Here is a 144179-nt window from a genome sequence, read left to right as displayed (position 1 = left end):
AAGTGTGCTTAGTGCCACCGAGATGACACAGCAATAGTACACAAGATTGCGTATTCAGGACGCTGAAGTGTGCTTAGTGCCGCCAGGATGACACCAGCGTTTGTGCACAAGATTGCGTACTCGGGACGCTTAGGTGCACTTTGTGCCGCCGGGATGACACCAGCGATAGTACACAAGATTGCATACTCGGGATGCTGAGGTGCGCCCGTGCCGCCTGGATGGCACAAACAGCAGGAGACAGGAATGCAGACCGAGCCACACAGGTGACACAAATGGCTGGTAATACTTATGGCAGACCGTGCCGCTTAGATGACACAAGCGGCTGGTACAATGGGGCTGACTAGACACAGGTAACTCGACTGAAAACAGGAGACCACACTGTCACCAGAAACACGTGGAATGCTATCACCGGCATGGAGTGAAGGGCTGGCTGGAATTTAACAGAAACAGGGCCCAACCAGAGCAAGTCTCCCTAATGACAGACCAGTGAGCACCTGGGCTGTGCACAGACAGGAGAATCAATCAGTGTGCCCACAGACAGGCAGTAATTAGTGCAGAGTCTCAGCAGCAACCAGGACTGGAACTGCAAACAATATGCTGCTAACCACAGATCCAAACAGGAGGAAGGAGGAGACTTCAGCGAATGCTTGCCTGTCGTTCACCCCGCACAGCATTGGCAGTGCGGCGGCTTGTGACACTCCCCCCTTTGCTGGAGAGGCTGTCAAGAGCATGGTACTTTCTTATATAATCTACTATTTTATAGCAGACCCGGACAAAACGTGCATCCCCCTGCTAGATAGCAATCAAATTAACCTGTGGCAACTGAAAACCCTCTGACTTCTATGGCCTCAGAACTCCAGTTCCCAGTAGAGCAGCGCCCGGGTTATGTCGTGACATCATGCGCGATGTGAGGAGCTTACACCACACTGCAGATCCAGACTGAATCAGTCTGATCCAGTTAGCAGCAACGTTCAGCTCAGGAGGAAGCCAAGCGGTCAGAGAGCGGTATTGAAGACTTGTCTGGTAAGTTAAGTGTTCTGTGGGGGTAAGGGGATTGAGGCTGGCAGTGTTATGTCACTGAGAGACAGATGACGATGCTGGCAGTGTGATATCACTTGGGTTGAGAGGGTGATGCTGGCAGTGTGATGTCACTGAGGAGTGATGCTGGTAGTGTGATGTCACTGAGGAGTGATGCTGGTAGTGTGATGTCACTGGGAATAGTGGGTTATGCTGGCAGTGTGATGCCACTGAGGCAGAGAGGGTAATGCTGGCAATGTGATGTCACTGGCTGTAACATCTGTGGAAGTAAGCTCCTGGGTATGTCTTTATAAAGCTTTTGTTAAGACCTTTATAATTTATAATAAGCATTAGTAGATGTTGAATTTAATATTGACCTCCCTTAATGTTGTTTTAGAGGGATTTCTACTGGGTGGTCAATGTGCACCTGTTCCCTCTCTGCCCTAGCTAGGTGGTTAGCATATAATTCCCTGTCTGCCCTGGCTGGGTGGCTGGCACCGATTCCCTGCATACCTCTCAACCGGCCTGATTTTTTACTGGACAGTCCCCATGCCCCTTGCTGCAAGAGCAATGCTGCCTTTTTGGGAGCGCAATGCACCATTTTTTGGGAGTGCACCCATGGCGTGAGCAAATGGACTTACTTGGTAGATCTCCGAAGATTTTTGGCCTTTAGAGTAGTACCCGAGACCACAAGTCTAGCCCTCCCTGTTTTATAGGGGTCTATTTACTAAGCCTTGGATGGAGGTAAAGGGAATGGAGATAAGGTAGCAGCCAGTCAGCTCCTAACTGCCATGTCACAGGCTGTGTTTGACAAATGAAAGGAGCAGATTGGCTGGCACCTTATCTCCGTTCCCTTTATCTCCATCCAAGGCTTAGTAAATAAACCCCATAGTATCTTTACTATTAACATACCTTCCCAAGTTCATCTACCAGTCTTATAGCTAGTTTTTGGAAATCTCTGGACCTGCCCAAATGACTTCCCTTCTAAAGAGAATCTGGTACATATATGAAACAGAATGAATGTCTAGTATTCTGAGAAATTGATCTGTCTCCTAAAACATAATATCTTGCTTTAACAACGCCCCTTAGATGCAATGTTAAGAAAAGTTTCCCTTCCTGACATACAGTAGGTCCCACAAACATACTGTGCCATATTACTGTAGTGTTTCCAAACGTTTCCTTCTATTCCCACCACTACTACCTTCCATCCTTTATTCCCCTTTCACTCTCTCTCAATTTCCTTTTTCTTTTCCTTATCATTTATTGTTTTTATATTAAAACCTGGACTGCAGGGCCGAAACTAGGGCCTCTCACCTATGGCCCCTGCATTATGCCTAGCAGGGTGCCTGAAACAGCACCCTGCAGCCAGAATCGCTGCTGCAAGGGGATGCTGCAGACATGCACACTAAAGCTCTTACAGGCCCCTGGAGCATCCTTAGGATGCTCTGAGCGGTGCTGTAATTCATGACATTATACGCTCAGGGGCGTGGCCAGCAAAGGATACAGAAAAGCACTGTAACGGCGCTGATTTGAAGTCATCAGTATATGTTATGTTCACAACCGTCGACTGTGTAGGACATTGAGATTGGAGATTGCTTACTGTTTATTGCTGATAACTTTAATAAACTTTCTACTAAAATAAATAATTGCTAATATGACACCTTTTTTCACAGCTTCATACACACATCATGAACTTTGGCCATATATATATATATATATATTGTGACACAGTTAGGTTAGGGGGTCCCTCTCCTGGGTAGAGGACTCCTTCCTTACACACACACACAGCAGCAGGGAAGCAGCACACCAGTCTGGATGCAAGTACAAGCTGGTCGGCGCCAGTCTTTATTGTACAATGTCAGAAATATAAAGAAAACATAAATATAAATCCTAGCCCTGTCGGGGCACTAACTTCACAGGTAGTTCCCTCACTACCAGAACCTGGCAGGGCCTAATGCCCTCGCCAGCAACAAAAGCACAGCACAACACTCACAGTTAGGTTTCCAAGTGTCTCTGAGCAAACTCCCTGCCTGCTCTCCCAGGTGAGACACTCAGCCTTATCCAAACTAGGCTTATATTGGCCACTCTCAGGTGGAAAACCCTAACAAGCCTGTTACCAGGCTGCGAGAACCAAAACCTGGAGTGGCCGTGGGTGGAGCCCTCCCTCTCCTCTCGCCCACAACCCCCAGGTCCCAAACCGGCTTTTCAAAAAGCTGAAACTCAAGCCTTCTATACTGCAGACTTTCTCCTGGGGGTTTAAAACACATAAGACAGGAATCTGGGACAAAGGTACCTGCCACAGACCACTTTACCAATGATCCTATCACATATCCCCCCCTTTGTTTCGACCTGTGGGGAGGAACAACTGAAGCCCCCAAACAATGAACGCGTGACACCGCGTCAGCATTGGCCAGCTGGCTTCCTGGCCTGTGTTCCACTGAAAATTTAAAAGTTTGTAACGCCAAGAACCATCTCGTAATTCTCGCATTACTGTCCTTATTTTCGGACATCCACTTCAAAGGGGCATGGTCAGTGATCAATTTGAACTTTCTTCCGACCAAGTAGTACCTGAGAGCCTCTAACGCCCACTTTATGGCCAACGCCTCCTTCTCCACTGTGGCATAGTTTCTCTCATGTACATTCAACTTTCTACTTAGATAGAAAATAGGGTGTCCCTCACCGTCCTTGTTCTGGGACAGGACCGCTCCTATACCTACTTCTGATGCATCGGTTTGTACTATGAATTCCCTTTCAAAATTAGGAGTCATCAGGACTGGTTGGGAACACAACGCTACTTTCAACTCCTGAAAAGCTTTCTCTGCCTCAGGACTCCATTCTACCATGACTTTATGTTTGCCTTTGGTCAGGTCAGTCAGTGGGACTGCCATGGTGGCAAAGTTGGGTATAAACCTCCTGTAGTACCCCGTAATTCCCAAGAAGGCTCTCACCTGCTTCTTATTCAGAGGCCGTGGCCAGTTTTGTATGGCATCAACTTTATTGAGCTGAGGCTTTATCAGGCCTCTGCCAATGGTGTATCCCAGATATTTTACTTCCTCCATGCCTAGACAACACTTTTTTGGGTTGGCTGTCAAACCTGCCTTATAGATGGAGTCCAACACTGCTTGTACCCTGGGTAAGTGAGACTGCCAATCAGGACTATGAATGACCATGTCATCCAGATAAGCAGCCGCATACCGTCTATTGGGCCTTAGAATCCTGTCCATCATTCTTTGGAAGGTAGCAGGTGCCCCATGTAGCCCGAAGGGCAACATCTTGTACTGAAACAAGCTCTCTGGCGCTGAAAAAGCTGTCTTTTGTTTGGCGCTCTCGGTTAACGGTACTTGCCAATACCCTTTGGTTAGGTCAAGAGTGGTTAAATACCTTGCCGTCCCTAGTCTCTCAATCAGTTCATCCACTCTTGGCATCGGGTAGGCATCGAATTTTGAAACACTGTTCAACTTTCGGAAGTCATTGCAGAAACGCACACTCCCGTCGGGCTTTGGAATCAACACAATGGGACTTGACCATTCACTATGTGATTCTTCAATAACCCCTAACTCTAGCATATTTTTAATTTCTTTCGACACCGATTCTCTTTATGCTTCTGGTAACCTATAGGGCTTTAGATTAACTTTAACCCCTGGGTCAGTGATTATGTCATGTTTAATGACCGAGGTTTTCCCAGGTACGTCAGAGAACAGCACCCTATTTCTGATCAGAAACTCCTTGACCTCTTGTTGTTGCCCCTGAAAGGGTTTTTGCCACTGTCACTTCGGGAACTAAGGCCCTGGATTTACTGGAGGGGCTCGGACAGCCGACAGTACCGTTCTATCTTTCCAGGGCTTTAATAGATTTATATGGTATATCTGTTCCGGCTTTCTTTTCAACGGCTGGTAAACTTTGTAATTGACCTGTCCCACTCTTTCTAGGATTTCAAAGGGCCCTTGCCATTTAGCCAAAAGTTTATTTTCCACAATGGGAACCAACACTAACACTCTGTCCCCAGGAGCAAAGCTGCGTAACCGGGCATTCCGGTTGTATACCCTCTGCTGAGCCTGTTGAGCCTGTTCCAGGTGCTCTCTCACTATCGGCACTACCGCAGCAATTCTCTCCTGCATTTGAGAAACATACTCAATCACCGTTTTGTAAGGACTAGACTGCCCCTCCCATGTCTCTTTGGCAATGTCTAGTGACCCCCTTGGGTGTCTCCCATACAACAAGTCAAAGGGTGAAAACCCGGTGGAGGACTGGGGAACCTCTCTTATGGCCAACAATAAATACGGCAATAAGTAATCCCAATCCCTACCATCCTTGTCGACCACTTTCCTAAGCATGTGTTTTAACATCTTGTTAAACCTCTTGACCAGCCCATCGGTTTGGGGGTGATAAACCGAAGTTCTTAACTTCAATTTTGAACAGGTGGCATAACTCTTTCATGACTTTTGACATAAACGGTGTACCCTGGTCAGTTAGTATCTCCTTGGGTATACCCAGCCTGCTAAAGACATGAACTAGCTCTCTGGCAATGGTCTTGGTTGACGTATTGCGCAACGGGATCGCTTCCGGGTACCTGGTAGCGTAATCCATTATGACCAGAATATACTGGTGTCCCCTGGCAGACTTCATTAAGGGTCCCACCAAATCCATCGCTATTCTTTCAAACGGCACCTCTATGATAGGCAATGGAACTAGTGGACCCTTACAATGTGGCCTGCGAGCATGATACTGACACTCAGGGCAGGATGCGCAAAAGTCAGACACCTCTTTATGATGCCCGGGCCAGAAAAACCTCTGCATTATTCGCTCAGTGGTTTTCTCTACCCCTAGATGGCCTGCCGTTATATGACCATGGGCCAGATCCAACACTGTTCTTCTGTAGGCTTTGGGAACTATTAGTTGTTCCACAATATCTTCCCCCTTCTTAGTCACCTGATATAACAAATCCTGACACATTGCCATGTGGGGATAGGACAAAGGACTATCAGGGTCTACGGGTTTACCATCAACTACTTTTACATTCTCCCTGGCTTTTACCAAAGTAGGGTCATTCAACTGCTCCACGGCAAAGACCTCTCTTCTGACCTCTAAATCAGGCAGACGATCACCTGGCCCAACAACACTTCCCACCTCAATGGGAGGCACATCAGTTGGCGGGCCACCGTCATGTTCCGCATTCTCTGGTTCGCCAATCATAGTAGAAAAAGGGAATAACTCTGACTCAGAAGAAACTCCCTCCTCCACTACATCGACAACCTTCTCAAATGGATCGCGGTTGTTCACCTCTGGAACAAAACAGCTTTCCCACAACTTCCAGAAGTGAGCAAAGTCTCTCCCCAATATTGCATCGTACACCAGACCATGCACCAAACCCACAGAACCTATAGCAGAGCCACATGGTGTCTCGATGTTCACCTCGGCCGTAACTTAATATCGAGTATCCCCATGTATGCAGGTCACACCAACAGTTTTCCCTGTATGCCTCAAGGGGTTCGCCAGCTCAGCTTTTATAAGTGTCACCAAGCTACCAGAGTCTAACAGTGCCTCTACTCGGTTGCCATCTACAGTGAGTACACACATGTGCTTATCAGTCTCAGCCTGCCGGTCAGCCGTACAGGCTGTCTGTGCAAAGAAAGACCCCCTGCGGTAGACATGAGCAGTATCACATTGCATAGGTTCAGTTGTAAGTGAACAATTAGCGGCAATATGGCCGAAGCCACCACATCGGAAACACTGAGTCATATTAATGTCTAGTCGTTTACGGGGCAAGAACCTTCCTGGCCTGGCAGGCCTGTCTCCAGGTTCTACACCCTCAGTGTTAGGTACACTGGAACAGTCTTACCAGTGTCTGTGGGAGTTCGCCGGTGCGCCATCGGGGCTCGGTGGGGCATACTCATCAGCTCCTCAGCCGCCACGTACCTCTCCACCAGCTCGATCAACTGGTCCGCGGACTTAGGGTCTGCATGGCTCACCCACTTGCGCAGAGTCACAGGTAATGATCGCAGGTACCGGTCCATCACGACCCTTTCCACGATCTGTGGTCCCGTCAGCGTCTCGGGCTGTAGCCATTTTGAGGACGGATGAGGTCATGCATCTGTGAACGTGGAGGCTTGTCCCTATGGAACTCCCAGCGGTGGACCCGTTGGGCACGAACAAAGGTGGTGACTCCCAAGCGAGTTAGGATCTCCTGTTTTAGTTTTTTATAGTCCTTGGCATCAGCCAGGCATAAGTTAAAATAGGCCTTTTGTGGCTCCCCAGACAAAAAAGGTGCCACCAGACTTGCCCACTGCTCCTTGGGCCAACTCTCCCTTTCGGCCGTTCTTTCAAACGCGGTGAGATAGGCCTCCACATCATCGCCCGAAGTCATCTTTTGGAGGAAGTGACTGGCTCGTACGGAGTGAGTGGGGGTGGGAGGACCAGTAGCAACATCTCTGGGCCGGGCGAGTAGGTGCTGTACCACCTCTTTTATGGCCTGGCAGGTTTCCTCGATGGCGACCTGTTGTTGCCTCTGGGCTGTCTCCAAGGCCAACAGTTGCACTCTAGTGGATTCCTGCTGAGCTCTGGTAGATTCCTGCTGAAGTTTGTTTGTCTCCTGCTGAGCTGCTGTAGCTTGGAGCAAGGCCTTAATAATGTCCTCCATTTTGTCCTGGGGTGTAGGTTGGAAGCTGAACCTTGCCTCTCTGAGCATTGGCTGACGCCTCCTCTATGAGACTCCAAGGACACAGCGTTATTTCCACACTTACAAATTGGGTGTCTGTCCCTTTAATTTTTAAATGGAAAGTTTTCCTCTTGCTGCAACTTCAGTGTGTGTGGTTGCCCGCATTCTCCACCATATTGTGACACAGTTAGGTTAGGGGGTCCCTCTCCTGGGTAGGGGACTCCTTCCTTACACACACACACAGCAGCAGGGAAGCAGCACACCAGTCTTGATGCAAGTACAAGCTGGTCGGCGCCAGTCTTTGTTGTACAATGTCAGAAATATGAAGAAAACATAAATATAAATCCTAGCCCTGTCGGGGCACTAACTTCACAGGTAGTTCCCTCACTACCAGAACCTGGCAGGGCCTAATGCCCTCGCCAGCAACAAAAGCACAGCACAACACTCACAGTTAGGTTTCCAAGTGTCTCTGAGCAAACTCCCTGCCTGCTCTCCCAGGTGAGACACTCAGCCTTATCCAAACTAGGCTTATATTGGCCACTCTCAGGTGGAAAACCCTAAGAAGCCTGTTACCAGGCTGCGAGAACCAAACCCTGGAGTGGCCGTGGGTGGAGCCCTCCCTCTCTCACCCACAACCCCCAGGTCCCAAACCGGCTTTTCAAAAAGCCGAAACTCAAGCCTGCTATACTGACTTTCTCCTGGGGGTTTAAAACACATAAGACAGGAATCTGGGACAAATGTACCTGCCACAGACCACTTTACCAATGATCCTATCACAATATATATATATATATATACATACAGTCAGGTGCATAAATATTGGGACATTGACAGAATTTTCATATTTTGGCCTCTATTCACCACCACAATGGCTTTGAAATGAAACAAACAAGATGTGCTTTAAATGCAGACTTTAAGATTTAATTTGAGGGTAATTACATCCAAATCAGGTGAACGGTGTAGGAATTACAACGGTTTCTATATGTGCCTCCCACTTTATAAGGGGCCAAAAGTAATGGGACAAACTAAACAATCCTAAATCAAACTTTCACTTTTTAATACTTTGTTGCAAATCCTTTGCAGGCAATTACAGCCTGAAGTCTGGAACGCATAGACATCACCAGACGCTGGGTTTCATCCCTGGTGATGCTCTGCCAGGCCTCTACTGCAAATGTCTTCAGTTCCTGCTGCTTTTGTCAGCAGTCACATCATCAATAAATACAAGGGAACCAGTTCCATTGGCAGGCATACATGCCCACGCCATGACACTACCACCACCATGCTTCACTGATGAGGTGGTATGTTTTGGATCATGAGCAGTTACTTTCCTTCTCCATACTCTTCTCTTCCCATTACTCTGGTACAAGTTGATCTTTGTCTCATCTGTCCATAGGATGTTGTTCCAGAACTGTAATGGCTTTTTTAGATGTTGTTTGGCAAACTCTAATCTGGTCTTCCTGTTTTTGTGGCTCACCAATGGTTTACATCTTGTGGTGAACCCTCTATATTCACTCTTGTGAAGTCTTCTTTTGATTGTTGACTTTGACACATATACACCTACCTCCTGGAGAGTGTTCTTGATTTGGCCAACTGTTGTGAAGGGGTTTTTCTTCACCAGGGAAATAATTCTTCTGTCATCCACCACAGTTGTTTTCCGTGGTCTTCCGGGTCTTTTGGTGTTGCTGAGATCTCCGGTCCATTCTTTCTTTTTAAGAATGTTCCAAACAGTTGATTTGGCCACACCTATTTGTGCACCTGACTGTATATACACATCCAATTGTATTCCCCAATTTAGGAAATAACAGAGGGCACTCACCAGTGTAAAAGTTGACGCTATTTTAATCAACACTGCCAAGTATTTTGTCGACGTTTCAGTCCCGAAGGACTTTCCTCAAGACTCCAGCAACATCATAAGCATCATCCTTATGCAAGTGTTCACTTCACATAAGGATGATGCTTATGATGTTGCTGGAGTCTTGAGGAAAGTCCTTTGGGACTGAGACGTCGACAAAATACTTGGCAGTGTTGATTAAAATAGCGTCAACTTTTACTCTGGTGAGTGCCCTCTGTTATTTCCTAAATTGGGGAATACAATTGGATGTATAATTGACCATTTTTTTGGCTTGAGGATTGCACCCCAACATTTGCACGTGAAGTTTTGATGTGAGTGCGGGCTTCGGATTTAGTTTATATATATACACATGTATATGTATACAGTCAGGTGAATAAATATTGGGACATTGACAGAATTTTCATATTTTGGCCTATATTCACCACCACAATGGCTTTCAAATGAAACAAACAAGATGTGCTTTAACTGCAGACTTTCAGATTTAATTTGATGGTAATTACATCCAAATCTGGTGAACGGTGTAGGAATTACAACGGTTTCTATATGTGCCTCCCAATTTTTAAGGGGCCAAAAGTAATGGGACTATCAACTCAAAAGCTATTTCATGGACAGGTGTGGGCTATTCCCTCGTAATTTCAGTATCAATTAAGCAGGTAAAAGGTCTGGAATTGATTCTAGGTGTGACATTTGCATTTGGAATCAATTGCTGTCGACTCTTAATATGAAATCCAAAGAGCTGTCACTATCAGTGAAGTAAGCCATCATTAGGCTGAAAAATCAAAGCAAACCCATCAGAGAGATAGCAAAAACATTACGTGTGGCCAAATCAACTGTTTGGAACATTCTTAAAAAGAAAGAACGCACCGGAGAGCTCAGCAGCACCAAAAGTCCCGGAAGACCACGGAAAACAACTGTGGTGGATGACAGAAGAATTATTTCCCTGGTGAAGAAATACCCCTTCACAACAGTTGGCCAAATCAAGAACACTCTCCAGGAGGTAGGTGTATATGTGTCAAAGTCAACAAGAGTGAAGAGTGAATATAGAGGGTTCACCACAAGATGTAAACCATTGGTGAGCCTCAAAAACAGGAAGGCCAGATTAGAGTTTGCCAAACAATATCTAAAAAAGCCATTACAGTTATGGAACAACATCCTATGGACAGATGAGACAAAGATCAACTTGTACAAGAGTGATGGGAAGAGAAGAGTATGGAGAAGGAAAGGAACTGCTCATGATCCAAAACATACAACCTCATCAGGGAAGCATGGTGGTGGTAGTGTCATGGCGTGGGCATGTATGGCTGCCAATAGAACTGGTTCCCTTGTATTTATTGATGATGTGACTGCTGACAAAAGCAGCAGAATGAATTCTGAAGTGTTTTGGGCAATATTATATGCTTATATTCAGTCAAATGCTTCAGAACTCATTGGACGGCACTTCACAGTGCAGATGGACAATGACCCGAAGCATACTGCAAAAGCAACCAAAGAGTTTTTTAAGGCTAAAAAGTGGAATGTTATGCAATGGCCAAGTCAATCCCCTGACCTGAATCCGATTGAGCATGCATTTCACTTGATGAAGACAAAACTGAAGGGAAAATGCCCCAAGAACAAGCAGGAACTGAAGACATTTGCAGTAGACGCCTGGCAGAGCATCACCAGGGATGAAACCCAGCGTCTGGTGATGTCTATGCGTTCCAGACTTCAGGCTGTAATTGCCTGCAAAGGATTTGCAACAAAGTATTAAAAAGTGAAAGTTTGATTTAGGATTGTTTAGTTTGTCCCATTACTTTTGGCCCCTTATAAAGTGGGAGGCACATATAGAAACCGCTGTAATTCCTACACCGTTCACCTGATTTGGATGTAATTACCCTCAAATTAAATCTGAAAGTCTGCATTTAAAGCACATCTTGTTTGTTTCATTTCAAAAACATAGTGGTGGTGAATAGAGGCCAAAACATGAAAATTCTGTCAATGTCCCAATATTTATGCACCTGACTGTATATACAGCCATGGCCAAAAGCTTTGAGAATGACACAAGTGTGGGTTTTCACAAAGTTTGCTGCTTCAGTGTTTTTAGACCTTTTTTTATCAAATGTTACTATGGTATACTGAAGTAAAATTACAAGCATTTCATAAGTGTCAAAGACTTGTATTGACAAATACATTAAGTTTATGCAAAGAGTCAATATTTGCAGTGTTGACCCTTCTTTTTCAAGACCTCTGCAATTCGCCCTGGCATGCTGTTAATCAACTTCTGGGCCACATACAGACTGGTGGCCACCCATTCTTGCCTAATCAATGCTTGGAGTTTGTCAGAATTTGTGGGTTTTTGTTTTTCCAGTCGCCTCTTGAGGATTGACCACAAGTTCTCAATGGGATTAAGGTCTGAGGAGTTTCCTGCCCATGGACCCAAAATTTGGAAGTTTTGTTCCCAAGCCACTTAATTGTCACTTTTGCCCCTTTGGCAAGGTGCTTTATCATGCTGGAAAAGGCATTGTTCATCACCAAACTTTCTTGGATGGTTGGGAGAAGTTGTTTTGGTACCATTCTTTATTCATGGCTGCGTTCTTAGGCAAAATTGTGTGTGAGCCCCCTCCTTTGGCTGAGAAGCAATCCGACACATAAATGGTCTCAGGATGCTTTACTGTTGGCATGACACAGGACTGATGTTTCTTCTCCGCACAAGCGTTTTCTATATGCCCCAAACAATCTGAAAGGGGATTTATCAGAGAAAATAATTTTACCCCAGTCCTCAGCAGTCCAATCCCTGTACCTTTTGCAGAATATCAGTCTGTCCCTGATGTCTTTCCTGGAGAGAAGTGGCTTCTTTGCTGTCCTTCTTGATACAAGGCCATCCTCCAAAAGTCTTCATCCTGTGTCATGCCAACAGTAAAGCATCCTGAGACCATTCATGTGGTGGTTGCTTCTCAGCCAAGGGAGTGGGCTCACTCACAATTTTACCTAAGAACACAGCCATGAATAAAGAATGGTACCAAAACTTCATCCAAGAGCAACTTCTTCGACCATCCAAGAACAGTTTGGTTACAAACAATACCTTTTCCAGCATGATGGAGCACCTTGCCTTAAGTAAAAGTGATAACTAAGTGGCTCGGGAAACAAAACATCAAAATTTTGGGTCCATGGCCAGGAAACTCCCCAGACCTCAATCCCATCGAGAACTTGTGGTCAATCCTCAAGAGGCGGATGGACAAACAAAACCCCACAAATTCTGACAAACTCCAAGCATTGATTAGGCAAGAATGGGCGGCCATCAGTCAGTATGTGGTCCAGAAGTTGATTGACAGCATGCCAGGGTGAATTGCAGAGGTCTTGAAAAAGAAGGGTTAACACTGCAAATATGGACTCTTTACGTAAACTTAATGCAATTGTCAATAAAAGCCTTTGACACTTATGAAATGCTTGTAATTTTATTTCAGTATACCATAGCAACATATGACAAAAAGGTCTAAAAACACTTAAGCAGCAAACTTTGTGAAAACCAATACTGGTGTCATTCTCAAAACCTTTAGCCATGGCTGTTTATATATATATATATATATATTAGGGGTGAGCGGGTTCGGATTTCTGAAATCCGAACCCCCCGAGCCCCCCCAATCCGAGGCAGATCCGAGTCAGTCTCGACTTTTCCCGCCTGACTTGGATCTGAAATCGAGGCAAAACGTCATCATCCCGCCTTCCGAGTCTCGCGGGTTTTGTAACCTATATAAGGTACCCGCGTCGGCGCCATTTTCTCACTCGGCTGTGACAGTGAAGAGGGAGGGTGGGAGTTAGGGCTGGCTGGGCTGTGTAGTGTAGTGCAGAGTAGTGTTGTGCTGCGCTGTGCTGCTGTTGTCCACTACTTCAAAGTCCATAGGGGCTGGCTGTGTTGTGCTGTGCTGCTGTTGTTAATAGGGGCTGTGTCCACTACTTCAAAGTCCATAGGGGCTGGCTGGACTGTGTTGTGCAGTCAGTTCTCCATAGGGGCTGTGTCCACTCCAAAGTCCTGTGCAGTGTCCCAGTCCTAAAGGGGTGCTGTAGTGTTGTCCAGAGGGTGCTCTGTCCATCAGGGGTGCTCCCCCCAAGTGCTAAAAAAATTATATTTTTTGTGTGTTTGTGAATTGTGTGCGCAGTACCCGCACGTGCATCAACAAAGTAGTGCCAAGCGTGCGCCTGTGTCATAAGTAAAGGGCCGGCTGGCTTGACCGTTAAAGGGTGCTGTAACCCCCAAAGTACACTCCAGTCCAAACCAAAAAAAAAATTATTTTCTGTGTTTGTGAATTGTGTGCGCATTAGCCGCACGTGCATCAACAAAGTAGTGCCAAGCGTGTGCCTGTGTCATAAGTAAAGGGCCGGCTGGCTTGACCGTTAAAGGGTGCTGTAACCCCCAAAGTACACTCCAGTCCAAACCAAAAAAAAAATTATATTCTGTGTTTGTGAATTGTGTGCACAGTAGCCGCACATGCATCAACAAAGTAGTGCCAAGCGTGTGCCTGTGTCATAAGTAAAGGGCTGGCTGGCTTGACCATTAAAGGGTGCTGTAACCCCCAAAGTACACTCCAAACCAAAAAAATATATATTTTCTGTGTTTGTGAATTGTGTGCGCAGTAGCCGCACGTGCATCAACAAAGTAGTGCCAAGCGTGCGCCTGTGTCATAAGTAAAGGGCCGGCTGGCTTGACCGTTAAAGGGTGCTGTAACCCCCAAAGTACACTCCAAACCAAAAAAATATATATTTTCTGTTTGTGAATTGTGTGCGCAGTAGCCGCACGTGCATCAACAAAGTAGTGCCAAGCGTGCGCCTGTGTCATAAGTAAAGGGCCGGCTGGCTTGACCGTTAAAGGGTGCTGTAACCCCCAAAGTACACTCCAGTCCAAACCAAAAAAAAATTATTTTCTGTGTTTGTGAATTGTGTGCGCATTAGCCGCACGTGCATCAACAAAGTAGTGCCAAGCGTGTGCCTGTGTCATAAGTAAAGGCCCGGCTGGCTTGACCGTTAAAGGGTGCTGTAACCCCCAAAGTACACTCCAGTCCAAACCAAAAAAAAAATTATATTATGTGTTTGTGAGTTGTGTGCACAGTAGCCGCACATGCATCAACAAAGTAGTGCCAAGCGTGCGCCTGTGTCATAAGTAAAGGGCTGGCTGGCTTGACCGTTAAAGGGTGCTGTAACCCCCAAAGTACACTCCAAACCAAAAAAATATATATTTTCTGTGTTTGTGAATTGTGTGCGCAGTAGCCGCACGTGCATCAACAAAGTAGTGCCAAGCGTGCGCCTGTGTCATAAGTAAAGGGCCGGCTGGCTTGACCGTTAAAGGGTGCTGTAACCCCCAAAGTACACTCCAAACCAAAAAAATATATATTTTCTGTGTTTGTGAATTGTGTGCGCAGTAGCCGCACGTGCATCAACAAAGTAGTGCCAAGCGTGCGCCTGTGTCATAAGTAAAGGGCCGGCTGGCTTGACCGTTAAAGGGTGCTGTAACCCCCAAAGTACACTCCAGTCCAAACCCAAAAAAAATTATTTTCTGTGTTTGTGAATTGTGTGCGCAGTAGCCGCACGTGCATCAACAAAGTAGTGCCAAGCGTGCGCCTGTGTCATAAGTAAAGGGCCGGCTGGCTTGACCGTTAAAGGGTGCTGTAACCCCCAAAGTACACTCCAGTCCAAACCAAAAAAAAAATTATTTTCTGTGTTTGTGAATTGTGTGCGCAGTAGCCGCACATGCATAAACAAAGTAGTGCCAAGCGTGCACCTGTGTCATAAGTAAAGGGCCGGCTGGCTTGACCGTTAAAGGGTGCTGTAACCCCCAAAGTACACTCCAGTCCAAACCAAAAAAAAAATTATTTTCTGTGTTTGTGAATTGTGTGCACAGTAGCCGCACGTGCATCAACAAAGTAGTGCCAAGCGTGCGCCTGTGTCATAAGTAAAGGGCCGGCTGGCTTGACCGTTAAAGGGTGCTGTAACCCCCAAAGTACACTCCAGTCCAAACCAAAAAAAAAATAATTTTCTGTGTTTGTGAATTGTGTGCGCAGTAGCCGCACGTGCATCAACAAAGTAGTGCCAAGCGTGCGCCTGTGTCATAAGTAAAGGGCCGGCTGGCTTGACTGTTAAAGGGTGCTGTAACCCCCAAAGTACACTCCAGTCCAAACCAAAAAAAAAATTATTTTCTGTGTTTGTGAATTGTGTGCACTGTGGCTGCACGTGCATCAACAAAGGAGCAGCGCCAAGCGTGCGCCTGTGTCCCATAAGTAAAGAGCCGGCTGGCTCATTTCTTAAAGGGTGGTGTAACCCACAAAGTGCACTACTCTCCAGCAAAAATAAAAAAATATTTTCTGTGTTTGTGTGCGCTTTAGCCGCACGTATATATCAATATAACATAAATGGAGGACCAAACTTTCTCCGATAAAAATAAAATAGGGAAAGATCAAGAACCACTTCCTCCTAGTGCTGTTGCTGCTGCTGGGAGTTGTTCATCATCCCAGAGAGGAAGTAAGAACATCACTACTTTTACTAAACAATTGACCCTCAAACAGTCCCTAGCGATGAGGATGAAGTACGACAGCAGTCATCCTGAAGCAAAACGTATAACTGAGGCCTTGACTGCTATGTTGGTGTTAGACGTGCGTCCGGTATCCGCCATTAGTGCAGTGGGATTTAGACAATTGATGGAGGTAGTGTGTCCCCGGTTCCAAATCCCGTCTAGATTCCACCTGCATCCTCAAAGCAGCAGCGACAAGCGTGCGTCTGTCTGTTAAAGGGTGGTGACACCCTCAAAGTGTGCTACACAAACAATAAAAATATTGTTCTTTTTTTTTCTGTCTTTGTGAAATGTGTGGGCTGTAGCTGCACCTGCATCCTTAAAGCAGCAGCGACAAGCGTGCGTCTGTCTGATAAAGGGTGGTGACACCCTCATAGTGTGCTACACAAACAATAACATATTCTTCTTTTTTCTGTCTTGTGAATTGTGTGGGCTGTAGCCACACTTGCATCCTCAAAGCAGCAGCGACAAGCGTGCGTCTGTCTGTTAAAGGGTGGTGACACCCTCAAAGTGTGCTACACAAACAATAAAAATTCTTCTTTTTTCTGTCTTTGTGAATTGTGTGGGCTGTAGCCGCACTTGCATCCTCAAAGCAGCAGCGACAAGCGTGCGTCTGTCTGTTAAAGGGTGGTGTAACCCTCAAATTGCTCTAAAAAATTAAAAACTATTTTTTTAATGTGTTTGTGACTTGTGTGCGATGTAGCCGCACGTGCATCAACATAGTAGCAGCGCCAAGCGTGCGCCTGTGTCATAAGTCAAGGGCTGGTTTGGACATCTGGTCCGGACTGAAGGACGTGCCAACAATTTCTGACAAGTCTACTGTCACTGCATATGATACTGTCCTCAAAGCAGCAGCGATAAGCGTGCGTCTGTCTGTTAAAGGGTGGTGACACCCTCAAAGTGTGCTACACAAACAATAAAAATATTGTTATTTTTTTTTCTGTCTTTGTGAATTGTGTGGGCTGTAGCCGCACTTGCATCCTCAAAGCAGCAGCGACAAGCGTGCGTCTGTCTGTTAAAGGGTGGTGTAACCCTCAAATTGCTCCAAAAAATAAAAAACTATTTTTTTAATGTGTTTGTGACTTGTGTGCGATGTAGCCGCACGTGCATCAACATAGTAGCAGCGCCAAGCGTGCGCCTGTGTCATAAGTCAAGGGCTGGTTTGGACATCTGGTCCGGACTGAAGGACGTGCCAACAATTTCTGACAAGTCTACTGTCACTGCATATGATACTGTCCTCAAAGCAGCAGCGACAAGCGTGCGTCTGTCTGTTAAAGGGTGGTGACACCCTCAAAGTGTGCTACACAAACAATAAAAATATTGTTCTTTTTTTTCTGTCTTTGTGAATTGTGTGGGCTGTAGCCGCACTTGCATCCTCAAAGCAGCAGCGACAAGCGTGCGTCTGTCTGTTAAAGGGTGGTGTAACCCTCAAATTGCTCCAAAAAATAAAAAACTATTTTTTTAATGTGTTTGTGACTTGTGTGCGATGTAGCCGCACGTGCATCAACATAGTAGCAGCGCCAAGCGTGCGCCTGTGTCATAAGTCAAGGGCTGGTTTGGACATCTGGTCCGGACTGAAGGACGTGCCAACAATTTCTGACAAGTCTACTGTCACTGCATATGATACTGTCCTCAAAGCAGCAGCGACAAGCGTGCGTCTGTCTGTTAAAGGGTGGTGACACCCTCAAAGTGTGCTACACAAACAATAAAAATATTCTTCTTTTTTTTTCTGTGTTTGTGAATTGTGTGGGCTGTAGCCGCACTTGCATCCTCAAAGCAGCAGCGACAAGCGTGTGTCTGTCTGTTAAAGGGTGGTGTAACTCTCAAAGTGCTCCAAAAAATAAAAAACTATTTTTTAATGTGTTTGTGACTTGTGTGTGATGTAGCCGCACTTGCATCCTCAAAGCAGCAGCGACAAGCGTGTGTCTGTCTGTTAAAGGGTGGTGACACCCTCAAAGTGTGCTACACAAACAATAAAAATATTGTTCTTTTATTTTCTGTCTTTGTGAATTGTGTGGGCTGTAGCCGCACTTGCATCCTCAAAGCAGCAGCGACAAGCGTGCGTCTGTCTGTTAAAGGGTGGTGACACCCTCAAAGTGTGCTACACAAACAATAAAAATATTGTTCTTTTTTTTCTGTCTTTGTGAATTGTGTGGGCTGTAGCTGCACTTGCATCCTCAAAGCAGCAGCGACAAGCGTGCGTCTGTCTGTTAAAGGGTGGTGACACCCTCAAAGTGTGCTACACAAACAATAAAAATATTCTTCTTTTTTTTTCTGTCTTTGTGAATTGTGTGGGCTGTAGCTGCACTTGCATCCTCAAAGCAGCAGCGACAAGCGTGCGTCTGTCTGTTAAAGGACTACATCGGTGACAGCATCCAAGTAGGCATGTCAGACAGTCCGTTACCTGTACTGGCAGGAAAAAGAAGCAATTTGGAGGTCCCTGTACAAACTGGCTCTATTTTACCTGAGTTGCCCCCCCTCCAGTGTGTACTCCGAAAGAGTGTTTAGTGCAGCCGGGAACCTTGTCAGCGAAAGGCGTAGGAGGTTGCTTCCACAAAATGTGGAGAAGATGATGTTCATAAAATGAATTATCAACTCTTCCAGGGAGACCAGCCTCCAGAACGTACAGAGGGACCTGTGGTTGTGGATTCCAGCGGGGATGAATTAATACTCTGTGAGGATGAGGATGTACACACTGAAGAGGGTGAGGATGAGGATGACATCTTGCCTCCGTAGAGCCAGTTTGTGCAGGGACAGATTAATTGCCAGCTTGTTTTGTGGGGGCCCAAACGAACCAATCATTTCAGCCACAGTTGTGTGGCAGACCCTGGCGCTGAAATGATTGGTTTGTTAAAGTGTGCATGTCCTGTTTATACAACATAAGGGTGGGTGGGAGGGCCCAAGGACAATTACATCTTGCACCTCTTTTTTTTCTTTGCATTATGTACAGTTTGGGGCCTAGTTTTTCAAACTGCCATCCTGTCTGCCACTGCAGTTTCACGCCTAGATGGGTCACGTGTTTGTGCCGCCCACTCGTGTCGCTTAGCATAGTCATCCAGCTACCTCGGTGCAACCTTTTGGACATAAAAACACTATTGTGAGGTGTTCAGAATAGACTGGAAATGAGTGGAAATTAAGGTTATTGAGGTTAATAATAGCATAGGAGCAGAAAAACCTACAAATTCTGTGATTTTAGCTGTTTTTATGCTTTTTTTCAAAAAAATACAGATCCAAAACCCAAAACACGGAAGGGTGGTTTTGGCAAAACCAATCCAGATCCAAAACACGAAGAAAGATACAGATCCAAAACCAAAACACGAAAAGTGGCCGGTGCACACCCTTAATATATATATATATATATATATATATATATATATATATATATACTTATAATAAAGTTGTAATGGCTGTGTCTTTACATATAATTTTTTTGGAGAAAAATATACTTCTTGGGAATGTGTATGAAGTATGAAGACAACATTTTTTTTTTGTTTGTTTGCTTGTCTCTCTCTGTTTATGAACTATGGAGACATTTTTTTTTATCTGAACATACACAGGTTCCTCAAGTCCAAAATGAAATAAATATATATATGTACATATATTGCACACCCCAAACGCAAACAGTTATATATGTATGCATATATCAATACATATATATATATATATATATATATAAAAATATATATATATATCAAAATCTATTTTGCAGGAAAACACAACTAAATATTTTAGGCAGCTTATCTTGACTCATGAAGTTGCAGTATACATGTAAATCCAGTAGATGGCACACCAAGACAAATACTATATATCATAGAGTCGCTGCTCATGTTACTTGCAACCTTTCAATGTTACTGTAGGTTAAGTAGCAATGTGTTTGGGATTTACAAGATAGCGCAGCTGGACTTCCAGCACACAGCATTTCACTGAAAGTTTGTATTCCGATCATGCTTCTGTGGAACTTGACTCCGCCCAAGTTATGCAACAGATCCCGACTTACAGTCACTGATCTATAGAGGAACCTAATTGAGGCACATATTCTAACGGGATCTGGTGCAGGTGAAACTGTGTTTATACCACGTATACACCTTATCCCCAACAATTTTCCTTTTCAATTCAAGTGCCAACAGTTTCCTGTAAGCGTCTGCTTTGCTATGACACTCAAGTCACAGGTACAAATGCTCAGGGCTTCAGGTGTAGATCTCAGGACCAGCTGCTTCTCCCATGTTCAGCTTTACATAGCCTGCTCATCAGTTAGTAGCCCCAAGCATCTTTTTGTGTTACTCCCTGAAGAAATAACTGCAAATATTGTTTACAAAGACATTTTGTGATTAATGTCTACAATATAAAATATACATCCTGGGGGTGTGGATGTGAGGAGAGGGAGGGCTCCTTCCACAGGCCACTCCGGGTGTTGGGCCTTTCAGCCTGGTAGCAGGTCATTAGGGCTTGCACCTAGAAATGGCTGTGATAAGCTAGGTTTACTTGTGGCAGAGTGTTTCATACCTGGAAGAGCAGGCCCGCAGGTTAGCTTGCTCTGAGACACTGTTTGCTACAAACCAGAAGGTACTGTGGACGTGAACTTATTTTAGTGTTCGGTTAGTGAGGGAACTTACTGTCTAGTTAGAGTCCAGACGGGCTAGGATTTATTTTATGTTTGTTTATTTGATTATTGATGTTGCACAATAAAAACTGGTGCCGACCAGCTTGCATGAAAATCCATGACTGGAGTGCTATTTCCTGGCTGCTGTGTGTAAGGAGGTGTCCATCTACCCCAGGAGAGGGACCCCCTACCCCGATCATATCACAATACATATATATATGTAATGGCAGAATTAAATTACAATAGGTGGCATTGGTGAGCCACTGAATCTGTGCTGTGATGGTGAGATATAAAAAGGGTGTGACCGTCCCTATCTGCTGCCCAGAGTATACAGCCCAGGTGGGGCTGTGACAGCCAAGTCAGGCCAAGAGGCCAGTGGGCTGGGAGGCCAGAAGACCTGTGGGCCATTTCTGAACAAAGCAGGAAGGACTGTGACTTTGCATGAAGTTGTGCACAGACTAGCTGCACTTGATAGTAAGGGCTGAAGAAGTGATTTAGTGCCCTAAATGGGGTCTATGTTGTTTCTTCTTTTCTGCTTCTGTAAGATGACTACATTAAAGCTTTGTATCAGTCCTAATCTGGACATTTGGACCTTTGTCAGAATTTGACAGAGGTCCAATTAAGACCAAAATGTTAATGCTGTACTGTGCTTGATGGGTAAATGAATGTATTGCTCTGCTTAAGTCTGGTTGCTGCACCCATTCCTATAACTTTGCATTTGGACCCTGCTCTGCCCCAGTACCATATGTTTAGAATACAAGTGAGTGTGTACTTTGATATAGATAGATATATATATATAGCACAGTTCATGATGTGTAGTTATGTGGGTATGTGTGCGCTGTAGATATACTGTAATGTGGCTAAAAAGTTCCCTAACATCATATTATCTAGTTGTATTGCATTTGCAGATGCTGTATCTCCAGCTTCCCCTTAGAAGTACCATTATTTTTCATGAGAACCAAATCTCTGAGCTGAGATATTATTTGTCACCATTAGAGGCTCTAAGAGGCAGCTAAAAATAGATTTTAATGTTAAAAGCTTTAAAAGCTTAAAATAAAAATGTTCTATCAGCAAGCTAATTTAGTCCATTCTTAGTTTAACCTATTGCTGTCTGTTTTAAGTTAAAATATTGATTGTTCCAATGTGTTTTATGTAACTGATTCCTATATCCGATACAGTATGCTATAGCTACACCTATAATTTTATATCATACTAGCTGAAGTACCCAGCATTGCCCGGGTTTAAATCTTTAAGTTATTAAGTTTTATTATGTGATGTCGTCCAAAGCCATCCAGAACAGGCTCTCTGGATCAAAGTTCTGCACGTTGCACTCTGCCGTGAGGTCTGACCAGGACCCCAACCACTCCATTAGACCAATTGTCGCCCGTCTGTGACGTTTTCATCCAAATCCATCCAGTGGAAGGCCCAGAACAGGCTCCCTGGGTCAAAGGCCTGCCTGAAGCAATCCACTGTGAGGTCCGACCGGAACCCCAACCACTCCATTAGGCATCCCAGACCAATTGCCACCCCTCTGTGAAGTTTTCATCCACATCCACCCAGGTTAAAGTTCTGCCCAGCGTACTCCAACGGGAGGTCCAACCGGGACCTCAACTCCCTGTCTTCTAGGATCCAATGTTACCACTCTGTGAAGTTTTCATCCAAATTATATGATGTCGCCCAAATACATCCAGTGGAAGGCCCTGAACAGGTTCCCTGGGTCAAAGTTCTGCCCAGCGTACTCCGCCGGATCCGACCTGGACTCCAACCACTCCTTTAGGCATCCCAGATCAATTGCCATTCCTCTGTGAAGTTTTCATCCAAATCCATCCAGTGGAAAGACCAGAACAGGCTCCCCAGGTCAAAGTTCTCCCCAGCGTAAAACCAACGGGAGGTCTAATCGGGATCTCAACCCCTTAGTATGTCTTCTGGGATCCTATGTTACCACTCTATGAAGTTTTCATCCAAATCCACCCAGTGGAAGGCTCAGAACAGGCTCCATGGGAGCCCAACGGGAGGTCTGACCGGTACCCCAACCCCCTAAAACCTGGCCAGGATCCAAATGGACAACCTTGCATTGGTTTCATCCCAATCGTTGCAGGGGTGACCTAATGCATAACCAGACAAACAAACAAACAGACCAATGAATTTTATATATAAGATGCAATACTTTTTCTTCAGACCATTTCAGCGCAGTACAACTTAAGAAACAACAAATATTTTAAATTAAACTCTGTGTAAGAGTCATTGCTGCATGTGGCGAGAGAAGGGTGCAAGGCGATTGAAAATAAAGCTTATGTCCACTTGGCATCTACTATTTCCATTAACTAGATGTAAATGTCTATGTGTATGTATGTGTACTCCAAAAATATACTGGCAGGTTAATTGGCTCCCACCAAAAACTTAGCCCTAGTGTTTATGTGTGTGCATGTACATGTGGTAGGGAATATAGATTGTAAGCTCCACTGGGGAAGGGACTGATGTGAATGGCCAGATCTTCTCTGTAAAGCGCTGCGGAATATGTGTGCGCTATATAAATAACTGGTAATAGTAATAATAATGTTTTGTACTGATATGTTGGCACTGTTCTTAAATGTTGCCATGTGTGTTTATCAGGCACTGTTGTACACTGTACTGAATCTCCTAAAAGATCCATCATCACCTGGCCACAACAGTTTCCCATAGCTGACCAGTGCCATAGACAATAGGAGCTGACCACTAGCACTTTCTTCTGCAGGTTACATAGTAGCAGTTGGCCACATTTTACCAAAATGCCAGGCACTGTGGCGCATGCTTTTGCCCAAAAAGACAATTTAAGTCATTATATTTATAAATTAGTAGGTAACTCAAGATGCCCTGATAACAGGGTGACCATGACAATTTGTATGGACAAGTAGGATCTGTTTATTACCATGTCCAACTTTGACTATCCGGAAATGATCTCTGCAGGGTCCCATGAGGGATATGGAAAGGTCAGTGCCATCCCCACTGATACGTGGGTGCCTGTCCTGAAAGGACTCGCCCTCTAAGATGCAAGTCATATCGCTGTGGAATCTTACTGAATATAAAAGCAGGCCTATTCCTGATAATTAGAGACGTTTCCTGGCTTGGACAGTGCCGAGTGGGAGTCACAGCTCCGTTGGAACTGGTCAGGAACTGATTAAAAATATTTGGAAGTGGTTCAAGACTTCACTGACTGTGTCCCTCATGTGCCTTCTATAAGGTGACATTGGACTTGGTTGCTGCCTGTCTAGTAGATGAGTGAAACATGCACATTGAATAGCTTCGAGAAATTTTTGGATTTGCTTAGACATTGGGAGAGCACTATGGTACTATGGGGTATGATATGTTTGGTAATCAGTTATTATGTCGATGTACATCAGTTCGACATGAGAATGTTGACATGGTCAAACTGTTGACCTGCAGCATGTTGACATGCTTAGCATGTCAAAAGTGACCATGTCGATATTCATCATACATGTATCATATGTCGACACAATGAACTGTCAATAAATGGGATGTAGTTATCATACTGGCTGTCGGGATGCCAGCGCTCAGAATGCCAGTGCTGGAATCCCAACACCAATCAGAATTCCTGTGCCAGCATCCAGACGGTAAGTAGTTGTGCGGTTAGGGTTAGGCACTAGGGGGAGGGTTAGGCACTAGAGGAGGAGGGTTAGGCATTAGGGGGGGTTAGAGTTAGGGACAGGGTTTGGATACTTACCGGCAAGTGTCGGTATCCTAACCCTGTCGGGATGCCGACGTTACGATTCTGACCGCTGGGATCCCAAGCGCCGGCATCCCGTACCCAAACCCGAAATCTGTCCCTGGTGCTCTAGTGGTATCTTACCTTCTTGCAACGGGGGCGCCAGAGTCTTCTTCGGGATTCCAGCTGCCACATGAAGAGCAGTTTTTGGAGGCATCTCAGCAGCGGCTTTCTGGAGAGTATTCTACCCCACATCCTTAATCCTATTCCCTACCCCTCTCACTAGTACCTAACCCTCCTGCCGCATCTTAAACCTAACCCCCCACCCCAGCAGCCTAACCCTAAACCCCCCACCCCACAGCCTAACCCTACTGGTGGTGCTCACCCTAACCATCAACATCCTCATTTCACATGCTGATGTTGATGTGATTACTGTCGACCATCTACCCAGGATACTTGTACTATGGGGCATGGCCATATGTGTTGGTGTGGCCACATCTAGGGATGACCAATCGGAGGTCCCAAGTCATATTCTGAATCAATAAAAGGAAAATACCATGGAAATAATATTGATATTATTTAATATTGATATGTAATAGTGCACATGCACATCTTCAATCTACACCCGGTTTTGTACTTGTACTAAAACTCAGATTTTCTGGGAGGCTGAGAGAGCTTTCTGGTGTCTTCTGGTGGGCTCTTTCAGCCTCTCAGAGAAAAGCAACATGCTGCTTCCAACAAGCTTAGGAGAGCGCAGAGATGGGAAAACTAGCTGCCTCCTGTGGTGGTTGGGTTTCTGGGAGAATGATATATGTTTTATACAGGATTGATTTAAAAAATAAATTGAGTGAGTTGTATCAACTGAAATATTGTTTTAGATCAAGCTGAAATATAAATATGTTCAAAATATGAAATATCGATTCCACATCCCCAGCCACATGCTTTCGGGACCCTTTGCTGAAACTGTACACTTGGTGCCAAGTACATTGACCTAGTGCAAAGTAATTTGTACACACTCACCCTTCTCAGCAACCCTGGTCATCATTAAACTTAATCTACAAAATTATAAATTACATAATATACTAATCTGTAATATTAATCTATGGTGGAGTCACTCTAGACAGAGAAACAGACAGGTGGAGCCAGTCATATACAGAGGAGAGGGCAAAAAGAGATGATGACAGAAGTGAGATCACTGTACTTACACTGTTGTCTTCCCATGTTGTGTGGTGCACAGTAACAGGTCCCCGTTAATCCAGAGGGTCCAGGCCTCCTTGCCAGCTGAGCCCTTTGCATGTGTACCTTCTGTATCCCCCTGATGACATCCCTGCTCCCAGGTGCCCCTTCAGGTTGTGGTCGTAGGTGAATGCCTACAATGACTGTGGTAGTTATGCGACTGATGCAGGGATTAAACAACCTATATCGTCATGTGAAACACAAGTATAAAGCTGGATGTGACAGGTTTGGCCCAAATTTATCAATGAGTGATATTCTTGTTATCAATTATTAAAATCTTAACTGGTGCGCCAACCAATCAGCTCCTAACTGTCATTTTTCAAACACATGACAGGAGCTGATTGGTTGGAGGTCCATTTAAGATTAGTAACGAGTGATAACAAGAATATCACTCGTTGATAAATCTGTGCCTCAGTGTCATGGTGTGTGGAGAATCAGTGGAGGCCAGCAGGAAGCAACAGACCGATTGATAGTGGAAGGAGCAGGGTCATCCAGCAGCATAGAGCAGGGCCGTAACTAGGGTAGTGCGACAGGGCACCGCAGGGCAGGGGGGCGCTGTTTGGGTCTGTCAATTTTCCTGTTTATTATCATTCTCCTCTTCTTTTATCCCCAGCATCTCCTGGCCTCCTCTATCTCTTCCCAGAGCCTTCCCCATGAGGCCATGGCCCATTTTCAGGTGCACTCTCTTATGTCCCTATTTAAAAAATGGGGTCGGGGGCACAAATGTTCTCTCTGACACAGGGCACCAAAAAGTCTAGTTATGGCTCTGGCATAGAGTACTTATGTGAGGCTTCTGTCACAGAGAACCACACAACAACCAAGAAATATGAGTCCCCAACTTCTGGAGTACCACCGTTTATGAGCACAATGTAACTAAAGCAATTTCCAGGCAGCTATCTATGGAGTTGTCTAATAAAATACTTGAGGATATGGGACAGGAGCTAGTATTGTTCTAATAACAAAGTGTTGATTAAGGACTGTAGCACTAGAATCCCGACTGTTTTGGAATATTCCTTGGGAAGGGATATCAAACTGTAAAAACCCTTAAGCCTAATACCCACTGGCATTATATTGCATGCATTTGTAATGCTAGTATAATACATGCAGACGTGACTGATAATGAATACCATCATTATCAATGTCACTTACTTTTTTACTTGTGTTACACAAGTTAATGTTATTCAAGTCAGTAGAGGGTCCTCCAATGAACACAAATAAAACCACTGGTCCATAACTGCTTTTCAAAAGCATTAGCATTTCCGTTGTGTTGCAGGAAAGCACATGGATACAGAACTTATATTTTCCTTGTAATACATCACATTTCCTACTTATTATTGGGCTTTTCAGAGCTTGAGTGTTAGCGTGAATGCTTTACTCATGTTGACTATTGAGCCACCCCTGGCCAGAAATTATCAATCTGTCAACAGGAATTTGCATTACTCCCTCAAAATATTTGGAATACTTTTATCAGATTGCAAAAATCAAATACCGATCGTATCACATTTAACCAAGATGAAATACAGCTTTCTTCTAATATACCCATTGTTAATTTCAAGTATTTCTCTAAGGAAAAATGCTGAAAGTTACTATTTTTAAATGTTGCATTTCTGGAAATGAAAACATTCCTTCTTTGTCACAAAGTCTTTATTTTAAAATAACATTTACATGGTTGTAATAATAGCATCCAGTCTTCAGTGAATCAAGCAGTTGTTGTTTCACAGTTTCCATAAATAAAATACTATCATTACAATATGTTGGGAAGTCATTGACAAATGTAAGGTATGAAGTAAAATGCGTAATCTATCAAAGGGACAATAAGCATGAATAGTTTAGGAGGTAATCTAAAGACAAAGAAACCATCAAGAACAAAGCTATTTGACATTCAGCCACCTGGTTGGTTGCACTGTAACACAGTGGCATATTGGCTGACCTCCAGAATTTCGGGAGACATGGAAACATTCCTTAAATGCTGTCCTGCCATTAAAACCACTTAATTAGGAACCACAAAATTAGGGATATACTTTTTAATACAATGATAGCTAACTACAGTATATGTTACATTTTATTGTGAACAATTTAGTACAGCTCCAAAGTATTATAACTCAGACGCATATATTAGTGTGTCACAAAGTTATCTTGTGCTACACAGAGAAGGGCAGCTAAGGGAAAAGATAAAAATCTTTATAATATATTATAGAATACTGATAATGTTAATGTTCCTTTATTGTTATAAATGGATGTAGTCACTATCCCAGCAGAAGGAATGCCAGCACTCAGTATAAGGGAGTCGGAATCCCGACAGCAGGGGGAGGGTTAGGGGTTAGTGTTAGGCACTAAGGGGAGGATTAGGGTTAGGCTGTTGGGGGGAGGATTAGGCTGCGGTGGGTTGGAAAAGGCTGTGGGAAAGGTGGGTTAGGGTCAGGGGGAGGGTTAGGCTACTTACGTTCAGGCATTGGGATTCTGTCGGGATGCTGCTATCGGTATTCTGACCACCGGCAATCCCGACGTTGGGATCCTGTACCCAGCCCTAATCAATAATAAGCAAACATAATACAGCAGAATAATTACAGGCAGTGATGGGGCCTGAAAAGTGGACAGATCTACTAACATCTACAGGGAGAGAAATAACAGAATACTAGCCTGATTCACTACAGATCACTTTTTCAATTGCAGCTGCGATTACGCACGCAGTTCAACTGTGATAGTATACTAATCTGTTTGAGATTGCTATGCCATCGCAGCACTACATAAGGATGCCCACTTTACCTTACACACATACGTAAGGTTAAGCAAGTCTGCGAAACCATCGGTACAATCGATCGCAGCCTCACGCACACTTGCACAAGGTCAGACCTTACTCCGAAATTGCTAACTTCATTGCACGCTATGAGGCCTCAGACTGCATAAGGCATCGCATTGGCTCATTTATGCACGTCCCTGCAATGGTGTTGAAACATACTGGCACGCCTGTGTTTCACCGACCACCCCCCCATCACCACCCACAAATGGCACTTCTTGTCAATCACTCTGTGATGGGTTTGCGTAGTCACTATCGCAGTGGCCAGTTTGCGCACATGCAATGCATACGCATGCGCATAACGCAACAATCGGCTGATTGCGTGCGTATTAGCAACTGGGATCTAAGACAGGCATCTAACTGTCATTCAAGGGCATTTCATCTTTTCTTTTCCAGGAAATAGGTTTTCATATGTTATCAAATCACTGTGTCTTAGAGTCTCTGCATTATTTCACTGCTCCCCTAGGCTAAAAGTCTCCTATTTGGATATTTAGCCAAAATTATTTAATTAAGAAAATTGTGCTTGGCTGTCATCCTTAAGTTCAGTTATGTGGTGGTGACATAGATACGCTTCTGTTTGTCCATGTAGCTTTTGATTGCCAGCAATGTTTTGCCTATCACATCGACCATAAGTGCAGGAAAGAAATGTGTGTAGAGAATGTGTGTAGAGGGGAGGAATGGAAAAGGAGAGGGAAGACGGTGTGGTGCAAGTGGGTAATGGGTTACGGGAATAGAAGGAATAAAAAGGTGGGTAAACAGATGCATTGGTTGGACAAGACATATATACAAAGGAGGGTGCAGAGAGACAGGTACACATAGAGAGACAGGTCTACAGGGTAGCAACAAAGAGACTACCACATAGATGGTGACATACACGCAGAGACACAGAGAGAGGATGGGACAAATATGAGGGAAGGTGAGAATGGAGGAGGAATACAGAAAGCGAAAAAACGGAACTCATTGGTAACTTACAGTGCCCGGTGCCCTCTCTCCCCTGCTGGTGAGGGTGATAGAGCTTCCCCGTTTTCCTTCTCCCCGGCTATTGTGTGGGTGGGCTCCGGCTCTCTTCTCCAGTGGCAATGCCATCCCCCATAGGGAGCCAATTTCAAATCTCTCCCTATTTAAGGAAAGCTCTGGGCATTATTCAAGTGGTATTGTATTAGGTCACATCACCTTGCTTGTGCATATGTTATATTTTCTGCCTGTGTATTGATTCCTTCTTTTCCTGACTACGATCAGGCTACCTGCCTGTGCCCCTTGACATTGGTTTGTCTCACCATCCTGTTTCCTGTCTGTGCCCCTTGACCCCGACTTGTTCACCGTATTGCTACTTTGAGTGTGACCCTGGCCTTAGATAACCTGCCTACGATATATTGCCTGCTGATTCTGTTATACTCCCAAACCATCACCTCCATGGGGCAGCTATAGGGCCCTGACCTGCAAACTCCCGGAAGTGAAGCCCATCCCGCTTTGCGGTGGTTCATGGCAAAACCTGTGGGATCTGTTATACTCCACACATCGACCCTGCCAGCGCAAATCCAGGTCTGATAGCATCCAATCCACCCATAAATTACCAAAAAGTGGTTGTAGCAGCGCTAAGTAACAATTAATATTCCTTGCAATTAAGATTAGTCTATTTCTGTATTGTCTTATATTATATAACATATTATTAAACACTAATAATAACTATTGATAAAATAATAATAATAGCCAGGTGCTCTTCTATAAGGCAAATGGCAGTGATTAAACAGCAAATGCTTTCATTTGGGAAAGCACTAGCTGCCCATGGCACCCATGCAATTGCGCTGTGGCAACCACTTTGAGAACTATTGCCTAAAGCTAAATATTATAAACTAGCTGGGATACACGATGTTGCCCGGGTTGAAGACTGGACCCTGAAGTACACCTGCAGCCCTTTATTTGTTTACATTGTCCTCGCGTATAACCCCACTCTATTGATCCTGAAAAAGACCCCACTGTTTGCTAATATGCATGCAAACAGTGGAGTAACTACTGTGGGTGCAAGGGTGTGGCTGCTATGGTGCCTGAGCTCCCTCTGTTGCCCGCCGCTCCCCTTGCACCCAGCCACGCACACAAGGTGGGCCGGTCCAGTCAGGGCCGTTGAGGGGGGCCTGAGTTGGTTTGGTGTCGGCCCGCCAGCTGATTACAGTTGGCGCACTATCAGGCAGTCATGCAGAGACAGCACCGCCAGTCGCGAGGTGATAGGAGCTCGCAGACCGGCAACCAATCAACAGTGGTGGCTTATGATTGGCTGCCAGTCCGCAAACTCTGAGTGGCTCGCAACCAGCACCCACAAAGTTCTAGTTACACTCTTGCATGCATGGATTTAATATGAACGTGATGAGTTATCAAGTTAGCTCAGACTGAAGTTAAAGGATACATTTGTAGCTTTCTCACAGGTTTTTGACAGACTGCCAATTTCCACTAGAGCAAGCCCTGGATATTGTGTAATTTTAAGAGTATCCCCATTTTTATGGATTGTGTGACAGTGTGTGGCCCTGAAAAAGTTCAAACCTAGGCAAAAACCTAATCCTGGTCAGACTACACCACCAAGCTAAATTTGGAGGAGCTAGGTCCAAAACTGACCGCGCATAAAGGACAAAAAGACAGACACACTTTCTCGCTTATTATATAGATGTATCCATTTATGCTCATTTGTGTTTGAGCCAGTTAGAACATTATTGAACATGATCACACCTGTTCAACTTTCTTAATTATTTTTATTCAATCAAAAAATATTTGTTTCAGTTCATCAAAGTGGTTTAAAGGCTCATACTCACTAGACGATGTGCTGTATGAACGATATTGGTGAAAGATTTCCCTTGAACTCTCTGTAGTGCAGGACAAACGATATTGTGTGTACACACTGAAAGATATCTTTCAAAATATCTGATCTCGGCGGCGGGGCCAGGAGCGGGTGTCAGGTGTGTTTTTTTTTATTTTTATTATGTCTCTACTGCAGGGGGGGGGGGGACTACTGGGAGCACTACAGTGGGGGAATACTACTGGGGGCACTACAAGGGGGGGACTACTGGGATCACAAGGGGGGGACTACTGGGAGCACTACAGGGGGGAATACTACTGGGGGCACACTACAAGGGGAGGACTACTGGGAGCACTACAGGGGGGGAATACTACTGGGGGGGACTACTGGGGGTACTACAAGGGGGGGACTACTGGGAGCACTACAGGGGGGGAATACTACTGGGGGGGACTACTGGGAGCACTACAAGGGGGGGACTACTGGGAGCACTACAGGGGGGGAATACTACTGGGGGCACTACAAGGGGGGGACTCCTGGGATCACTACAAGGGGGGGACTACTGGGAGCACTACAAGGGGGGGATACTACTGGGGGCACACTACAAGGGGGGGATTACTGGGAGCACTACTGGGGGGGACTACTGGGAGCACTACAAGGGGGGGAATACTACTGGGGGCACTACAAGGGGAATCCTGGGAGCACTACAAGGGGGGGAATACTACTGGGGGCACTACAAGGGGGGGAATACTACTGGGGGCACTACAAGGGGGGGAGCACTACAAGGGGGGGGAATACTACTACTGGGGGCACTACAGGGGGGACTACTACTACTGGGGGCACTACAAGGGGGGGACTACTACTACTGGGGGCACTACAAGGGGGGTACTACTTAGGGGCACTACTACTGGGGGGGACTACTACTAGGGGCACTACAAGGGGAGGGGACTACTACTAGGGGCATTGCATAGGGGGGAGGGGACTACTACTAGGGGCACTACATAGGGAGGAGGGGACTACCACTGGGGGGACTGCATCGAGGGACCACTGCTGGGGGCTCTATATAAAGGGCAATAGTGGGGGTACTGCATAGGGGAAAGACTACAACTGGGGCCACTATTTAAGGGGCACTGCATAAGGGTTACCACTACTGGGGGCACTATATAAGGGGCTTACTACTAGGGGCACAAGGGGCACTGCATAGGGGTGATCACTACTGGGGGCACTACTCAAGGCCTGCATAAGGGTGTCCTCCTGTGGCACAGCATATGGGCACTACGACAGGGGGCTGCCCCTAATCTTTATTTTTACCTTACATTAATCCCATATGGACCCGCCTTCTCCCTAGAACACTTGAGGGGGGGGGGGGGCGCCGTAGCACGCACGTTCTTTCGGGCACCCTGGCTACATGCTACTCCTCTGCCAGGGCCGCCTGCATGCATTTGCCCCCAGGCTAAAAGTTGCCAGCCAGCCCCTAAGTGGGAGTCTCTATGCCGAGTTAGCAGTTGCAGACATTGCAAATTTTTGCAGCAGAACTGCGTGCGTAATTGCAGCAATAGCATTCCGTAGTGAATCAGGCGCAATGTCAGCATAAGCAATTGTCTATTCTTCTCAAATAGAGGGGGAAGTGTCAAAATCTGTGTTCACCTTAAGACATAGTACAGTATATACAGGTAACAGAAAACGTCAGTGGCGTAAAGTATAGATGAGACTGTACACTACATCAGTGTAGCCATGGCCCGGAGCCCAGTAGTCAGACACTCCCAGCACCTTCCTCTCCTGCAGTCCCGGCACACCTCCACCCATGATAGCTGCTGTTGATAGCCGTTGGGCGGGGAGGATGGTGAGGAGACAGCAGCGAGCAGTGAGTCAGGGCAGGGAATGGTGTGGGCGGGTGAGAGCTAGTGAGCAGCCAGGGATAACGCCTGGCGCGGCGGCGGGAGGAGGAGAGGAGGTGGAGATCGCTGAGACTGAAGGCAGAAGGGGTCGGGCAGGGAACATGAAGACTACAGTGAGCACAGTGACTGGCTGCAGCACAGACTCGGCTTTTAGCAGCGGGGTGTCTGCCCGCTGGGCTCCGGGCTCTGACAGGTGAGTGCCCACCTAATTACTGTACATCCGCTGCCATCTATACCATGCCCAGCCACTGGCTGCAGTTCTACTGGCACCGTGGCACATCAGTATAAGGGGACTATAAACTTCCTATAGTGCTGCTGCTATACGATTAGTGGGTGTGTGTGTGTACCGGGCATATCATGGTATTATTCCTTAAAAGTCTCTCCTGCGACTACATTATATTCATCTGGATAGACTTGTGCAGTTACCTATAATATAAAGGGCTACACACTAATCACTTCTATCTTGTAGCTATGAGCTCTGATGACTAGTCCCAGTATTAGGCACGCTTCCTATGATAACGCCTCTGTATACTAAGAGTTCTTCTGTATGTAATGAGGTGGCCTGCTCATACATATGTGTAATAGCAGTCCTATACAAGGAACAGATTAAGGTTTGTGGGGGTCCCTACCAATGAAATGGTCAGTATGTATAGGTGATGCTATTATATAGTGTAATGTGTAAATACTCCCATTACCACAAGTGTGTTAAACTTGTTAGTCTATATTGTGCCACACAGAACCCCCAAGTTCACATATGCCACAGTGCTCCTACACTGGTGATGTAGCCATGTGTGGGGTTCCCAGGGCAATTGGCTGGGCTGTACTGTTGTTAATCTTGCACTGCCTATTGGAGATAATATTGTGGGTGCTTGAGCACCCCTGCCCCTGTATTTTGCTGGGAGTGTGGGGGTAACAAGAGCACTCACCTAGTGTATATTGTTTAGTTTAAAGTTGACTGCTATGTTCCTAGCCTTGGTTTTAAATATTTTTTATTTTATGATTAAGCTAATGTAGGATAGATAGATTAGATTTAGATTGCAATCTCAACTGTTACCCTTTTATGCTTGCAGTCTCAGCAGAGCATGTGGGAAAGATGAATACCTGCTGGAGGCTCACAGTAAATTATACCTGTACTCTAGACACTTATGAGAAAGGTGTAATTTGCAAAAACAACCGACTGACACACACAATGCATGGTGCTATCTCCACCCTGACACACCTGTTGTCACTGACATGCCTTCTGCCCATAATGTTTCTTTGCTCTAATGTATTACAGTTAAATAAAAACTGTTCAGCGATATCACCTATTGTATAACAATTTCCATGCTATATTTTGCGGAATTTTATTAAAAACAATAATTTAATGAAAATGCTCAATATGTTATACAAATATAGTGCCTTCGTCTTGGCCCAGTAATGACCAGGTCAGCTGGATCATATGTGTAGCTTTCCATGGATCAGGAACCCTAACATTTTAAAACAATGTATATTGTGCAACTGCAGGATCTTGCCTGCAGAGCAAACTATGGCTTGTGCGTATATCAGTTCTGGTATGTGTCAGTGCTTGGCTGGGAGTGTCAGTGTAACTATACAAATAAAGATATCACTATTGCTGCATAGTTTTTGTTCTTGTAGCATGTTTTAAACATAGAATATAACATTTCTTTGTCTTTTGGTGTATTGATTTTTTTTTTGATTGCTTACTTTGTATTACAAGAATGTTATTCATTTTAAGCTATGTCTGTGAAACATTTCAATACTAATATAAATGTTTAACGGGAATGCTTTCTAAAAATATTTTTAATATTGAACACATATCAAAAATTATTGTAAAAGCAGCCATATTAAGTTTATTACTCATATGTTCTTCATATTGAAAGAACATAGGGCCTGATGCAGAGTTTCACGCCAATGCCGCTGCTGTTACGTCTTGTATGCAGCTGCTATGCAATAACTGCCGGGAGATGAATTGAGACGCTCACCTGCGGCTTTGCAAATCTAAGCATCTGTGTAAAAAGTTGCAGCATCTGCATACAAAGACGCAGCAAAGGGCGCAGGTCATTCAGTTATCGCAGTCCTGAGTAAGCCTATGGTCCTGCAGAATTGGCGATGGAACTAAGATGCCGGCACCATTGGAGCTGTGAACAAAGACGCAATCGCTGTATCTGACACGCCTATGTAACAGTTGCGTTACGCCCACAATTTTCTAACCACCCCTCTGTTACCACCTGATGTTGGTTTCTAACCGTCAATCACTCTGCATCTAAATCCTCTCTGTGAGCGACAGGGCAAAGACATCGGGACGCATGCCCCATGCGACTTAGACTCATGCGCTGTAATAAATCAATCAGGCAACTGCGTAAATAACGGCATAGTGTACAACTCTAAATCAGGCCCATGTTACATCCACATAATGTTTTATATATGCATTTGCAACATTAATATTACTGGATAAAACCTTGGTTCTAGAGTAGTAGTGTAATTGGTAAGGGTTACCATGCAGGGTTGACCTCTGTTTACAAAACTTTATATGAGAACATTAATTTAGTGATAAAATAGCTCATCATTTTATACCAGTGATCTACTATCATACCTGAGACATGCTTTATGAAAAAGTTAAACTTGGTAGAAAAAAGTTATGTATTTACAATGTTAATTTAGGGGGACATCCACTCTCATTAGCCTGTTTGATTACTGATGAACAAGCAGTGGCGCACGCAGAAGGGGTTTCTGAGCATCCAGAACCCCCTTCCTTGCTCCAAAGGTGGCAGTTTCATTTTATATTTTTTGAGATGGAGATAGCTGTCTCTGCATTGACTTTCAAAGCTGTGATCGAAGCAGGTGCGCATGTGTGGCAACTTGTAGCTCCTCAAACAGAGAGCCCTGATCTGCAGAACTCTGGGCCTGATTCAGAGCCGCTCGTAAGCGGCCGCTCGTTCGCTCCGAGCGATGTTCGCACATCTGCGTATGGGTCGTAATGCGCATGCGCCAACCAGTCATTGCGGTCGGAAATCGAGCGCTCGCAAAATAGCGAGTGCCTGCTAATTTTAGTGACAGGATGAGGCGTTTGTGGGTGGTAATAGGGGAAGGTGCTTGAAAACGGGGAGTGGTGATCCGAACGCTGGCGTGCCAAATGGTCAAAACGGGCGTTTTAAGGGTGTGCATAATTAACAAAGCAGCGTCATCGACCACGTCACTTGGTTGTTTCTTAGCCTGATCTGTTTGCATGATTGCGGTAGGATAAACCTACCACAAGCACTGCGAGCAGTTCAGATGCCTTTCGATGTACTCGATTAATCAAATAAATAGGGGAGGTGACGTATGATGCGAGCGGCCAGGGGTGTCTTTACAAAATAGCGAGCGCATGTTTCGTTCGCTCGCTCAGACATAGAGGCGTCAACAGGCCGCAAAGAGCGAGCGCTCAATTTAAATAGCCGGCCCCTTTTTCTGAACGAGCGAGCACAAATAGCGTCCGGCTCTGAATCAGGCCCACTGTGCATTGCATAGGAGGAGACAGCGTAGTGGGTTCTACTGTCCATGAACAGCAGCAGCAGCTCCCCAGTTGAATCTCAAGTCTCCTCCTCTCTCAGCCCCAAGCCCAAATTGCTGGCTTAACAGCAGTGTATATCCTGAAATATGGAAACCTCTCCATACAAATCCTGTATTTGCCCCCTTTAAGGCTCTCTGAAAATAACTATTGCCCATATATTTTCTTGAACACTTGCAAAAAATGAAAGGGAAAACATTCCTTTTTTATAATTAAGTATATCATTCCCTGAAAAAGTCATTTGGCTACTTTTGGCAGACCATGGGCTTGTTTATGTTTAAGAGCAGGTAAGAATTCATGGGGGGACATGTATCAAACCTTCTAAAGAGTGAAGAAGTTGCCCTTAGCAATCAGCTTCAAGGTAGCATTTATCAAGTACATTCTATAAAATGATAGGTAGAAGCTTATCGGTTGTTATGGGCAAATTCTACATTTGTTCACTTCTCCACTCTTTTTAGAATCTTTGATACATTTCCATATGACAATTTATATTTCTAAGGACCTGAGCCACACGGGATGGGTACGGGATGCCGGCGCTCCAGATCCCGGGCAGTCAAAATCTCGATGCCGGCATCCCGACAGGGTTAGGATACGATATCTGTCTCCCTAACCCCTTTCCCCTCTCCCTAACACTCCCTCCCCGGTGCCTGAACCTTACCTCCCCCTCCCCGCACCCTAAACCTAACCCTCCCCCCTCTAGTGCCTAACCCTATCCTTCCCTTCTACTGCCTAAATCCTAACCCTCCCACCAACTCTGTTACTTACCTTCGGAATGCCGGCGGTTGGGATGCTGGAGCCGGGATTCTGACAGGTATCGGGATTCCGGAAGCGGTATTCTAAGCACCGGCATCCCCTGTGTCGGGATACTGGATGTATCCCATGCCACACTTGTTTCTTAATATAGACTGTCTGCCTCCTTTTATGGCATGAATCTATATAGAGATGGTGGTATGTGGGAATCGTTGTGCTTTTACTGTAGTGAAGTGGAGAGATGAAAAGCAAATCTCTTTAGAAAAGAAATACATATTGAATCTGTTATGCCCGTCTGTGGTCAGGAACATTTGGGCTGTTTATCTTGCTACATTGTTAAAGGCAAGCAAGTTTCAGTAGTTTGCTTTCTGGAGAGGTGTAGGTTTTGAATATCTTAATTTAGTAGCTATATGCAATATTATACCTGCAAACTCTTCTAATTCAATATTAGTTTTTTGTTTCTGACAATTTCCCCATAATAATCTGACATATTTACTGTTTTTCTGGTTGTACAATTGTGAGCAACTCCTAGGGGTAAATTTACTAAAGTGAGACTTTTTAGAAGTGGAGATGTTGCCCATAGCAACCAATCAGATTCTACTTAACATTTAACTAACACCAAGATAATAGCTGCAATCTGATTGGTTGCTATGGGCAACATCTCCACTTATAAAAACTCTCACTTTAATAAATTTACCCCCTAGTATTTGTCCCACTCAGGTTGCTTGCACAGTACAAATTTACAATTGTATGATGATCATGATTTGATTATGATATGTAAGGGGATGTAGTTCCCCATGCTTGTTGCATAGAGTGCACCAGAGGCTTTATTTAATGAAATGCAATTTTTACAAAAAACTACTATTTACAACGATTTTCAGCAGGATTTATAATACAATTTTATAATAGGCAAAATCCGACTTTTTGGTTTGTAAAATATGTATCTTTCAAACCAACATAGTGGGTTTTGGCTTTAAAACAAACGCTGCTTCAAATACAGCGGCAAAAATTGCAGAAAGTCTTCGATTTAGTAAGATCACACCTTATTATCTGAATTCACAAATGGGACTTAAATAGACGTATCTACCACGTGCAGTGTCCCTGACATAACTTCTATACATTTTGGAAGTTACCATGTTCTTTAAAATAAACATTTTTTCCTCTCATTTCTGTATGTTAATAAAGCTAAAATATAGATTTGCTGTTCACACAGAATAGCAAATAAGCTGTTAGTGGGTTTGTGGACTGTACAATATAAAGGAGCAAATGCACATCCAAAATGTGGACAAATATGTATGTGAGGTGCATTGTTCACACTGTAAACTAGGGGTGGGCAATAAGTGGCCCCCAGCCACTTTGTAGAACTACACATCCCAGCATGCCCTGCCACAGTTTTGCTATGTGACCACCCAGAAACTGTTGCAATGTATGCTGGGATGTGTAGTTTAACAACAGCTGGAGGGCCGCCTATTGCCCATGCTCATTGATTGCTTAATTTAAACACATACCATGTTCATCTGAGTTTGTAAGGCAGCAGCAAATAGAATATGTTAATAAAAAACCTAGTGCAAAGCATTTGTAATATGTGTAAAAAATAAACATGGCTATGTATTTTTGAAACAAGCACACTTAGATGCATTTCATACTTATAAAGAACACTAAACCACGTTATTAGACCTTTTTCGGAAAGGGATTGGCATAATTCACTGGATACATTATTGTTACAACCTCCTCCCGGATACAAAACTATTTCAATCCATTACACTTTCCATTGGGATATTTTGGATTATTCCAAGATGTCTGGGGGGATGGCTAAATGGGTGACATACTTTCCCTCTCTAGATATCCCAACAGTGGAACGTGCCCTTATTTTTTCAAGGAAAGCATTTCTGGCTAGTATGTATACAGAACTTTTTCTCAACACGTACCATCATGCTTACCTTTCCCCTCTGAGACATTTCCACATGGGACCTCTGAGAATCATCAATGTCCTAAATGTCACCAGGGAGAAGCAGACATATACCATTGTTTATGGGCTTGCCCTATCATTAAATACTTTTGGCACCTTGGGAATATGCCGAGGAGAACTTCTCAATCATGTTCCCTTCACCTCGGAAAGGGCCATTTTGGGGATATTTGACCCCAAACAACGGATAACTCTAGAGGGTAAAATATTGTTACTAAATCATCCTGCAGGGTTGGATCCTTAATACACCACCACAATTACCCTTGTTCTTTGACAAATTGCATCTTTTTGTTTAGAATGTATTCGGTAGAGACACTATGTAATAAGGAGGGACAGGCCGGCCGTTTTTTAACATTATGGGAATCTTATATTGATACATTACCACTCACAACTAAATGGAAAATTCATAACAGCCTACACCAGCCTACACCAGACCACCTGGAACCTTACTCAAATGGTTGCGCAGGATCCCTCTATTCATTTTTAGGGACGATTGGTCTAACTGATGGACTATGGAGTTACTTTAAGTGTACTAGTTAACTTGTTTGTTTACATAACAAATGTATATCTTAAATTCTACTGTTTCTCTCTTTTGTTTTCTAAACGGTTGAGATCATGGCTCCTTGTTGTTTATCTGTTAATTTGACAAATTTTTTTGTATTTTTGGAAATGGTTTATTGCACCACTGTTTTTTTTTTTCCAATATTGTATTAATATTGTTTTATTCAGTACTTTATACTTTTTGTGTATTGTAATGCCTCAAATAAAAAAATAAAAAAAACAGATGTATAAAAATAACACGTGTGTACAAGCCCATACCACACATACCACAATACTGGTATTTGAAGCTGATTGCTCTCACATTCTACATAGAACTGACCAAGGCAATTTTATATGGATAAGAAATGAGAGAGGAAGAAAAATATGCATTGTTTATAAGATATTGTAGCTTGCATTAATTATTTTCCATGCTAGCTTAGCAAATTAACTTTTTATAAATTTCTCTCATCATAGGAGCCAAATTGTATAAATGAGTGGGTGTTCCCTTCTTATCACAACTTCTCTTGTGTAGAAATGGGTAGTGGTAGCAGCTGCATACATACGGATGGTGCTCAACCACCAACAGAGCTGATTATGGGTCTGATTTATCAAGCTTTTCAGCCCAAAAAATCATATGGATGCAACAGATTTTTCTCAAAATTAAGTATGTTTCCTCTTTATCAAGGGGCCTATTTATCATTTAATATTTGCGGTGTATTCCCCAAAAGCGTGTGTTTTCGGGGAATACACCGCAATATTAAATATCCCCCAGATGTATTATAGAGGGATCGCAGCAGATATCTCTGATATCTGCTGCAGTCCTTCCATTTCCGCCAACACCTCCATTTCAGCCAGCACAGTAACCCCCATAGGTTTCTATGGGGGATGCGATGCTGTCAGATTTACCTAGTTCCGGCAAGCGAAGATGGTGTAAGCCTCTGTAGCCTATGGGCTATATTGCAAAATTGGCATCCCCACCCGGCAGTGGCCGCCTCGCATGTGTAGTCTGTAGACTGCACATGCACAGGATCCCCAGCACAGGAGTGAAGAAACCACTGACGCAGTCACTTCACTCCTGGCACATCACAGCGACGGGTTCCTTTCGGAGCCCCTGTCCCTTATGACTCGTCTGTCATTAATAACCATTTCAGACTTAAACCTAAAACCCGGGTTTTTGCATGTGAACGCTCATCAACCCGGGTCTGGCGTAAGTCTGAAATGTGCAACCAGGGGTGACAGTCCCGGGTCGGCGACCCTGCTCACTAGCAGGGTTTTTCCCGGGACATGCAGCCTGGGTCGACGATCTGGCTCGAGTGCGAAAGGTGTGACCCGGGGCTTGATGTCCCAGGTCACGCCTAAAACCAACCGATTGGCCAGGGACGGTGATGCTTGGAGATGAGGTCACTGCAAGACCCGGGTCAGGTGTGAAGGGTGATGACACGGGAATAACCTGGGTTCTCCCCCTTAGTGTGAAAGAGGTAGCCGGCTTCAACCCGTGCTCAGTGTCCTGGGTCCGAGCAGGGTTGAAGCCGGAATTTTATGTCTGAAAGTGGTATTACTCCACTTTGTTCTCCATCAGTCCCTATTATTCTTCTCTGCACTATGCCACTCTGATCTTCACCTGCAGCCCCAATTCATATTAAGTAAGTGACTGGCAAGCTTAGCTCAAGGAAAGTGGAAATCTAGGCAAGTGAGAGTTGTTAGGCGTCTGAGGGCTGTTCTGAATCAAGAAGTGGGTGTGAGCTTTATGTTGGGAAATCTAAAAGTGTTTTGTAGTACATGTGGCATCTATTCTAAGGGAATCGGTATGAGTTACTGCTGGACCCCTGGCTGGCAGTTCAAATCCCAACAGCGGCTGGCCAACAGGTAAGCATAAACGAACCTATTCTTCCCCCCTAACCCTTCTTTAGGGTGCCTAACCCTAACCACCCCCCCTGTGCCTAACCCTAACCCCCCCTTCCCCGCCGCCTAAACCTAAGTCCCCCGGGGGGGGGTGCCTAACCCTAACCCTCCTTTCCCCTAGCCTAATCATAACCTCCCGGGGGGTGCCTAACCCTAAGTCCCCCCCCGGGAGCCCTAAACCTATCCCCCCCGCGCGCGGCTGTCCACTTCGATGCCCGGCATCCGCTCGATCGGGATGCCGGGCGCCAGTCTCCCAGCGTCGGTAAAATGACAGGCGTCTAGATTTAGACGCCTGTCATTCATCCCTCGTCAGGATTAAATTGTCTGGAAGCCGGCGGACGGAATGCCGACCGCCGGCTTCCTAAACGTATACCATTCTAAGGGCCTGTGCTGTGTCTTTAATTCATTAAATGTATTATTTTAACATATTCCTGAGATTATGGGAAATGTATGGCCCTTGAAGTGCAGCTGAATCACCACTACTAAAACTTGTCTGTTTGCAATTCAGTAGCAAGTATTTGTTCATCTGCCTTAAGGTGCGTACACACGGTACGATTAAAATGGACGATATGAACTATATTGATCATATTGTTATCGTTCATATGACTCGTCTGTGCATTTTTCGGTGTCCAACGACCTGCGATGCGCGGGCACGTATGGACGATATCGATATCATCCATCGCCCGTGCATGCAGGCCAACCTGGTCGATATCGACCAGGTTACTATAGGGACCCGCGATCGTTGATCGCGGATTGCTATAGTCGTTGGTGAGTTGCTGGTGTGCTGGATGATTGATATCGATCGTCCAGCACACACCCTCCCGTTATCGTTATCATTGGTGATCGTCCCATGTGTACGTACCATTCTGGGATTTTCCACCTTCAAACTTATTTCTTCTACTGAATTGTACATGTCATCCTGTAATACATTACATCATGTTTATGCCTCTCTCTGCTTTGCAGACATGTCTTTACATCTTTAGACAAAAAAGTTTATTTTTTTGCCCTGGGATGGCAACAAAAGAGCCCAGAAAGAAAAAATGCGATTCAGTTAAAGTTATCTAAGAGTGGAAAACCCCCATAGCTTAGACTAGATCTCCAAATTATACCAACGTGCTACATCTTCAATAGAATGTCCAAAATACCCTATGGGGTAAATTTACTAAAGTGAGAGTTTTTAGAAGTGGAGATGTTGCCCATAGCAACCATTCAGTTTTAAGCTATTATCTTCTAGAAGGTAGTAGTTAAATGTTAAGTAGAATCTGATTGCAATGGGCAACATCTCCACTTCTAAAAACTCTCACTTTAGTAAATATACCCCATGGAAATGGATAATATAATGTGTGAATTTCCTGCTGTTATCCATGATTTCTAGATATGCTCATATTTGAACTGGTTTGATATGTTATTATATTTGGTCAGATTAGAGGGTCTAATTATACTAATGGTACATTGTGGAGCATTATGTATAGCTGCATATCTTAGCAATACATAATGCAGTAGCATTGGGATTTATTAATCCAACAAGAGGCAGCCTAACACTGGTGGCGAAGGGCTTTGCTAAAATGCACATACTGGGCTTGCGGGCACCCTGGATCCCGGAGGGGTTCCGGCCAAGCCTCTCTGGTTTTGCATGTACCCAATTGTCGGGTATAGATAATGTCATCTCAAGTTGGCAATACTTAGCTTTCCGCTGCTTGATAAATTGTGTAGACCAGATGGCTTACAGCCAGGACTCCCAATCACAGGTTGGGGGGTTCGATACCCACTTGACCTTGGGGTATCAGGGATTTTACTGTTAGTGACCGCCTGTCACTGACTCCGCCCACTGTGCTGTGGGCGTAACGATGCAGCCACCACCAAACTCTACCATCGGAGTTTGGAACCGCTTCTTAGGTACACTCGGGCTCCTACCTCGGCACCTGGAACCGCTTCTGCTGCGTATGCGTTTGACTAGCTGTGGCTACAACCCCTGATTGGTGTCGCCTAATTCTTCCTGATCCCTCGCAATGGACCAGGTCTGCACGGTAGCTGGCAGAGGGCTTGAACTTGGAGACGCTGAGCTCTTACCCAGAATAGCCGGAGAACGGAATAGCGTTTGGCGCAATTCTGTTGGTCGCAGGATTGAGGCAATTGAAGTCAGGCAAGATGTTTATTGCTCAAAGTCTTAAAAAAGACTCAACGTTCCGGATGAAGGGGTACATTAGCATACAGGAATCTTAACAGCAGTTCTTCTCCACAAAGAATTTACAGTCTTGTACAATTTTTACCAGGCACGAAGCCTTCTTTTATGCTACTCCAATACACATTACCACAGGGGTAAGTACGCCCTGGGTTCCTCTTAGCCAATCAGGCTATCTCACAAAACATAAATAAATACGTCTTACATTTCACAGAGATTAAATCAATTAACTTGATACCACCCAAAAACAGTTGGCTTTCCTAAGCACAAAAACTGAGTTAGCATATACTGTTTTTGAAAAGGTAAATATAATGCAAATTTCTATTGCATTCGTCTTTTCACATGTCTATGACTAAACCAGTTTTGGTTTTCTGTGTCTTAACACCTTCTAAGTTTTAACACAAAATAGAAGCTTCCTAAACGCAAACAACTTGCTTTCCACAAACTTGCTGGGTATTGTACACAGACACACACTGGAGACCTCTGCTTTGCATTTCAATGAAAGTGCTGTAAACAAAGGTTTGGTCACTACGTCAGGATAATTAACATATCACTAGAAGGTGAGAATATCTCATAACCATTTGACTTAAATGATACAGCCTTCTAAAACAAAACAACTTATACATTCCTTATAAGTGCATACATTTAAAAAGTAAATTTCCACAACTGCGCACAGCACATTGAATGGCATGTTCAAACACATTACTTATACATTCGCAGTACGTGGCGCACTGCGCCTAAAGGTCCTTTTAAAAATGGTGCCAGGGCATGAGGGTTAATCTCTTCAGTGCCGTGGCAGCCATTTTAATCACGTGTGGTCGGCCTCCGCCCACACTACTGTATTGTAGAATTTAGAACAACAACAAAAAAATAGATTTTAAAATTCTGATATTGAAATCTTCCTTTCAAAGGAATGTTTTTTGTGTGTTTTTACCATACAAAAGTTATTATTTTCTCTTTGTATAGAACTGTAACTAGGTATTCTTTCACCCTGGGCAGAGAGTTTTGTAGTTATAAACTCCTAAGTACAAAATCCTGTCACCTTTGTTTCAGCTGCTGTGCCAGATTTCACCATGTTACGTTACCGAAAGCAATAAAAACTGTGGTAAAATTTATTGTATGTCAAAGTACTGTTGGAGTTGTCCATTATACAGCTGACAATTACACCGTCAGTGTACAATACCATCAGGGCTGTAATTAGGGTGGTGTGACATGTGCCATGGCACAGGGCACCACAGGGTATGGGGCGCTGCTCGGGCCTGACAATTTTCTGTTTCTAATCATTCTCACTTCCTTTTCTTTTATCGCTGGCATCTCCTGGCCGCCCCATCTCCTCCCTGGACGACTCCCCAGCCACCGATTCCTGACCCAGGTGTTAATAGCACACCTCGAGTACCCTTGCCAGTGAGTTCTCCCCGGTTCATCCCGCCGAAATTTGCTGCATCTACACTTCAAGTAGCGCTCTTGTTATACCTTCAGTTGGTGATCTACACTGCAGGCTCTAGGCTTATGCACGGCTGTTCTGATGGACAAATCCTACTGCAGGTGCAGCTTCACCAGCGCTCTCCTACATCTAGAGCTGGTGAATTATACTGCATAATTATTGAGTATTATCACTGCAGCCAATGGATTCACATTGTATTTGGCAGTGACACCTGGATAACAGTGGTACCCCTTCATCATCATACGGGACAAAGTATATTTGTCATGCCCCTTCCCCATGTGGCCACATCCCATTTTTAGGCGCTTGTCTTATGTCCGTATTTGAAAAATAGGGGGAGGTGGGGGGAGGGGGGGCGCGCCAATGCTCTTTCTGGCCCAGGGCACTAAAAATTCTAGTTACGGCTCTGAATAACATTGCCTGCTCCATTATTTTATAGTTATATTTTTTAATTATAGTTTTGCAGCTCCTTTATTTTTTTTGTTATACTTTTCTTGAAGCATTGTATTACAATAACATAAAACTTACTGATTTGTTGAATGCCATTGCTATGACAATTATCTGCCTTTGAGGTATGGCCCCCCCATACACCTACCGGATCCTGCGCTGGGATCGGAAATGCAGATCCGCCTGTTGGAAATGCCGTCCGGCGGCCATCGATGTTCCACGATCCGTCGGCGGATCGGTGAAAATCTCCATGTTAAATTTCAGCAATGTGCCAATTATCGATCATATTTTGATCGGCAAATCAGTGAAATCTAACATGTTGGATTTCACCGATCCTGCAATGCCAGGTTGCAGGATCGAAACATTGCAGCGATCAGTCAGTATTGTATGAGCCCCTTTAGATATAGGTGAAGGTTGTGGGCAAGTATAACTATAAACAGCTAATGGGTTAACTATCTTAATCTGGCCATACACTAGACCAACTTACATCCAACGGACAAAAATTGTTGTTTATACAAATTGTTTAAATCAAACATTTAACCAACTTGTCTGAACGACCATTTTCGACTGTTTTCCGGCGTTTGGGAGCAGATTGCTGACTATCATTTGTTTCCATTCCTTACCAGATTTTCATTCCAACCAGCCAACTGGTTGGATGACAGTTGGTCTAGTGTATGGTTTAGATCACTCCTAGTATGTATATTCTACATACAGTATAATAAACTGAGGTTATTATGTCAAATGATAGGTTTTGGTCTCAGAGCTGACTGTGTCCTCTGAAGTTTATTTTAGTCCTTGTATTTAGTCATCATTCAGTCTTTTATTACTACACAAAGTACAGACATTCACATCATAATTTATAAGTACCCTGGGCTATATTACAGGCAGCATCACCACAGCTGTGTTTTCTTTGGAGACTTGTATTTATGGTTAGCCTGCAATGTGGCTAAATACATTAAATTACAACAGGGACTCATGATAATTACAATGGTTATGTGAAATGGCTGAATTAACAAACAGTCCAGTTTTAGTTCTAATTTGTACATAAGGCACATTGGTGCTGTAAATGTTTGTCAGAGGAAATATTAGGTATGTGCAGTCTGCTTTTGGAGATCAAAGTTGCAGTGGTCTGTCACAAAGCATTTCATTGGCAAGTACTATGCTGCTCAGTGTACCAGCACAGGCAAACTAGGCACGTGGGTATGATCATAAAATGATCTATCATGATGAGTCAAATCATACCAGTAGTAAAAGTAGATATCCACAAGTATCTACCATGGCCTAAAACAGGGGTAGCCAACCATGGTCCTCGAGAGCTAAAAACAGTGCATGTTTCCAGGTCTCCTCACAGAATTACAAGTGAAATAATAAGCTCCACCTATGGATCTTATCCAATGTGTCAGTGAGTAATAACTACACCTGTGCATCTGCTGGGTGACCTGGAAAACGTGAACTGTTGGTAGCTCTCATGGTCCGAGGTTGGCTACCCCTGGCCTAAAAAGACGCAAAATAGCACACAAACTAATGTGTCAATGAGTAATGATACACCTGTGCACCAGCTGGTTGACCTGGAAAATGTGAACTGTGTGGGGTCCTAAGGATCAAGCTTGAGAACCACTAGTCTATCTTACTCTATTCCCAACTCTGAATCAGACCCTTCAGTTCTACAACTTTTGTAGAAGTTAGACCCTCAGGCACTTTAAGAGAGGAGGGGGCCCGTGTGCAGGCTCCGATCGGCCCCCCTCCTCTCCAGCGGTGCAGTAGACTCGGGCATTGTGGCAGAGTCTACTGCAAATGCGCAGGTCTCCGGGAACATTGCGCCCATGGGACATCACTACTGCGAATGCATGAATCACTGGGGAAATGGCCACTGTGTCCATTTTCCCGGTGATTTATGCAAAGCTGCAGCCAGTGCCGGGCCGTCAGAGAGATAAGTATATTTAATTGGGGGTGTGGTGTGTGGGCCCCCCTGGACCCATGTGCACCGCACACCTAGCACCCATTATAGATATGACAGTGATGACATCATTATAATGCTCCATCATAAAAGAGTGAGTAATATAGCAATAAAATTTGCGTAAATGGTTCTTATCAGAACTAGAAATAAGATAGCGATAGAGAGTGTGACTGTACATTTACATGTTTTCTGGCACAGAGCAGATTTCTTGTCAGAAACCCCAATGAAAAGGACATCAGAAAGTGATTATAAGATCATGCTAAAGCTTTAAAGCTGGGCACCAACTAAACGATGTGTGTACCCAGTGATGCCAGTGGCGAACCCCCACCAACGGGTCAAAATATCGGGAGGCCACTACACATTTGATGATCAGGTGCCCGAACGCCCGATATGTCAGCCTCTGCCGCATCCCACTGCATAGAGTCGTCAGTCGCAATCGTCAGATTGAGCTGCATATAGGGCCGACCTGACGATGCGGCTGATGACCCCACGGGAGTGTGTACTACCCAACATAGAGTGCACACACCTAACTATTTTGATGATTTGTCGTTCCGATCCATCGGAATCAGGCAAATCTTTAAAACCAACTTAAATCAGCACCAGCAAATGCAGATGCCAAAAATAAACCTCCCAGGATATGTAAAGTTATGGAAAATTATACATATCCATACTTGTGAGAATTAAGCTGGTCACACAGCTGTGCTTCGGGAACAGAGGTAATAAATAATATTCTGAAAATTGGTGAATTACAAGTTCTAGCAAGCATGGCCTGGTTGTCAAACCACAAGTGCCTGCAAGCCCTGGCATCAAGGTCAGCTGGGACCTTAGGACCCGTATTCAATTAGAGTCGGAAAGGTTTTGCCTGTTCGACTTTCCGCCTCCTTCGCCTGTTTCAGAGGCAAAAACTTTTTGTTCGCGTCCCCGCTTTTCGCCCTATTCAATTCCAAACCACACAAAAACAGAAAGCGGCCAATGCGGAACAAGTGGAAAGTACTGTCCGAAGTGGGGAAGTCAGTCTGTACCCCCAAAAAAGATGCACTAACATAGGTAATCAATGTACATGTGTCCTAATACCCCTAATACAAGTGTTTGGGGTACTTGAGTCGTTTAAATGGTGAAATTAAGTAGTCCAGTCAAATTTGGGGTACTTGAAAATGGGTGCAAGCATATTTAAATGTTTCTAAAGTGAACTTTTAATAAATGTGAAAAACCCACCTGTTACATGCACCTGCAATCCCAAAAACACCTGACCCATCCTTGCAGACCCTCCAGAAGTCTATTTCGCTAGTTTTTATGCTTGTCCCCCCACTTTATACTTTTTCTTGTTACAAAAAAATGGGAATGTTTATGATTATGATTTTTTTAATAAATAAAAACATAAAGGTTTACTTTCAGTCTTGTTTTAATGTATATTTAACAGGTCTGATTTTCCTGAAGTACTCCATAATGATACTTGGATTTAGTCAGGAGTATAAATTAAAACAAGGCTGAAAGTAAAGGGTCACTGTTTTTAATTATTATTATTATTTTTCAAAACTGCAGCAGTGTTTTATTTCCATATTTGTTTGGCGAACTACAGGCCCCAACAACTAGGCTATGCTGAAACTTTTAGTTTGCTGAAGACAAAATCGTTTTTTGCCGGTATTCTTTTTTTTCACATTATTACCTCTGTACCCAAAGCCTACAGGGTACAGAGAAGAGCCCGTGGGCTATTGGCATCAGGATGACTACACCCAGGGTGGTGGTGCACACATTTTTGCACGCCCGACTGCCCTGGGAAAGCCAGCCCTGGAGCCAATGGCTTGTGGCTGGTTTGAAACTATGGTGGGGGGACCTCTATGCAAGGCTGTCAAGAGCTCTGATGGCCCCAGGTACATGGAGCGTGCCCAAATCTGGAAAGGTGTGGCCATGCCCCCCTTAAGGAAAAAAAACTGAATAAAGTATTATTCGTGGCGGCACTTTGCATACTCAGGGGGGCAACTGCAGGGGATACCCTTCCTCTCTGCCCACTACTAGTGGCTGCACCTGTGTAATAGCGCAGCCCAGCGGCGTAGTGAGAGGGCCTGCGTAAATAGTACCCGTCCCACCCGCTCGCGGCGCCCCTGAGTCTATGGTTCGACCAGCCCAGGGCTGGTTACCCTGATTTCAGGTGGAATACCCCGTTGGTTTTCCCCCTGATTTTGGGGTAATTAGCACATAGCTTTCAGCTCCATGGTTGGTTAAAAATTGCGGAAGGCCATGATTTTTAAAAATAATAATAATATTGTTTTTCATGCAGAAGTAGGTGGACTGTTTCTGACATCATGGTCATTCATTTGTGAAAGTGACCAACGTTTCCCCTACACTGGAACGATTATCACTCCAGTTATATTTACACACGCACTCTCTCTGCCCCTCTTTTTTTCTCCCACTCTTTGCTACCTCCCCCGCTTTTTGCTATCCCTTTTCTCTCTCTTTCCTCTTTGCTTTCTCTCACTCTACCCGCTTTGCTCTCTCTCACTTTTTTCTCTCTCTGACCACTTTTTTGGCGGCCACGCACATTTCACATCATAGCGGAAATGCAGGAGCGCACTTAACTTGCTGTGGTGAAGTAAGCAAAGGTGGCTCAGTGGACTGCTGCTCGTGTCGTGTTATTTGTCATTGGTTGGAGCTGTGAATGTGGGGTGCAAACCTGCCACTGTCCTGCACTCACTCTGCACATCATAGACAGATACCTCTGTATGATCATATAGTAGATATATAAATAAAATATTCAAGTACATTCATAAAAGGCAAATTATATATTAGATTTCATATTCAGTTAAGTATTTTATTTCATTTTAGTCAATGTTTGCTAACAATAATGCAGTTGACGGACCCGTAAATTCCTACATAGATTAATTATCACTGCTTGCATTACAGCAGATGAGAAAATGATTTGTCAAGGGCTTCTTCACAATGTACAACCTTTCAATAATTTGCACTTAAAATGAATGCTAAAATATACCTTCAACCAATATTGATCATAAATGCACAGTCATGAAGAAACTAGAATCAGAATTTTGACATTTAGAATGTTGACATGAATGGGAGGTCGACATGCCAAATGAGCATTGCCAGAATGTTGAAAGTCAGATTTACGTTGCAGGGGAGTATTCCTAATCCTACACCAAACCTTAAAATCATTAAAAAGAAAATTGGCCGTTGACATTGTCTTGTCGACATTCTTAATGTCAACATTCTGTCATTGACATGATAGGGTCGACCAATGATCGAATCAGTCAGGCATGTTGGAAGATTACAGCATGCCCGCCCACCCAACATTTCCTCTGTTCCTTCACAAGGGAGGAAAACAGATACTGTTAATATCTCACTGTATGGCCATTATATCTGCTGGGTGTCAGGCTGTCATATAAAATGTTTGTCGGTCTGACAGATATTTTATCTGACAGTGTATGCCCAGCATTAGGAATGCCTCAAGAATTAGTGAGCCAAGCATTTGTAAGATAGTGAACGTTAAACTGCTCATACATGTACTGTACAGATGGTCACAAACAGACTGTCAGTGTTACCAAACTGGGCTGATAATATAGTGTGAATAGCCAATTGCATTAGGACTGGCACTAGGTCTTTTATTTTTTAACCATACGTACTGTAGATGCAAGTGCATAGTAAATTTTGCAGATGTAGGACAATTTGTTTTGAACACTGTTTGCGGTTTGCACCCACACCCAATATTCATTTTCAATATGAAAGTTTATACTGTATATATGGTGATGGTTGGGTAGGACTGCGCTTTGCTGTGTGGGCAGATGTGACATGTTAGTTAGCTGAAGGGTGTGCTATATGAGTGAGTGGGGTGCTGCACTTCCTGATCGCAGGCATACCAGGTCCTGCGTAAAATTGGATAGAGATGGTGGGGTACGGAAGGTGCGCTCGCCCTGTGGGTGCAATGATGATGGGGGAGTGTTGGACTGTGTATGTGGTTGCTAGTGTGTGTGGTGTGAATGAGTGGGGAGGGGTGGACCAATGGAATGACAGAGGCGGACACAAGGTGGGAGTAAATGGTTTTATTGGAGTAGTCACAGTGCTTCTCCTATATAGTCCCGGGCAACAAGGTGCGTGTGGTGGTGGGGGGGAGAGACTGGGGAGGTGGGTCGACCCTTTCAGGGGCTCCTTTTCGTGCGGTTCAATAGATCGGCACTTTGCCCCTGCTGGACGCTATGGTCGACAGTCTTGGGAGTCTCGGTGGGTGAGGGGGGGAGAGCGAGAGGGGTATGGTGTGGTGGGTGGGTGTGGTACACCTGGCGGCGTCCCGCGTATGAATGAAAAGTCTCGGAGTCTTGTACCTACCGGTAGGTAAAGCCTGAGGTCGGTAGGCCGTAGGGGTGTTGCGTTGCTGCAGTTCCTTGTTGACTGATTGAAGCTGCTGCGGTGGTAAAGATGAGTAGCTGTTGTTCAAGAGGATCTTCTATTTTGCAGAGGTCAGCGGCCGGGTGGTGCTGGTGGTTGTGAATGCAGCAGTGGGGTTGAGTTGCTTGTGGGAGCTGCCACTGGTGCCGGGTCACTGGGGTGGTTCCCCCTGTGAGAGCCGGGGGTGCGGTGATGTGTGACGATCTGTGGTCTGTATGGTTAGGGTGGAGGCGCTTGCAGCAGCAAGTGCGGGGACGATGCAAATGGGATGGCTGAGGCCAACCGGAGGTCCAAGTGGGGATGAGGAGCTTCAGTGGGAGTAGGCCGTGGGTCTGGAATGTGGGCATATGGGGTCTCCAACGCGTTTCGGCAGGGGTTCTGCCTTCTTCAAGGAGGTAGCACTGTGACTACTCCAATAAAACCATTTACTCCCACCTTGTGTCCGCCTCTGTCATTCCATTGGTCTACCCCTCCCCACTCATTCACACCACACACACTAGCAACCACATACACAGTCCAACATTCCCCCATCATCATTGCACCCACAGGGCGAACGCACCTTCCGTACCCCACCGTCTCTATATTGTATATATAGCTAGACAGACAGACAGAAATAATAATAATAATATCTGTCCAGTGTAACCTATCAAACAAACACCATAGAAATGCAGTAGTATTAACAGGAGGGATATTTAGCAAACAAAAACAATAAAAAAAAACAGATAAATTCCGGAAAGCCTCAAACTGTTAAAAACAATGCATAATACTGGGATTTGCTCTTGGAATTTGTATTGCAGGAAGAACGCAGAATTAGAAGCTGTGTCTGTCATTTATGTGCACAACTGGTTTTACAAGATGCATTTCAACAGATTTAAAGAATACCTTTTATTTTCTACAATATTAAGACACAGATGATTACTCTATGAAAATAAACCTTGCTGTCTCCATAATATAAAAGTTTGTTAACGATATATACACTTACACTATACTCTACCTCAGTAGGCCTAATAGACTTTTAACTCTTGGCCAGTGATCCAAGCCGTCATCCTACACTTTTAACTACATAGTCCTTTCCTTTGCATATGCTGATCATGCCTTCAGGGGATGTTAAAAGCACTTATGAGATGCTGCAGTGTTAGCACACCTTAAAAATGTTGTTGCTGATCAACGTCTTAAAATAATATGACATGGAGATTTTTGCTTTACTATGTCAGAATGAGTAATAAGGCAGAGCTGTGTCACCTGTTTCCCATCATGTGATCATACCTCCTACTGAATCTAGTCACTGCAGAGATGTTTGCATCTACAATTACAGCAGGGATCCCATGATAAAATGACGTGTGTTTTTTTAAAAACATAATTCACCATAGCAGGCTATAAGAAGAGACTTGAGATATATATATTTCTGTGTTCTGCTTGATCAGATTGATATTAATGATGATATTGCCATAGTGTTATATGACTACTGTGACAATGTGACAATATTGGGATACCACCAATCTGGTGGATTATGTTTCTGCACATACATTGTATGCGGACTCATCCAGCCTGATTGGGCTATGTCCCTTTTCTTATTATGGTCCGTATTCAATTTGAAGTGTTAAGCCCGGATCCACGTTAAGTTACCGCCGATGACGTCATTATCGCCTGTTTTTTTTTTTACCCCGTATTCAATTTGAAAGACTTTAGCCGGAAAGTCAATGCAATGTAATAGGCTGTAAAGTATCGCCTATGAATAGCAGGCGGAAAAAAGTGCAGAATTGGGGTATTGGGGTGCAACGTTGCAGGAACCCCTGTGCAGTCTCCAGACAGTCCCCCAAAGGTAATCTGTGTCAAAAAAATAAAAAAAAAACCTTAAGGACACCCCAAAACTTGACTTTGAAAAAGGGGGCGAGAAAAAAAAAATGTTGGGGTACAAAGTTAAATACCAGCGAACTTGACTCTAGGGGGGGTCTCCAAGTATGCCCCAGGTGGTTTTTAGATAGCAGGTGTTTCCGGCAGGTGGATTTTTCACGATTTTTTTCAAGTTCACTTTTTCAACTTTAAATATGCTGACCCCCATTTTCAAGTACCCCAAATTTGCTGGGATAAGTTATTTTCTGGAAAAAATACTCCTAAATACTATTCTATAAATACATCAGGTATAGAAAAATGCTATTTAGCAGCTATTGAGCCCATTTAAAAACACCAAATACCTTCAGCGAGCCAAATCGGGGGGTACCATGTCAGAGCATCATTTGGGGGGTGACAGGCTGATTTTCCCAAAAATGACAGTATTTTCCGCTTGTTACGGTATCGCCGGGAGCCGTTTACGCGTACTTTGAAATTGAATATGGGGTAAAGCGTGCACGCGCGCAATACTTTAACGTCTACAAAACTGGCGAAGTCGGCATTAAGTCCGGGCCACGTTAACTTAATGTGGCTCGGCTCAAATTGAATACGGCTCTAAGTTGGAAAGTTTTCCACTACATGTTTGTCCATGCCGGACAAGTACACTGTGGGCCTGATTCAGAGCTGCTCGCTCCCAGCAAATCCAGCGCACACCCAGCAAGGCAGGCGATCACTCGGCAAGGCATTAGCATGCCCACTATGTTTTGTCGAGCGATCACTTTGCATAAGTAGACGCCCACCAGCCATTCATAAGACGCCCACTTGCACACGTCATCTCCAGGAAGTGCATGAAAACATTGGTACATCGAGCACCATTGGATGTGCTTGCTGCTCTTGAGGTTGACTATACCTGCCCACAAGCACTGCGATCCCTTCAGTGTATAATTCAGTTAGGTGACGTGCACTATGACGCTGCCTGTTAATTATGCACGCCTCTGAAACAGCATTTAAAAACTTTAATGCACGCCTGCGTCCGCAACTCCACTCCTGGCCATGTTACCACCCACAAACGGCCTCTCCTATCACTCATTCCACTGGGCTGTCTTTGCATCCCGATCGCTCATACTAGTTTGCACACACGCACTGTGAACTATACGCATGCGCACATTTGCAGACATCGCCAGCAATGAGCAATCGCTTGCTAGCGAACAGGTCTGAATCAGGTCCTGTGTTTCCCCACTCTCAGCCATAAGGACATATTACATGTTGATAAGGATCTGCTATGTATGTTTGGAAAAATCACATGACAGTACCATGTTATGCAAAGTGTTTGGGAGTAGGAATGATCATTGGCTATTAGTCTACAATATAGCACGATTTGTGTTATGTTTATATGTTGCATTATATAATTTAACTTCTTAAATGCTGTCAGATGAATCATGATCAAGTAAAACAGGTGCAGCATCCAATTACCTATATATGGTCACACTTGCCTACCAGTCCAGTCATTATAAGTGGTTTAGCACATGAAATCACCCATCCAGGGGACTACATTCACATAGGAAAAACACACAAGTGCTTAATTTGGTGAGGTTCCCTTCATTACCAAAGCTGCACCTCATCATTAGCATCCGTTCGACTAATGTGGACCATAGACATCCAAGAGTTTGCTCTGCACAGGGGATATAGAACCAGAGCTGTAACTAGACTTTTTGGTGCCCTGGGCCAGAAAGAGCAGGATTTGTCCATCAGAACAACCATACGCAAGCCTGGAGCCGGCAGTGTAGATCACCAACTGTAGGTATAGAAAGAGGGCTTCTTGTAGTGTATTTGCAGAAAATAACGGTGCCAAGATTTGTTAATGTTATCTGCGCCAACAGCTGAACTCACCGGCTTGGGTACTCGAGGTGTGCTGGTAACACCTGGGTCGGGAATCGGTGGCTGTGTTCAGGGATGCCATCAGAAATTGTGGGGTAGATAGCTGTGTGTGTAAAATAAAAGGATGTGACCGAAGGCTCTTGGGGAAGTCGCAAGATGGATGGGGAGCTCGCCAGAGACTAGATAGGGATGGCCAGAAGATGTCAGGGATAAGAAGAGGAAGCTACAAGTGAGAATGATTATGAACAAAAAGTTGACAGGCCCAAACAGCGCCCCCTGCCCTGCAGTGCCCTGTGCCGTGGCACATGTCACACCACCCTAGTTACGGCGCTGTATAGAACCTCCCTCTGACCAGCCCCTATTTGAGGTATACCCAATCCCAGCTAATATCTAGTAGGACACCTACCCAGAGGCACAATATTACAGCATGGCAATTTGACTTTTGTTACATAGGAAGGGTTTGAACGGGGGGTTGTTGGTCCTCTTACCAGGTAAGACTGTGGTCTCATTGGTGTTTAGTAACTGCTTTTGTGATATAGAAATATATTGTATTATACTGCATTTTCTTCTGTATAATATACATAGTTTGGTATCTTCCTTGTTGTCTTGCTTGTGTGATCTGCAAACCTTAAGACATTGGGACTTCCTCTCTGAGCTCCAGCTCTAACATCCCAATACCTCACAACTATGACACGTGATGTAGTGGACAGAGAGGCTTTAGACTACACCTCTGAAGTCTATTTTCACTCTTACGTCCTCCCCCCTCTGACTTTAAATGACATACTGAGAGGGGATGCAATCGGGAAGCCGGCTGACATTATACCGACAGCAGGCTTCCCGACTGTCATATCCCGGCGAGGGTGAAATGACCGGCATCTAGATGTAGACGCCGCTCATTTCACCAACGCCGGGAGACTGGTGCCCGGCATACCAATTGAAGGGATGCCGGCCGCCGCTAGCGGACAGTCGCGGGGGGGGGGAAGATTAGGTATAGGGTTCCCGTGGGGGACTTAGGGTTAGGCACCCCCCTGGGAGGGTTAGGGTTAGGCTAGGGGGAGGGAAGGATTAGGCACCCCACCTTGGGACTTAGGTTTAGGCAGCGGGGAAGGGGGGGGGTTAGGTTTAGGCAATTAGAGGGGGGATTAGGGTTAGGCACAAGGTTAGGGTTAGGTACCCCTAAGGAGGGTTAAGGTTAGTGGAGGGAATTAGGTTAGTGAATACTTACCTTAGGGACGATCGGGATTTTCACCCATGTTGGGCAGCCGCTGTCGGGATTCCAACCGCCCGATTTGCGTCCAGCGGTAGATCATACCGATTCCATTCAATTAGCTGCTATAACAATCAGTTTTCTCCAGAGAAAACTTTTCGGACCATTCCCCCAAATTTGCCGCTTATTGCATGTTTGCTTGCTCCCGTTTATTTTGCGATCCTATTGCAAAATCAGAGATAACCAATTTGCACAATAATTCTTGCATGGATGACAGGCGAAAATGGGGAAAGTACAGGTAAAAATGGTGGAAATCAGCCTGTAGTGCACCAAGGCCTGATTCAGCTGCGTAGTCAATTGCAACTACGCTTGATTGTACTGCACATGTATATAAGACACACTGCACGTGCGCTGTGATCGCACTGAGGAATCCATAGCAGAGTGATTGACAGGCTGTGAGCGTTTGAGGGTGGTGACTGGAGTGGTCATAGAAATGCAGGAGTGTCTGTCCGTAGGAACGTAGTTGCATGGGCGTGCATAAATTAGCCACTGAGATTGTATACACAGCTTGAGTATTCACTGCGTGTGACGAGACTTGCAGTTTCTGCGGCTGGTCAGACCTGGTGTAAATTTTGCGTGACGGGCCAATGTCCGACAATGGTACCGATGTGTACGCAGGACTGCAAAGTAGTACGGATGTGAGAAAGCACAAGTGGGCGTCTCTATACCAGCTGGGATGTGGCAGGCATTAGCATACATTCGCAGCTGTGTTCCGTGCAAATTTGCAGCTGCGAACGCAATAGCGATCCTTACTGAATCAGGCCCCAAGTTCTGACATTTTTAGCCAAAATAGGGGTTTTGCACAACTTATCACCTGCTCAGTTTTCGCACATGTGAAAACAGCGGCTAATGGGACAGCCTGATAACCATTATTGGAGAAAAGTTTTCACTGGTAAAAACTTTTTGGATAAAAACGGGTTATCAGGGCTAATTGGATACCCCCTTAACCTGCTAATTAACACAAAAATCAAAGAAAAAAAAACCTTGCATGTGGGATTGGTGCTATAAGATTGGTAGAAGATGATTCAGTAAAATAAATAAGACTAACAATATATAATATCAAGAAATTAATGAAGAGCAGTACAAGTTAAATACACTGTATTGCTTTATAAGAAAATCAACAAAAAACAAAACAGAAAGGTCATACTTAATGTATAACCAGATCTATTAGGAGTCAGAGTATAAATATAATCTGGATTTGTGTCCTAATAGTTCTGACCACATATTGAAGAAGGCAACTGCATTCCAATAAATAAATTACATTTCTGATGTTGCATTCCTGTAAATGTTCCTGTAACAAAGGATCTGGAGTTGCCACTTTTATTTAAAATGTAAGAACATGTCATGCATGATCCAACATCATTGGCTAAATGTAATAGCTTGCGATCTTCAGCCTCTGTAGGGATTCATGCGAGTCTCCCCATATTTTTAAAGCGGCAATCATTTTAAAGGCTAAATCAAGCTGGTTTAGCCTTCAAAATGATTGCCACTTTAAAAATAAAGGGAAACTCGCATAAATCCCAGCAGTGGTTGAAGATCGCAAGCAATCCGGCCACTGTGACTGGAACTACGCAGACCCATCGCAGAGTGATTGACAGGAAGTGCCGTTTGTGGGTGGTGACGGGGGGGTGGGGGTTGGCGAAATGCAGGTGCGCCAGTGCGTTTGAACGCCATTGCAGAGGTGTGCATAAATTATCCACTGCGGTACCCTACGCAGGACACAGAGCTTGTGCAAGTGTGCGTGAGGCTGCAATGGTACTCGATTGTACTGATGTTTTTGCAGTCTTGCTAAACAGTACGGATGTGTGTATGGTAAAGTGGGCGTCCTTATGTAGTGCTGCGACGGCATAGCGATCACAATGGATTAGCATACTATCGCAGTTGAACTGCGTGCGTAATCGCTATTGCATTCGCAGTTGCGATCAGTAGTGAATCAGGCCCTTAGTTTGGAATTAGTATACCAATTCTCTTTGCAGTGGCTAGGAGTTAATAGAGTTTTCAAAACATCTGATTTGGTGAAAATAACAACAGGTGTATCTGAGATTCTTATCAGTAGTAATAGTATTTCTATTTATTCGTATGAGCGTGTTTTGCTCTAAACACTGCTTGTAATTTATTGCTGTTTCTAATGCCATTCGATATGGTTATTTTTTTTATTGATTATCTTTTATTGTTTATTAGTTATTATGATCAAAAACCTTACACCGCAACTTCAACTAATTTTAGTTAAAACTAATTGATAAATGAGGCCCTATCATTCACAAAGTCTGATAAAACTCGTTGCGTATGATAAATGGTGCTCCAGCCAATCAGCTCCCGACTGTCTTTTTTTGATCACTCTTTTGTGAATAATAAAACTTGATAAATGAGGCCCTTAATTAGTTATACCTGTATCATAATCAGACTCCTATTGTAGTTGCTCATACATTTAGCGCTGCTTTTCTGTTTTATCACTGTTTTTCTTATAAACCACGCATAGGTTTATTTGAGGCTAGCTGCTGTTAAGTGATACATTATTTATACTGATAATATTCAGTGCCATTGGGAACTTTGTTGTTTGGCTTCTTTGAAAATACACTGTTGTCACTAATGCCTTTCATCATGTCAGGGGGCTACTAGGAAATATGTATAATCAGTAAAGGAGAGTGCAACCTGTCGGCCAGGGCCCAAGTAGAATTACACATTCAATTTTTAGGGTCCACCAATTATCATAAATCTAATACATTCTATGGTGAATTACCTATTTTGGGATCCTAGAATAAACACACATGAATACATAGGGGCTGATTTGCAGGGATCTCTCTTCACGTATACTAATGGAAAGTGTTTGCATACAGCGCATGTGCGGAAGCAAATGACCACATTTATGCGTATGTCCATCCTATTCTGAGCTGGACACAACTTGGCTGGATCTGCCTTTACCTAAAATAAGGTGTTTCAGGGCATGAACTGGACGGTAGCAAAGCAATTGCACATTGCCACCCTGATTTGTGAGAGTGTCATGTGAGTGTGCATCAAAAGCTCCGTGTGATTCTGAGTCATGAGAACGGGGAAGGGAAGTCTTGTGCAGTCGTGACCGTCTTTTCATCCTTTATCATGTCTGTGGTTTTATACTAATGCCACAACAAAGTCCTGCCCTGGTGTCCATCTGTGCATCCCAGTGTGCAAGGACTGAGACCCCTACCACCAGCGCGTGTAGATGCTGAAATACCGCTTGGTGCATCTTTAGACATATTATCAGTTGCACCAGCCCTATGGTAGGTGCAGCTTCTCCATTTTGCATCTAAATTTGTTCTGATTTGCTTAAGAATTATAGAAATATACAGTGGGTGTAGATTTTACCAACATTGGGACTGATTCTGGGGTGGAAGTGACTGTGGCTGATTCTGAACATGCTGAGGCGGCCACTTGCAGCGTCTCTAATACATCTCTATGCTTCTTTAGACCATTGGTTGCATCATCAAAACTTGCACCAGCCAATTTCTCCGTCCAGTGGCGGGCTGGGCAGGGTGCCATGTGCCCCCCGGGCCGCAGCGCCATGCGAGCCGCGGGCAGTCTGTGTCACTGTGACACAGGCTGCACCGCGCGTGTAGCGCTGACCGGACGGAGTTCGGTCAGCGCTACACAGTGACAAACACACAGCCGCTGGCGCTGGCAGCTGTGTGTTTGTTTCAGCAGCTGATGAGAGTCTGTCAGACTCTCATCGGCTGCTGCTGCTCCCACTGCGGGAGCCATCTTCCGGCTCCCGCAGTGGGTAATGGGAGAGACGACATGATGTCATGACGTCTCTCCCATAATGCAAAGCGGCACGGGAGGACTGACAGAGGAGCTGATAGCAGCGGTGAGACCAGGAGCGGGGTTTCAGGTAAGTGTTTTTTGTTTTTTTAATTACGTGTCTCTCTACTGCGGGGGGGGGCTACTACTGGGGGCACTACAAGGGGGGCTACTACTGGGGGCATTACAAGAGGGGGACTACTACTGGGGGCATTACAAGGGGGGACTACTACTGGGGGCACTACAAGGGGGATTACTACTGGGGGCACTACAAGGGGGATTACTACTGGGGGCATTACAAGGGGGAGGACTACTACTGGGGGCACAACAAGGGGGGGTTACCACTGGGGGCACTACAAGGGGGGACTACTACTGGGGGCATTACAAGGTGGGGACTACTACTGGGGGCATTACAAGGGGGGACTACTACTGGGGGCAATACAAAGGGGCGACTACTACTGGGGGCACTACAAGGGGGGGACTACTACTGGGGGCATTACAAGGGGGGGATTACTACTGGGGGCATTACAAGGGGGGGACTACTACTGGCGGCATTACAAGGGGGGGACTACTACTGGGGCACTACAAGGGGGAGACTACTACTGGGGGCACTACAAGGGGGAGAGCACTACTCGGGGCACTGCAAGGGGGGGATTACTACTGGGTGCACTATAAGGGGGAGATCACTACTGGGTGCACTGCAAGGGGGTGGACTACTACTGGGGGCACTGCAAGGGGGGGACTACTACTGGGTGCACTACAAGGGGGAGATCACTATTGGGTGCACTGCAAGGGGGGGACTACTACTGGGGGCACTACAAGGGGGAGATCACTACTGGGTGCACTGCAAGGGGGGGACTACTACTGGGGGCACAACAAGGGGGATTGCTACTGGGGGCACTAGAAGGGGGGGACTACTACTGGGGGCACTACAAGCTACAAGGGGGGACTACTACTGGGGGCACTGCACAGGGGGGACCACTACTGGGGGCACTATATAAGGGGCTTACTACTGGGGGCACAAGGGGCACTGCACAGGTGGGACCACTACTGGGGGCACTGTATAAGGGGCACTGCATAGGAAGATCACTACTAGGGGCACTACTGGTGGCCTGCATAAGGGGGTCCTCTCCTGAGGCACAGGGGGCACTGCATATGGGCACCACTACAGGGGGCTGCCCCATATCTTTATTTTTATTTTACATTAATTCCAAATGGAGCTGCCTCCTCCCTGGAACACTTGAGGGGGGGGTGCGCTACGGGCTCCCTGGCTACACGCTACTCCTCTGCCAGGGCCACCTGCATGCATTTGCCCCCCCAGGCTAAAAGTTGCCAGCCAGTCCCTGTCTCCGTCTGAACATAGCATCCTGTGTCAGCACTACTTGCCTTTAGATACAGTCGTTGTCAGCTGCACACCCGTTCAGGCTAGCCACCCGCATGTAATCTCCCATGGAACGCCCACTGAAATCCCCAGCTCTGGCTTCCAAAATCGTTCTGCGTCTCCCTACGGAAATCATCGGAGCGCATGCGCAGTATGACTCGGGTGCATGCACAGGCTTACATTGGGCAACTGCCTGCGGCATTGACACTTCGTCCACCTCTGAATCAGGCCCCATGTTTTGTTACCATACTGATAATATTGTAATCCTGTGGAGCTGCGTACTCCACAACAGAACTGTTAAGCTGGCCACACATCTAAAGATTATCTGTCCAACCAGCCAACTAGTTGATTGGTTAGAATGAAAATCTGGTAAGTAATAGAATCAGCAATTTGCTCCCAAATGCTGGAAAATGGACCAAAACTGTTGTTTGAACAAATAGTTTAGATCAAACATTTAACAAACTTGTCTGAACAACCATTTTCATCTGTTTTCTGGCATTTAGGAGCAAATTGCTGGTCATCTGTTACTCCTATACTCCCTACCAGATTTTCATTCCAACCAATCAACAAGTTGGATGTAAGTTGGTCTAGTGTGTGGCCAGCTTTAGGTAACTCACTGCACATTTTTTTTTTTTTTTTTTTTTTACAGGTGTAGATGCATAGATAGACAGTAACTAGATAGAGAATCAATAGATAGACACCAGAAGATAGAAAGTGAATGGTCTATAGGGTCAAAAGGTCGACGAGGTCAAAATGTTCACAGGTAAATTATCAACAGGGTCAAAAGGTTGACGTGCAAATGGTCAACACAGAAAAGATTGACACATACTGCCTAACCCTAACCTCCGGCAAGTGTCTAATCTTAACCCTAATCCAAAAAATCATGAAAAACCATGTGTCAATCTTTTCTGTGTTGACCATTTGCATATCAATCTTTTGACCATGTCCACCTTTTGACCCTGTTGACTATTTACATGTTGACCTTTTGATCCTGAGGAGCATTTACATGTCGATCTGTTGACCTTTTGACCCTGTCGACTTATTCACTGTCTACCTTCTGATGTCTATCTATTGACTGTCTATTTAGTTACTGTCTACCTACCATCCGGATACTGTTTTTTACTACAATTTGTACATAAAACAAGCGTGTGTAAATGATTTGATACATGATATTAGTTTAACGGCTTCATTCTGAGTTGCACATATTGCTTTCGGTATTTCAGTAGCTTATATCGATCGGAAACATCCGCCTGTTTTCTGAGTCAGGCGCTTCAAAGCGACTGCACCGCCCCCAGCTCTCTGCCTGCAATAGCAGCTGTCATCACTGTCATCTTGTTTGTTTAATTTCAAAGCCATTGTGGTGAATAGAGGCCAAGATATGAAAATTCTGTCAATGTCCCAATATTTATGCACCTGACTGTATATCATTCATCTTAGTTCCGCTCCATACTGATTGAATTCTTGACCTCAGTGCTGTCAGGCAGTAATGCTAACCATTCAGCAACCGTGCTGTTTTAAAGTATTCGTGGACTATTTATAATTAAACATTTGCGGAATGTTACCAGAAAACAGACATTTTCCGGGGGGTAACCGCAAGTATCAAGTATCTTGTAGATGTAATGGAAGGATCTTCTATATTTGCCACGGTCCCTCCATTTTTGCCCACAAATGCAGCCCCCAAAGAAATTTCTATGGGGACCAGTTGTGCTGCCGGGGCTTGGCCACGAAGGGATAATGCCCATCTCCAGATGGTGTTGCACTATAGTAGCCTATGAGCTACTAATTTGCTAGCAGCTAAAGGGGCCCATACATCTGCAATGTATTGCCCCAATTCTGCCAGGGTCGAGGAATCGGGGAAATCCAACATCCTTGATTCACCGATCTGAACCAAAAAATTATTAGGATCAGTGAGTCAGGGATTTTTACCATGCTGTTTTTCCCCGATCACCAACCATCGATGGACACTGATCAGTGTTTTTGATCGATTGGCGGATTGGATCTGCAGAATGATGAATCAGGGCTGTAGATGTATGGCCCATATAATGGCATGACTAGTGCGGGCCATACATCTACAGCCAGATTTCTTATTCTACTGATGCTGATCCGCAGACATTGATGATCGGCGATTTGTCAGCGGATCGGGGTAAAACTGCATGTTAAAAATGCCAGACTCGCCGATCCCGCTCATTATTTTGGTCTGGATCAGTGAATAGAGGATTTCCAACATGTTGGTTTTGGCAGAACAGGGAACAAATACTATTCACTTGTCAGTCAAGCCAATTACACAATCCAAAATGAATGTAAACAATTCAATGTAATAGGAGTCCCAGATTAACATAAAATATAATGAATTAATATTAATACAAAATACAATGAATTCATATTAAGGTCCACCCAATTAATTAATTTTAAAAAGCTGCAAATGAATAGAACATTGGATCAATGTATTTTCCTGCTACAGAATGACTTTGAACCTAGACCTGTCCATCACTTTTGTTATCAAATTGGGAATCTAGTTTGTGACAGAGAACTGAGCAATCAGTGTGGCAGCTACAGGCTCAGAGATATATTAATGTATTGTCAGGGTTTCTAGGCACCCAGATAAACGCCTGAAAGAAGACAATACACCTAGTGCTGCCATAAGTACACTCCCTGACAGTACATAACATTTATTTAGTGAGGTAGTTCAGTAATACTGAATGTGTCTACAAAACTGCGGTGTTCCCAAGAGATCCAATAATTCAAGAGGTGTGCATATAATAGATGCAGATGTTGTTTATTATATTGCCTTCTGTTACATACATTGAGAGATTTCAGTCTTGAGTGGTGGACATTTTACAATATGAGAGCATTTAATACTAGAAGAAAGTAACTCATTGTTCTGAAGGCATGTGATTACTTTCTGGTAACTATATGTACCTATGTCAACTTTAAATCACTTGTTATTTACGCATGTTCTCCAAATATACTGAATGTGCTTGGAAGCCCCGTGCAGTTTAAAGAAGACAGAAAAAAATTATTGCATTTGCTAGTAAAGCCATATATAACCATATAATAGGATAATCTTAAATAAAATCAGCAGCATGCAAACACAAAATGTGTGAATAACCACAGAAAGAAAGAAAGAAAGAAAGAAAGAAAGAAAGAAAGAAGATCCCTACCACACAACTTATTATTTTACCCCTTCTTATAAATTTTGTATTTTTTTTATTTTATTAATCACCAATATATTTTGCAATGCTATACAGGTATTGCCTTTTAGACAAATAGGCCCATTAGTATTGGGTATGGTAGGTTGGCAAAATAATTTGCTGAGAAATCACATGATTGTCAGAAGTGTTTGTTTCGTGGCCTATAAGGCTCCTAATTTGGCAACTCAAATGCATTTTGTTAATTAGTATAGTCAGTGGTGAAACTAGAGTGTGGCGGGCCCAGGTGCTTATATGCTTTGGGCCCCTCTATGCAGTGCCCCCAGTAGTGGTCCCCCTATGCAGTGCCCCATATACAGTACCCCCAGTAGTGGTCCCCCTATGCAGTGCCCCTAGTAGTGCCCCTTATACAGTGCCCCCAGTAGTGGTCCCCCTATGCAGTGCCCCCAGTAGTTCCCGTTATACAGTTCCCTCAGAAATGGTCCCCCCTACGCAGTGTCCCCAGTAGTAGTACCCCTATGCATTGCCCAAGTAGTAGTCCCCTCTATGCAGTGCCCCCAGTAGTAGTCCCCCCTATACATTACCTCCAGTAGTAGTCAGCCCTATGCATTGCCCACAGTAGTAGGCCCCTCTATACAGTGCTCCAATAGTGGCCACCCCCCCTCTATACAGTGCCTCCAGTAGCGGCCCGCCCATACAGTCCCCCAGTAGCGCGCCCCCTATACAGTGCTCCTAGTAGCGCCCACCCCCTATACAGTGCCCCCAGTAGCACCCCCCCTATGCAGCGTTAGTGCCCGTGCCCCTTACACACACACACACACACACACACAATAAAAACCCACACAACTTACCTGAATCCCCGCACCTGCCGCGACCGCCGCTGTCCACTCCTACCGGCCCGCTATGCATTATGGGAGAAACGTCATGACGTCTCTCCCATCACCCGCTGCAGGGGGAGCCGGACGACGGAGCTCATGAGTGAGCTCCAGCCGGCTCCCTCTATGAACTCAGCAGCCAATGAGAGTTTGTCTGACTCTCATTGGCTGTTATAACAAACACACAGCTGCCGCTGGTGGCGGTGTGTTTGTTACTATGTAGTGCGGACTGCTCTCACTGCGATTTGCACTACACTTAAATACTGTGGGGCCCAGAGGGACACTGGCAGTGGGTGCAGCGGCGCTGTTGGATGCAGGTGACTATGGGCCCCTGCACCACAGCGGGCCCGGTGCAAGCCATCGGCTGCACCACCGCTAGTTCCGCCACTGCGTATAGTTGTTTTGACCAAACAGACAGACGGTTGTCACTTGCTTATGCCCAAAAACAGTCATCCTGTAACATCTGCTTCTAGCTAGCGTTTATAAAGTACATTCTATAAAGTTATAGGTAGAAGCTGATTGGTTGCTAAGGGCAACTTCTCCACACTTCCACTCTTTAGAAGGCTTGATACATCTCCCCCTGTATCTGTTTGTATTTGATCAGTCAGAACAAAAATTCATACCTAATGAGGACTACATCGACATTTATGTTGAACCCTATAAGAGCTGCCTTCTACATAACTTGGCATGTTCAATCTGGTCTGTGTGTTTGGCCAGATTGGCTACACAGTGCCATAACAGGGCTCAACTGCCCTGTGCTCTCCACTGCCCACAGTTACTACCCTGCTCACACAAGGAAAACAGCACAATGAGAATTAGCTCCTATGATCTACTGAAAACTCACACCAATAAGGATGCAAATGGCCACAGTGTACTGCAACCACCAGTTTCATAGTTATAAGTACAGTATAAATACCAAAAGCCTGCCACTACTAATGTAAAATACTGATCAATTTGTGATGATGATTATAGCGGCTTAGATTGGGTAGGTTTTAACGATATCCCCATAGATTGTTGATAATAGGCCTGAGTACACTAAGACGGGTATTCAATATGAAACGTTAACTTCACTGCCGAAGTTAGCGTTTCATATCGGAGTTTTTTTTCTGCGTTAAGTCTGGTGCGCGCTCCCGCTTATCCCCGTATTCAAAATAAAATTAACGAAAACGGGAAACTCCAAAGTTGGATTTGCGTAAAGTTACGAATTTTTCCTGAAAATAATTGTAAGACCCCCCTAAAGTTGTAAAAACATGGGGGAACACTATGGGTACCCCCGTTTTAGCATTTAATTGAAAGTCGGGGCTTTAAATAGCCGCAGCAGGTGTTTTTTTCCCGACATTGAAGAAGTGATGCAGAAGAGCACTTAGGTTATTTTTTTCGTTTTTTTAAGTGGTCCCATCAAATTTGGGGTACATGAAAATGGGTACTAGCATATTTTGATGTCCCTAAAGTAAGTTTTTAAAAATTCTGCATTTGTGCACCTGCCGCTATAATTCTATTCTAGAAAACACCTGCCACATACATGCAGAATAGCCCTGAACTTATTTGCCTATTGTTTAACAATTTTGTCCCAATTTTTTTTGCACCCCAATTTTTAAATTAATTTTTTGGGGTGTCCCTATTTTTTTTAAAACTTTTTTTGACACTTTTTTAAATGTCAATCTCAGGGGTGCAGGCTATTTTTTTTAAGCCTGCACTCCTAAACCCCAATTCTGCACTTTTTTTCGACACCTATTCAATGGTGAAAAGTTATCACCGTTTTTTATCAAAGACTTTTCAAAACTGCGATAAGTCTTTGATATTGAATACAGTGTAAAACTAAAACAAGTGATATTAACGCAAAAACGTTAAAAAGTGTGATATTAACGCAAAAAACACCCATATTGAATACCCCTCTAAGAAGGATATAAACTGTGTAATAAAATAGTTTTTATTACACAGTGATTTTGTTCCTATGTAATGAGAAAAGGATGGTCAGACAATGCCAGCATCAGTCCTATGAGACTGACCCGTTTTTGAAGGCATTAGGGAGTTTTACCGAGCTCTTAGTTTGGTTGTTATAGTCACCATGAATTTAGAGCCAATTAAATTAAAGTTTATCTGGCACAATGTGGAAAAACAAGTCTGATGTGATGTATTATTTATAACAGGATTGCACTTTGTAAAGGTGTTGTAATGACAGAGTAGGCTTTACATAATAATGTAACAAAATATGTCTCAGTGACAGAGGAGTTGTTATGAGGTAATCTAACACAATATGCTGCCTCCTCCATGTTAGCTAAAAAATGACATCTGATATTTGCAAGCCTTGTTTACAAAAGTCAGAATAATTTTGTCTACTGTTGACACATTAAAGTATTAGATGATGTGAGATACGCAACCTGGAGCACACTGCTGATTGTTTTACACATGTCCACTATTGTACTGGGGTCCAAACACTAATGTGTAAGCTGGGTACACACTAGTTAACCTGGCAATTGCCGGTACATAGTAGAAGATTTATTGAACAAAGGAATGCTGTGTCGTTCCCTCCAACATTAATATGCACTCAAACGCATGCAATATCTTTAGATATGCCTGCACTGCAGGCAGATCAGAATATGCGATGACCAACGCACAGGAGCATACAATAGTGCGTACACACTTGATGATGTGGGCAGCACAGATGGTGTAATGGTTAGCATTACTGCCTCACAGCACTGAGGTCGTGGGTTCAATTCCCACCATGACCCTACCTGTGTGGAGTTTGTATATTCTCCCTGTGCTTGCGTGGGTTTCCTCCGGGTACTCCAGATTCCTCCCACACTCCAAAAATATACTGGTAGGTTAATTGGCTCCCAACAAAAATTAACCTTAGTGTGTATGTGTGTTTGCATGTAATAGCGAATATAGATTGTAAGCTCCACTGGGGCAGGGACTGATGTGAATGGCCAAATATTCTCTCTGTAAAGCGCTGCGGAATATGTGTGCGCTATATAAATAACTGGTAATAATAATAATAATGTGGGCGATTTGTCATTTCAATTAGTCTAAAATCGTCAAATCGTCCAATTTATCGTCTTGTGTACCCAGCTTTAGCCTTGATGCAGGAAAGGTCATTACTTATGCTGCCCTTCTTGTATGATATATATATATATATATATATATATATATATAATTATAGACAGATGTTTTTGGCACTCCAAAACATGTAGGAAAGCAGGGTGCCAGGATGTGGTAATGATGTAAATTGCAATAGGAAAATGGCACTCCAGGATCAGATTGCAAACACCAAAAGTGTTTATTTAGGCATACAACATATTTAATACAGCAACGTTTTGGGCGGCTATGTGCCCTTTGTCAAGTTTGTCAAGACTGAGATAATGGTTACCTTCTATCCAGCATAGTTCAACTCTGCAATCATCTCTGCTTCTAATACTTGCATGATATAAACGGGATGCAGTCAGGAAGCCGATGGTCGAAATGCCGACCGCCAGCTTTCCAACTGTTTAATCCCGACAGGGGACTAATGATAGGCGTCGAAATCCCGACGCCTATCATTATCCTTACACCGGGAGCCCGACGCCCGGCATACTGAGCCGGGCGGGGGGCGCAGACAGCCGTGGGGAGGGGGTTAGGTTTCATGGCTCCCAGGGGAAATTTGGGTTAGGCACCCACCCTGGGAGGGTTAGAGTTAGGCTAGGGGAAGGGGGGGTTAGGGTTAGGCACCCCCTCCACCGGAGGGTTAGGTTTAGGCTGCGGGGGGTTAGGGTTAGGCACTAGGGGGGGAGGTTAGGGTTAGGCACCACTAAGGGAGAGTTAGCTTTGGGGGGGGAGAAGTTTAGATATAGGTAGTGTACTTACCAATTGGGATCTTGATGCCTGCCGGTCTTCTGGTGTCAGGATTTGAACCACCGGGCATAGGTCTGGCGGTCATTCATACCGATCTCGATTTAAACAAGCCATAGTGTTGCCCATTCATTTTTACTGTGAAGTTCTTATTCATTATTTTTCACTATAATATTCCTTAATCATCTTAAATGCCTATTACTTGACCTCCCCAGGACAAAGTTGAAAAGGAAAACTGTGCTTCTGTGAAGAAACTTCTTTTTGTAAGTTAACATATATTATCATACATACACTACATGGCCAACCCTTTGTGTACACTCATAATTGGTGTGTTTGGCACATTTCTGTCACACCTCTTGATAAAAGGTGCATAAAATCAAGCATACAACCATGCAATCTTCATAATCAAACATTTGAATGATTAACACTGAAGAGATGAGTGACTTTCAACGTGGCATTTTCATAAGATGCAACAAGTCAGTTCATTAAATTCTACTGCTAGAGCTGTTATTGTGACGTGGAAATGCCTAGGAACAACAACAGCTCAGCTGCGAAGAGGTAGGTCACACAAGCTCAAACTGCAGAGTGCTGTTGCTTGTACCATGAATAATACCCCTTTTACATTGCAATCACAGGTCGCACCCGGGATTTTGTTCACATGTCCATCCCAGGTGCGACCCGGCTGATACCCTTTTCAGACTGGCGACCTGATCCGACTTATTGCCGGGTCGTTGACGTCATCACCATCACGTGCCGTGCCAGAGCTTGGAGATAAGATCATATCCAAGCGCCGGCTCTTCCAATGCTGTGAACGGGACCCGGGTCCCATCGACCCGGGTTACCCATTCACACTACATTACGAGCCGGGTTGAACCAGTGTTCAACCCTGCTCATTACCAGGATTGAAATGCTATTTAATGACCCGGCTTATTTCAACCTGGCCCTTTCACACTGCATAGTAACCCTGGCTGCTACGCGTTCACGTTCAATAACCCTGGTTATTGCAGCAAGTGTGAAAAGGGTATAAGTCGCATCTCCTCAGTTGCAACACTCATTACTGGGTTCTAAACTGTCTCTGGGAGCAATGTCAGCACAAGAAGTGTTCATGGATTGGGTTTACATTGCTGAGCTGCTGCATACAAACATCAAATGCATAATTGTAAATGTCAGCTGGAGTGGTGTAAAGAACACCACCATTGGACTCTTATCAGTAGAAATAGAATAATCACACTTCAGCATCTGGAAATCTGACAGGCTAATCTGACAGGCCAGGTCTGCCGCAGCATACAATGACATTTTAAAGAATAGTGTACTTCAATCTTTGTTGGAACAGTTTAGAGAAGGTGTTTCCTTCCACATGAAGCGATGTCCATTAAAAAACAAATTTGGAAGAAGTTGACTGGCCTGTACAGAGCCCTGACCTCAGCACTGTGGAACACCTTTGCTATGAAATTTAACGCTGACTGCGAGCCAAGTCTTATAGTCCAACTTGGGATTGACCTCACTGGATGCGAATACCTGCAGCCATGTTCCAAAATGTAATGGAAACCTTTCCCAGATGAGTGGAGGCTGTTATAGCAGCAAAGGGAGAACCTACTTTATATTAACGCCCATGTTGTTTTCAAAGAAGATGGACAAGTACATATGAGTGTGATGTTCAGGTGTCCACATATTTTGACTATGTAGTGTATGTTAGAAAAAAAAATAACGTACACTACAGATTTTCCCCAAAAGTATTAAAAACCTGCCTAATGTATATTTTATTTTTCATATACTTTCATTTTGTGTAGTGTTTATGTGTAATGTATATGCTGTTGTTGTAACATTGAAAAATTAAAATGTTCTCTTGCCAATTTGGAAAAAAAAAATGCAATCCACAAATGTGTCAATTAATTGCTGGGAAGCCGAAAAAAATCTATGATTTTATTTCAGAACACAGCACTTGGATAATGTTCCATTAGAATAATTTGGTGTTTACGTTAAAACTCTGGTGGGAAAAGATGGAGCCAGACAAACAATTTAGCCTTGGCTGCTGTGAAGAAGGGAATTATCAGAGCAAGTCTTGTCTTTTGTTTTTCATTTCTCTGCTCCATTTCTAGAAAATGATAAGCCAAGGATTTGATCTTGTAGTTAGACACTTCATGCTAATAAAATGCTCAATGCTTCACTACTTCAAGGAAACTCACTGAAACAATGAGATGGGTTGGGGCAATTAAGCTGTTCGCTAGGGACATATTCTGGGAAACACCAAAGTCCGTGTTATGCTGGGATTTCATTATATAGTCAGAATTTAAATTGTTATAGTAATCGCCTCTTTGAAACATAAGAGAAGATGGGGTGATTTTTAAGCTACTACTGTACCTAGAAATAATATCCTGCATGGATGAGGCCTAAAAAGGTCAAAGGGCCATATCCTATTAGCCGCGATCACCATAAGTTTGCGCCAGTGTAAACCTATTACAAGACCAGCATTAACGCATTTGCGCTATAAATATTACATGTGAAAATGGGAAAATCAGCCTGTACCCAAAAAAAGGTAAACTAATATTGGGTAACATTATAGAAGTCAGTGGCCATAATCACAGGTTTTGGTGTTCTTAAATTGTGTAAAATGGCTATGTATTCAGTGAAAAAATGCTAGAAAGCAATAGTTTTTGGCCAAAATAAATTCTGTAGTTAAATTAGGGGTACATTAAGATGGGTGTAAGTATATTTTTGTCATTTTAGGGCATTTTTAAAACTGTTATAATACACCTGTTACTTGCACGTGCAATCCTGAAAACACCTGTCCCATCAACACAGCACCCCCATATACCTGTCCCACTACTTTAAACCCATTTTACAACACTTTTTACTTTTTCACCCCCAAAATTACCTCATTATTGACCAAATGAAGCTAATGAAAAAATGATTTTCCCCTAATTCGTCATTAAGAAGGGTGTCTGCACCAAGTCCCGTCATTTTAGACAAAAATATGGTTTTGCACAATTTATCACCTTCTCCAGGGTCCCGAATACAGAATCGCGATGACTCCAATGCAGATTTTGCACCCGTGAAAACTGCGGCTAATTGGATTGCCCGATAACTATTTTTTGGGGGAAAAGTTTTCACAAATGAAAACCTATCGGGGGAAAAACGGGTTATCGCTGCTAGCAGGATATGGCCCTAATGTATTCTATCTCTATGTTGAATTTTTGGCACAAAATAAGGTCATTTGATCCTATAATAATCCATTGGGTAAAGCATTCAATAAGGCCATATCTCCCAAAATATAAAATTCCTAAGTCGGAACACAGCCATTCCTGGATTGAGACAAGAAGGAGGGTGGCATCGAGGTGGCATGACCATGTCACAGACCCAGACATAGCCACGGGTGAACTGTAAAGTGTTTTGCGCTGAGACGGGTCACACCTCCCAACTTTTGGGCAGATCAGTATTCTGCAATCCCGATTGTGATGGGACTTCTCACAAATCGGGACTGTCCCAAGGAAATCCAAACAGTTAGACGGGGTATACATTAGAATTAATAAGCCACCCACCTCTAAAAACACCCATGGTTTATCAAAATGTGACACACTGCTCAATTTTCATAGGTAAACGTGCCGAACGGCTGAACAGTTCCCTCAAGTCAGGATTGTCTTTATTTTGCCTCTAATTGAATATGGCCCGTAGTATTTCAGTGCTGTAGCTACAGAACCTTCTGGCATGCAGAATATGCTCTAGAACACCCACACTTCCTGTACACAGGTCTCATGCACCAGAGATGTTTAATAGCATCACTGCTTATCAGCTGATGAGTCATTCTATTGCTAGTATAAGGAGGACTTTGCCTACAGCAGTTGTCAACCCTTGAGAATGTTTGAACTGATAGATTTATACAGATGTACTGACTGTTAGCATGAATACTACTGAAAGTAGTAAGCAGTATCTACATTTAAATGGGGCTTCTGTATTGTAAATGAAGAGTATATAGAAATGCAATACTTTTAAGTCACTGGTCTGACAGAAATGTGTATTATTTTAGTGAAAATAGGAAGATTTCTACTGACCACTACTTTTTTGTAATTGGCCACTGAAACTGTTACTTTTTTTTTTTTAATTCACTAGTATCTGTTCATTTATACCACTTTCTGACTTAAAATCCCGGCTTCAACCCAGCTCGGACCCGATACACAGAGCACTAAGGGGGGGTGACCCAGGTTATTCCCGGGTCGTCACCCTTCACACCTTATCCGGGTCTTGCAGTGACCCAGGTATTAGCGGCATTCAGTGGCGCTTGGAGATGATCTTATCTCCTAGCGCCATTGTCCTCGGCCAGTCAGTTTGTTTTAGGCACTCTTTCCGGAATGCAAGTCCCTCGAAAAACCCTGCTAGAGAGCAGGGTCGTGGACCAAACCCGAGTTGAGACGCATTCACGTGCAAAAATCCGGGTTTTAGGCTTAAGTCGTCTGAAAGGGGTATTACTGACTGTTGGCAACTATGTCCTTCTTTTTAGACTTTGTACAAAAATAATGATGCTCCTCCTGCAATTAATGTAGTGCTTTCGATCTAGTTGGTCAATCAGAAAAGAATTTGTGACACTAGAGCAAATTTTCAAACATTATGCGTAGGTGCAAAATATACACTGTACCATATTAACCAATCATCATTTAGCTTTTATCTGTGTAGTGCAATTAGGACATTGAAAACAAGTGTCTGGTTGCTATGATATATGGCAAATATTCTGCTTTTGTATTACGGGATGAGATGTGCTCCATACTAGTTGGTTGCTCAAGTAGAAAAAGTTAAAGGGTGAATGCTATTAAAATTTTTTATTATTCATAGTCTCCTCACTATAATTATTATTATGTAACGAATTATCCCCAACCTAACTTAATTCCTCTTTCAGAACCCATTGCAAAATAGTAGGAAAAGTATAGAATGTCTCCACAGATTACGCTGCAGAATTTGACCAATCTAGACACTTGCATCTCCAAAATGTATACCATCTGTATCTACCTCAATATAATGCGCTATACAGGGGCATAACAAAAGGGCCGCAACTAGGAGGGGGCTTCTGGGGCACGTGCCCCGGGGGCTGGACTTGCGGGGTGACGAGGAGAGGTTGCCTAGGTGGGGCGGCCCCAGGTAGTTGCACGTGTGGGTTTGGGCCGCACGCCGGGACCTGGAGGCAGCCGCCTGTAGCCCATCCTTCAGAGACAGAGCACAGCCATCAGTCGAATGTGACGCCGGTCACAAGCCAATCAGCAGTGGCTGCCGGTCCGCGAGCTCCAATCGGTTCGCGACCGGTGTCCAGCGACGCCCTAGCTCACCCACCACGCAGCCCCGCCAGGTAAAAGGAGGGAACTGTCCTACTGGGAGGTCCCATTTTAATGTGAAAATCCGGTTTTAATATTGTTTCATCTGTCAGTTCTGGGGGGGGGCTGCTGTCATTACTGTGGCATAATGTGTGAGGGGCCTTACTGTGACATATTGTGTAGTAAGGGGAATTACTGTGACAATGTGTACCCTTAAGGGGCATTACTGTGGCATAATGTGTTGTAAAGGGCATTACTGTGTCACAAAACCACACATCCTTTTGTGGGGAGGGGGGGAGGCACCAAATTACTGACTTGCCCCGGGTAACAGAAATCCTAGTTTCAGCCCTGATAACAACTGTTATATAGGAAAACTATGCAGCTACTATTGGGCCCAGCAGTCTAGGGGGATCTAACACTGTGGTGCAAATGAAAAAAAGAGTAAAGTTGGGCACACAGAATTGGTACTCATCACTATCCCTCCATAAAACTTTTTTTCATGACTAAGAAATCTGACACAAGAGCAGCTGGATAAGGGATAGTCACACCCTATAAATCAGACACTATAAAACACACAAAAACCAGTGATATAAAGGATGGACGGTTGTTCTAGAAATATAAAAAATGGCACCATTTATTCATAAAAAGCCAATATATTCAGCAATAGATCACACATAATAAACGAATGTCCAGTTGTTTATAGAACAACCGTCGTTTTGTGTGTTTTTTTTCATGAATCCTGGTGATTGCTAATTACTCTCATGGTGTTGTATGTGTTATTACACTAAAGTATAGTACATAATATGGAGGCAAGGACCACTGGGCAGTACCTTGTAGGCTCTCCAGATCCTTTATATTGCTGTTAGGCAGAGAGGAGTTCTCCTAATGTTGAAAGTGGTAGATGCGCAAGAAGAATAAGAGCAGAGTTGTTAATCTGTAAAGTAGTATCTTGGTTTAGGTAGAAAAAAAAAACAATAAGTTGCAAAAATATGTATTTTATATTAACTTGTTTGCTTGCACCGTACAAGAATAACAACATAAAATGAATAAAAAGGGTAAAATAGACCTAACAGGGAAATATTATCCAACAAAATTAAATATAATTCTTAGAGCAATCGGTGATCCCATGCCAAGGAAGGGCAGGCAGATAGGATTAGGGTCACTGACTGTATCATAAAGTCGGGGCAGATGGGAAACCACAAAAATGTGGAGTGAGAATCAAAAGGATGGAGGGTCCTGCTTGTTAGAGTTTACAGAATAAAGCATTGGGGGATAACTTGAAAGAAAACAAAAATATATTGTTCTCTGGCGCTGAGGGAATACACTGTATGCTGCCTCCCAAGGTATTATTGCTTTTCCCAACTGACAAAAATCCAAATATATAAAAAATATGTGCGAGAGACCAATGCAAAATCACTATAAATTTTTTTTATATAAAATTGGCAGAGTAGCTGTGCTAAAATGAACTGATGCCATTTAAATAAAAAAACTATACCACTTTATATTTCCATAAAAATCAACAGTGAATATACACTTCACGGGTAGAATACTTATAAATCTGTCTTGGACACGTTGAGCTTAAGAAATCACTGGTACATCCAGGAAATGTTAGGAGAGAGACACTTAGAGATGAGAGTGAGGTTGGATGAGGAAAGGTCTGGAGAGAAGAAATAGATTTGTGTATTATCAGCATATAGGTTGTATTGTAGACCGAAGGAGCTGATGTGGTCACCAAAGGAGGTGGTGTAGAGAGATAAGAGTAGTGGACCAAGGACAGTTCCTTGGGGTACACAACAGGAAGAGGGAGTGGTGGCAGAGACAGCGAAGGAGTGGTCAGAAGTTAGGAGGACAGTCATCAGAAGGCACAGTGCCCTAAGGAATGGAGGTTTGGAAAGAAAATAGGACAGTCAACGGTGTTGAAGGCATCTTAGTAAGGGGTAATATATTATAATACTTGTATTATGATATTATTATCGGATTTGTTTGTGTATAAAAAATGACAATGAAGAAAATTGATGCCTATGATATCGGGTTGGGTACGGGATGCCAGCGTTCGGGATCCTGGCGGTCAGAATCCCGACGCCGGCATCCCAACTAGGTTACTATCCCAATGGCTAGAGGTAAGTAAAACTAACAACACCCTAACATTAACCCTCATAGTGCCTAAACCTAACCCTCCCCGATGCCTAAACTTAACCCTCCCCCTTAGTGCTTAACCCTCGCCCTAGTGTCTAACCCTCCCCTAAACTCCGCTACTTACCTTTCGGCAGTCGGGATATTGAACGTGTCCCTATAATATCTACAATTCAGCAATGCATTCTGTGTACAAAGTTTAGTAAATTGGTCGACATTGTCTAGATAGACACCAGATGTTGGCAATAGGTCGACAGGAACAAAAGGACGACACGCTAAAGGTCGACATGGAAGTACGTCGACATATAGATGTCTAGCTCAACCCGAGGGCCTAACATAAGGATGATCAGTGGTCAGTTTGGCCACCAAAGTAAGTTGCCAAATGGATGAAATAAAGGTTACTCTGTTGCATCAATTCTTGAAAGCATTAAGGCCTGTTATGTGGTCAGAAATGGAGTGTTGGAGTGTTTCACTTTACACTGTCAAGAATAAAATGGTTATACTGTAATTAACTCTGCAAGGTCAGTCATATTATTAAAGATTAATTATAAAATGTATATATACATGCCTTGTAATAGTAATAAGGATGCTAGATGATGATGATGATGGCTAAATCCAACATTTGGTAGATAAGAAGAGAAGTTAACTAAATAACTGGTTAGAAATCAGACTATCAACCATATAGTACCGACTTAAGGCCCCCATACATCAGCAATTAATTGCAGCAATTCTGCAATTTGCAGTCGATTGTGTATAAAAATATTTCCCTTTTTCAGTTGATTGTGGCATTTCTGCAATTTGCAATCGATTGTGTATAAAAATCTTTTCCTTTTTCAATCGATTGCAAATTGCAGAAATGCTGCAATCACTTGCTGATGTATGGGGGCCTTTACATGAAACATTGTCATCATTACCAGCTGTCTACAGGCACCTGTAAGATTAAGTCAATGTCTGAGCAGGTACATTTTATTCTCTCAGCATGAATGTCAGTCATGTCGCTTTTAGTAGTAAATGAAAAAAATGTCTCTGTACTGTTGAGGATGAAGAGCTAAACATCACCCCTGCTTTGTACTTACCAGTGTTCTGCAAGCTGAAACAAAATTAGTGTTTGGCAGAACATTTGTAATCTTCTAGTGGAAGCATATGTATATTTTATAAAGTATTCATATGCTCCCAAATAAAATATTTTTATTTCAAGTAGAAATTAAATAATTGTATTCACTGAAAAATGCATGTTTGGCTGTGCTCAGATTCACACAAGGAAAGTGATGCTTGAAGCTCAGAGTTTTAATGCTTTGCGCTGGCACTCACTTTCCATATGACATCAGCTTTCTGGTCTTTTAATGAACCAATAGCATATTTATTTATTTTTTATATTGAATTGTTGCCAGTTACTTTGACATATTTGACAATGGTTTTACAATCTAATGCTATACCAGTGGTTTAGTAAACAGGTGGTTGTTGTATCACTCCTCACCTCTCAACAAGTAATATAGTTACAATTCCACTTCTCAGACCACCATATTTCCAAGATTTGATTCCTGAATCTGCCGAGAATCAAAAACGAAGTCAGAACACCAAAACATTTCATTCAAAAAAAATGATGTTGTATTTAAAGCATGGCCATGTTAAATCGGGTTGCTATAAAGTGCATGTCACAACTGCAGTGCAGTATGAATACTTATCGGTGCCTGGTGACTATATGCAATATGAAACGTCAAATGCCCAATGGCCGTTTCGGTGGTATCACCACCTTCATCATGAGCACCAGAATAATGTTTAAACATGGTACATAAATAGGGAAAAATAGGCGCCAAATCAGACAAGTATTAATGGAACTCACCTGCTGCCGGGGAACTCAGCTACACGCTGGTCCTCTCGTACCGGAAACAGCATCTCGGCACACTCCATGTGTTCTCCTTATCACATGGGCAAACATCAACAAGCCCGCCCATCGTAGAGATAGCACTGCAAAGAAACCAATGTCAGTGCATCTCTCGAGGGCGGACTACACGTGATGTCAGAGCATCATGTGTGTTGGCTCACTCGAGTGCCGGAAACACGTGACAGATCAGTCACGTGTGACGGGGAAACAGAGTGTCATCATTCAAATGGTTACCAAGGTAACCCGTATACGCAACCCCGGTGATATCCAATAGTAATCTTGTCTGACAGGCACCCATATTTCCGCAATTCAGATGACAAACAAGAAACGCATTACAAATACCTGTCACCTGCTCAGGGATGCATATCTAAATATAACACTAAAACACATAACTCATAATAAAAATAATGTAAGAAAAGAGAAAAAAAATTGGAGAATGAAAAAAATAATTAATAACAAAAAATACTGTAAAAAATATATAGTCATAAACATATCTATGAATCCAAGTACAAAAATGACTAATTGGCAAAGCTCAGCAGTTCCCAGTAATATCAATGTCTCTCATAAATCACAAGAAAACATTGAAAGATAATTCATCATTAAGACACATTGGTCGTAATGTCCTCAACTGATAAGTTCACATTCCTTCTGAAGGAGTTTATTTTTTTCCCCGATCACCCCCCCTCCTAGGGGGTTTGATTTGGTGCAGAGGCATAAAATGAAAGTCATCCATCCCATTTCCATGATCAACGAAATGTCTAGCCACTGGTGGCGTATTCAAGTCCACTGATGAAAAGGCCTTTCAGCATCCTTGTAGTTTTTCCAATATATACCATTGGACAAGAGCAAAAAATGGCATAGACAACAAAGTGGCTTTCACAATTCATCCGTTGATATAGATGGCATTTTTGACCACTTTTAGGATGGACAAATTCATCCTCTGTCACAATGAACTTACAATTTACACATCCACTACACCGGTATGTCCCATATTTTGGCGTAAGCCAATTGTCCGCTCCTACTCCAGGGCGGATTCAGCATTGGTCACCAGGTCTTTTAAATTATTGCTGCGTTTGTAAGCAAATAATGGGTTATTGTGGCATGTGTTTTTAAGAATGGGGTCAGAGCTGATGATATACCAGTGTTTGAGAATAGATTTTCTCAATTTGTCGGAAGAAATAGAGAAGGTAGTAGGAAAAATTAGCCTCTCAGGTTTCGCTTTGGGTCCTTTATCTGACTTGAGTAAATTGGTCCTATCCAGCGAAAGACACTTTTCAGTGGCATCATCAACTTCTTTCTGATTATATACCCCGTTCAATAAAATCCATTCCCAACTTGTGCATAGCCTGGGGTAGATCTTTAGTCTCAGAAGTGATCCTAGTTACCTGTAGTAATTGAGAAAATGAAAATGGCAGGCCTTTTTTTGGATGAAATGTTTTGGTGTGTTGACTTTGTTTTGGATTCTCTATGGGGATTAATGCAATAACATATATATATATATATATATATATATATATATATATATATATATGTGTGTGTGTGTTATCATTACAGAGAAAAACATATACAACTTTTATACAATGTTTAGCGTGTGTGTATATAGATAGATATATATATATACATACACGTATCTTGGTGGTATAATTATGCAATAAGGGTGCCTTCTTGAATGTGTGATACAGTCTTGGCGTCTCCTAAGGAGCTGAATAACCCCAATAGAGAGAGGATTAAATTGATGACATATCTCACAATTGTGTCAACGTTTCAAGGTCACGCAGGGCCTTTTCCTCAGGACTTGTGCATAAAAAATAACATTGTAAGGGGCCAATCGAATTGTGTCAAAGGTTGCGATGTGCCGTTGCCATGGTTTTAAAACGCTGGCACGGCACCGCATCTCGCACACCTCGCTGTCCGCTCCAAACCCGAATTCGCATAATCATTTTCAGAGCCCTATGGGGCTGCAAGCACTTTTATGCGAATTTGGGTAGCCATAAAGTGCAGCTGTTGCCGTGATGCCTCGCACATGCAAGATCATTGCGGCTAATTGGATCAAGCCCTAAGTGTCTTACCTTAAGTAATGCTCGCTAATGACACTTTAAGGCACATAATCATACACTATCTAGCCTTAAATACAAAATTGACCGTATACCTTCTTTAATCCGTGGTGGAGATAGGAATAAACTGTTGTCCCAATGTGAAATTAAGTGATTACACCTATTGGATACACTGACTCCCAGAGGGTTGAAAGAAAAAATAGCCTTACACACTTTGTACTGTATCATATGCTGTGCTACTTTATTGTGCATGTGTGAGGAAGAAGTCCTCGCCCTTTTGAGCTTACACTCTAATTTTGTGTTGTACATTGGGGGGAATTATATTGAAAATTTAGTTAATGAAAATCAGGATATATTCTATAGAGATCTTGTTGCTGAATGAGCTTAGGCTATTTTCATGTCCTTGTTATGTTTTGAAAAAGTATTATTCTTTAGTATCTTAGCCAGTATTGTATCATCTTCAGTAATTACTAGAGGAATGATTACACTGCAGTCTGTCACATCATTCTATTGTAGATTAACCAAGGAAGGCAGATCATGTAAAACGTATTTCCTTTATGTACAGTGCACTGTGCCTGTTTTTATTTTCTTCTCTCCTTTATTCTGTTTATTGACAGGGAACAGAGGAGAGACAGATATTCACATAGAGATCATTGATCTCTATGGGGTAAAGGACTGGCTGTGTACACTGATGTTCTACTTAAACTCATGTTGGAGGACAGATGAGAACAAGTAGAATACGCTCTAATATAATTCATGTCTGCTTCACATCAGCATCAGTAATACACTTATGTACATGGTCAGTCCATTACTCCATAGAGATCAATTATCTCTATTATACCCGATTCTTCTATGTTACCTTGTCAAAAATAAACAAAAAACCTGTCCACAATAAATAAAAATAGTTATATTACGTGATATTAACATTTATCTCTCCAGGAGGTTGTAATATGAACCATGCTGAAAAAGTGATATACTGTATAGTATTAAGTGTTTGGTGTCATAATATGTGGAAGATTTATCAGACCTTCTAAAGTGAACAAATGTTGTCCATAGCAACCAATCAGATTATAGATATTATTATATAGAATGTACAAGATTAATGGTAGCTAGAATCTAATTGGTTATTATTGTCAACAGCTTCAGTCGTCTTCTTTTGATGGTTTAATACATCTCACTCCCATAATAACCTTGACACCAATGCAATTAATATGTTTGTCCTTTTCCTTTTGCAGATGATATATCACATTCTTGTAGAGAAGGACTATTTCCAGCATTGGGATCTGTTTGCAGGCACTCAACTCAAACAAATGAAATTTGGATATATCAGAAACACAATACAACACAGTAAACCATCCATATTTTAACAAGGGATTATTGCTGAAATGGATGCAATTGAGACTACAAACACTGAAGAACACACGGATGTTCCGGGCAGTGAAACACCAAATGGCTTTCCTAGGTCTGTTTCATCAAACAGTGAAGATGACAAAAGTGTTAAGACCAAATCCAAAAGTCTGCAAAATGGTTTACGAAAAGGAGCAAAAAAATATCCGGACTACATTCAAATAGCTATACCAACAGACTCCAAGACTAAACTTCCCTTAGAGTGGTGGAAAACTGGCATTGCCTTTGTTTATGCGCTCTTCAACATGGTCCTCACAACAGTTATGATCACAGTTGTACATGAAAGAGTCCCTCCTAAGGAGGTGAGCCCGCCATTGCCTGACAAGTTCTTTGACTACATTGACCGAGTCACATGGGCCTTTTCTGTATCAGAGATAAATGGAATGATTCTGGTTGGAATTTGGTCAATCCAATGGCTTTTCCTCAGATATAAGTAGGTACCAGTAAAAAATATATTGTTATTATTTGGAATGAATACAAAGTCACCATACATCGATTTTTCCAAATAGTTAACCAAACTAATATCCTAAGCCAGTAGTTCCCAAACTGTGCGCCATGGCACCCTGGGGTGCCTCGGGACACTTGCAGGGGTGCCTCAGGTTTGTGGTCCAGCACCAAATCAAATTACTTATGGTCAATGTAATGTAAATATGTGGACAAACAGGAGCACAAACCTGTCCACCACCACATAACTGAGCCTAAGGATGACAGATAAGCACAATTTACTTTACTACATATTTTCTGAATTTCTCAACAACAAACTATTGGCTTAGGGGTGCCGGGAAAACAATGCTGATACTCTAGGGCACCATGGTTCAAAAAAGTTTGGGAACCACTGTCCTAAGCGAATGTGTAAAAAAATTCAAAGGGAGTGCATCGCATTCCAAGGCTTGGAATACAGTCACACACACACATTATTGCTGCATCCCACCCATATACTTGAAAGGAGTGCTGACAGTGCCTGCCTCCACTTCTCTATACTGAGAAACTGTTCCTCGTCCACTAATGTGTGTATAATAGCCCTCTATATGACTTTACCCGGTAAAAGGGTAACATTGTACCCTGTGCCGCTCCCGCCCCCAAACCCATGACGTCACTATGTCACACCTCTCCAGGTGTCTCTGCAGTAGCGCTATGGACTGCAGGGTGCCGTTCCAGGCACTCTGCAAGCCACATGCGGGTGCCATGGGGCAGCGATGGTGCTGTCCCCAGGGCTCTGTGTGGTGGTACAGGTCGCACATCCCTGGTTACAGCCCTGCGTCCCACATCCAAACTCTTCTTTGTATGCGTAATTATGTATATGGGCAATACTTTCATTATTCTTGCCTGGCTACCAGATTTACCTACATTTCTGATTTGATACAGCTATATAATTTTTCTATATAGACAGATAGTACTGTGTACCACCCAGTGTTCAAATTACTATTAAGAATATATATGCGAATTTAGGCGAAAATATCATACTACAACAGCATTTTAAATGAGGATTGTAGTAAACATGCCGCCAGGGGAGATATGGAGGTAAGTGTAGTTCCACTGTTTCTACTGCATTGTATTTTAATAACCAAATATTACATATGGCGCCACTTTGCTTCAAAAACAAAACTTGACAACTCTATGAGCCCTTAAGTTTATTTTCCAAGTAATGGCATAGAATTATACTCTGTTATACATTATGTATGTACAGTCAACTCAGAAGTAAATCATCGAACAAACCTGTAAAAAGCTTACGTTTATCTTTCATTTACAGATCAATTGTGGGTCGCAGGTATTTTTTTATTATCGGAACTTTGTACTTGTACAGATGTATAACAATGTATGTTACAACCCTTCCTGTGCCTGGAATGCACTTCCAATGTGCCCCAAAGGTAAGATTTGAGATTTGAAAGCTAATATATACAGTCAGGTCCATAAATATTGGGACATTGACATTGACAAGTCTGCAGTTAAATCACACCTTGTTTGTTTCATTTCAAAGCCATTGTGGTGGTGAATAGAAGACAAAATATGAAAAATCTGTCAATGTCCCAATATTTATGGACCTGACTGCATATGTATATATATATATTATTATTTTTTTTTTTTTTTTTTTTTTTAGTCATAGCTCCCAAGTACTAAAAGATTATTGGAATATCTATCCAAAGCTTATGGGGGGAATTAAATTAGACTTGATAAATAGTCAAGGGTGAAAAAGAGAGGTAGTCTCAGGCTTTATCTTCCTAGGGCATTCAGTTAGTCTCCCTTTTTCACCCAGTAGCTGTGTTAACACCCGTTAAATTAACTTGTTAATGGGCAATAACACTGGTTATCAGGCATTAACACACAAAGGGTGAGATGTATTATAGCGGCACTTAAACTATAACGCTTCAGGCTTCGCCTTTTTACAGATTGTGGGGGCCCAAATCGCGAAGCCTGAGAAACAGAAGCAGCTGCACTCTTGCAAGATGCAGTGAAGCTTGCACGCAAAGTATGTCACATGTGTGTTATCATCTAGAAAGAACCTTGCCTGCCTCCCCCCTGTCAGCAGGCAGGGTGCGGTGGGTTTCGGGGACATGCTCCAGAAAGGGGGCGTGGCTGAGCAAAGGAGTGGATGTGTCCTTATGACATGCCTCCCCCCAATTCGTCACTTTTGGGGGCGTGCCCAGCACTTACGGAGGTGCTGGGATTCCCCCAAGCTCTCCCCTCACGGTGAAAACATGCCGTGCGCATGCGCACGGCAGCTATTCACCCGGCGGTGATCGGTCAGGACAGGGCGCATTTTGCGCCTTTAAAATTGGGCAGGGCGAGGCGGCCCTCTAAAACAGCCTAGTGGGAATACTAGTATCTCCATTCTTGGATGTAAAAGATCCATCTGACACAGGCATCCCATCTCTATCCACATGCTACTGAAATTGGCTTACACACCAATGACAGTTCCACTAAGCGGAAAAGTTCTATGCATCCACGTGTTATTGCCCAGTTATCGCCCGGAAGCCGATTAATCCACTCTTAAGATCTCAGTTACTGTGCGTATGCACAGTTGCCAATTTCTTTCTACAGCCCCTGTACAGTATGCGGAAATCTGCTAGATCTGTTGGCAAACCGTATTGCATCCAAGTCAGAATCAGGCCCTTTATGTACTAAATACAGGCTACACTATTCTCTAGGCATACTGAGGCAGCAGTATTTGAGAGTAGAGATGTGGGGAATTAAGAAGAAAGTAATTTTAATTCTCAAATAATAATAATAACAACTGCCTTGATAGATATATAAACAGTTACACTATTGCACAGGTTTATGTTAAAGATGTTTTCTATAATGTGTCTATTTCAGCTGTCAACTGAGGCTACAGAATATGTCAGCACACCTTAGTCTGGGAGTGTATTGTACATCCATTAATATATGGCTTCCTAATAATAATGATAAGAAATGTCCTTGGTATTCAGAACGGTATGTAGTCAGGAAGCCGACAGTGAAATCCCGGCATGGGACTAATGATAGGTGTCTAAATACCAACGCCTATCATTAGCCCCACGCCAAAATCCCGATCGTAGGTAAGCCGGGCGTCAGGAGCGAATAGCCGTGGAAGGGGGAGAGGGTTAGGTTAAGGGTCTACCCGGGGGATCTAGGGTTAGGCACCCACCCGGGAGGGATAGGCTATGGGCAGGGCATTTAGGGTTAGGCACCCCCCCGGGAGGGTTAGGTTTAGGCACCCCTGGGGGGTGGTTATGCACTAGGGGGGGAGGTTAGGGTTAGGCACCCCTAAGGGAGGGTTAAGGGGGGGTTAGGGATAGCCTACTTATCTCCCCTGTTGGGATCTTCATCTGCCGGACTTCCAGCGTCAGTATTTAATCCGCCAGGCTGACATCCGGCGGTATAACATACCGATTCCGTTGGGAACATGTACCCTTTCCTAATAGCACTTCTCTTTTTTTCAGCTGAATGGAGATTCTTACGGTAAAGCACAAAGGATCCTGAGACTAATAACTGGGGGTGGCCTGACTATAACTGGCTCTCATATCTTATGTGGAGACTTCCTATTCAGTGGTCATACTGTCATACTCACTCTCACCTACTTGTTTATTAAAGAATGTAAGTTAAAATATCTATAGGGCAGCTTTATTTTTGTATATGTGCAGCATTTTCTGCAAGTTAAAAAATTTTTTTAATTACTCATAAACTTGGATTTGATGGTTCATGTTCAGCAGAATAATAGTTCCTAAGAGTTTTCTTAAGAGGAAATCCATCTTTTGTAACCTGCAGTTCACAGTTTTTGTATTGAAAAATTATATTGTTAAAGAAAATAGCAATGAGTTGCCAATCATGTAAAATCTGAACAATCACCAATGCAATCAGTCTTTTACGGGATGTAGTTTAAGAGCCGGTACTCAGAATCCCGGCGCCAGCAGCTGGCATCTTGACGGTAAGTAATGGGGTTGGGGGGAGGGTTAGGATTAGGGTTAGGCACTGGGTGGAGGATTAGGTTTAGGCTGCGGAGGGGTTAGGTTTAAGCTGTGGGCGCTTTAGATTTAGGCTGCGGGGAGGGAGGTTTAGGGGTAGGGTTAAGATACTTACCGGCAGGTGTCGGTATCCTAACCCTGTCGGGATGCCGGTTTCGGGATTCTGATAGTCAGAATCCCAAGCCCGGCTTCATGTACCCAACCCAGTCCAACCTAGCTTCTAATTCATTTAGACAGAGCGACAGGGGCTGCTGTATGCAGACAATTCCCAGGTTCTGCTGGTTCTGTAATAAATAACTGGCAAATGAATTAAACTCGTCACTTTAAAAATTGGGTCAATCACCCACCACAATTATGAGCAGCCCTGTAAAATCTGGGTATGATTTTATTTGGTGTTTGTGCACCTATAATTGCCTGTATAAGGCATGTTTGGTTGATATAAAAGGCGTCTCATTGACAGTGTAGGACAACTGTCAATCACTTGCACTTTCAGAGCATGTCATTTGATGCGAATAAGAAACTAAATTGGTAATGACCCTCTAACTGCGCATTCACTGCCCATATGAGCTTGAACCCGCCAAGAAGCAAGCTGCAACTTGGTAAATTTACTCCATAGTCCTGATTTTCTGCTTCTGCGTTCCTGTCCTAAATTACAACTGAACTTAAGGCAAAGATGGAGCACAGAGGCTGCTGACTGTAGGTAATCCTCACACACGTACTGAAAGTAACCAATTTAGCCCTGCTGTCTCATGCTTAGAATAGTTTGAATTTGAGAAGTTAAGCCACTATATATATGTAGCATACATTTCTACAATTAAATGTCTTACATTGTAGAACACACATAAGCAGCAGTGTCATTCTATAATCTGGTGCTGATGATAATGAGGTTGAAATCATCAGAGCAAATTTCCTTCAAAACACGGTTTCTAAAAACCCGAACACCATTTACGCTGCATCCTGTACCATTAGAAGAATATTAGCTTGCAAGCCAAGGCACTTATCACTGCTACCAAATTCAGGATGTAAAATGGGATAATGATTTATTTTTATAGTCTATCTGCTCTAGAGGAGAGAGAAGTATCTGTATTATCACTTCAATAGTTTCAAAACTGCTTAGAGGTGGTGATAAATATTACTTCACTTTTGTACGATCACCTGTAGGTTTGTTTTTTAGGGAAGGTTGTGGGGTTAGAGTCCTGCCCATTACCTTACCTTAGTATAACATACAGGGAGTGTCTGTTTCACAAGGCTCTTCTTTACTTTGCTGCAACTGAATCTGATAAACTTAAAAGGATTATTTGTAAGTTAGCAGCAAATATAGTTATGATTGTGTAAGGTCCGGTTTCCATTTGTGTCACATATTTCCATCAAAATATTAATTCCTGTAACCAAATATGTATGCTACACTACCAGTAGCTGACGTGCGGTCACAATGAGGTCTATGTATGCTATACTACCAGTAGCTGACGTGCGGTCACAATGAGGTCTATGTATGCTATACTACCAGTAGCTGATGTGCAGTCACAATGAGGACTCTGTATGCTACACTACCAGTAGCTGATGTGCAGTCACAATGAGGACTCTGTATGCTACACTACCAGTAGCTGATGTGCGGTCACAATGAGGACTCAGTATGCTACACTACCAGTAGCTGATGTGCAGTCACAATGAGGTCTATGTATGCTACACTACCAGTAGCTGATGTGCAGTCACAATGAGGTCTATGTATGCTACACTACCAGTAGCTGATGTGCGGTCACAATGAGGTCTATGTATGCTACACTACCAGTAGCTGATGTGCGGTCACAATGAGATCTATGTATGCTACACTACCAGTAGCTGATGTGCAGTCACAATGAGGTCTATGTATGCTACACTACCAGTAGCTGATGTGCGGTCACAATGAGGTCTATGTATGCTACACTACCAGTAGCTGATGTGCGGTCACAATGAGGTCTATGTATGCTACACTACCAGTAGCTGACATGCAGTCACAATGAGGTCTGTGTATACTACACTACCAGTAGCTGACGTGCGGTCACAATGAGATCTATGTATGCTACACTACCAGTAGCTGATGTGCGGTCACAATGAGGTCTTATATGCCACACTTCCAGTAGCTGACGTGCAGTCACAATGAGGTCTATGTATGCTACACTACCAGTAGCTGATGTGCGGTCACAATGAGGTCTTATATGCCACACTTCCAGTAGCTGACGTGCAGTCACAATGAGGTCTATGTATACTACACTACCAGTAGCTGATGTGCGGTCACAATGAGATATATGTATGCTATACTACCAGTAGCTGATGTGCAGTCACAATGAGGACTCTGTATGCTACACTACCAGTAGCTGATGTGCAGTCACAATGAGGACTCTGTATGCTACACTACCAGTAGCTGATGTGCGGTCACAATGAGGACTCAGTATGCTACACTACCAGTAGCTGATGTGCGGTCACAATGAGGTCTATGTATGCTACACTACCAGTAGCTGATGTGCAGTCACAATGAGGTCTATGTATGCTACACTACCAGTAGCTGATGTGCAGTCACAATGAGGTCTATGTATGCTACACTACCAGTAGCTGATATGCGGTCACAATGAGATCTATGTATGCTACACTACCAGTAGCTGATGTGCAGTCACAATGAGGTCTATGTATGCTACACTACCAGTAGCTGATGTGCGGTCACAATGAGGTCTATGTATGCTACACTACCAGTAGCTGATGTGCGGTCACAATGAGGTCTATGTATGCTATACTACCAGTAGCTGACATGCAGTCACAATGAGGTCTGTGTATACTACACTACCAGTAGCTGACGTGCGGTCACAATGAGGTCTATGTATGCTACACTACCAGTAGCTGACATGCAGTCACAATGAGGTCTGTGTATACTACACTACCAGTAGCTGACGTGCGGTCACAATGAGATCTATGTATGCTACACTACCAGTAGCTGATGTGCGGTCACAATGAGGTCTTATATGCCACACTTCCAGTAGCTGACGTGCAGTCACAATGAGGTCTATGTATGCTACACTACCAGTAGCTGATGTGCGGTCACAATGAGGTCTTATATGCCACACTTCCAGTAGCTGACGTGCGGTCACAATGAGGTCTATGTATACTACACTACCAGTAGCTGATGTGCGGTCACAATGAGATCTATGTATGCTACACTGCCAGTAGCTGACTTGCGGTCACAATGAGGTCCACAGGTGAGCAGGGGCGGGCAATACTGGGGCATCTGGCTTTCCTTTCATAAAAGTAATACTTAAGTTCAATCTATTCTGACTTTAGACTCATGAGGGTTAATATTTACTGTTTTGTCAGCGTCCTGTAGATTTCCGAATGTAACTTTGGGTTCCTTGCACGTTCCCGGAGCAACATACTCCTTAGGTTAACCATCTGGGCATACTGGACTTCAAATTGGTTGGAAATGTGACTGATGCGCAGCAGTAACTATGACTTCTCTGAGACCATTGTAGAGATCTTTTCTCTTGGCATTATGTTAATACAAAAAGTATGATCCAGACTGACCTGCCAAAGGTTCTTCTTTTGTGTAAGGGTAGTCTTTGATATTCAAATGATGGGGTGCAATGGATTATCAGCACCATTCTCAAATGACCGTCTTTATATATACTGGAAGCTGTATCAGTGTACTTACCTTTTCACCAATGGTGGTCAATTCTAATAGTAACCCCCCCCCTCGCGGCCCAATTTCACCCTAGACTCACTAAATTAGTAAGTTCTACTGCCGCACTTACCCAATTGAATTGACCCCTGCACTTCTTCATCAGCCTTGGGGGTATATTTACTGAAGTGAGAGTTTTTAGAAGTGGAGATATTGCCCATAGCAACCAATCAAAGTCTACTTAACATTTAACTAGCACCTTCTAGAAGATAATAGCTAGAATCAGATTGGTTGCTATGGGCAACATCTTCACTTCTAAAAACTCTCACTTTAGTAAATCTACCCTTTGATTTTACTTTGTTATTATTTAATAAAAACTATCTTGAGTTACAGTATTTGTTATGCAAGATAAATTTTAGGTCTTAAGGCCCTCATACATGGTGCAGTATACGACTTGCGATCTAATGGCCGACATATTGCGCAATCCCCACACACGGAGCGATTGGGTGGCCGACCGGCCGATATGCTGCACCCCCCTCCCCCACCCGCATAGCTCTGAATGGTATTGTACATCGCATCCCGAGATTAAGTGAACATGCAGTAAGATCTGGAGGTGCGATGTACAACCCCACGGGAGTGCGCACTGGCCGATATCATGCCCACACACGGTATGATATAGCAGCTATATCGTACCAATCCGTCGGATCGGCTGCTATATTGCAATGTGTATGGGGGCCTTAAGTGAAGACTGGGCAATTGTTAATTATGTCCTGTATATGAAAACAGGGATTTGTTTGATAAAGGGTATCGAATATTGTATGGGAGTTTACTGACTGTTCACATTTATGCAGATTTCCTGTAGTTGTGAAAGACAAACACTCATGAATTCTTTATGGATACAAGAGTGGGCTGAATCAATCTGCTGACTGAGGTGACCACTGAAATAAAACCCTTTCAGGCTTTGCACAACTCCAAAATGTGTATTCTTGAAGTACCCACTTTAAGGGCTCCTTTTCTAAAGAACAAATTGCTCTCTGCCTTCGTTATTATATGTCATTATATCATTTATGTGCAATACTTTAGTTTTTCATGCTATTCTTAAAGAATACCCCCCCTATGCGAGGCAAATCAAAATGTCCTTACTATTGAAAAGCACCAATACTTTTTTCTTGTGTGCGGAATGGCATTAATCACAGGTTGTGCAAAGTCCTCTTTATGGCACATGTAGTGGAAAGTTATAGCTTCCATTCCAAGTTCATTAGCACTCTGCTATGGAGAGAGCCCATCAGAGTGCTCTACATGTCTGCACATACCAGTGCCAGAGATCTGTGCTGGCCCTGCCCCCAAACCCGTGATGTCATATCAGCAACACTACTGGCCGCATTGTGCTAGACAGATGCAGAGGTCGTGGGGCAGCGACGGGGCAGCGACGGTGCAGCTTTCAAGGCCATGCACCCTTGGCGACGGCAACGCTCGCACACCCCTCCATATAGCCCTGGAGCATACTAACTACTGCTATAGGGCTCATGGTTCACTAGTGTACAACACAAGCTATGTATTATTTATATTACATAGCGCTGCTGGACTACCAGTATGAGTGTGCCACTCACATGCTCTCCTTGATGAGTTTCTCCTGTATCATTCCTTGCCCGTTGTCTGTGATGCAGGAGAGACAGCAATGATTTAATTTCACTATAGGACTGCTTTGGGAGGAAGGCAGCCTACCAGCTCCATGTCCCCAAAATGTACCAGGCAGAACTAAGCTCTACAGGGAGCCAGGAATAAATCACCACATTGGGAGGGATTTGCAACCAACTTCCCTAAAGTGCACTTTATTTCCCACCCCCACAATGTACAGAGAGGTGTGATCACCTCCTCCAATTACAGGATCAGAGCCGTAACTAGGCTTTTTGGTGCCCTGTGTCAGAAAGAGCATTGGCGCCTCCCTCATTTTTCAAAGGGACATAATGCACCCAAAAAAGGGCCATGGCTTCATGGAGAAGGGCCAGGGAAGAGATAGGAGAGGTCAGGAGATGCTGGGGATGAAATAAGAGGATGCTACAAGTGAGAATGATAATAAACAGAAATTTGATAGGCCCAAACAGCGCCCCCTGCCCTGTGGTGCCATGTGCGATGGCATCGGCCGCACTATCCTAGCTACGGCCCTGTACAGGATGACTAGGGCGCAGTATGCCTGATGGGGAGTAAGCAGGAATATGCACTTCTCCGCTTTCCACCACCAACACACCCTGATCTATATTACAATGACACTGTGAGACGGCGTTATGATTTATTTGCAGACTACGGTACGATGAGCTTACTGTTGTTTTGTGAATTGTAGAGGGGTCGCTTTCCTCATACCAGTGTATGGGGAAGCTAAATTAAGTGAAAGTTGGGAGACCGCAGAGGAAATCAGAGGTTCCGGCACATGAATAGTAAAAAGCAGTGAAAAGCTCTTTTGTTACAAGACAAGAGTGATAAAGGGCTTTCCACAACTTTATAAAGTCCTAAAAGATAGATATTGTTGCTTATTATTACAATGAGCAACAAGATAGATAACATTAATTCAACCATGTGGAACACAAACATACATTAGCAGCAATTCCCTGCATTTTTCTCCACCCCAAAAACAAAAAACAGCTGTTTATTACACGTTCCGGTCTGCATCATTATAGCCACAGAACTAGCCTTTTAAAACACATATGACATATACAAGAGTGGGGGGTTGGTTTGCTGAATATTCTTTAGAATTTGAGTAGTAGTTACTGCTGGTTACCGTGATTATGTAGTTTTTTGTGCATGTTTATGAGTTCATGTATTACAGTAAAAGGTCTGGTGTATATTAGAGAATGATGATAAAAATACATGGACTGGGGAACATGGATGCAGTACTGCCTTTACCATGGTTAGTCTCCATCATTAGCTCTCCCACTATATCTTACCGTTTACTGCAAAGAGGTGAATCTGAAGTGCTATCACATTATGATATAAATTTGATTTATAAAATTGTTTCAAAGAGAATGGTCACTGTGACCTACAGTATAGGGCCGTATTCAATTTGAGGCGAAAAGTCCGTTTTGGCGGAAACTTTTCGCCTTTTCAAAACTTTTCACCTGTTTTAACTTTACCCCGTATTCAATTTGAAAGACTTTTCGCCTAGACGGAAAGTCAATGCAATGTAATAGGCGGAAAAGTTTTGCCTATGAATAGGAGGTGGAAAAAAATGCAGAATTAGGGTTTTGGGGTGCAACGTTGCGGGAACCCTAGTGCAGCCTTCAGACAGTCCACCACAGGTAAACTGTGTAAAAAATAAAAAAAAAACACTTAAGAACACCCCAAAAATCACTTTGAATTTGGGGGCGAAAAAAAAAAATGTTTGGGGACAAAGTTAAAAACTAGCAAACTTGACTCTGGGGGGGTCCCCAAGTAGGTCCCAGGTGTTTTTTTTTTCATTGCAGGGGCTTGCAGCAGGTGGATTTTTCACAATTTTTTCAACTTAACTTTAGCAACTTTAAAATATGCTGACCGCCATTTTCAAGTACCCCAAATTTACTGGGCTAAGTTATTTTCTGCAAAAAACCCCTCCTAAATACTATTCTGCACCACTTATTTAAAAACGCTATTTAGCAGCTATTGAGCCCGTTTAAAAACAACAAATACCTTCAGCGAGCCAAATTGGGGGTTACCATAGCTAACCCCCATGTCAGAGCATCTTTTGGGGGGTCTCAGGCTGATTTCCCCAAATCTGACAGTACGTTCCACTTGTTTAATTTTTTGCCGGGTCCCGTTTTCGCGTACTTTCAAATTGAATATGGGGTAAAGCGGCCACGCGCACGATACTTTTCCGCCTACAAAACACGCGATGTAGGCGAAAAGTCCGGGAGGCGGAAAAGTATCACAGGTCCGCTCAAATTGAATACGGCTCATAATCATTAGAATGAGATTCTGTTTTTTGTAGCATATAAATGAACCCTTGTTTATATGGAATAGCAGAACACTGAGCATGACTGTTTTCTATGGGGGAATTGTGATGGCAACAAGACATTACAGGAAGATATGTGCGGGCATTTGTGTTCATTTAACTGTACTACCTACGTGAACTTCACATCATTGATTTGTCATTGAATGACGCAAATAGTCGTTCCTTAATCCCTATACTAACAGCAAAGTCCATACATGTGCCATTAGCTGTATAGTTCATGTGTATGAACTCTTCAATCTTTATCACTATAAATGAGTAAAAACACCTCTAATATCACTGCAGACCGAATTAGAAGAAAGCATTGTCTTGTGATATTACATCATTAATGCACTAAATCTTGGCTGAGCGTAGGATCTGGAAACATTCCAGGTTCTCTGTACAGCAAGAGAACAATGTTCTAACGTTTATCTTTCATTCTAATTTATTATGTCCTGTTTCAGTTGTGAATTGTTGGAGGGTTATACAAATCCATCTGCTGTATTCCCTGCATGTGATGTATCAATGCTCCCATTTCCAGAACTCATGTTATCTGTTACTGGGGAAAAAAGATCTTACACTGTTAGACATGGTGGTCTTCATGGAGATTTTTTCTTGCAGATTCACCGCGTCACTTTTGGGGCTATCACTTAGTCTGCTGGCTGCTGAGCGCTGCAGGTGTGATTTGTATTTTAGTTGCACATGAACACTACACTGTGGATGTAATTGTTGCCTACTTCATAACCACTAGACTCTTCTGGTGGTATCATGCCATGGCTAATGAAAAGGTAAGCAAAGCCTATCTTCACTCAGCTCCTAATGGTCTTTGACAATAGTATAAGTGAAATGGTGTTTGTTCTTTTAAACAACCGTGTAAATGTATCATAGTAAGCTTGGTGAGTGACCTTAAATAATGTGATTTTACTCTTTGATTTGGGATCAAAGTAACGGCAATGGAACTTGCCTAGTATGCCAGCTCCTTAGTGCTCTATGTAAACAGACTGACAAAGCTCTTTCTGTTACTTCCTTATCTTAGACCAGATATTTCTTTGTATAAAGTAAAGCACAATATCACCTCCTACTTGGATTGAGATATGCCATGGCTGTGAATAATGCAATGTGCATGTTTGCCTAAAGAAAATTCACTTTGTTGTGGTGTTGAAGATGTGCTCACTAAAACGTACAGTATATGAAGTGCATGAGTGAACATCATGGCCCAACCAGCAATACTTCAAATCATTTTTCTGTATTTGTGCATTGGCATAAGTTATACTTACCTACATTTTAAATGGTGCCTTCTGGCAGGGCGTGGTGCTGGGGGCATGTTTAGTGAATTGTGTCATTGCAGCCCACCTCTGCGGCATAATATTATCATTTATTAATCAATCGGGGAAGGGGGGGGTAGATTTACAGCGAATTGTGTCATCATGGCCCTGCCCACTTTACTGCGAAAGTAACTGGTATTTTGTGAGCATGGAAGAACTCACCCAACTTCAGGTGTCTCACGTAAAATTAAAGGATAGTATTCATTTACGGTATAAGTACAGAGCTAAATTCACAAAAGTAGAGTTACAGATGCGCCCAGTTACATTGTTGCTGATCACGACACAAACGTGCGCACGCATCGCACCATTTGTGATTCCCGGGTGCGAATGCAGTGCGCGTATCCGCTCGCGGGTGCGCGTCTCTTGTGATACGTGGTGCGATTTGCAGAGGCAAGTATGTAGTTGGGCATATCTGCAGCTCACAAAATGGTATTAATAACGTTTAATTTTACAGGGAACTTTTAGAATACAATAATTCAGTACCCAAGTATCACCAACAGGTCATGTTTTGTGGATTTCTTTAATCCTGGACATTTGAGTTGATCTATTTGCTGGTAAGTAATTATCCCACCCACTTCCACAGACAGAAGTTCTCAAAACATGACATGTTGCTTAGACTTGAGGGTTGAGTTGGAGATCCAGTGTTCTACTTTTTAAGTTAAAGTGTTCTCTCCAAATTCACAAAGGTATTCTGCAGCATTTGGCTATAGAATAGCCATTTTTAACTGTATAGTTAATGATTCAGATAAATGTTTTTTTTTTTATGAATTTGGCAGTCCATCATGTTTGATGCCCTTTTTTTTTTTTTTAAATATTTTTATTTTAACCGAAGCAAGGAAATCATTTACATATACATAATAGACATGCAAAGAAAAGAATATGCATATAACACCGAGTTCAAATTATATACTTGAAATCCATTACTGTTTAGATCTTTTTCCATTAATCTTAATCTCAGTCTTACATGCTGTCACACATTAATTATTATGAATGTTTCCTTTTCTTTTCTTACTAAACATTTAGAAATATTTTATCGATTATTTCTTATCATATATACAACATATATTTGTATTTAAATAATTCTCAATAGAAAATATGAAAACATATAACATAGTAAATCTCCGTCCGGCGTCCGCCCATCGATCATGCCAACATTCTCTATTTAAGTGCACAATCCACTTTATCAGTAGTTAAATTAATGGGTCTCCTAACAATAGCTGTGACTCATACCACTGTGTTTTTCGCATACAGTTATAAATTTGCATTTGCATTGTGTTTGACAAGGTGGGGATATAACTCTCCCAAGTCTCGAAAATTGATGCCCTTTTTAACCCGCTAATGGACCCTACTTATTCTTTCAGATGTAAAGCAATTTAGAATCTTCACCACTCTTTAATTCAAAGCGTTATCAGGAATAACTTCATATGTATATAGAAATGCTATTCTCATTTTCCCAAGCAAGTATAAACACTGTCTTAATCTGCTTTTCAGGCATTAAAGACTTCATCCCCAACTAATCTCCTTTCCCGAACGTGGTGGTTTCCTGTGTTTTTCTTCTTTGAGAAGAATGTCCAGACCTGTATTCCATGCTGCTTCTCCTGGCCCATCTCATGGCCTCCCAGCTGCTTTAAATCCTCGTGCAAAACATATTCAAGGGTTCAGAAAATAGGGGAGGACAATGAAAAATCCACCTGACTCAAATCCTGAAGTAAAAAACTGTACAAAATAACTTTCTAACCAAAGGAAAATATTATTTTTTTTTTCCTTTTTAACAACGATGCCATTGTAAATATTGAAGTGGACCAAATGTTGTGTTTTTAATGTAAGGTTGTTGCACACAGGACATACAGATATCTCTGTAGTGTACTGCGTCTTTCTGACTCTATTGTGGTTACACTGCATACAGATTTGTTGATTCCTATTCGGATGAGAACAGCAGTTGCTTTGGAATATAGTAGGCGATTTGTACTCTGTAGGAGTATAATGCAGTAATTAGAATTGGCAGTTGTACAATGAAGTATTATTAGTCCCTGGAGTAGTAACCAATCACTTATGGTCACACAAGGTCCACATGATGCATAGTTCCTGAAATATTTTACTCCAAAAATGTAGATTTTCAGATACAGTTAACAACTAACATTAAAGCTAAAATACATTATGGTCTCAATTGTAAAATGTATTTTAAAAGCTGTACATTGCACAAGCAGCTCTGAATCTTAAACAGACCCGCTTCTGAGTCGCCCTAACATATATATCACCAAGTGTGGCCTTTTACACAACCTATTGTACATGTCATGTGGTCATGTGGACCACATGTCCACAGAAGTTGCACTTCTCACAACTGTGTTCACCAGTCACTGCTAGGCAGAAAAGGTTAGTGAATCCTTGTTCTGCTCTGTGTTGATAGACAGACACCCTCCCTTTGAAAAAGTGTAAGTACCATGGAATCATTTTTCCATCTTGTTTTTGTGGTACAGTCAGATTAATATCAATGATTTTCCTATTTAACTGTATAAATTGCTAAAGGATCTGGGAATAGCTCAATTTTACCTGGCACAACCCATTTCAACTGTAAAAACACTGTAGTTGGTTTGGTGATCAGTGAGAATGAAATGTGCAATAAGAAGTAATGGCCTATGTAATTTCATTGCCCCATGACATCCAAGTTTTTGCTGTAAAACAAGTATCTACTGGAAGTGGCATGGTGACAAAAACCTTATTGTTCATTTACTGTTCTGTATGTACATGTTTAATTTAATTAACATTTTTTCAATTTTTATGATATTATTACACTACCACTCTAGGATTTTTCTGTACAGAAATAAACAAAGGGAAACTTGGATGATAATATACCCAGAGGCGTGTACATGGCTTAGCAAGTACGAAACAGTGTGTATATTCGCTCCAACCTGGTTTCCCGTTTCCTTTCTGGCTAAGGGGCATATTTACCATTAATTGGGAATTGGTCCCTATAATTATACATTTCTTATTGCAGCAATGAGAAACTAATTATCACAGGTATGTACCAATGATCACATGCAGGGACAGGGGCTAAAGAGATCACTTTACTTCTGGGTTCGGAACTCAAGACACTGCTACGGCGTGGTCATCAGATCCCGTCTGTGCAGACGGGTATTACCCAGGGAGAGAGATACTTTGGATCCCTCTCCCTGAAAAAGTTGGCATACTGTAGGCATACTGTAGACTATAGATTACAATGGCTAACACCATCTAAAGTTGTTTTCAGGGGATTTCCCATAAAATTCCTTTAATAAATATGCTCCTAAACGTTGATATTGGGCCTGTTCCAGAGGTGGATGCTATGCCAATGTGTGTGCAGTTGGCCAATGTTTTTTGTAATGCGCGTACCTATGAGCCGCACTGCGAATGTGTCACGATGGTTTACTAATGGTGGTCTTAGCAAGTATTTAAACATTATTTAAGTGTTTGACAGTCCGTGTGCATTTATGGAAGGTAACGGGGTGGATAGTGAAACGCATTAGTGGGTTTCAAATCCTCAGTACAGAATACTATATGTGCTGCAGATTCACAATCCAGAGACTTTGGGTGAATGATACACAGTAGTGAAAGGTTTCCCTAACCACCTATTGCTTTGAGGCCACTGAGAGGCAGTATTAGGCCAAGTTACTAATAGTGCCAGTGAGTATCTCCATCTATATAAGTGTTGACAGTTCAATCTGTTTTACAACTGTATAGTGTGTGGGTGACTCCCCAGGTAAATCCAGAAGACATGTGTAATTTCACAATTAATTGATATTCCAAAACTGCCTAAGGCTGGTTAAAGATGTCTTTGTGTTTTGTTTGTTTTATTTTTGTGGGGTTTGTTTCAGAAAAAAATTAAAACATGTTCTTTAAGCAATAATGAATTTGAAAAAATATCCTTTATTAACATTATCTATATATCTTGACATCATTCCTTTCTTTTATGTACTTTGTGTTATTTGTATGTATACAATACTGTAGCTGTTTTGCACTTTTGAAATAACTCATGGGTTGTTATGTTATGTTGTATTTATTTCTGGAATATCTGTAAGCATTTATCGGGGATACATTAAATTCTGTACTTTTACAGCAAGGTTCTGGCAATCCAACTGTTTTGCCTGCACTTCGTAACCACCAACGCTGCAAACCAGAGAGGTGCACATCAGTGTGCTACTGTAATTAGCGGTGATGTGCCCAGCGTTACATCGCGGTGGCATATTGGTGCTAATTGAATTGCACCCCTTAATGTCTGATCACAAGGGCAAACATTTGATTTTGCCAGTGTGTTAATTTAATTTACAATTTATGTTTCATAATACCAAAAAGTGACTTAAAATGGCACTTTTAATCGAAAATGGAAAAAAGTGTATTAAATAGCATATTTTTGTATTCAAAATATCTGACTTTTTTATTTTCCATGAATGTACACATGGGATACACATTTTGATAAAATTGTTATTGTAAAATAAACCAAGATGGTGCTGTTGTGTATTTGTTACAGAGTCATCACTGTCCAATATTTCTTCAGTTGTTGAAATGCGGTACTGTAAGGCATCATTACAAAATAAGTATGGCAGCTAATTCCTGCTTCCCACATGAAGAATGTATTAACTCGTTACACACATTACAGTGGGAATGTCACTGCTAGGGCTCCCTTATGCTGAGTGGTATAGTAAAAGTAAAGTATGCAATCTCTAAAAACATTTTTGTAATGTATACAGAATATTTAGCAAATGTGTAGAAATATTTCGAGGCCCAGCACCAAAGGCCACATCATACAAAGTCAGCAGATGAGTTCACTAACACAAGTAAAGTCAAACCGCTAACAATGGTTTAATGGTATAGTCGTGGATTACATGCATTCAGCCCTCTGAAGATCAAAATCAGTTATAAGAGGCTGGATACACTCTGCTAGATACAATCCATTTTATTGTTAAATACTGTAGGCTTCCCCATGCTTTGCTCCTTTGCTTGATAGCGAGATGCCCGAACTCCGTTAAAAACACTAGGGTTTGGGAATTTATCAAAATGCAGACCATCTGCAATATATGTGTCACAAGCCGCCGCACTGCGAATGCAGGACGAGATGAACACCGTGTGAGCGTTCGCTGAAAGTCCTATCTCCTGTCCTTCATTCTGGGATCGTTCTGGATTGGCTCCTGCTTCTATTTCCTTCTGGTGCGAACGCTGCTCTGGTGCCGGTGATAGCATTTCATGTGTTTCCGGTTTTGGTGTTGTCTCTTGTAATCCAGTCGAGTACCCAGTTCTCCTGTCTGCTTCTGTTACTTGCCGTTTGTGCCATACAGGCGGCACGGTCCGCATATCTACTACCAGCCGCTTGTGTCATCTAGGCGGCACAGACTACACTCAGGGCCGTATTCAATTTGAGGCGAAAAGTCTGTTACCGCGTGTTTTTGGCGGAAACTTATCGCCAATGACGTCATTTTAGCCTGTTTGACTTCTACCCCGTATTCAATTTGAAAGACTTTCCGCCTAGCCGAAGTGCAGAATTGGGGTTTTGGGGTGCAACGTTGCGGGAACACCCGTGCAGCCTTCAGACAGTCCCCCAAAGGTAATCTGTGTAAAAAAAATAAAAAAAATACTTAAGGACACCCCAAAAAATGACTTTGAAAAAGGGAGCAAAAAAAATGTTGGGGTACAAACTTAAAAACTAGCGAACTTGACTCTGGAGGGGTCCCCAAGTATGCCCCTGGTGTTTTTTTGATTGCCGGTGTTTGCGGCAGGTGGATTTTTCGCGATTTTTCAACTTCACTTTAGCAACTTTTAAATATGCTGACCCCCATTTTCAAGTACCTCAAATTTGCTGGGATAAGTTATTTTCTGGAAAAAAAGCTCCTAAATACTATTCTGCATCACGTATAGAAAAACGCTATTTAACAGCTAGTGAGCCCGTTTAAAATCACCAAATACCTTCAGCAAGCCAAATCGGGGGGTACCATAGCTAACCCCCATGTCAGAGCATCTTTTGGGGGGTGTCAGGCTGATTTCCCCAAAAATGACAGTACTTTCCACCTGTTTCACTTTCGCTGGGTCCCGTTTTCGCGTACTTCCATATTGAATACGGGGTAAAGCAGGGACGTGCGCAATACTTTTCCACCTGCAGAACAGGCTAAGTAGGCGGAAAGTCCAGGACCGCAAAAAAGTATCGCGGCTCGGCTCATATTGAATACGGCTCATCTTGTCTAGAATGCGCAGTTCTGCATCCAGCTGCTTGTGTCAACCCGGCGGCACAGGCTGCACTTCAGCGTCCAGCTGCTTGTGTCAACCCGGCGGCACTGGCCGCAATCCAGCGTCCAAAGTACGCAATCCAGCGTACCACTGCTTGTGTTAACGCGGCGGCACAGGTCCATCTTCAGACCACCACAGCCTGCCAAGGCCGCTACATCGCCAAAGGCCACATCTTGTTCTACAGCCACAGCCTGCCAAGGCTGCTACACGGCCCAAAGGCCGCATCTTGTCCTACGGCCCACAGGCCACAACAAGCCAAGGCTTACCAGCCCTCAAGGCTGCTGCATAGCCAAAGGCCGCATCTTACCTCACAACCCTCAGTCCCCGACTAGTCAGAGACTTACCAGCCCTCAAGGCTGTTCTACCGCCGCAGCTAGCCAAGCATACCAGCCCTCAAGGCTGTTGCGGGACTAACTAATACCTCAGTTTTCTAACAATATGGTGAGATGGAAAGGCAAAAGTGCTGGTGATTTGTCTCAAATCTCTGGGAAAAATATTAGAAAATGCCTGTTGCCGGCAAAAGTACTTATCCTGCAAGCAGGATCCATATCAAACATAAAATACAACACATTTCAGGAACTACAAGTGCAGGCATACATATACCTAGATCATTAAATAGGGAGCCACCTCCTAAAAGCCATATTAACTAATGATGAAGGCACATGCATGCCTGCACTTGTAGTGCCTCAAGAGTGTAGTATTAATTGGTGCCTCCATCATTAATTTGGCATTTACGGGGATACTCCCTATTTTATGAAAAATGTGTTTTCCAGTCTGCAAAAGATTTCTTTTCTCTACATCCTTAGTTGTAATGGAAGCCAGGCCCCGGCCTATATACTTTTTGCACCTTTCAGGTGTACATCATACAGAAACGTGGAGTCTTTTGACTGAGGTAAAAAAAGAAATGTCATGCCCACAGAAGTGACAAATAATAAATGCTGTATTTAATTTACAATGACGTAGCAGTATTTTTAGAGAAAATTAAAAATGTTGAATTTATTGAAGGGGGTGGTCTTAAAGCAGTACTAGGATTGGCTATGAAGTGGTGTGTTTACTGTTTCCACCGCACAACCAAAAGGCTGAGCAGAGCGAACAGGAAGGACGTGTTCCTCGTTTTGTGCGAGAAGACAATTAAGTACATTCACGCAAGTAGAAATGTATTGAACCTCTGCATATTGGCAGCCTGTAAATAACCTTTAGTGTCTCTCTGGGTAATACTCTGCTGTATACTTAGTGTTATTTTTAGCTGCATTTTAATCCGCGCTGACTGATACATGGTGCACAGCTGAGAATGTTTTTCCTGTCCATCACTCATTTTATCCATTAAACTACTGACAGCATATTTTATATCTCTATAAGAAATATTGCTCTCCTTCCTTGCTCAAAAAAAGAAGACAATATCCGCACAAACCTTAAAACACATCAGGTTATTGCCCTATGTATCTGTCCACTATATTGTTTTATATAGTATGGAGAGGTGCTCCCAGACATATGATTGCCAACTTCAAAACAAAAAGAAAAAAGTAATCCCAAAACGGGGCACTCATGAACCAATTGTTACCTATAATCTCATCAAGAGAAAAAAATTAATGAATGATTATTTGGCCACTCTAAAGGCCCCCATGCTTCAGAGATTGATTGCAGCAATCGTGCAATTTGCAATCGATTGTGCAGAAAAAGGGTTTCAATCAACTGCAGAATTGCCACAATCGATTGAAAAAGGGAAAGATTTTTATACACAATCGATTGTGGCAATTCTGCAATCGATTGAAACCCTTTTTCTGCACAATCGATTGCAAATTGCACGATTGCTGCATTTCTTACAATTATTACCTCCACTATCTGTCCTCCGTGCCCTTACTCCTTTTGAAAATCTCTGTAGACACTAACCATTATCTAAAAGTTTAATCTCCCAGATTTATGCTCTTCTTTTAGATGCTACCCTTCCCTCTCTTAGACCTTATGAAATGGCTTGGGAATGAGATCTTGGTTCTCCTCCAGATGCCGAGGCCTGGGACGACATGAGACTGGGGATGGCCAAAAGTTCTATTGCAAACAAAATTAAAGAGAATGCATATAAAATGTATTATAGGTGGTATTATACTCCTGAGAGACTTCACAAAATGTTCCCATCTTCTTCCCCCGACTGTTGGTGGGGCTGTGGCTGCAGGGGTACTATGGTCCATATCTGGTGGACCTGCCCAATTATTGTCCCCTTCTGGGACTCGGTCCATAACCTCCTAAATTCCCTTCTGGAAGCTCCGATCTCAAAAGATCCTTGGATATTTTTATTGTGCTACCCACCCCCGAATATTGACAAATTTTCAAAAAAATTAGCAGTAAATATTTTAGCAGCGGCAAAATCTCTTATTGCTCTAAACTGGAAAAAGACCTCCCCACCACTCTTCTCTGTACTTCAGAGTCAGATGTGGCATATTGCGACCATGGAGAAGATAACTTATTACCTCCTTGATCGAGGGCATGTTTTTTTCTCAAGTTTGGGCTCCCTGGCTGCTCGCTGAGCGCAGTCCCCCTCCTCCTTCTACCCACTTGGTGCATGGACCCATGGGCAACGATTGAGGTTTTCCCCCCCAGAAGATGTTTGATATGTACTGATTTTCTAGATGATATGTCGTGTTCTCCCCCCTTCCTCCTGCCCTCTGTCTACCCCCCCTCTTTTCTACCAAGTATTTTTGAATAGTTTTGTTTGTCTATTATTGTTTAAAAATATGGTCTGTATTGGGTTTTTGTGACCCTTTATTTGTTCTTCTTTTTGTGCTAAATGGTATTCTGATTGACCATTTAAAACAAAGAATTATTAAAAAAAAAGCACCATACAAGTGAGTGAATAGGCCGACAATGAACAATACTAAGAGAATTGTACTCTGTCATATCATTGAAATACACACACAAATTTGTACGGGGACTACTATTTTTCTACTATGAGTTGGAAAAGGGGACATAATACGCATTTTAAGCTATAAGGTGGTGAAAGATCAAAACAGAGGTCCGATAGTCACACGACACCCTTGGGAGACTATTAAACCCAGTTATTGGGATACATTGTACATGACAGTCAGAGTAATAAATTAACGATTGAAAACATTGCAGGTGGATATATTTTTTTAATGCACTCTTTCACAAAAATATTTTAATTAAATTAAACATAATAAATAAAAATAAACATAAAACAGAAAAATATAAAATAAATAAACTGTTCAATATTTCACTGACAGTATCTTAAGTTAGGAATAAAAGTTAAGTTTTAAGCAATAGTAATAGGGGTCATTAACAGTGATAATAGTACAATATAGTACTTGATACTTCTTCTTTTCTCTCCTATTGTCCTGGAAGGAAATATAGATTTTGAGATTGGTTCCAAAGGTTCCCCATTACTGCCTAAGAGTGGGAAAATAATCATTCATTAATTTTTTCACTTGATGAGATTATAGGTAACAATTGGTTTGTGAGTACCACGTTTTGGGAATACTTTTTTCTCCTTCCATGCTCTCAGATAATTGACAAACGTAACTCACTTCTATTAAAAATGTAATATTAATTCAGATTTCCCACATCATCCTATTTACTTTGTGGATTTTTTTCCCTACTAAACAGAGCAGGGTGACAGCAGTGGGTGGAACTAGTTCTTCTCTGCCTGGAGGCTGCTGGATGAGGTAAGGGTGTTGGGGCACACCCGCATCCCCAGAACTGAAGTAAGACACCCCGGGGAGAACACTGACCTTAGTAATAAAAGACTACTAATTGCTAGCACAAGAGAATTAAGTCCTGATATTAAGTCCAATTACACACCATATAGAACAGATTAAAAACTATAGTCAAGTCCTCTTTAATGCAGTTCCTAATGAATACATTAAATCCATGTTTCTACACAAAGAAAAGTGGATTCAGAGTGTTCCACTTACTTTTTGTAGATAGTCACTTTCCTTTAAGAGGTCTTGCAGTTGGAATCTTCCTAGTGGTCCAGCAGCTTCTCCTGTGCTGTTGCACAGCCACTTCTGTATGTATAAAACTGCACCAGAACCCATAATGCAGTTAATCCTGACCCCAGAGTGGCAGAAGAGGAGAGGGGTGGTATGGAAGGAGAGAGGACATATTGATCGGCTTCCTTATGTAGTGCTGCAACGACACAGCAATTGCAATGGATTAGCATATCATCACAGTCAGACGGCGTGCATAATCGCAGTTGCGATCCATAGTAAATCAGGCCCCTAGTAACAGAGGAAGGAACAGTTAGGGTTAGATGTACTAAGCCTTGAAGATAGATAAAGTGGAGAGAGATAAAGGGGTCTATTTACTAAGCCTTGGATGGAGATAAAGTGAACGGAGATAAAGTACCAGCCAATCAGCTCCTAAATGCCATGTCCTAGGCTGTGTTTGAAAAATGAAAGGAGCTGGTTGGTTGGTACATTAACTCCATTCATTTTATCACCATCCAAGGCTTAGTAAATAGATGCAAAAGTACCAATTTATCAGCTGCTAACTATCATTTTTCGCTCTCATTGACAGTCAATCACCCACTGTTTTTGTTGTAGTACAGCTTTAGGAAGGAGTGGTTGAGGCTTAGGCCCTCATTCAGAGCTGTACGCTCTGAGCAGAGCGCACGCTCTGAATGAGGGCCGCCCTCCATAATTATGGAGCGTCCTCCTGGACGCTCGTATAGCTGTGGGTCACCACCCACAGCCTATACGAGCGTGCAGTTTGATGGCCGCGATGGCCTTGACCATCGCGACCATCGCCACTGCGAGCCGGAGCCTGCGGTTGAGGTTTTCAACCGCAAGGCCCGGAGTGATTTTGGCTCTATCAGAGCCAAAATCACTCCCACTGACATCACTAGTGATGTCAGTGGGCCGGCTTCTGACGGTAGGCGTTCCCTTGGGAATGCCTCCGTCAGGGAGGCACGCCCACCAAAGGGGGCGTGCTGTCAATCAACATCGACAGCACGCCCCCTTTGATCAGACACAACGAGCGAAGGAAATTCCTTCGCTTGTCGCGTCTGGCGCATGCGCACGACGGAGCTCCCGCCGTCGTGCGCATGCGCAGTGCACAACATCGACCCACTTGCGAGCGGACAGCCCCTTGCGAGTGGGTCTGAATCAGGGCCTTAGTCACCTCTTGCATAGCCTCAGATCTATCCATAGCAACGGTGTTTGTGGATCACTCTGTAGGACTCACCTCTGCAGCCCTCAGTCCAGACAACAGGTGAAATGGTCTATCACTAGATTCTCTATGATTTGCAGCGCCAAATTAGCTTTGAGCTAAAGCCATTTCTTACTAATTTTAGATAAATCGGAGAGCTGCGCCCTCGCTGGCTTCTCTCTTTGAAAGCATCAGCCATGAAATGTCTGGCTCTCCCGCTGTGGTGTAACTCTTGTAGGTGCACGGGGTGCGGCTGCTATGGAACCCATACTGACTCGGGGCCCGGCACTCCCCCTGTACCTACGGTGCTAGGCCTCTGCTAGGCCTCGTTCTGCGCCCCCCCCTCACTCCACCCCCCACACCCCTCTCCTCGACTTATCTGCTGGCTGCGAGGAGAGGGGAGTGTGGAGGGGGTCGAGAATTGAGGTGTCCCCGTGATCATTTTGCTATGGGGCCTCCCTAGGTCTAGTTACGCTTTTGCTCTCCCGCCAGATGTGACCCCCAATGCAAGCCAAAATTTTAGTTGAAAGACTGTCTTTCATTGAAGTTGTTAGGGGGAAGTGCATTCTGGCATGGTTTACTCTCTCTACCATACATGCTGGGCACTAGGACCAAGAGTCAGCAGAAGGCAAGGCCATTTGACCTGATGACGTCACTGCTGGTGCCATCTTTACTGTGTAGAGTGTCGCAGTACTGTGTAGCTGCACACTACTCACACTTTTGAGGTGAGACACCAAAATACTGCTGTCAGCACCTACAATACCACTTTTCTGCTTACTGATAATACCACCACCACCAACTCCTTATCCCTTTCCTTATTATACGATTCATCTTATGAACCATTGAGCCAAGATTATATAGGGGTTTCACAATATATATCACTAGCTGTGCAGATGTTTTCCCTTATTCCCTTCCCTTCTTATATGAACAATCTTCTACATGCCTGGTGTCTCCTCCAGTGATTCCTGCAGCTTCACTCCATCGCTGCCATCTTACCAAGACATCATCCTGTCATCTGACTAACAGCCAGCTACCGGTCACATGGGTTAAAGCACCAATCGTCTATCAATGTGCCCTATATGAATCTGCTGACAGATATTTGCCAGTACAACTTCTCTTATTAGTGAACAGGCTACTTGGCATTTCCAGTGCAGATTCCAGCCTGCAAACATTGGGTCTGATTCACTACCGATCGCAACTGCGATTACGCATGCATCGGCCAATTGTTGCGATCATCGCATGCGTATGCATCGCAGTTACAAAATAAACTCCAATGTTGTACAATGGTGCATAGAGTAAACATAAATATTACTTCCCTCGGGTAATAGATGCAGACGTGTTTCCCTTCTTTTGGCCCCAATCTTAGGAGATGTGGAGGTTTATGTAAAACAAAAGAGGAGACAATACCCCTCAATCCTTGTGTAATACAGTTAAATATTATTGTACTCAATGTATTTCACAGATCTGCAGTCACCGCACCCCAAAATATGGGAGTTTTTTGGGGGGATGCCCCCAAATCTATGCTCTCACAAGTGAAAGGTGTTAATAAAGCCCATCACAAGCAGGAATCCTAGCTATATAGTTCTATCACCATCACCTTAAATGGATATTCTCGGGGTTACCGAATGCACTCACAAATCAATAGTTAAATGCAGGCACATCAGGTGGGTCTTTTATTCTCCTGGGACTGTTCTCTCCCCCTCTCCTACTTTAGATGTGGCTCCCTTGAAACACTCCCATATGTTGTATGGAGTACGACAGCCAAAGAAAAGGCTTAACAGTCATTTTTATTCCCATTCACAATATACATAAAATAATTAAAATCGAAGTATTGAAGGGCTCCTACCCGAGGTTCTAGGAAAATCATAAGCTGGTAAACAGAAATGGGGCCCCGTTATTAATGTTCTCCTTCCTCTCTGGCAGGATCTCCTTCCCTTCCAGTACTTGACTGCCCCTACCAACGCGTTTTTATCCAAACAGATCTTTCTCAGGGTATGGGGCAGTTTAAGTGAATGCACAGTATATACCCAAATAATTGTTATAATCAGGTCCAGGTGTGCGTATTGTACCTAGCCCTGCCCTTAACCTGTGTATAGAAAGCTATGCAGGATGGGTCTCTATATATGTATAACAATTCCAGTCTCAGTCCCTCCCCAAACTTTAAGTTTAAGTTCAGTAAAGCTTTTTATACACCACACAGTACAGCCCCAATACACATTATGCCACACAGTAGTCCTCCCCCCTCCTTAACTATCTGTTAGTAAAGTGTGACCTGGGCCTAAGGCCCAGCCACTCACCAGGGGTTCAGGCTTTGCCTGCCAACCTTTGGACACATAAAGTGACCTGGGTCTAATGCCAAGAGTCACTTATACTTGTGGCACTTATACTTGTAGCTCTTTGCTTCCCACTAGCACTCTCCGGTCCTAATGTTCTTTCTTCTGCCATTGGCCCGTCCTAGCCAGCGGCGCCGTCTTCCTGCCTCTTCCATGGTGGCTGGAGCTCTCCATCAGATATCTGCTCCCGATCACCACCTGAAGACTCCACTCTGCAGCGTCTGACATCAGCTATGATGTGTTGAGCCGTGATTGGCTCGCCAACACTGCCTGCTGGTTTGTGAGCCATGATTGGCTCACGGATGCACCAAATTTAAACAGAAGCCATACCTGCTTGCTGGTGCTGTCAGCAACTGGGTCATTAGAGATAGCTGCGGTGGCATCCGGTTCCGCCCAACAGGTGTTCTGCGCTCTGTGCGGCGGCAGTGACCGCACTGTCCTGGTTACGGTCCTGTCCCCCCATTCATATATGCCAAAGTGCCCTCATGCAGTTGATGTAGCTATGTGTGTGTGGGCAGTCCGTGGGAGTCCATGGGCGACTGTCCAGGCAGCCCTTTGTCAATCTAGCTCTGCTGGATGGGTGGCAGCCTTAGCTGTAACATATTATAATAGCTTCTCATAACTACCACTTGTCCTAACAGGTTCTGCTAGAATGCATTAATTATTTTTTAGATCTTTTCAGCTTGCACTAGATATCACTAGCTCTGGCCAATACCTTTAAAAGTCTGTTTAGAATGACAATAACCAGAATATAATCTGTATTGCAGCTTTAAAATAGAACAGGAATACAGAATGCAATTAATCTTATTTCTATTCAGTGTAATAACATTAAATTAAAAAAAAATCAATGGCATTAAAATACAAAGGTCCCTGCATTAAATCCAATATCCGTGACAAACATGGCTTTCGTGTATTGCTGAATAGCTGAAGCCCCTAGGAAAAGGACTATGGCCCTCATTCAGAGCCGCTCGTTAGCGGCAGTACGCTCGTTCCGAGCGATGTTTGCACATCTGCGCATGCGTACGGTTTTTAGTACGCATGCGCGAACCAGTCAGTGCGGCCGAAAATCGTTGGTACGCAATATAGCGAGTGCCTGCTATTTTGAGTGACAGAATGAGGCGTATGTGGGTGGTAACAGGGGAAGGTGCTTGAAAATGGGGAGTGGAGATCCGAACGCAGGCGTGCTTAAAGGTCAAAACGGGCGTTTTATGGGTGTGCATATTTAAAACAGCAGCGTCATTGACCACGTCACTGGGTTATTTTATAGCCAGAACTGCTCGCAAATTTGTGGTAGCAAACACCAACCACAAGAATAGCGAGCAGTTCATACGCTGGTCGATGTACTCGATTAATCTAATAAATAGCGGACATGACGTAGGATGCGAGCGGCCAGGGGGCGTTTTTAACAAATAAACGAGCGTATGTTTTGCTCGCTCGTTCAGACTTAGAGGTGTGAACAGACTGCAATGTGCGTACGGATCATTTGAATAGCCACCCCTTGTTTTTAAACGAGCGACCACAAATAGCGAACGGCTCTGAATGAGGGCCAATGCTCACTATACCTCAGTCTTAAACACCATAAGACCATACTAGCTCCATGCATTTAATATTAAAGTAATTGCTAGGAAATGACAAGCAGAATTTTTCTTTCACTGCTATTGCCGTTAATGCAATTTAATAATCCATTTAACTGTGCACTGTATTCATATCTTACATTACATCTTGATGTGCACAGACAACAAACATTTTGTTTAATGCACATCACTTAGCATGAGCATAACACTAAGCACAGCTCTTATTTAATGGCACTATTGACTGTAGAACAAGCTATATCCTAGAACACAGATGATGGCTACTATTTCAGGATTGTATTGGATGTGATTAGACTATAAATGGCTCACAACCTAGTTGAACCCCTTAATGACCAATTGACTTTTATTCCGTAATACTAGACCCAGGGGCAGAACTATGGGAGACAATGGAGGCGCCTGCCGCTGGGCTCCAGCTCTGAAGGGCCACCTTGTCCACAACATATTCACCCCACTTAGGGCTGTAACAGTACGTATGTACCTGGAGTGTACCGTCACGGCCGCCCAATACATGGCACCCCTTCCCTGGACCTGAAACACTTAGTGGAGAGCTCCATGTCAGACCATCAGCTGCTGCCTTTGTCTATCTACAGCCTGTCTGCATGCGAATTGCTACATTACAGTATCAGCGGGTGTGATGGGGGCCCCCAATTTGTAACTTGCCTCCGGGCGTCTGGGATGAACTTACACCATTTACTAGACCATAGCAACCAATCAGATTCTAGCTATTCTCTTAAATAGTTAATAGAATCTGATTGGTTGCTATGGGCGGTATACAATCGGGAAACCGGCTGCCTTAATACCGACAGTCGGCTTCCCGACTGTCATATCCCGGCGAGGGTGAAATGCCGGGCGTCTATATTTAGACGCCTGTCATTTCCCCGATGCCAGGAGACAGGCGCTCTGCATCCCAATCGAAGGGATGCCGGGCGCAGCGAGCAGACAGTCGCGGGGGGTGAGGGTTAGGTTTAGGGCACCCGGGGGGACTTAGAGTTAGGCACCCCCCCGGGAGGGTTAGGCTAGGGGGAGAGAGGGTTCGGGTTAGGCACCCCCCCGGGGGACTTAGGTTTAGGCAGCGGGGAAGGGGGGGATAGGCACTTAGAGGGGGGATTAGGGTTAGGCACTTGGGGGGGAGGTTAGGGTTAGGCACCCCTAAGGAGGGTTAGGGTTAGGGGGTTAGGTTAGTTTATACTTACCTTAGCAACGATCAGGATTTCCAGCTGGTGGGAATTCTGCTTTTGACGTCCAGGCGCTGCCGGGAATCGAACCGCCAGCCATGCGGCCGGCGGTATTTCATACCGCTTCCCTATGGGCAACATCTCCATTACTAAAAACCTGCACTTTACTAAATATACCCGAGTTTGATGGACGGGTGCAAAACGCAAATTTTTACATATTGCTCATTCACAGATGCCACTGGCTCTGGGAAGCTGAGCACTGCCCATCCCAGGCAGCTCTACAGCACTAGTGCCACTGGCTGCAGGGTGCTGTTCCAGACATCCTGCAAGCCACATGCAGCTGCCGTGCAACAGTGCTGCCTTCGAGTGCCCTGCACTCTGTGTAATGGTATAGGTGTAGCACACCCCTAGTTACGACCCTGGCAACACCCTGACTTGTAGGAGTGTCATGCAGGGCCGCTGCCAGAGCCGCTTCAGGGAAAGGGCAATGACAGGCATATTCACAGCAGCTCCTTCCTGCTGCTTTTCTATGGTGGGACACCTGGGGGTAATTGGAGCATGTGCCGAGCCTTGATTGGAGGAGCCCAGCACACATGGGACCTTATTCAGAGTCGGTCACGAGCACTGAGCTCGCAACCGACTCGATGTTGGTCCACAGGGCATGCGCACGACGTAGACTGCTCCGTCGTGCGCATGCGCAAGCCCCCGCTAACGACGGATCACCCGTCGTTAGCGGGCTCGAAGCAGACGGAGTGAGCTGTTGATGTTGATTGACAGCTCGCTCCGTTTGCTGGGCAGGCAGGGGGCGTGCCCGGCCAAACGGAGGCGTTCCTTTCGGAACGCTTGCCGTTTTGTGGGCGTCCCCACTGACATCATCAGTGATGTCAGTGGGGAGCTTCCTGCTCAAACAGAGCAGGAAGCTCCCTGGGGCTTAAGGTTGACGAGACCCTACCCTAGGGTCTCATCGTAAGCCCCGATGGTCGCGATGGTCTTGACCATCGCGACCTTCTCCCTTAGCAGAGATGGTCACCCACAGCTATGCGAGCGGCCAGGAGGCCGTTCTGAAAAACCAGAGGGCCGGCCCTGATTCAGAGCGAGCGCTCTGTCAGAGCGTCCGGCTCTGAATCAGGCCCTCAGTTCCTGAATCTCTCATTATGGGCTCTATTTACTACAATCCGCATTTAAAATGCGGTTGTAGTGTGATATTACTGACAGAATTCGCATTGCGAATTCAGGCAATATCACAGGGATTTATTAAAAATCCCTTGCAGGGACAGAGCTTGCGATAAAGCTCTGTCCCTGTGAATCCCTTCCGCAGCCTTATCATTGTATTTTTTGGAAAAAATACAGTGACAAGCTGCCGCACATGCGCTGACCAGCCGCCGCTAACTAAGACCCCCCCTCGCGGCCACCTCCCCTCCTCCCCGCAACCCCTCCTTACTTATACTTACCTCCGGTCAGGTCATCAGTGCTCCGGTGATGTCCTCCTCGGCTCTGGTCATCTGGTCTCCCAAACTGCACTGTAACCCTGTCAGTTTTTGAATGCAGCAGCTGACCGGGTCACAGTGCAGGATGGGAGACAAGCTGACCGGAGCCCAGGAGGACATCACCGGAGCCCCAACCATTGGCTCTGGACTCAAGTAAGTTTTTTTTAGCAGTGAACAGCTTGTGGTCTGTTTAAACCACACAGCTGATCACTGGGGCCAGCTCCGGGGCTCTGCTCTTGCCTGTTAGAGCAGAGCAGGTGTCCGGAAACCGGGGGAGACCCTGGATAACGCCACTTCTAGGTGGTGTTATTATCACAGGGCTTCGGTATTTTTTCACATTTTATTTTTAGTAACTTTGGCCAGGTCACATTTCCCATTACAATTATGGGAAATGTGATCTGCTTACTAAAAATATGTGATAATTAGGGCTTGGAGTAGAATTTTACAAATTCTATTCCAATTGCCCTTTTGTAAATATAGATGAAACTAAAACAATGTTAAAAGGGTGTCTAAACGCTCTTTTTTTACTTTATTTTAGTAAAAATAATGCTATTAAATAGAGCTCTAAATATAATGTAATGTCATTGGCCAAATGTATTTTCCATAGGACAAGTTTTGGCCCTTTTGTGTGCCTTCATTTCTAAATCTACTATATAAAATCTAAAATTTGTCCTTCTGTCATTCTGTCCCTCTGTCTTTTTATAGAAATCCACAGTTTACATGCCAAGATCATGAAATTTTACATACGAGCGCAATAAAACACGGCGGAGGCAACTAAAGAAATGTGAATCGAAATTAATTACTGTTAATTTTTAATTAATTAAAAAACACAATTTTTGCACAGCATTCGCCCTCTACAGGTCAGGTACGGAATTAGAAAAGGATTTAGCTTATCTAATATTTATTATTTTCTATCTCTACTATCTACTATATAAAAGCAAAATTTTTCCTACTGTCTTTCTATACAAATCCACAGTTTACAAGCCAAGATCTCTCATGGTTCTACACCTAAAACACCAAAGAAGAATAAAAGCATTCTCCTGCTCCGCTTGATGCACACTGCTCTGCTGTGTACAGGGACAAGTGGCTGTGCTGGCAAAGTGACTGTTCAGGGGGCACACTGCATGCTGATGTATGCTGCGCTATACTCTGCTGATTAAGTGCTGTGTCCAGAGACTCACAAGTGGTTGTGCTGGCAAAGTGACACTAAGGGGGCACACTGACTGCACGCAGATGTATGCTGCATTGCTGCGCTATACCCTGCAGATTAAAGTGTCGAGACTCACCAAGTGGCTGTGTGTAAAAAAAAAAAGTTTAAAAAAGTGAAAAAAAGAAAGCTAAAAGTTTAAAATGAAAGAAAAAAATAAAACTTATTTTTTGGTGCAGTACTGACTGTGTATACAGGCACCGTGACTCCTTGGGCCTTAGGGCCTGATTCAGAGCCGCTCGTAAGCGGCCGCAAGTTCGTTCCGAGCGATGTTTGCACAACTGCGCATGCGTACGGATCGTAATACGCATGCGCGAACCAGTCAGTGCGGCCGAAAATCGTTTGTTCGCTAAATAGCGAATGCCTGCTATTTTGAGTGACAGGAGAAGGCGTATGTGGGTGGTAACAGGGGAAGGTGCTTGAAAACGGGGAGTGGAGAACCAAACGCAGGCGTCCTTAAAGGTCAAAACGGGCGTTTTAAGGGTGTGCATAATTAATACAGCAGCGTCATTGACCACGTCACTGGGTTATTTTATAGTCAGAACTGCTCGCAAGATTGCCGTAGCAAAAACCAACCACAAGAATAGCGAGCAGTTCATACGCTGGTCGATGTACTCGATTAATCTAATAAATAGCCGACATGATGTAGGATGCGAGCGGCCAGGGGGCGTAGTTTTCCAAAAAACGACTGCATGTTTTGTTCGCTCATTCAGACCTAGAGGTGTGAACAGACCGCAAAGAGCGAACAGTTCATTTGAATAGCCACCCCTTTTTTCTGAACGAGCGAGCGCAAATAGCGTCTGGCTCTGAATTAAGCCCTTAGCCCTCTGTGTATACAAGCACTGTGACTCCGTGGGCCATAGCCCTCTGTGGCGTGAGTGCCGGATTCTCGCGAGAGGCGAGAGTTCGCCTCTACATAAGGCACCGAGACCGGGACTCGGCGCCATTTAACTTCCACGCTCCGCTTGATGTGCACTGCTCTGCTGTGTACAGGGGCAAGTGGCTGTGTACAGGAACAAGGGGCTGTGCTGGCAAAGTGACTGTACAGGGAGCACACTGCATACTGATGTATGCTGCGCTGACTCTATTCACTGGCTGTGTACAGGGAGTGGGACAAGTGGCTGTGCTGGCAAATTGACTGTAAGGGGGCATACTGACTGCACGTAGATGTATGCTGCATTGCTGCGCTATACTCTGCAGATTAAAGTGTCAAGACTCACCAAGTGGCTGTGTGTAAAAATAAGAGAAAAAAAAACGTTTAAAAAAGTAAAAAAACAGAAAGCTAAAAATTAAAAAAAAACACTTATTTTTTGGTGCTGTACCGACTGTGTATACAAGCACTGTGACTCCGTGGGCCTTAGCCCTTTGTGCATAAAATAAATTAAAAGAACCGTGACTCCGTGGGCCTTAGCCCTCTGTGTATAAAAGGACCGTGAACAATTGGGCCTTAGCCCACTGTATACAAGCACTGTGACTTCTTGGGCATAAGCCCACTATGTATACAAGCACTCATACTTGCCGAAAAGCTGGCTGCCTCTTCCGGGAGGAGGCAGCCAGCTTGGCACTGCAGTGGTGGGCGGAAAGGGGACGTGACCCGTTTTGGGGGCGGAACAGGGGGCGTGGCTGCATCATCGTGTCATCGTGGCCCCACCCACGCTTCACAACGCATATATTATCGGCGTTGTGTAGCCGGGAGCGGGGCCACGATGCCGCGATTCAGCACGAATCGTGTCATCAGCTTCTCCGACCCAGCCAGTTTGACCAGGTAAGTGGTGACGCCGGCGGGGGGGAGCGGACGCGAGTGGGGGGTGCAGGCGGGCTCCGCCGGCCGGGAGACTTGCCCCCTCTTCCGGGGGGTCGGGAGCGACACCCGATTTTCGGGAGGCTCCCAACCATTTTGGGAGGGTAGGCAAGTATGCAAGCACTGTGACTTCTTGGGCATAAGCCCTCTGTGTATACAAGCTCCATGACTACTTGAGCCTTTGCCCACTGTATACAAGCACTGTGACTTCTTGGAAATAAGCCCTCTGTGTATACAAGCTCTGTGACTCTGTGGGCCTTAGCCCACTGTATACAAGCACTGTGACTTCTTGGGCATAAGCCATCTGTGTATACAAGCTCCGTGACTGCTTGGACCTTAGCCCATGGTATACAAGCTCTGTGACTCCATGGGCCTTAGCCCTCTGTATACAAGCACTGTGACTTCTTGGGCATAAGTCCTCTGTGTATACAAGCTCCATGACTGCTTGGGCCTTAGCCCACTGTATACAAGCTCTGTGGCTCTGTGGGCCTTAGCCCTATGTGTATAAAAGCACAGTGACTAATTGGGCCTTAGCCCACTGTATACAAGCACTGTGACTTCTTGGGCATAAGCCCTCTGTATATACAAGTTCCGTGACTGCTTGGGCCTTTGCCCACTGTATACAAGCACTGTGACTTCTTGGGTATAAGCCCTCTGTGTATACAAGCTCCGTAACTGCTTGGGCCTTAGCCCACTGTATACAAACTCCGTGACTCCGGGGGCCTTAGCCCTCTATGTATACAAGCTCCGTTACTGCTTGGGCCTTAGCCCACTGTATACAAGTTCCGTGACTCTGTGGGCCTTAGCCCTCTGTGTATAAAATCACCATGACTAATTGGGCCTTAGCCCACTGTATACAAGCACTGTGACTTCTTTGGCATAAGCCCACTGTAGTACATCTAGATTAAGTGTTTTTGTGTGCCCATGCGCTCTAAAACCTAGTATTCTTGTGATGAGAGCAGCTATAGGAATAGGAGGTGACCAACCTCAAAATACGTGTTTAGTTAACAGATTGTTGTTTTACCTCAGCGCTCAAACCTCTGTGGAATGCTCCTTTCAGGGCCACAACTAGGGAGGGCTAGAGGTGCACGTGCACCTGGTGCCGGATTGCAGGGGGTGAAAAAAGCTGACTCGAGGTGGCTTGGGGGCTGCAGTTTCAGAAAACGGCCATCCAAAAATGGCCACCGCCAAAGAGGAGACAAATGCTAGAGGTCCTAACTGGCCCTCTAGTGTCTGTCTCCTCCTTGGCGGCGGCCATTTTTGGGTGGCCATTTTCGGCAGATTCCATGCGGACTAGCCGTCCGCATGGACTCTGCTGAAAACGGCCATCCAAAAATGGCCGCCGCCTAGGAGGAGATAGATGCTAGAGGTCCTACTGGACCTCTAGTGTCTGTTAGGTCAGCACAATGCACACAGCGTTCCCGGCATCGGGAACGCTGGCACTGCCGGGAGAAGATGCTGAAAGCTGCATCTTCTCCCGTGAAATCCCCTGGCAAGAAGCATAAACCACCCTGGCAACGAGCATGAAACTCCCTCTGGCAACGAGCATAAACCCCCTGGCAACAAGCATGAAGCCCGATGGCAACGAGCATTTAACCCCATGGCAATGAGCATGTAACCCCTGACAACGAGCAGGTAATTTTAAAGTAATTAGAAGCCTTGCTGTGGGGTATAAAATGGTGTCGGGCAAATATGTAAGTGGCACTTTGGTAATAGGCATTACAGTGTGTGGCATAATGTGTAATGGGCTTTATGGTGTGTGGAATAATGTAAGTCACTATACCAGGGACGTCTGAGTAGTGCACTGCCTTATGGAGGAGCAAGGACAAACTCCAGGTACAGGAAGGGAGGGGGCGCAAAATTGCTGCATCGGGTGACATATCCTAGTTTCGGCCCTGCTCCCTTTAAATAAAGAAATGCAATCAGATTACTGTAAATAGTGTTTCAATTTATTAAAATCTTGGTTCTAACATATGGTAAAAAGATATATATATTATGTAATTCAATTTGATATTGATGGTTTTTGAAGTGTGTATAGTATGTGCTCCTTATATTACAGCCGGCTTGTAGTTGTTGTGTGAGACACCACATATAACAGGACAATAACAATCTGACAATTATGAAACAGAGGGAAGGGGTGAGTGTGTGTTTCATAATTGTCAGATTGTTATTGTCCTGTTATATGTGGTGTCTCACACAACAACTACAAGCCGGCTGTAATATAGGGAGCACATACTATTCACACCTCAAAAACCATCAATATCAAATTGAATTACAGAATATATATATATATATATATATATATATATAAAAAAGGAGTAGTACTCGGCGCTAAGTCCTATAAAGTCAATGCAATCTCAATATATGTTCATCAAATGACGCACTCCCCAGGTATATAGGGTGGCTGCTCCTACTCCCATGTACTGTTGCCCAAACAGCATTACTTTCTGAAAAACAAAAGGTGGAGAAAGGGCGCCTCCTAGTGCATTAAAATAATATATAATGTAACCTTCACCAAAGGTAATCACCCTCTGTGCAGATGGGGGTGTACCTTATATAGTGGAATACACCACTTTTAAGACAGCAAGAACAATCACAATGAATCCTTTACTTTCCACTTTCTGGAGACAATCAGACTTCTCCTTCTTAGTTCACAGGTTCTTAAACTCTGTCTTCAGGACCCCCCAACAGTGCATGTTTCCAGGTCTCCTCACAGAATCACACTATTTACAGTAATCTGATTGCAATTCTTTATTTTAAGGGAGCATTCCACAGAGGTTTGAGCGCTGAGGTAAAACAACAATCTTTTAAATAAGCCCACTGTCTATACAAACTCTTGGCCTTAGCCCTCTGTATACAAGCACTGTGACTTTTTGGGCATAAGCCCTCTGTATATACAAGCTCTGTGACTGCTTGGGCCTTAGCCCACTGTATACAAGCACTGTGACTTCTTGGGCATAAGCCATCTGTGTATACAAGCTCCGTGACTGCTTGGACCTTAGCCCATGGTATACAAGCTCTGTGACTCCATGGGCTCTAGCCCTCTGTATACAAGCACTGTGACTTCTTGGGCATAAGTCCTCTGTGTATACAAGCTCCATGACTGCTTGGGCCTTAGCCCACTGTATACAAGCTCCGTAACTCCGTGGGCCTTAGCCCTCTGTGTATACAAGCTCCATAACGGCTTGGGCCTTAGCCCACTATATACAAGCTCGTGACTCCATGGGCCTTAGCCCTCGGTGTATAAAAGCACCATGACTAATTGGGCAGTAGCCCTCTGTGTGTTTTCATCAATATGGATCATGACTATCACACAAAGAGTGTAGAGCTGAAGCAGCAAGAAAATGCTAGCAGTACAGCTGCTGGAACCAGTTATGATGACGATACTAGTCATTCACTATCATCTAAAGCTGATGCTCAAGGGTGTAGAGGCTTTAAAAAATTAGGGTATCTGAAATAAAAAAATCGAGATTTCACACGGGTAAACACAAATAACCTCTAAAGGTTAGTGCAGAAAAACAGAAAATTGGCAATATACCATTCACCACACGCAGTGGCAAGGAAAGGCTCAGGCCTTGGCCTTTATTTCTTAGTGGTGGTTCTGCACCTGTCAGGGAGGCATCTTCTGCCTTTCATGATGACAATGAAAGACTTGTTAGAAGACGTGTAAAAAAAGTGAAACCCACTAAGGAAGTAGATCAAACTGTGCGTTCAGAAACACAAAAGTCAGAAATGCCTGAGGAGAGTCTAAGTATGTCCATGAGTGGTATGTGTGAGCCTGACCTTTCAGAGGAGCCACCTACCACAGTTTCTGCTCCGTCTGTATTTGTGGGGATAACCAGCATAAGTATTGCCAATGTGGAATTGCAAGAGGATGAGGGGGATATTTCTGTAGCTAACTCATGAAGATATTGAGGATGATGATGTTGTTTGTGTAAGTTAGGCACTGATGGAAGCAGCTCTTGGCCATGATAAGTAGAAGGCCATTGTCATGCCCTGGGCATAGGACCAACAAATCCACCTCTTATGTCTGGAATTATTTTTACCCAAATCCTGACAACGTTTGTTAAGCCATTTGTAGTCATTGTGAAACCACAGCAAGTAGAGGTAGGGACAATAAGCATCTAGGAAGCTCCACGCTATTACGTCATCTGCAGCGAGCTCATGACAAGCATTTTATAACATCAGAAACTGGTGCTAAAAAAATAGCAAGCAGCAGTCCAGCATCAGCTAGCTCCCTTCTCTCTACTAGATCCCAGCATCTGCAAACTCCACCGCCAACACCTTCATCCTCAATATCCTCAGTAATGATCAGAGGTAGTCCAGCATCCAATTACTAGGTGACTCATCCCTTTTCCAGGACTCCTCACAAGAATCCTTGAGGGCTAGGCCTGCTGCTGATGGGGGTGGATCTTCACCCCAGAAGTGGACCAAGAAGACTACGATTAGTAGTTTAACAAAACAATTAACTGTTAAACAATCCTTTGCAAGGGGAAGCAAGAATGACAGTTCACACGGAGTCGCACAGTGGATCACTGACACCATGATGGCTATGCTAGTATTAGATCTGCATCCAATTTCCGTAATTAATGCAGTGGGTCAGGGTTGTCTTAACAGCAGTATGGGCCCTGGGCAAAGCGATGCACTGGGGCCCCTACCTACCCATTCACGGGAAAAAAATGTAAATGGTCAATAAAATTAAACCCTCCTGTATGCCCATCAGACCTCCCACACATGCAGAGATACTCTGTCTGACTGGTCTGAAGCCAGCGGATGAAGTGAATTGGGAATGAGGTCAGAATAAAGTGCACCGGTGGCCGGCTTACAAAAATAGCACAAATCTACCAACTGGCTGCGGCTGCAGGGGGGTGGGTTGGTGGGCCCCTACAAGCTTCGGGGCCTTGGGCAACTGCTCAACAAGCCCAATGGAAGAGATGGCCCTGCAGTGGGTTCTACACAGTTAATTGAGGTCCTGAGCTCTCCTAGATGGCCGGAAAATTGGGTAAATCTCCCAGAGCACACCCGACGCCTTCTATTTCCAGAGTGAAGTGGGCAGTCCATGTGTCTGCATGATGTGATCTGTGCTGAATCCATCATCGTGGCCCTGCACCCCACTTTAAAATGCAGGGAATCGTGACTTTGTATAGGGTGAGAGGACATGAGGACGCAAATGCAGCACAACGCACCCACATGTTATACAGGACAACCAATATGCCCACACGAACATGAGTGAAACATACAGTACCTCCTCCTCTTTCTTGAACACCTCGAGCCAATTGCCTTGCTATACACACAGGAGGACCTGTAGTCTCTCTGAGGAACTGGCATGCCAGAAAAGAGGATTGCTGGTGGTATGTGTTAATGTCTGGTGGAGGTGTCAGAGCTGTTCTGCCCTATGCAGATCTCGACTGTGCACTGGAAAGTTCTTGCCGCGCAATTTTTCAAGCTAGTGGAAGCCAAACTTACCCATCAGAGCCTCACATTCTTGTGTGCCTTGCTCACACAGTGACTTGCATGGAATAATGGTCTGCTCCAGCACCGTACACACTAGAGGGTACATGGAGCACACAAATATGCACAGCTCTGACGAGCATCGCACATTGACCTGCAGTTAAAACAGCATGCTCTAATAACAGTGTGGTGCAGGGCCGGATTAAGATTTGTGGAGGCCCCAGGGCAACTAACTTGTAGGGGCCCCTACCAATACAATTGTCAAACCTCCCAGAACCAAAAATGTGTTAAACACACTGTAGTGCCCCCAGTTCACATTATGCCACACAGAAACACAGAAACCCCAGTGTACATATGCCAGAGTGCTCCTCATTCAATATGATTATCTCAACTTAAAATTGTTTTTTACTTTTCTATTAATTATACAAATTCATAATATTTCTATAGGCAGGATTTTCCTGTACTGACAATTTCTCTAATTATGCTGAATCTTAGACCAAAGGACAAATAGGAAATGTTATGTGTTTTTACATAATGCAACTTATTTAGTTAAAATGTAATTTTGGAAGGATTTGTAAAATTCTAAAAATGTTGCTATAAACAAAAAAAAAAAATCAGCAACACAATTTAGTAATTGAATTTACTAATTTTAGGAAAATGGGACGCAATTTAGTGTTCCAATTCTGCCCTCTAGTGGTGAGTTAGATCAGATCTTTAAACTGTAATCTAGGGACCTGATTCAGAGTTGTACAGTATTGCTGCCGCAGCTGCAGTACTCGCAGCTGTGGATATGCGAAAAATGTGCTAATGCAACAGCGGATGGGACTCATACTGAGACGCCCAACTGAGCCAACGCAGCTGTCCACAACTGCGTACACATACGCAGCATCATATGCAGATCATGCAAACATCAACTCCTTGAGTGAGACTACGGTCACTCACAATGGCTACCGTAACTGAGACGGCGCAGCAATGTTTCCTGCGTACGGGATCTCAGAAGTTGGATGAGACAAGTGATTGGGCAATGTTGGATGCAAGCAACCGATGTCAGTCTGCACGTGCATCCTGATGGCGCAGTCCTCAATTGCATGCAGATCCATACAATTTCGGTGGGTGTTTCTAGGAGGTAAAAGGGGTGTGGCTAGCCAGATGTAGGCATGTTGTGGTCAGTGACTACGTCTAAAGATGCAGGTGCACTGTGGGCATGTTCAGAAGGAGAAATTGTACTTGCAATAGGGTAAGTGCAATCCCCGATGGCACGTTCGATAGAGCAACCAATGCATCCAATGGCGTGTCTTGATATGAACAGTGGCGGATTAGCACCGCTGCCAGTGGGCATCTCAGCAATCGCATCCACCTTTGAATCAGACCCATAATCTTGATTTAGTGAAATCCAGATAAATGTCTGACAGTGGACCTAATGTTGTAATAGTGACATCAGCCTATGATATTGTATTTTACTATGTTCTACCAGTTTCTATTTGATTCAAAATAACACAGTTGTAATAAAATGTGACCATAAAAGTTTTAAAAGTCTACCTCTATATCCCTGTATTTGTTAGACCATAACATAGCCTTGAATAATAGAAGTAGAAAGCTAATGTGGACTATAGTTTTATTGTCAGTGTTACACCTTCCTTAAATTGTAATATGTGAAAATTATATATATATATATATATATATATATATATATATATATATATACAATTCATTCTATTATTGTGTTATTTTTAAAAAAAAATATAGCACATTTATTGCTTTTCTATAAAGCGATGACTACAGAATTTATATAATAGCAATTATATTCATTACAAGTGTTTGCTTTGCAAATGTTGGGGATAAAAAAATGCAAATGGCCTACCAGGGGGTACCCAATTGGACCACTGATCCATTATTGAGAACCACTGAATTATGTTGTTTCTATTCTAAACATTTTGTATTTTTTTTTACAAAAGTAGTTATTTGATTTTAAATGCACAAATCTTACCCTAAGAGGGTGGGAAAAAGTCATATATTACCAAACTTTCTATTCCTAAGCAAATGTCATATATGAGCCTCCTGGCTAAAAGTACCCATACATCTGCGAGGGATTGCCGCGATCCTGCGATGCTGCAACCCAGCATCGCGGGATCGCAGAGATCCAACATGTTGGATTTTCCCGATAAGACGATCGCGATCAAAAAATTATCGTGATTGTCTAATTGGGGACATTTAACATGTAAAATTTCATCGATCCTGCGACGGATCGCTGAACATCGATGGCCGCCGGTCGGCATTTCCGACCGGCGGATTGGCATTTCCGCTTCCATCGTGACATTGCGACGATCCGTCGGGTATGTGTACCTTTATATGTTTAGAAACTCATTTGACTAACTAGATCTACCTGTGTGCAAGTAAATGAATTAAACACATCAAGCAGAAGTGCTTTATTTCCAACATATCTCACATATATAGTGACAACATTAAGCTATCTTTATAATAGTATTATCATTTGCTAGTATGAGTAGTACTTTTTTATTAACTGGAACTCCCCCTCTCTATAAATGCTATCAAGCAAACTTAACTCCTTCCCTGGCCCCATCCAATCTATATTTTGTGATGTTTTTCTTTGTGTAATAAACCCTCCAAGAAAGGCTGAGTCTAATGGCATATGAGGGGCATGTGGAGAAGTCTGATGGCATAGGAGGGGCATGTGGATAAGTCTGATGGCATATGAGGGGCATGTGGAGAAGTCTGATGGCAATTAATGGGCATGTGGAGAAGTCTATTTGAACATAAGGGACATGAGGAGGGGTCTGATGGCACATATGGGGCAAATGGAGAACTCTTATGGCACGTAAGGGGCATATGGAGGTGTCTGATGCCACATAAGGGGCATATGGAGGTGTCTGATGCCACATAAGGGGCACGTGAAGGGGTCTGATGGCACATGATGGGCATATTGAGTCTAATGACTCACAAAGGGCATGTGGAGGGGGGATGGCATATAAGGGGCATTTTCCTTATTGTTAATAGGACAAAAATAGAGTTGTTTTGTCCCATGTGCAATATTAAAGTAGTTTATACTGCAAGTGTACATATTTTTATTTCTTCAGGATAGCTTCCTCTACACATAATAAAGTTCTCTAATTCTACTTGGTGTTTGTTATTGCGTGTGTAGTGCTGGAATAAATACCCAGAATTGGGAGTGCAGGAGATGCTAAAGACATAGAAATATGATTTACAAATTATCAACAGCTAATTACAATGGTAGAAATACAGCCCACACATACCCAACACAGAGAGGCACCTGCTGTACTGAGACCTGATTCAGCAAGTAACGCACAGGAGAGAACACACGCACCCGTCCGTTGCGAGAATATGCTAATCAATGCATACGCACGGAGACTGCAGCACAGGATGCAGATGCCCAGCGGCATATTAAGCTGCCCATCTCCCTTTACTCAAAGCCTGATCAGTACGCAAGATAGCGCAAACATCGAGAACCATCGAATCCATTAGCATACTAGTCGTTGACCTGAGCTGCCCCAGGATTTTGGCCGATTCCTGTGTAGAGCTTACGGTATGGCTGCATATGCCGCTGCACTGCCTTAATTATGCACGCCCCTATAACAGCGCACAGGCACGCCTGCGTTGGCCCACCCACAAACGGCACTTCCTGTAAATCAATTTCGGAAGGGTCTGCGTACACACTGCGTGTAGTCTGCGTACCCTAACCCGTTCGTACTGGCTAGATCGCGGACGCGCACTGTGATGTATACGCATGCGAAAACATCGGCCAAGTGCGTGCGTTCTTTCCTGTGCGTTCCTTGCTGAATCAGGACCTGTATACACTACACTTCTCCTAGCTAGCATAGGGCCTGATTCAGAGATGTACACTAATGCCATCACTGCTGTGATCCCGTATGCAGCTGCTGTGCACAAATATGCAAATATCGCAGACAACGAGGATTGTATTGAGACACCCACCTGTGGCTTTCCAAATTCAAGCATCTGTGCACAAGTCGCATAATCGGTCACAGATCATTCGATTATCGGTTTGCTCAGTAACCCTTAAGAGGCACAGAAAGGCTGCATGAACTGAGACGTTGGAGCCATTATATTGCATACAGTATAGCAGATGCCTGTGTGTTTTACCACCACACCCCATTACCACCCCCAAACGCTCCCTGCCTGCCAATTAGTTTGTGAACAATTACGATATCTATAAGATATAGTATCTTGATGCATGCGCAGTTTACTGATAATCGCTCAACTGCGTAAATATCAGCATTGAGTACATCTCTGAATCAGGCCCATAATTATAATCAGGGATACTCTGCTGCCATCCAACTATACCACGACATGACAGAGGTTCTCCAGCAGAGAAATCTTCTAATCCCAGGACATGTTAATGCATTTCCTGTCAGGCACAGTAGGTCATTCTGGGCTTAATTCCTTTGTGCCCTACATATGTTTTACTGCTGACCTGATTACTGTCATAACTGATCAGAGTAGCAGTGTAAGCATTGGCCTGCATCCATTAGAATCAAGCCCTGTTATAGAGATGGTTATCGACCATCAATGGTTTTGTAACCATCGATGGTCTTTGGCCGAGCACAGATGATGCAACTTCGATGGCACTGGCCCGATGTCCGAGGTCTGTGCATGAGCAGCATTTAGCCATTAATTGTTTTCTACCATTTAAGATCAACCATCGATGGTAGAGCCATCAATGGCCATCACTACCCTGTAACTGTGATCACTGTAGGCCTGATTCAGAGGTGCACGCAGTTCGAACACAATGCTGATGTTCACCTTGTTGAGCGATTATTTGCCACTGCGCATATGGGAAAGTCCTGAAAACCCCTACAACACATGCGTTACACAGAGTTATTGTGATTGGGAGCTGCGGTATCAGAAATGGGGCAGCAAAGTGATGGGCGCTTCTGAGTGGTGACTAGGAGTTGGCCAGAAGTGAATGCAATAAATAAATGTCTTCTGGACAGTTTATGGTAGTGTCATGGGCGTGTCAGTGAAAGTGTGTTCTCAGATGCAGAGCCGCAACCACAAAGGCCTTGTTCAGACAGCGAAACTGCACCTGCCATAGGGCTGGTGCAAGTGTGAATGGTTTACGCTATGGTGCACTGATGGTGGAAAGAGTCAAGAATCACAGCCAGTGTTACAGTGTGCCGAGACGCTGAAGGTTGGCGTTTCAGGGTTTCACAATGAGACACAGGCTACTGCACAAGGAGAAGGCTGATATTAGCATTTCCATACTATCCAGCAGACGCAGCAATGTCCACCTCTGTACTGGGCCCTGTGACTATAGCACTATCAGCTGCATGAACTCTTCTCTGCTCTCCTGGGAATGACACGTCATGGTGTCTTGTTCCCCATTGTGAGTGATACATCAGTTAAATTCTATTACTGTATGATTAAAACAGGGAGTTCTTGAGACTCTCTTCACTGCCAGAAAATCACATTGGGGTCAGCGTGGGAATCTACTTGTCAATGGCTGAACTGCTGCTGAGACTCACATCTATTTGAGTCTTCTCTCACTTTGTGCTCCAAGCAGGTTACATTATTTATTTTGGATGTTTACATTTATTTACAGTTGATTAAAAGAAAATATATTTCTGTAAAGGAATAATTTATCTTTGTAATATAAATATGCCAGTAATATGGTTGAAATACCAGAAGGATAATGTAAATTTTTTCTCAGTAGTTTCTGTGTTTAATTACATTTTATTTCTGTTTTAGTTTAATCGCTAGGGTCAAAATTCCCAGTATCCATATTCCTGCTTAGTAAACAGAGCTGAGGGATTATCTGAGGAAGAGAGCCTTTTCTGTGTAGGTATGGTAGCCTTGAAGTAGTGGGCAATCTGCTTTCTATTTATTAAATCCTCCCCCCTGAGAAATGCTCCAGTTGTGCACTTGACTGACAGGGTAACTGGAGACCAGAGCCGTAACTAGACTTTTCGGTGCCCTGTGCCTGAAAGAGCATTGGCGCCCCCCCTATTTTTTAAATAGGGAGATAACAACCCAAAAAAGGGCCATGGCCTCATGGGGAAGGGCCAAGGAAGAGATGGGGGAGACCAGGAGATGCTGGGATAAAATAAGAGGAAGCTACAAGTGAGAATGATAATAAACAGAAAATGGACAGGCCTGAACAGCACCCATGTTGGTGCCCTGTGCCATGGCACAGGTCGCACTACCCTAGTCACGGCCCTGCAGGAGAATACAGATTTTATTGTTAATAGTGGGAAACAGACAAGGCGTCTGTCTAGGGACTGGGTTCCAATCTAGCATGGGGACCCCTGCTTTACTTGGTAACGGCCCAGGTTGTTCAGCCCTTGTAAAGGAGTCAGTATTATACTTTTTGAAACGGTACCTTTTTTGTTTCTAAAATGTACAAAGTGTCTCCCATTAATTTCAACAACAAGCTCTCTCTGTATTCTCACACACTTACAACGAATGTTCTCGCAGATGACATGCCCCTAACATTAGTATGTGGAGAAGGAAGGGGCTAAAAACCTGCGCAGTAGACTCTGGCACAGAGCTACGGTCTGCTAATACTCCTAGTGCTCAGAGTCTACTGCGCTCAGTGTGCTGCCGGAATAAGAGAAAGAGTCCCTGAACAAAGACTGCACACAGGACCCCCACTCACTTAAGACGCCCCTAGTGCAGGGTGTGCACACGGGTCCCTGGGTCCCCCATACCACACACCATGCACCCATAGTATAACTTAACTTGTGCCGGCAAGACAGTCTCTCCTTCTCCATGGTGCAATATGGTGCTGTACAGTGAAAGCAAAGACTTTGGCACTGGGCCAGAGCCTCTGCTCTTTTGTGTGCATGTACCATGTCCCCGAATATCACTGGGAAGATGGCGCAGCTGAGAAGGAGGGATCGTCATGCCAGCACAAGGTAAATGTGCTTGGGAAGTGGGGCACTGCTCGGGGGGGCGCTGCTCAGAGGAGGGGCCCACTGCACAATGGCCACCTCAGACATTAATACACTGCTTCATCCAGGGGTATATATTTATTATATAAGTGGCGGGTTTGGCTTTTGGGCAAGATTGTGAGGATATCCTGATGATTTATTAAGGCCACAACCACAGTGATCCTGCAGAAAAACCACACTTTTAGAATATAATTCACTATAATAGCACCATCAATCTTTTTGTCATGTTTTGTCAAGTATAGAAACCCCCAATTTAGCAATCCGCCACAAACCAACCCAAAGCAGTGGCATCCCCCCGTACTGTGACACTCGGTGCGGTAGTTGTAGCCAGGAAAAGTGGGGGTCCCGGAGGTGCGGACTGCCCCAGGGGACCACTCTGTGTGCAGTGCCAGCTACCTTCACTGTGTCAGCACCCGGCTCCTGTCACTGAGGATTCAGCACTTTGGTGTCACCACTCTGCGGGTGACACCTGGGTGCGACCCGCACCCCCCTTGTGACTGCAGAAAGTGCTGCACAGATCCTTAGGATCTGTGCAGACCTTTTAATAAAAAACTCACATTTGTTTTAAATTGCCATAGGGTCTCTCCCCAAATTGATAACCACTTCTAGGCTGCTTGTAGTTGAAAAATCAGAAGACCAACGAGTGTGCGATCCCCCAGTTTTTCACAAATCAGCATTAGGCATTACCAGCCAGAGCTGGTGGAACCATAGCGTAGAGAACCTCCATGAGTCCAACCAACCTTAGGCAAGTGGCACCAGGGCTGGGTTCCCTAGGGGGGTCGGGCCCATAAAAAATATATGCAAGCCCATCTCTTGTGCTAATATCACTAGAGCTATTCCTGTGGGAACTCTGACCTGTCATATTGATTCCATTGATTCCTATGGCAGAAGCGACTAGTGATCAGTCATTAGCATTGGGATTCAAATTGAAGCAATTTAACAATGTTTATCAGGATTCATTTTTTTTTTTAGTTTTGACAAGTACATGGGATGCCTACCTGGACAGAAGAGGATATGTAAATAATAAAATGGTGAATGAGAGGTCATGGAGTTTGGGATCTTTGGGGGTCATTCAGACCCGCTCGCGAGCGCAGGACGCTCGCAAGCGGGTCAATGTTCCCCCACTGCGCATGCGCATGATGGAGGGAGCTCCATCGTGCGCATGCGTGAGACCCGGCGAGCGACGGGCTCTCCATCGCTCCGGGTCTCGCACCAAAGGGGGCGTGCTGTCGATGTTGATTTTCGTGGGCGTGCCAGGGGCGTGCCTGCCAGACGGAGACGTTCCCATGGGAACGCCTACCGTCTGAAGCCGGCCCCACTTACATCACTAGTGATGTCAGTGGGAGTGATTTTGGCTCTGATAGAGCCAAAATCACTCCAGGGCTTGCGGCAGCGAGACCCTACCGAAGGGTCTCCATCGCAAGCCCGATGGTCACGCTGGTCAAGACCATCGCGACCATCATCATGGACGCTCGCATATGCTGTGGGTGGTAACCCACAGCTATGCGAGCGGCCAGGAGGCCGCTCCATTTTTATGGAGGAGGGCCCTGATTCAGAGCGAGCGCTCTGGTCAGAGCGTTCGGCTCTGAATCAGGCCCTTTGTCCCTGCAAAGGGTCTGAGCTCTTTGTCTACCCAATATTTTTACTACCAGGCCTAGGACTGGTTAAAAAGGCTATCATTTGGGGAGGAGGAGGCACCCTTTTTTTTTCTTTTTAAAATGTGGAAGCATGCAGAGATTTTAGGGTTCTGTTTAGTGCTTGAAAGCAGATTTGCTGCATTTGCAGCGTTATAGCGGTGGTATAGTGCTTTGTGAACTAAGGGGCACTGATGGAGAATTCTTTTTAGAAGGTGAAACTTGCCTTTAGTAAATACTGTATTTTTAAGTTAGAAACCCGCCATCAATCCACATCGATGTGGGACAATGTGTCACGTCTGAGGGTTGGTTTGGGTAGGAACAGGCATAGGAGGCTGAAGGGGATATCGGAGACACATGGAGGAACTTGGGTGGCTTGAGCCAGGACTTCCTCATGTAATGATGTGAGGAGATAGAAATAGAGATATGGCAGTGGATGCTGGGCCTGAAGGCAAGAACAGAAATGGAATGTCTATATTAAACTCAAGGTTGGAATGAGAACTGGAGATGATAATACTGAATGAATGAGCAGAATCAGATTGGGACAGATGATGCTGGTTTGAGAGCTGGATTGGTTTGAGACCGATGTTGATGATTTCAAGAACTTGATGGATTTGAACTGATGTTGATGAACTTAATTGATAAGAGTCTGATGCTTTGGAAGCATCGGCTGAGACCGATGGTTGGAGGTATCGGCTGGAACTGATGGTGTCTGTAAGAACAAGTCTCAGTGGTAAAAACCACACTGGTGTGCAATATGTTTTAGGAGACGTGTTTACCAGATCTAGGGACTGGATATAACAGACTGGGGGCCTGATTTACTAACGATCACAACTGCAATAGCGATTACGCACGCAGTCTCACTGTTATAGTATACTAATCCATTGCGATCACTATGCCACTGCAGCACAACATAAGGACGCTCACTTTACCTTACACACATCCATAAGACTGCAAAACCATCGGCAGAGCCGTAGCTAGACTTTTTGGTGCCCTGTGCCAGAAAGAGCATTGGCGCCCCCCTCATTAATCAAAGGGACATAATGCACCCAAAAAAGGGGAATGGCCTCATGGGGAAGGGCCAGGGAAGATATAGGGGGAGTCCAGGAGATGCTGGGGATGAAATAAGAGCAAGCTACAAGTGAGAATGATAATAAACAGAAATTTGACAGGCCGAAACAGCGTTCCCTGACCTATGGTGCCCTGTGCGATGGCACCGGCCGCACTACCCTAGCTACGGCCCTGACCATCGGTAACATCGAGTACCATCGCAGCCTCACGCACACTTGCACAAGCTCGGACCTTACTGAGAAATTGCTAGGCCAGTCAGGAAATGTAATTTATAGGGGAGGTTCCCTAGGGAATGGATGCTGCGATCAGCTGGTCTGGGAGCAGCGCTCTGAGTGGAGGAAGAGCGTCAGGTGACAAGTCCAACATGATGTGTGCAATCATGCTTAGAAAACACACTGTTCAAGAGGCTGCAGAGAGCCATCTCCATGCTCAGTAACAGGACACTGAGTAGACGGGGCAGGAGCAGCATAGACAGACCTCAACACCAGCCAGGAGCAGTGTGCGGTGTGAGCGGACCTCTGTGCTATCCTGGGCAGGCACCGGAGAGGTAAAAAAGTGGTTTTAATAGTCCGGAACATGCCACAATGAATCTGAGGTCTTCGTCCAGCATTAATACATGCCCGAGTTTCCTCAGAATAGTTTTGGTTTGGTTGTGATTAGTACTGAATTGTGTGATAAACAGCAGCGGCTCCTGCCCTCTTACCTGAGAGGCGCTGCCGCTGCTGCTGGCTTCAGTTCTGGCGCCTGCTCAATGAATCTGGCAGGCATCGGGACTGGCACATGCGCATGAGCGATGGTGGCACTGCACATGCGCATGCATAACACCATCTTCTCGTGGCTGCATTGGTTGCAGCCCCGAGAATCCCTGCAGGGCTGCCCGAAAGGCAGAGCAGTGGCTTCCACTGGAAGCCGCTCTCTGCTGATCACAGCCCAGACTGGCAGTCCCAGGGGGAGGAGACACGTCCCTTGGCTGCCTGTCTTCAGTATGACTGGCAGGTGGCGCTTCCAATGGGAAGCCACCTCCAGTCACAGTGAAGCCAGTGCAGTCACGGACTGCACTGGCTTACTCAAGTGGTGGATTTTACTCAGGGGGCTGCAGCAATGTTGTAGAAAGTTTATCATTATTTTGTTTATGTGTATATTTGATCATGTCCATTCTGTTAATTTCTGTGATTTTCTTTATTTCATCTTCCATGGCAACCCCTTTTACCAAACTATATTTTAAATTCCCAACTTTTTATTACACCCAGTGCTCAAAGTGGGTCGGCATAAGACAGTATGACATACCGCCACTTCCCGCCACCACTTAATTTTTGTCGCAGTAAAGAATATGTACCAGCACTGGGATTGACCCCCGCCGGGGACACATCTCAATCGGCGGCAGGGACAGAGCTGGGAGCATCGCGTCCCACCTGCACTGCAGTTTAACATTAACACTGGTCGCCAGCCAATCCTGGCTCGCGGACCAGGTGCCAATCAAAAAAAGGGGTGGATTTTTTAATCTGGCACTGCCCGCAAGCAGGGCCTGCGCTTCCATTAGGCAGCTTTAGGCAGCTGCCTAGGGCGCCAGGACCTGAGGGTTGGTAGTGTAGCATTGGAGGTATGGATAGGTATTTCATTGCTTGCTATGCTCCAGAGTAGATGCACTGGATTGGCAGGAGTTCAGCACAGAGGCGCTATTCAGAAAGGGGAGGCAGTAAGGTAACTACACAGATGCACCGTGAGGCAGGATCTACTGGTGTGAGCTGGAGGCAGATGATGGAAGGAGGATTGCCTGGAGAGCCGCATGGGATGGAAGTCACCAGCGGTGGTAATGTTAGTTAGAACTCAGGCATGCTCTGCCGAAGTGCCTGTCACATTGGATGATCGAGTCCGCAGCAGAGGTCCAGTCTCGGAACAGCGCTGACATGCAGATCACCGGAAGGAATACAAATGTGAAGCGCAAGCATAGCTATGTGGCCATCTCAAATGGATGCTACTGTCTGGACACCTGTCTCTTGAACACTAAAACTTCTTTCCCACCACCAGTTATAACCTGTGTGGGCTCCAAAGTCCCCAGCAAATCTCTGACACCTCAGGCGCAGATACTCTTGCACAGTGCCGCATATGGTCAGGCTTCCCCTTAGCAGTCTGCCTTCCAGCCACCTCTAGGCCTCCCCCCGGCTGCAAGCTTTGCCCCAGACTATCAAACTAAGGTCATGCTCTTCACAGCCTTCGCAGAGCAAGAGGTTTCTCTCTCTGTCTGGCCCCTGCTTCAGTTGGGGACAGTGTGTTGCTATGTCCCCTGAATTATAGACAGAACCATCCTCCATTCTGCATGGAGCTGCACTGAGACTGAGAAATCCTGAGATGGTGGTCTCCTACAGTGCTGTTTCAGACCACAGAGACTCTAGCATTTATATCAGATTTATATGGGCCTCTGTGTCTGCTACTGCTTCTGTTACAGCTGCTTTTCATACATACAGTACATTCTCCATTTGGATTTCTTTTTAAAGAGCTTAGGACACTCCTCTTTGACTGCAGTAAAATCCTCTGAGGTTCTTCACCCCATCCCTCTATGACTGCCTATACTTCTTATGGAGGACAGTGGGTCAGTGCCAACCTGCCAGTTTACCAAGTGCTTATTTTCATGGTATATAAATCAGATCAGCAGAGGTCAGGAACGGAAGTCTACTCAGACCCGCCAGGCCATAGATCCCAAAAATAGTAGCACATCTTGTATACAATCACACATGGTAAAGATGTAATGTAGGTGACAGATTCGGAATATATATCTCAAAAAGCACTTCAACTTTAGGAACAGTGGTTTTGTCCCCCACAGCATTGAATCCCTGACCTCCTTTTAAGGTAACTCCCTCTTCTCTGCAATTTCTTTTTGTAAAGTATTGTTTAGTAGCTGCCCTTAAATTACTGCTGGTGAAATAAAGTGCAAATAGTCAGTGTCAGAATAGCCAACCAGGGTGTCAGGGACATCTCCGGCGGGCCCCACTGCACACAAATGTTGTGTGCAAGGCTTTGTCAAAAGCATGTGAGTTTGGCTTTATGTATTGAAGGGAGCAGGGGCAGAAGTGTGAAGTTTTGCCTGGGGCACCTAAAAACCTTGCACTGGCCCTGCCCGCAAGCCAATCGTGGCTCGTGGTGCCAGATTTAAAAAGCCACCCATTCTTTTGATTGGCAGCTGGTCCGCATTGGCTTAGTCACGCCCCTTAGTCACCCAGTTACTTGTTTCCCCGCTAGTCAACTGGCATCGCGGATCCCTGTCTGACAGCTCGGTTCACCCAATAAACCCAATGAACTCGGTACACCCAGGGGTGGGACATATGCTGCCAGTGCTTCTGGATGCAGAAATAGGAAGATGCTGCTGTAACTCTCTCCAGTCCAAGTTCTTGCTTACCTCCATGTAGCTCAGCCATAATCAGCATAGACAAGCTGCCCATCGAGGAAACCCTGGAGGACAGTCCTCAGGTCAGAGATCTGACAGGGAAGAGGCTGTAGTGTGCTGGAAGGGGAGGGGAAGGGGGAGATTTAAATTTCCATACCCCAACTTCTAAATTCCCACTTTGAGCACTGATTACACCTCTATTGCAATGCTGAACATGTTTTACTAGCACAAAGTGACATGTGCTTGCCGCTCTTATGACCTAAGATCTGGCAGAATACTTCCTTTTTAAAAAAAAGAAAATCTAAATAAAGTTTTTTAAACACTGCCTATAAATATTGACCCTATGCAGGAGAAAGTATCCTTGACAAAGTGCACGCCAGCACGAAACGCGTTTGATATTGGGATCCCGAGCATCCACTGAGCAGGAGAGACTCATCATATTTGTGTGTGTATATATGTATATATATATATATATATATATATATGTGTGTGTCTGTATATATATATTTATATTATATGTGTATATATATATATATATATTATATATATAATATATACTGTTGTGAGTCTTAGCGACAACCGCAGCCTGGATTTGCATAAAAGTGTTCGCAGCTCCATAGAGCTCCTAGCAAAATTATGCATATTCGGGCTTCGAGCGGGCCACCAGGGGTGCGAGATGCCGCGCCATTGCCGGCGTTTTAAGGCTGTGATATGCAATTCTGCTGTATATATTGTTGTTATTATTATTATGTATATCTATTTAGAACATATGCTATCAAATATTGATTTATATTATAATTGTGTTGATAGGGATACATTCAGTATCCTGAAAACAGGGGTGCCGGCGGTATGAATGCCAACGCCGGAATCCAGACACTTATCAGAATCCCGGCGAAGGCATCCCGACCGCTGGCTTCCCAAAGATAAGTAGCAGGGTTAGGCACTAGGGGAAGGGTTAGGTTTAGGCACTGGGGGGAGGTTAGCTTTAGGCACTGGGGACAGAGGGTTAGGGAGTGTTAGGATACCGACCGACTGTCGAGATGCCAGCATCAGTATTCTAACTGCCAGGATTCCCGTACCCATCCCTTTTAATATTGACAATATGGTATGGGTGAGCGGGTTCGATTTCTGAAATCCGAACCCCCGAGCCGAGGCCGATCTGAGTCAGGCTCGACTCTTCCCGCCTGAATCGGATCTGAAATCGAGGCAAAACGTCATCATCCCGCCTTCCGGGTCTCGTGGGTTTTGGATTCTATATAAGGTACCCACGTCGGCGCCATTTTCTCACTCGGCTGTGGACAGTGAAGGAGGGTGGGATTTAGGGCTGGCTGGGCTGTGTAGTGTAGTGTTGTGGTGTGCTGCTGTTGTCCATAGGGGCTGTGTCCACTCCTCCAAAGTCCATAGGGGCTGGCTGTGTTGTGCTGCTGTTGTCCATAGGGGCTGTGTCCACTCCTCCAAAGTCCATAGGGGCTGGCTGTGTTGTGCTGTGCTGCTGTTGTCCATAGGGGCTGTGTCCACTCCTCCAAAGTCCATAGGGGCTGGCTGTGTTGTGCTGTGCTGCTGTTGTCCATAGGGGCTGTGTCCACTCCTCCAAAGTCCATAGAGGCTGTGTCCACTCCAAAGTCCTGTGCAGTGTCCCAGTCCTAAAGGGGTGCTGTAATGTTGTCCAGGGGGTGCTCTGTCGATCAGGGGTGCTCACCCGAAGTGCAAAAAAAATAAATATTTTTTCTGTGTTTGTGAATTGTGTCCGCAGTAGCCGCACGTACATCAACAAAGTAGTGCCAAACGTGCGCCTGTGTCCCATAAGTAAAGGGCTTGTCTGTTAAAGGGTGCTGTAACCCCCAAAAGGCACTCCAAACAAAATAAAAAAATATTTTCTGTGTTTGTGAATTGTGTGCACTGTGACTGCACGTGCATCAACAAAGGAGCAGCGCCAAGCGTGCGCCTGTGTCCCATAAGTAAAGGGCCGGCTGGCTTGTCCATTAAAGGGTACTGTAACCCCCAAAGGGCACTCCAAACAAAATAAAAAAATATATTATTTCGTGTTTGTGAATTGTGTGCGCAGTAGCCGCACGTGTATCAACAAAGTAGCGCCAAGCGTGCACCTGTGTCATAGGTAAAGGGCCGGCTGGCTTGACCGTTAAAGGGTACTGTAACCCCCAAAGTGCACTCCAAAAAAAATGAAAAAAAATATTTTTTTGTGTTTGTGAATTGTGTGCGCAGTAGCCGCACGTGCATCAACAAAGTAGCACCAAGCATGCGCCTGTGTCATAGGTAAAGGGCCGGCTGGCTTGACCGTTAAAGGGTGCTGTAACCCCCAAAGTACACTCCCCAAAAAATAAAAAAATATATTTTTTTGTGTTTGTGAATTGTGGGCCTGATTCAGAGCCGGACGCTCTGACCAGAGCGCTCGCTCTGAATCACGGCCCTCCTACATGAAAATGGAGCGGCCTCTTGGACGCTCGCATAGCTGTGGGTGACCACCCACACCTATAGCGAGCGTCCATGATGATGGTCGCGATGGTCAAGACCATCGCGACCATCGGGCTTGCGACGGAGACCCTGTGGTAGGGTCTCGCTGCCGCAAGCCCTGGAGTGATTTTGGCTTTATCAGAGCCAAAATCACTCGCACTGACATCACTACTGATGTCAGTGGGGCCGGCTTCAGACGGTAGGAGTTCCCATGGGAACGCCTCCGTCTGGCAGCCTCGCCCCCGGCACGCCCACCAAATGGGGCGTGCTGTCAATCAACATCGACAGCACGCCCCCTTTGGTGCGAGACCCGGAGCGATGGCTATCCCGTCGCTAGCCGGGTCTCGCGCATGCGCACGACGGAGCTCCCTCCGTTGTGCGCATGCGCAGTAGGGCACCATCGACCCGCTTGCAAGCGTCCTGCGCTCGCGAGCGGGTCTGAATGACCCCCCCGTGTGCGCAGTAGCTGCACGTGCATCAACAAAGTAGCTCCAAGCGTGCGCCTGTGTCATAGGTAAAGGGCCGGCTGGCTTGACCGTTAAAGGGTGCTGTAACCCCCAAAGTGCACTCCAAAAAAAATAAAAAAATATATTTTTTTGTGTTTGTGAATTGTGTGCGCAGTAGCCACACGTGCATCAACAAAGTAGTGCCAAGCGTGCGCCTGTGTCATAGGTAAAGGGCCGGCTGGCTTGACCGTTAAAGGGTGCTGTAACCCCCAAAGTGCACTCCAAAAAAAATAAAAAAATATATTTTTTTGTGTTTGTGAATTGTGTGCGCAGTAGCAGCACATGCATCAACAAAGTAGTGCCAAGAGTGTGCCTGTATCATAAGTAAAGGGCCGGCTGGCTTGACCGTTAAAGGGTGCTGTAACCCCCAAAGTGCACTCCAAACAAAATAAAAAAATATTTTCTGTGTTTGTGAATTGTGTGCACTGTGGCTGCACGTGCATCAACAAAGGAGCAGCGCCAAGCGTGCGTCTGTCTGTTAAAGGGTGGTGTAACCCCCGAAGTGCACTCCAACAAAAATAAAACATTTTCTTCTGTGTTTGTGAATTGTCTGCACTGTACGTGCATCCTCAAAGCAGCAGCGCCAAGCGTGCGTCTGTCTGTTACAGGGTTCTTCTTTTTTTTTCTGTCTTTGTGAATTGTGTGGGCTGTAGCTGCACGTGCATCAACAAAGGAGCAGCGCCAAGCATGCGCCTGTGTCCCATAAGTAAAGAGCTGGCTGGCTCATTTCTTAAAGGGTGGTGTAACCCACAAAGTGCACTAGTCTCCAACAAAAATAAAAAACTATTTTCTGTGTTTGTGTGCGCCTTAGCCGCACGTATATATCAACATAACATAAATGGAGGACCAAACTTTCTCCGATAAAAATAAAATAGGGAAAGATCAAGAACCACTTCCTCGTAGTGCTGAAGCTGCTGCCACTAGTCATGACATAGACGATAACATGCCATCAACGTCGTCTGCTAAGGCCGATGTCCAATGTCATAGCAGAGGGCACATACAATCCCAAATGACAAAGTTCAGGAAAATGACCTTGAAAAAAACATTTAAATCATCTGAAGAGAAACGTAAACTTGCCAATATGCCATTTACGACACGGAGTGGCAAGGAACGGCTAAGGTCTTTCCCTATGTTCATGACTAGTGGTTCAGCTTCACATGACGATGGAAGCCCTCCTCCCGCTAAAAAAATCAAACGAGTTAAGCTGGCAAAAGCACAGCGAAGAACTGTGCATTCTATCACAAATCCCCAAGGAGAGTCCCAGTGTGGTGGCGGTTGCAATGCCTGACCTTCCCAGCACTGGACGGGAAGAGGTGGCTCTTTCCACCATTTGCACACCCCCTGCAAGTGCTGAAAGGAGCACCCACAGTCCACTTGCTGATATGCAAATTGAAGATGTCACTGTTGAAGTACAACAGGATGAGGATACTGGTGTAGCTGGCGCTGAGGAGGAAGTTGGCGAGGAGGATTCTGATGGTGATGTGGTTTGTTTAAATCAGGCTCCGGGGGAGACAGTTGTTGTCCGTGGGATGAAAAAAACCATCACGGTCATGCCTGGGCAGAAGACCAAACATTCCACCTCTTTGGTCTGGCAATATTTCTATCCAAATCCGGACAACTGTCTTGTCATATGTACCATATGTAAAGGTGAATGAAATAAGTAGGGGTAGTGATGTTAACCACCTAGGAACATCCTCCCTTATACGGCACCTGCAGCGCGTTCATAAAAAGTTACTGTCAAGTTCAGAAACTTTGGCTAAGACCATAAGCAATCCAGGGACACCTAAATCCCGTTGTCCTGTTGTATCCAAGCGCCTGCAAACCACACCGTCAACTCTCTCCTCGTCAATTTCCTCCTTAGTCAGGATCGGAAGTAGTCCTGCAGGCCATGTCACTGGCATGACTGACTCTCCTATCCGGGATTCCTCCGGAGGATCCTGCATTGCTACGCCTCCTGCTGCCACTGCTGCTGTTGCTGGGAGTCGGTCATCATCCCAGAGAGAAAGTAGGAACACCACTACTTTTACTAAACAATTGACCCTCCAACAGTCCTTAGCGAGGATGATGAAGTACGACAGCAGTCATCCTGAAGCAAAACGTATAACTGAGGCCTTGACTGCTATGTTGGTGTTAGACGTGCGTCCGGTATCCGCCATTAGTTCAGTGGGATTTAGACAATTGATGGAGGTAGTGTGTCCCCGGTTCCAAATCCCGTCTAGATTCCACTTCACTAGGCAGGCGATACCGAGACTGTACAGAAACGTCAGAAAAAGTGTCCTCAGTGTCCTGAAAAATGCGGTTGTACCCAATGTCCACTTAACCATGGACATGTGGACAAGTGGAACAGGGCAGACTAAGGACTATATGACTGTGACAGCCCACTGGGTAGATGTATCACTTTACGCAGCAACAACAGCAGCGTCACCAGTAGCAGCATCTCAGAAAGGCCAGTTCGTTCCAAGGCAGGCTACGCTGTGTATCACCGGTTTCAGTAAGAGGCACACCGCCGACAACCTCTTAGAGAAACTGAGGGAAATCATCGCCCAGTGGCTTACTCCACTTAGACTCTCCTGGGGATTTGTGATAACGCCACCAATATTGTGCGGGCATTACATCTGGGCAAATTCCAGCACATCCCATGTTTTGCTCACACAATAAACTTTGTGGTGCAGAATTTTCTGAAAAGCGACAGGGGCGTGCAGGAGACGCTTTGGGTGGCCCAAAAAATTTCTGGCCACTTTTGCCATTCAGCGACTGCGTGCCCAAGAGTGGAGCGCCAGCAAACACTCTTGAACCTGCCCCGCCATCACCTGAAGCAAGAGGTTGTGACGCGGTGGAACTCAACCCTCTATATGCTTCAGAGGATGGAGGAGCAGCAAAAGGCCATTCAAGCCTATACATCCACCTATGACATAGGCAAAGGAGGGGGTATGCACCTGACTCAAGTGCAGTGGAGAATGATTTCCGTGTTGTGCAAGGTTCTCCAGCCCTTCGAACTTGCCACACGTGAAGTCAGTTCAGACACTGCCAGCTTGAGTCAGGTCATTCCCCTCATCAGGCTTTTGCAGAAGCAGCTGGAGAAAGTGAAAGAGGAGCTAAGACGGAGCGATTCCACTCGGCATGTGGGACTTGTGGATGAAGCCCTTCATTCGCTTTGCCAGGATTCCAGGGTGGTCAATCTGTTGAAATCAGACCACTACATTTGGCCACCGTGCTCGATCCTAGGTTTAAAGCCTAAGTGGTGTCTCTCTTTCCGGACGACACAAGCCTGCAGAGGTGCAAAGACCTGCTGGTGAAAACACTGTAAGCTGAAGCGGAACGTGACACGTCAACAGCTCCTGCTTCATTTTCTCCCGCAACTGGGGCTGCCAGGAAACAACTTAGGTGATGCAGGGCAGGCAGGACCAAGTTTGGACATCTGGTCCGGACTGAAGGACCTGGCAACAATTTCTGACATGTCTACTGTCACTACATATGATACTGTCACCATTGACAGAATGGTGGAGGATTACATCGGTGACAGCATCCAAGTAGGCATGTCAGACAGTCTGTACCTGTACTGGCAGGAAAAAGAGGCAATTTGGAGGCCCCTGTACAAACTGGCTATATTTTACCTGAGTAGCCCCCTCTCCAGTGTGTACTCCGAAAGAGTGTTTATTGCAGCCGGGAACCTTGTCAGCGAAAGGCGTAGGAGGTTGCTTCCACAAAATGTGGAGAAGATGATGTTCATAAAAATGAATTATCAACTTTTCCAGGGAGACCAGCCTCCAGAACGTACAGAGGGACCTGTGGTGGTTGATTCCAACGGGGACGAGTTAATAGTCTGTGAGGATGAGGATGTACACAACACTGAAGAGGGTGAGGAATCAGTGGATGAGGAGGATGAGGACGACATCTTGCCTCCGTAGAGCCAGTTTGTGCAGGGACAGATTAATTGCCAGCTTGTTTTGTGGGGGGCCAAACGAACCAATCATTTCAGCCACAGTCGTGTGGCAGACCCTGGCGCTGAAATGATTGATTTGTTAAAGTGTGCATGTCCTGTTTATACAACTTAAGGGTGAGTGGGAGGGCCCAAGGACAATTCCATCTTGCACCTCTTTTTTTTCTTTGCATTATGTACTGTTTGGGGCCTAGTTTTTCAAACTGCCATCCTGTCTGCCACTGCAGTGCCACTCCTAGATGGGCCACGTGTTTGTGCCTCCCACTCGTGTCGCTTAGCATAGCCTTTTGGACATAAAAACACTATTGTGAGGTGTGAGGTGTTCAGAATAGACTGGAAATGAGTGGAAATTAAGGTTATTGAGGTTAATAATAGCATAGGAGCAGAAAAACCAACACATTCTGTGATTTTAGCTGTTTTTATTCTTTTTAAAATACAGATCCAAAACACAAAACCCAGAACCCAAAACACGGAAGGGTGGTTTTGGCAAAACCAATCCAGATCCAAAACACAAAGAAAGATCCAGATCCAAAACCAAAACACGAAAAGTGGCCGGTGCACACCCCTACAATATATGTTTACAACAAATTACTTTACTTCATTCAAATACATAAACACATATCTTAACACCTACATTAGCACTTTGAGAATATTTAGGGACATATTTATCAATTATCAGGTTTTAGACCTGATAAATAAAATCTATTGTCATTGCTATTCATGGTAATAAGAAATGATATACCGTCTGAATGTATTAAAAAAAAAAACACATGCAGGGACAGGGATGCTGAAAGGAGCCCATCCCTGCAAAGTATTAGTAATGAAGTGATTGCATTAGCAGTCACCTCATTACTATATTGGGACCCCCAGCCCGCTACTGCGCATGCGTGGTGAGGAATCCAGTAAATTTTACAAATTGTAGCCAAAGGTTAAAGCGGCTAATGCCATCTTCTGACGGTGTTAGCTGCTGGGACCAAACTCTGGAATGGTAAACCTGACAGTTTTAGTCACCTATGAGGGTTACGGCTACAGGATTCTCTGGTCCTCATCTTCTCTCTTCTGACACTGAGACGCCACTGCCAATATTTCTTCTTCATCTGCAGTCTGACACGGCGAGCTATGCTTCTGATTGGCTGCTGGATCATGAGCCATGATTGGCTTGCGACCGGCGCCAAATTTAAACTGCCGCTGTCCGACCGCGAAACCAGGACAATTGGGCATCCCGAAGAAGGTTTTCGGACACGGTTGCAATTCCGGTACCTTCCCGGGAAAACCGGGGCGTATAGCAACCTTACCCTAATCTTACCCACCCGCGTCAGTCGGCTGCCGGCCGCCGAGAGGAGGGGGCCCGGCACGGGGAATGCACACGGGCCCCCTCCTCTCTTAAGAGGCTCCTGGTTCAGAAGTGCACTGCTGAATAAGGCAGTTAACTGTGCGCCTATTTCTGTGCCAT

At 44.3% G+C, this 144179-nt stretch overlaps 1 protein-coding gene across 1 annotated transcript; it reads left to right on the top strand.

The window, feature by feature from the left end:
- The first annotated feature begins 33113 nt into the window (after positions 1-33113).
- Positions 33114-100810, top strand: SGMS2 (sphingomyelin synthase 2). The gene is made up of 6 exons (XM_088479495.1): positions 33114-33268; positions 82786-83390; positions 84708-84825; positions 86875-87028; positions 95619-95785; positions 97814-100810. The coding sequence occupies exons 2-6, from the start codon at positions 82936-82938 to the stop codon at positions 98015-98017; spliced, it is 1098 nt and encodes a 365-aa protein (XP_088335621.1). The 5' UTR covers positions 33114-33268; positions 82786-82935; the 3' UTR covers positions 98018-100810.
- Positions 100811-144179: the final 43369 nt, after the last annotated feature.

The sequence above is a fragment of the Taudactylus pleione genome, unplaced genomic scaffold, assembly GCF_031769625.1.
Source record: "Taudactylus pleione unplaced genomic scaffold, aTauple2 ptg000236l, whole genome shotgun sequence".
Classification (NCBI taxonomy): domain Eukaryota; kingdom Metazoa; phylum Chordata; class Amphibia; order Anura; family Myobatrachidae; genus Taudactylus; species Taudactylus pleione.
Note: the sequence above shows the minus strand (reverse complement) of the source record. Positions and strands in the feature narration are given on the sequence as shown.

What these genes read in the sequence shown, in the direction of transcription:
- SGMS2 (XM_088479495.1), top strand. Translation starts at nt 82,936, where the DNA reads ATGGATGCAATTGAGACTACAAACACTGAAGAACACACGGATGTTCCG. An exon ending in ACTTCCAATGTGCCCCAAAG is followed by an intron (nt 84,826 to 86,874) that starts GTAAGATTTGAG and finishes TCTTTTTTTCAG; the next exon opens with CTGAATGGAGATTCTTACGG. An exon ending in ATGCCATGGCTAATGAAAAG is followed by an intron (nt 95,786 to 97,813) that starts GTAAGCAAAGCC and finishes TCTGCTTTTCAG; the next exon opens with GCATTAAAGACTTCATCCCC.